At 37.1% G+C, this 142,685-nt stretch overlaps 13 protein-coding genes, 1 long non-coding RNA gene and 4 pseudogenes across 20 annotated transcripts; 12 read left to right on the top strand and 6 right to left on the bottom strand.

Moving 5' to 3' along the window:
• The first annotated feature begins 5 nt into the window (after nt 1-5).
• Nucleotides 6-1,115, top strand: LOC147514112 (protein FAR1-RELATED SEQUENCE 5 pseudogene; annotated as a pseudogene).
• An 8,672-nt stretch (nt 1,116-9,787) lies between these two features.
• Nucleotides 9,788-10,588, bottom strand: LOC147514111 (uroporphyrinogen decarboxylase 1, chloroplastic pseudogene; annotated as a pseudogene).
• Nucleotides 10,589-13,375: 2,787 nt separating this feature from the next.
• LOC147514110 (uncharacterized) lies at nt 13,376-16,026 on the top strand (annotated as a pseudogene). The gene has a single exon (XR_015215900.1). The product of XR_015215900.1 is annotated as an uncharacterized LOC147514110 (transcript).
• Nucleotides 16,027-31,682: 15,656 nt separating this feature from the next.
• On the top strand, nt 31,683-34,563 carry LOC147514109 (ACT domain-containing protein ACR8-like). Its single transcript, XM_086597524.1, has 7 exons — nt 31,683-32,081; nt 32,388-32,433; nt 32,511-32,625; nt 32,717-32,784; nt 32,890-33,441; nt 33,536-33,640; nt 33,726-34,563. Exons 1-7 carry the CDS (start codon nt 32,023-32,025, stop codon nt 34,086-34,088), a joined length of 1,308 nt encoding a protein of 435 aa, XP_086453650.1. The 5' UTR covers nt 31,683-32,022; the 3' UTR covers nt 34,089-34,563.
• Nucleotides 34,564-50,870: 16,307 nt separating this feature from the next.
• Nucleotides 50,871-54,218, top strand: LOC147514108 (F-box protein CPR1-like). The gene is made up of 2 exons (XM_086599599.1): nt 50,871-52,398; nt 53,892-54,218. The coding sequence occupies exons 1-2, from the start codon at nt 50,996-50,998 to the stop codon at nt 53,914-53,916; spliced, it is 1,428 nt and encodes a 475-aa protein (XP_086455725.1). The 5' UTR covers nt 50,871-50,995; the 3' UTR covers nt 53,917-54,218.
• Nucleotides 54,219-55,841: 1,623 nt separating this feature from the next.
• On the top strand, nt 55,842-57,580 carry LOC147514107 (F-box/kelch-repeat protein At3g06240-like). Of its 2 annotated transcripts, XR_015217451.1 has the most exons (3): nt 55,842-57,092; nt 57,255-57,306; nt 57,392-57,580. XR_015217451.1 is itself a non-coding variant. In XM_086599598.1 (2 exons), the coding sequence occupies exon 1, from the start codon at nt 55,895-55,897 to the stop codon at nt 57,083-57,085; it is 1,191 nt and encodes a 396-aa protein (XP_086455724.1). In that variant the 5' UTR covers nt 55,842-55,894; the 3' UTR covers nt 57,086-57,092; nt 57,255-57,323. The 2 variants fall into 2 exon arrangements, 1 of the variants encoding a protein (XP_086455724.1); XM_086599598.1 differs by lacking the exon at nt 57,392-57,580 and having other exon boundaries at nt 57,255-57,323.
• A 2,365-nt stretch (nt 57,581-59,945) lies between these two features.
• On the top strand, nt 59,946-60,299 carry LOC147514106 (putative F-box protein At3g16210). The gene has a single exon (XM_086598995.1). It carries the CDS (start codon nt 59,946-59,948, stop codon nt 60,297-60,299), a length of 354 nt encoding a protein of 117 aa, XP_086455121.1.
• A 1,112-nt stretch (nt 60,300-61,411) lies between these two features.
• LOC147514105 (HSP20-like chaperones superfamily protein) lies at nt 61,412-62,491 on the bottom strand. 2 transcript variants are annotated; one of them, XM_086599596.1, is made up of 2 exons: nt 62,169-62,491; nt 61,412-62,018 (listed from the first exon to the last, which is right to left on the bottom strand). In XM_086599596.1, exons 1-2 carry the CDS (start codon nt 62,476-62,478, stop codon nt 61,603-61,605), a joined length of 726 nt encoding a protein of 241 aa, XP_086455722.1. In that variant the 5' UTR covers nt 62,479-62,491; the 3' UTR covers nt 61,412-61,602. The 2 variants fall into 2 exon arrangements, with proteins under 2 accessions (XP_086455722.1, XP_086455723.1); XM_086599597.1 differs by having other exon boundaries at nt 61,412-62,000.
• Nucleotides 62,492-65,362: 2,871 nt separating this feature from the next.
• LOC147514104 (protein argonaute MEL1-like) lies at nt 65,363-71,965 on the bottom strand. The gene is given in 23 exon segments (XM_086597517.1): nt 65,363-65,736; nt 65,827-65,858; nt 65,968-66,011; nt 66,013-66,063; nt 66,139-66,212; nt 66,294-66,429; nt 66,509-66,572; nt 66,663-66,728; nt 66,835-66,977; nt 67,054-67,188; nt 67,275-67,396; nt 67,472-67,655; nt 67,736-67,855; nt 68,523-68,597; nt 68,682-68,792; nt 68,920-69,036; nt 69,121-69,259; nt 69,352-69,455; nt 69,550-69,659; nt 69,842-69,975; nt 70,084-70,233; nt 70,347-70,558; nt 71,574-71,965. Coding segments are annotated over 23 exon segments (2,763 nt in total). The 5' UTR covers nt 71,844-71,965; the 3' UTR covers nt 65,363-65,566.
• Nucleotides 71,966-76,784: 4,819 nt separating this feature from the next.
• LOC147514103 (leucine carboxyl methyltransferase 1 homolog) lies at nt 76,785-82,425 on the bottom strand. Of its 3 annotated transcripts, none has more exons than XR_015215899.1 (5): nt 79,833-80,497; nt 79,677-79,724; nt 78,712-78,809; nt 78,152-78,216; nt 76,785-77,050 (listed from the first exon to the last, which is right to left on the bottom strand). XR_015215899.1 is itself a non-coding variant. In XM_086597528.1 (5 exons), exons 2-5 carry the CDS (start codon nt 79,692-79,694, stop codon nt 76,930-76,932), a joined length of 288 nt encoding a protein of 95 aa, XP_086453654.1. In that variant the 5' UTR covers nt 79,695-79,724; nt 79,833-80,502; the 3' UTR covers nt 76,785-76,929. The 3 variants fall into 3 exon arrangements, 2 of the variants coding, with proteins under 2 accessions (XP_086453654.1, XP_086453653.1); XM_086597528.1 differs by having other exon boundaries at nt 78,712-78,795; nt 79,833-80,502; XM_086597527.1 differs by lacking the exons at nt 79,677-79,724; nt 79,833-80,497 and adding an exon at nt 82,312-82,425.
• Nucleotides 82,426-85,758: 3,333 nt separating this feature from the next.
• On the top strand, nt 85,759-91,069 carry LOC147514102 (putative arabinosyltransferase ARAD1; annotated as a pseudogene). Its single transcript, XR_015215898.1, has 9 exons — nt 85,759-86,182; nt 86,262-86,435; nt 87,072-87,229; nt 87,326-87,473; nt 88,430-88,545; nt 88,628-88,766; nt 89,496-89,606; nt 89,875-89,943; nt 90,708-91,069. The product of XR_015215898.1 is annotated as a putative arabinosyltransferase ARAD1 (transcript).
• Nucleotides 91,070-101,250: 10,181 nt separating this feature from the next.
• On the top strand, nt 101,251-102,665 carry LOC147514101 (uncharacterized). The gene is made up of 3 exons (XR_015217450.1): nt 101,251-101,407; nt 101,495-101,579; nt 102,387-102,665. It is a non-coding gene; the product is annotated as an uncharacterized LOC147514101 (long non-coding RNA).
• Nucleotides 102,666-107,231: 4,566 nt separating this feature from the next.
• On the top strand, nt 107,232-114,780 carry LOC147514100 (LRR receptor-like serine/threonine-protein kinase EFR). The gene is made up of 2 exons (XM_086598994.1): nt 107,232-108,945; nt 114,665-114,780. Exons 1-2 carry the CDS (start codon nt 107,232-107,234, stop codon nt 114,778-114,780), a joined length of 1,830 nt encoding a protein of 609 aa, XP_086455120.1.
• Nucleotides 114,723-115,789, top strand: LOC147514099 (putative LRR receptor-like serine/threonine-protein kinase At3g47570). Its single transcript, XM_086599595.1, has 2 exons — nt 114,723-115,174; nt 115,319-115,789. The coding sequence occupies exons 1-2, from the start codon at nt 114,859-114,861 to the stop codon at nt 115,687-115,689; spliced, it is 687 nt and encodes a 228-aa protein (XP_086455721.1). The 5' UTR covers nt 114,723-114,858; the 3' UTR covers nt 115,690-115,789.
• Nucleotides 115,790-115,935: 146 nt separating this feature from the next.
• LOC147514098 (F-box protein At3g07870-like) lies at nt 115,936-119,786 on the top strand. The gene is made up of 2 exons (XM_086597526.1): nt 115,936-117,278; nt 119,433-119,786. The coding sequence occupies exon 1, from the start codon at nt 116,083-116,085 to the stop codon at nt 117,265-117,267; it is 1,185 nt and encodes a 394-aa protein (XP_086453652.1). The 5' UTR covers nt 115,936-116,082; the 3' UTR covers nt 117,268-117,278; nt 119,433-119,786.
• A 102-nt stretch (nt 119,787-119,888) lies between these two features.
• LOC147514097 (leucine carboxyl methyltransferase 1 homolog) lies at nt 119,889-126,443 on the bottom strand. The gene is made up of 9 exons (XM_086598993.1): nt 126,319-126,443; nt 125,868-125,988; nt 125,712-125,759; nt 124,723-124,806; nt 124,163-124,224; nt 123,027-123,078; nt 122,244-122,282; nt 122,117-122,155; nt 119,889-121,862 (listed from the first exon to the last, which is right to left on the bottom strand). The coding sequence occupies exons 1-9, from the start codon at nt 126,441-126,443 to the stop codon at nt 121,815-121,817; spliced, it is 618 nt and encodes a 205-aa protein (XP_086455119.1). The 3' UTR covers nt 119,889-121,814.
• Nucleotides 126,444-129,807: 3,364 nt separating this feature from the next.
• LOC147514096 (protein TIC 100-like) lies at nt 129,808-130,585 on the bottom strand. The gene is made up of 2 exons (XM_086599594.1): nt 130,144-130,585; nt 129,808-129,999 (listed from the first exon to the last, which is right to left on the bottom strand). The coding sequence occupies exons 1-2, from the start codon at nt 130,512-130,514 to the stop codon at nt 129,957-129,959; spliced, it is 414 nt and encodes a 137-aa protein (XP_086455720.1). The 5' UTR covers nt 130,515-130,585; the 3' UTR covers nt 129,808-129,956.
• A 1,989-nt stretch (nt 130,586-132,574) lies between these two features.
• Nucleotides 132,575-134,027, top strand: LOC147514095 (putative F-box/kelch-repeat protein At1g12870). The gene is made up of 2 exons (XM_086598992.1): nt 132,575-132,637; nt 132,723-134,027. Exons 1-2 carry the CDS (start codon nt 132,575-132,577, stop codon nt 133,734-133,736), a joined length of 1,077 nt encoding a protein of 358 aa, XP_086455118.1. The 3' UTR covers nt 133,737-134,027.
• Nucleotides 134,028-142,685: the final 8,658 nt, after the last annotated feature.

Below are 142,685 nucleotides of genomic sequence, written 5' to 3'. Positions count from 1 at the left end.
GGAATATGCTTGCTGCTGATAAGGATTTGACTGAGAGATTTGATAGGGAGAATATGCGAGTGTCTAAGGTTCCTTGGATTTTTGGAGGTGACCAATTTGGGTATGGCGACAAAGATTCTTTGGAACCACTTTATGGACAACAAAGGGAAATCAGAAAAAGACTAGGGGAAGGTGATGCTCAATCAGTTATTAATTATTTTCAAAAGAAGTATTGAGAAAATCCTGATCAATATTTTTATGACGTGCAAGTTGATCAAAAAGGAAGAGCAACAAACTTCTTTTGGGTTGATCCAAGATCCCGTATGGTGTATGAACAATTTGGTGATGTTGTAACATTTGATACCACATACAGGACAAACAAATTCAAAATGCCATTTGCCCCTTTTACCGGTGTCAATCATCATTACCAATCTATACAATTTGGATGTGCACTTCTTCACGATGAAACAGAGGCTACTTTTTATTGGTTGTTCAAGACATGGGTTGAAGCAATGGGTGGTCGACATCCAACCTCCATCATCACTGATCAAGATGATGTCATGTGTGGTGTTGTGAAAAAGGTTTTCCCTAATACGAAACATCGCCTATGCATTTGGCATATTAAAAAGAAATTTGGTGAAAAGTTGGGACATGTTTATTTCGAAAACTCAAAGTTTAAGAATGGATTGGAGAAATGCATTCACTTTACATACAAGGTTAAAGACTTTGAAAGGATATGGAAAAGCTTGATGGAAGAATTTAAGTTGACTAAGAACCCTTGGCTTGAGGGTTTGTTTGATATAAGAGAATGTTGGGCACCTGTATATCATCGTCGTACATTTTTTGCTGGTATGAATACGACAGGTCGTAGTGAGGGGGTCAATGCCTTCTTCAATGAGTTTCTAAACTATAGAACTAGTCTGGGTGATTTCATTAATAGATATGATAAAGCTTTAAAAAGGATGGTTCGGAATGAATGTGACGAGGATTTTGTTTCAAAACATAAGGATCGAATCGTCAGTGAACACAACTTGCTATTAAAACATGCAGCAAGTGTCTATACTCGGAATATGTTTGACAAGTTTCGTATCCAATTGGAATTGGTGGATAAACTTAAAGCTAGTGAACCAATATGAGATGGAGTTTGTGACACTTACATGGTTACTTCTGTGCTTGCTGTTTCTGGTCATCAATATGTCATGAAGTGGAACAAAGAGAAAGAAACGGTATCTTGTGAATGCGGTCACTTCGAGTTTACAAGCATACTATGTAGACATGTTTTGAAAATATTTGTTCGTCATGATGTGGATAAAATTCCATCGCCGTACATTTTGAAGAGATGGACCAAAGGAGCTAACTTATTTAGAGGAATGGATGAACAAGCATTACATGGTGTCCATGGTTGTCCTAAAGCATTTAGGCTAAGTCATCTATGTCGTAGATCTACCCAAATGTGGTGTGTTGCTTCCGAAGATGAAAAATTGTATAAGATGGCATTAGTGGGAATTGAAGGACTCTTTCTCAACATTTTAAATGAGCGTGATGAAATTGCTAAGATTGCAAAAAATGTCGAGACTTCAAATGCCTAGAACCATCAAGAAGGACTTGTACGTGTTTAAGGGATCACAACAAACGCCAATATTAGATCCAGTTATCTCTGAAACGAAAGGAAGACCGAAGGGTGGCACGAGGAAGGAGAAAGCTAATAACAATGAGAGGTGGAAGCCCGTTATTGAGATAGCTTCGAATAAAAATAAAAGGAAGTGTGTCTTATGTAAAAGCACACAGCATGATAGACGAAGATGTCCATCAAAATCCAAAGCTGCAAACGAACTTATCTATGCCTTGTAAGTACTTTGTGGGCATTCCACACTATTTTTTTCATAGATTTGTACTAATTTTAACTATTTTTGTATGCAACCCCTACTGACGAGACTGCTGAAAACTTGGGACATGACCATATTGACATTCTAAACAACAATGAGAAGATGTGATTTTAAGGTAATTATTTTCTCTCGACTGTTACAGGTAAGTTTCTAACTAAATTTATTGTGTACTAAAACTATTTTACATGTTCATGTTTGCAACGGATAAAAACACTTTTGAGGTTGAAAAGGGAATGATCGAGGAGAAAAAAATACACTTTTGAGGTTGAAAAGGGAACGATCGAGGACGAAAAGACGCTGCCATTTTTTTTGGTGGATTAAATATCTAGAATTCCAATTCTTTTTTATGGACAAAATATGTAGGAATCATATTCTTTTTGGTGGATTAAATATGTAGGGGCATACATTCTTTTGTATATGAATAGTAAGTGATAGCATCTTTGTGTTTTGAAGATTTTGTTCACTGATATCGTGATCTTCGTGGATTTGGTTCAGGTCAAGAATCAAATCTGATAGTTAAGTTTTTCTAATGTTGCTGATTTGTTTCAGTGCCCTGATATATATAGTAGGTGTTGCAGCAGTTGGATCTAGAAACGCATAGCATATAAATATAACATCAAATATATACTCTGTTTCTTACATTTTATGAAGTTAGTTGTGGAACTTTCTCAATAGATGTTGCCAATGCTCAATAGTTCAAAATTGACTCTGAATGAGTGACCAATGGTGACAAATCCAATGGACTGCTAATCCAGAAAGAAAGAAAGACAAATCCAGTGGACTCTGAATGCATCTGAATGAATGACCTATGGTGTGACAAATCCAACGGTGTATACATTTGAAATCTGACTCTTTGCCATTGCTAGACAAGACTCAAGAGGATGCACTCTCAGAATGGAAATTTCTAGTTTGAAGTTGAACATGCCCCCTTCCGATATTGGATCAACTTTGAGTTCGACGGTTTCAGTGCATGTCTGATTCTTAAGCATTAGCAAGCATCTTCAAGAGTTTCAATTCGTAAAATACACACTTGGAACATGCACAACATAAACAACTGGTCAGTGTGAAACATAACTGCTTAGACAAGGTCGTTCATTTGTTAATAGTAGTTGCTCTTTTGCTTCTACACTTCCACATATTGTTTGCCACTTGATGCATCAATTTTTCGCAAGGTGTTATCCATCAATACTTCTGCACCATTCAGACAAGCTAAAGACTACCCAAACAACTGATTGATCAGTACAAATCCCAAACATATTAATTTTACTTGTTGTGGCAAATCCCAAATAACTGATTGATGTACAAATCCCAAACATATTAATTTTACTGATTGATCAGTACAAATCCCAAACATATTGATTAGTAGAGAAATTGCTTTTAAATTCAATTTCTGGAAAAAAAAACACACACACACACACAATTTGGCAGAAGTACGTTTTTCCTCGTGTTCGGTTCGTCTCAACAAAATGGAAAAGGAGAGGGAAGATCTCTTCTCCATGAAGAGTTGATGTAGCAACGAAAATTGGAAAAGGAAGAAGAGAGAAAAGATATTTTGATGGAGAGAGAGATGAGTAGGAGGCCGGTTTACGATAATTGGCGTAATTGTTTTTGGCGAAAGAAAAGTATTTAGGCTGGTGAAGAAGAGGATTAGAGCTTCTTCTCTCTCTTTCTCCCCAACTCTCGTGATTACTTTTTGAGAAAGAAAATAAAAGAATTCCAACTCGGGTTTAATTCATTGTTGAACCGGGTTTAACTCAAAAAACCGGTTTAAAAACTTGCTCTCTCAATTATTTCCTAACCGTTTGATCTGTAATGATCCAGTGGCCCAGATCTTGAGTGACTTTGTGTGTCATTTTTATATGTCCCTAGATCCCCTCCCATTCGTAAATAGAAAATGCATAACACCATGGGCCTATGCTAAAAAAGACAATGTTTCAAGGTTGTAACCCCAAAAATGCAGAACATGATAGGCCCAATACATAAAAGCCCACCTTTTCTCTTCTGAAGCTGAAAGTCTAAACCACTTTGTTCTGTTGTTCTGTGTTCTGTCATCTGTGGAGCTGGTCGTGGGGACATGAAATCTGGGTGTTATAACCGGCCCATAGTTCATGAGCTCCGTTATAACCACTCTAGAGAATCGAAAGCATGGTGCACTATTTACCAACTCGGCTATCTGTTGTGCAAAGTTTATGTTTGGAATTTTGGATGGTTATAAGTTTATAAAGGACAGCTGAATATGATGGCATTCTAATAAGTAATAACAGGAAGAATAATTTACATCAACATTTATGTTATGTTATGAACAACATAGGACCAGTTTTGGACTTAGTTTAAGTCTTTGAGTTGAACGGTTTTGGAATAAAAATTTGCAAACCCAGCTCTTTTAATGGCTGCCGCTCTCAATCTCTCTCAATAGTGAGGGAGTAGAGAAACCATCTCCTGCAGGAAAAGCAGTACATTTTCTTGTCAAATCTCCCCCTCCTCTCAACCTCCCTGTTAGCTTCTCTTTCTCCTCAACCCAAAAAAAAAAAAAAAAAATCGCTCCTTTAAGTGTTCTTGCAACACATAGAATGATCGACATCATGGGTCGTGCACTTCATTGGATCTGGTTATGGGGGCTTTGGTTTTCTTCTTTGGTGGTGAAGCCTTATTTTCCAATTTTGCATATATTTTCTTCTTTGGAGACCTTAAATAAGTTAGATATAGGTTTGTGGTTGTTGCTTCAAGCTGGTTCCTTTTGATCTAGTAGCTCACAATCGGTGGCAAAGCCATGGGTTCAGCCCTTTCTGTCTGTTTCTCTGGGTTGACTCTATATCTTACTTGACTGAGACCAAGGCTCGCTCCCTTTATCTATTCCCTCTCTGGATTGCTGGTTTGGGTAGTAACAGGTCAAGCCACCACTCTGGATTGCTAGTTTGGGCAGTAACATGGTCAGGCCACCACCCCCTTTGTAGGGCTCTAGGTGGGGCATTCCTTTATGGGATTGTTAAGCTGTGCTTATGTCGTGGAGTGTAATACTGCGCGATTTGAAGGCTCTTAAGTCTTTGCTTTGGGAGATCCAACATGACATTTGGTTGAGTAAGGTTGTAGTTGAATCGGAAAAAGTGGTGGTAGGGTTTCCAATGTGGATTTGCTGCTGGTGTTGGGTGTTAGGTTCAGGTGGAGTTCGGTTCAAGATTTTCTGGATGTTCAGTACTTGTTGCGGTTCTCTTGTATTCTTTTCATCTATTTTTTCTTGTTCCCAGATTGTTGTATGTAATCCATTATTTGATTAATACAATCAATTTGTTTATCAAAAAAAAATTAAAAAAAAAAAACAACAAAGGACAAAAAATTCACATTCTTTCAAAAGATCATAGTTAATCTTGATACTCTCAAAAACAAACAAGACCATAGTTATTGGAGATGCTCTCTTCCAACCGAAATGAACTCGTAGGAAGAAAATGAAGGCCCAACAACCCGTTTGCCTAACTAGTGTGTCCCATCTAAAATCATAAATAAAAGAAAAAACAACTAAAAATGTATCAAACGTTACACTTTTTGACAATACTAGCCATGCAGCCCGACCTGTGGTCGGGCCTACTATTTCAAAACCTATGATGACTGGCTTATTAATTTTCAGAGTTTTAATTTTGGTTGATGTGATTAATGCATAAGCCCATTTGTATAATGAACACGTGATAATATTTTCACCGGTTATTTAAGTTATTCGATAGAATAGCAAATCTTATCATCTGTGTTTGGTTAGCCATCCATATGCAAACATAATTTTCAATGAAAATAACAATAATAATATAATTCTACAATGTATGGTAACAATAATAATACTTCACCACTAATGATATGGTAAGTATAGTACTCTTGGACATATTAATTAGTAGGCTAAACATGCCATTCCGACACTAAATAAATTACAAATAATGAGTCAAAATTATTCCATTCTTCAGTTGAGATGATTTGAGTTGTGGACATGTATGAAAAGTAACTCTAGGAAACGACCAAATTATATCCTTCCAGTCACCTCCCAAATTGCAATTGACAAATGAATAACTTGAGTTCTCATTGTTGGATGCTCTATGTTCTTTATGGTACTGGGCTTGCCATAGAACTGCACATTGAACTCAACTCCACAATCACAATAATTCCGTGCAGACAAATTTGACAGATAAAAAAATTATAAATATAGTGAACAAAGCTAGAACTCTTGTACACATGATCATAAAAACCAACAATGTATAAAAACAAACAGATGAAAGTGCCAAACCAAATCACTAACTTTGAGGAAGTGCATAAATAAACCAAATACATTGAGTAGACATGATGGTTACTCTTCCACGAACAGGCAGATTCGAGAAGTATTTATTATTTTAGTTATCGCACATTCAACCACTCTAAAAATGAAAAAGAGAGTTTACATGGTTGGAGAGAAAATATAGAAATAGTGTCATTCGTGTTTCAATCTTGTATTTTCAAGCTGAAAATAAGTAGCAGTAATGAAAAAAAGAAATTAAGAAAACAACGAACATTCGATTGAATTATGACGGTAAGACTTTATACGTGCCATTAATAATGCGGCTGAAATACATCACTCGAAATAATGTGTAAAAAATGAAGAAATAGATTAACTGAAAGGAATGGAAAGAAACATACTTGACCTCTGTTGATCTTTTTCTTGTGAAGACGATGACTTCTGTGTGCCTTCTCTTGAAAATCGTACATATAGAGAATGCATGTTAGAGTAATACCGATCACTATTACATCATTGACATGACATACCTCTAGATTATACAACTATTATGCCAACCAAGACGGTGCTATGTTATTTGAAAGAATCATTGAAAACATCAAAACATCCTCCATAAATAAAGCAATACTTGAGATCTCTTTGGATGACTTGATGTCCTCTTTCATGTGCCTATGAGACTATGACAGCCCCTCCAGAACTAAATCAAGGCAAATAAATTACACTAAGAATAAGAATAATCTAACAATAAAAAAAAAACAATAATCTTCATAATACATAATCAAGGGGAGCTATTCTCATTGCAAAAGTTGTTTATGCACTCTAAGCTTGAGGTGAGTTGCTGACAACCACTTAACAACTTTGAATTCTCATTCTTAACTGAAGATCCACATTCATACATAGCTTCATTTGCTCACCAGTTCTCATGCCACTCTAGTACTTTCCATCTCAGCCTTAAGCTAAAGAAGCATTATTTTTTTTCATCAAGAGTGAGTAAACTTAACCGGATCACCATAGACAAAGAACACAAACAAAATAGCTTTATGTGAAATCCATGCATCAATTGGATAGTTCATGTTCAATGCTAAATGTGGTCAATTCTCAAGTTGATCAGATTGATAAGTTGATAACTAACCAAGAAGCATATTAACGTAACCATATATTAGTTTGACATTGATAACTAACCAAGAAGCATTAAGTTCACCATCTAAGTTTGTTTATTCCCTAAATTACTTGAGACTTTAGAGATATCCATACTTATAAAATGAACCAATAGATAAAAGGAACATACAAAAATCAAATCGTAGAAATGAGTTTTACCGACCTTCTTTAAGTACCATCCAACGTAAATTTAATTAAACATTTGACTCTATAATCGATGAATTTATCAAACCTGTGTTTTCCCCTTTTTAGATGGTTATTCCTACTAATCGTGCTAATCAAAGAAGTAACAACATTCAATAAGAATTACAAAAAAAAAAAAAAAACATATAATAATAATAATCCTAAAGGTGATGTTCTAATAACTTGACTTTGTAAAGTATCATAAGTAAAATATAGGCAGGTCGAAGAACCTTTATGTTCCTTCTCGAACTCCATTACAAACTCTGGTGTGTTCATGTGATTCAATCTCCCGACATAGTTCTGGAATTTATAAGATCAATAACTCGATAAGTAGGATTAAACATATGCAAAACACAACCTAAATGAAATATTAAGTAGCAACCCAAGTTAACCAAACAATGGTCAATTTGGTTTCTGTTAAACCTCTCCACTCAAACAGAGAGTTTTTATATTCACATCCTTTTGGTGTCGAAATAAAATCAGGAGACCAAACAAATATTTGGCCTTCATGACTAATGTGGTTACTTAGAAGTTGGAACTGACTATAACAGTGAAATGAGTTTCATATTCAAAAAGTGTGCTCTTTTCCAAAGAACTGCAAGAAAACAGAAGCAATAGTAATAAAATCAGTATGCAGACAAATAAATGTTGTTGTTACTTTGAGAGGCAACAATACAGATTCGCGAAGGAAAAAAGGCAAAGAAAATCGTAGGGCATTTATGATGAACAGAGCAATAATGCCTATTATTTTGGTTTACAAAAAATGGTTACTGATCGAAAATCTACTAAGTCTAAGCATTGGTGAAGAATAATGCTTTCATAAATTAAAATTTATTTCATTTAGGAAATTTATCATGTTTATGAATATCTTTGAAAGGAATTCAAAACTTTCCTTGCACAGTTGGTAAAAATATGAAATCAAACCCAAAATTTGGGTTATGAGTATTATACAATCGAACAAATATACCAAATCCAACAAATTTAGTTATAAAAAGATAGTCAACATACCTGTAGAATCCAATAGTCCAGTTAAAAAGTCAGGGGGAGTTTTTTGTTTTTTTTTCATTAGTCCAACTTTCAAACACCTTGGACGTAACTAAATTACTCCGGAAGGCATATACAAAGGATTGTTTAGGTGTTACCTTCTACTTGGTATTGTTGTCAATAAATGGGTAAATGATCTTCCATGCTGTAAAAAATATGTATGGGACATGGACTAAATATAATAGCCAAAGACCATGTCTTATGTCCGAGAAACTTCACTGTCCATCAAAAATTGATTATGCGTTGGACCATCACAAACATCTAATCGGAAGATGAAATAAAAATGAAGAAAGAAAGCACAAAAACAATGAGAACCAATACCTGTGGAGAAAGCTGAGGAAGCTCATTTGGTTGGGTATGCATCCACCCCAACGGCTCGAGATCATTTAAGAACTCATGCTCAGGAAGAGCAGATGGAAGATGGACTTGATGGCGAATTCCCCACTGCGGCGGCATAGCAATGCAGCGGATTTCCTTGACTTGAGGGTTGTCTGGGGGACTTATTCCATACAGGTATCCTGCAATTTGGGTCCGCAAATAAACTTCTTCAAAATGTTTTTGGGCATAATGTAGGTGGAGCCTGTTTCCTGTACACACAATTTGTACTTGCAGATTAGTAAATTTCAACAGATATTGTCACCAAGATCCGAGAAAGACAAAAAAATCTATGTTCGGCAATTCAATACAAATATATCACCACCAAGTTACCTTGATGTCTTCGGAGTTCACATAAATGTGGTTAATTCAGAGATACACTTTCGTGGTTGAGATTTCTCTCACACACCAATCTGTTTTAGAGCCAAAAACATTTTGCTCATATGGACTTGTCGTGGAGACAATGAGTTCCTCACCATGCACATTTGTTGTCCCGTCGCCTTCATTGTCACTGATTTGCTTCTTTGCTTGCATTGGGTAGAAAGGAACACAATCCGCTGTGAGTAAGAAGGACGAAATTAAGGTTCATGAAAACAACTCAACAATGTGATTTCACATTTTTACATTTGTTCTCATATTTTCAATGGATTTATGTCCTGCCTAAATCTTGATTCATAATATAATTAAACAAAACAGCTTATGCACGTCCCTTGATAAGCAATTTTGAACTTTTGTAGAAAAGAAACCCATGCTCAAAAAGGAATTTATTGATGGCGGCCAAAGATTATTCTCCGGTCTCACCTAAATGGCAACAATTTAGATGGCTTAAAGCCTTTTAACATATCGATACACTCATACTTATGACTACTCTATCTTCATATGATGTCAAATTTTGAGCTTGAAGGCTCGTATGGCCTTATTCGCCAAGAAAGAAACATTGGGTTACCTCTATAATATAAGGTTTTGACCAATCGGTCCCACATATTAGGAGGTAACTGTCCACCCCATGAATCAAATATTTGTATCGGTGAGCCCTTAATTCACTTGAAAGACTATATATTGGTTATTGCCGCGATCGGATGAGAGAGAAGAGCCTTCAATACATGCGGTCAAGATGACACATTCTCTTAATAGTTGTATATGTGCGAAGTCATACCCCCTCCACTATGTATGTTGCAATCGTCCATGGCGCCCCACAAAACCCAAAGACGGCCGCTTGTTCTCCGACCTACATATAGTAAAGTTGAATCGAGTATGCTAATAAGGAATAATCGACTATCGAGAAAAGAAAGAGCTATGACCAAGTTATACATAAACTTCCTAGGAGAACGAGAACTTCTCTTCAAAATGGAAAAAAAAAAAAAACAAAATGTATACCTCCTAGTGCAATATTCGCAGGGACTCCCCCACGAAATGGAGTCTGCATGTCTAAGTCAATGGGATGCAATGCTTTCAATCCCTCTTCAGAATGAATTGGAGACTGAATAACAGGACCCTCACTTCTTCAATGTCGAATGGCACACCGAATGCCGGAAAAGGAGTAAGTATGTCAGAGAAAATAATAACTCCATCGGGACGGAAAGCTTTCCAAGGCTGCAAAGATATTTCCACAATGACATCGGTTGTCTCGACCTTTCCCCTCGGACGGATGGGTCTTTCTCGCAAGCTTTACGTAAATAGCCATATACCTTCACGCTTGACGATCATGCATCCATGCCGGTGGTACATTATTGATGAAGAGTGGGGTTGGGGTTTTGCTTCCATCAAGAAGATAAGAAGACCTAATTGGGGCATTTAGCCCTTAAAAATTTATAGGGTTGATGTCAAAACCGTGGAAAAAAATGGACAAAAAAGTCAATATAAAAATGGTAAAATTTTGGGTAAAATCCGACTTCACGCGCCTCACACCATTGAGGTTGTAGCTTCACAAAGAAGCATGTATACATCGTGAGTCTTAAAGCTTTAAGCGCAAAAATCCCCTAAAAGGCTTAAACCTCAATGCATTTTGTAAACCTTGATAGCAAGTATTTTTACATTCTAATCCTATGTTCCTTCTTGTTCTTTCTTGATTTATTGCAAGTGCGTAAGGGCTGGCGGTGATCGGATTTATGGAGTTTTTGACAACCAGCTCACTGCTGCTTTGAAAAAGCTTCCTTTTGATCAGCATCTTTCCATAAATAATGTAAAGAAAGTGGTTTCGCAAGACAACCTTGCGGTTGGTAGAAATGGAGTCTTCTTATCTGACTGGATTTTTTCACGATCAGGAATTACTTTGTTAGGGACCGTTTGGAAGTAACACCGTCGATTGTAATTGGATCCAATTGATTGTAGATATGGACTTAGAAATGACAATCCTAGAGCCTGAGCTGTTGCACAATTAAAAATGAATTAAAGGAGCCATTTAATCTTCATCGAATTGACCTAGTCGGGGTGTTGTTTTTGTTTTAATTTTTTGACGAAGAGTGGGTTTGGGGTTTTGTTTCTGTCGAGATGATAAGAAGACGAATACGAAGGGTTGTTTTCTTTTTTTATTTTATAATTACTAAAATAGCCCATGCGCATAATTTAAATAACAGGCGTAGAATTGAAATAACGGACCGTAGTTTTATTTTATATTTTTCCAACACACATGAAAAGACAATTTTGACTTATGTTAAATTAGAGAGGACACCAAATTTAGGATTATTTTGGTAAAAAGGCAAGTAATTACTTTTTAAGTAAGGACTATTTTAAAAACTTTGCTGATGTGGCTCACTGTGAGCCTCCTGGAAGAACCGATATTAATGTAGATAGGATAGGGACCCAAATTTTTTTCCTGACAGTTTGGGACCACTGTTTAATTTTTGTAATGTAGGAATTTCTGTCAAATTTCTCACACGCCGTTTCTAATTTGTATTAATTTTCTTTTTCTTTTTTTCAAAAAATAAAAAAAACAAAAATCTTCTCGTCACTGGCTGGGAAGGAACCTGTTGTTTGTTTCAAAGTTCAAGTACAACTATAAATTAAACTATCAAGTTGAAAAATAGTGGTGATAGAGACGGCTAGAGAGTCAGAATATATGCAAACCTTGACAAGCTATACCCGATCACATTGTGATAATATATATATAATCTAAAAATATAAATACAAGACAAAAAGCATTTTTTTGGAGTTTGGATAGTTGTTGCTCACAATGCACCGACACTTTATCTGACATTCCATATTTCCATCTATATCTATTTTTAGCAAATCATTTTGATTGCGAGATGTTTTCTCTAATATCTTTCAAAACTTTTGCTCCTAGGCGATAGGAGCGAAAAGTCTCCTAAGCACCCATCCACCACACATCCACAATTTTTTAACTATTGATTAACTCTAGTTAATTAAGTCTAACAAAATATTTATTTTATTCCCTCGCTCTCCAAATAATTATATTTTTTATATAATAAATAATAATAAACCTTATATAATAAATTGAAAGCTATACTAATATTTATGAAAAAAATCTTAAATTTTATCATAATTTTTAAAGAAATATAAATGTAATTACAAATTGCTAATTTATTACAACCCAAAATATTGATGATAATAGCTAATACAAAATAAAATTGATAAATTCGAACTATAATTAAATGAAGGATAACCCATTGAAAAATCTGTGACAAAAAATTAAAAATTTATTTGCAAATTTTTAAATTGAAATTTTAGTTAATAATTTATTATTATTTTATTATGGAAACACAGATAAATAAATTGTTTGTGAAGAAAAAATAGAATAATTTAGAGAGAGAATAAAATAAATATTTTGTTATATTTTAATTAACTGTAGTTAATAAATAGTTAAAAAGTAGTGGATGGGTGCTTAGGAGACTTTTCGCTCCTAAGCATATAGGAGTGAATTTTTTCTCTCCTGGTCACATGGTCAGACCATCAATACGAATGAGCAGTTTTTTTTTGGGTAAAGAATGAGTTGATTTAATCATCACATAATTTTTTTTTTAAATTTAAAAAAATTAATAATAATAAAAAATGTAGGTGGTTATGCAATTGCATAGTGTTTGTCTACTTTAAAAAATTTCAAGTCATTTTGACTTGGCAAAATTACCTAAAAATGCATCGTATTTTGCCCTATTTTACAATTAATGCAACATACTTTGAATTTATTCTAAAAATGAACGAACTTTCAAATTTTTAACAATTGATGCAACCAGTTTGATTTCCGACAAATCAAATGTGAAATTGACGCTGCCGTTTAACTTCAAAAAGAGAATTAAGAGAAAACAGATGAGGACTTAGTTACATTGCAGGATTTGCAGCCTCCTCACATGTTTTCTTATGTAGGAAAATAGTACATTTACAATATAAAAAACCCAAAAAAATTCAGGATCACACGCAATCGAGATTCAGCTGGCTTACAAGAGCTCTAACAATGACATCACTGAGTGAGTCCTGTTTGATAAATTGCCCGTTTTAAAATCATCCTATCTTCTACATTTTAACTCAAATTCACATGAGAAATTTTTACACTCACATTCATCCTTTCTTTTGTAGTGACCCTTACTATAGTTCAAACTCTATCCAAATAGGATTTAGTAAAATTTGCAGTTTTAACCGAGAACATCCCTTTCATCTCCCATCAAAATGAACGAGGTGATCAATGGTCCTCGATGCAAAATATTAAAGCAATCACCTGCAACTGGATCTGTGGGATACTTGTTCTAGATTAAAAAAAAAAAAAAAAAAAAAGTAGTGGAATAATGGCAACGAAGTGAATAATGAGGCACCACCTCATTTTCATGTCAGATGAACACCATCCATAGTCCATAGTCCATAGATTTCAAAAATAATCAAAACCCACACCCACTAAAAATATGGACCACCAACCACCTCAAGAAGAAGAAGAAGAACTCCAACACCACCACCACCACTACCAAAACCAAGATGAAGATGACCCTTCTTATTCCCTCCCCTCAATTTCCGAAATCATAGTCTTCCACGACGAAGAAGAGGATGAAGAAGAAGACAACAACAACAACAATAACAACAACAAAGACTCTTCTAGCCCTAGTTCTTCCGATGCTGACGACACCCATCACGTCATCACAACTTCCACTATTTCAAATTCCACACATACCCAACAACAACAACAAACCCATTTCTACATAAGCCCTGAACCACATGTCTCCACTCAGTTCTACACATTTAACCAACAGTCCCATTCCCTAATGGTCCAATGTATATTAGACCAACGTTTAGCCACACCCGACGAAATTCGCACAGCAACGGCACGCCCAGTATTAAAAAGCTGGCGGTCTGTATGGAAGGATAGAAATGAGGATACGGCTTATATAACGGCGTGGAAAAGGATACAGGATAAATTAAATGCACATATTGATACACATGGGAATCAGGTATTGTATTTCAAGAGTAATTGTCAACAGTATGTTTCGCATATTGAACAGTGGCAAGATATTGTTATGAGTTTTCATGGTGATGCTGATTTAAAACATTTAGGTGTTAAGGAAACTATTGAGAGGATTAAACAGGTTTGGACTGTTGGGGCTAAGTTGTATGGGATACCTGAAAGTTTTATTAGAGCATGTGTTCGCTCTTGTCCTGTTTGTTGTGATGGGTCTAGTAGTTCGCGCCCGAAAAGGTAAGAGGCGGAGGTTTGAGTATACTGAGTCATTTGATGTACCTGCGAAAGAGGTTCGAGTAGACTACAACACTTGGCATGAAGCATAAAGTTGTGCTTTGTATTAGACAGAAGTATATTAGGTATAAGCCGTTTATGGCGGAGGTTAAAGACTATGCTTGTCATAGGGCTGGTGAGCCCGGCAAGTAAAAAAATCAAAGGTTTTGAAAAGGGAACCTTATGCGTCCAAGAGATGTGGGTGTGGGTTTAGAATTAGGGCTATTGTTCCGATTGCAAATTATAATGAGAAGGATAAGAGTTTTGTGTATCAGGAAGAGGGTGTGGCTGTGTTTAAGTTATATGCTGTACATACTGGGCATGAGCGGGTCCATTGGATGGGAATGCGAGGATAATTCATAGAGTTGTAGGGAATAAAAGTGGAGAGTTATTGATGGATCAGGATACTATTTACGGTATGAGTGAAGAAATGGAGACTGAAACATTTGGATTCATGGGTAAGGATGAGAGTTATTTGCAGCTTTCAGTCCTGCATCAGATGCACGAACTGAAGATTGAGGTGGGTCTGTTGGAAGATAAAGTTGCGAAAATGCCTCAAGAGGTGTTGGGTCCTTTGTCACGGGAACTAATGGATATGGTAAATAGACTCCGGACTATTAGGGAAGATACGTCTAGAACGGCTGGATTACCTCGGAATGAACAGCATTCAGATGATGTGTTGGTGGTGGAGAGTGAACTTGCGCACTGGGGAGACCATCACCATGATCAAATATATGTTGATAATAAGGACAAAGAGTTGATCGAGGAAGATGAGGACAGTTTCAGACGAACTCTTGGGGATGCCGTGCATTGGGACAGGATGAGGACAGAGTGTAGGAGTAGGAAGATATTGATGAGTGAGAACTTGAAGTCTGATAAGTGGTTGAAGGACCCATGCGATGAGTTTGATGAGAAGAGCATCCTCGACGGCGAGGACTCGAAGTTGATCAAACCCTTGAGACATGATGGGCCTGTAGTTACAGATGCTGCATTTATTGGTATACAGGTGGAAGGTTTCTATCCAGATAACTCTAAGTGGTATGATTCTCCATGTAGTTTGGATCCTGGTGCAGATTGTGGGGACAGTGAATTTAGACCTGGGGAGATTGTGTAAATCTTGAAGAATGGTTTACCCACTGTAACATTATTAGAATTTTATAAAATGACATTAGTCCTTTGCTCCATGTTGGAAGTGGGGCTGTACATTGGGTATACAGATGACCTGACCCTGCAGTAGGTTCTTCGTTGGGTGTCATCATGTGGGGGTTCTGTGATTACACCATTGGGTCTTCTCCTCACAGGTTTAACCTTTTTAACCATAATTCCAGCCTGTAAGAGTTTTAACTTGGATGATTGAGCTTCTTGACAATGTGTGTTTCTTCATTTCTTTGTATTTGTTATGCATCTTATTTGTGCTATCGTCTTCATCTACCCCCTTGTTGTTGTTACATGAATAATGACACACATAGACTTTTTCATTTGTATATTCATGCTGCAGTAATTGAATGTTGTGTTATTGTTGGTTGTCCCAATCATAAACATAATGCTTTAAAGATATATATCCTTTGTTTGGTGAAAATCCGGTCTCTGTTCTTGATCTGCAATTGTAACGATGTGTTTGTAGCATGGAGAGTGCCGCTCCTAATGCAAGATTGGCAGACGATTTGCAGGTAATCACTTTTCCAATGGCATATGTTAATCATCTGATCTAGTATCTATGTTTCCTATTATCCTTGGTCGTCATTCTTATATTTTGCAACATATAAATCTCTTTCTGCTTTCTGTAGTGGTGCATCATCTCATTAAAGCTTCTGTATTATAGATTTTCATGCTTTAGTTCAAGAGAAAAGACAAAAAGGAGGTCACCATAAAAGTTAAGGATTGATGACATTGGCTTGACTCAAGAATGATAAGTTGTTCGAGATTGAGACAACCTATTTCTATTCCTAGTATCCAAGTAATTAGACTTATTTTTGGTCAATGAAGGGAACTTATAATAAATGAAAAATTAGAGTAGTGAAGGAAGGAAAACATGTCTTACATTTAAAGTTTGGACGAATGAAAAATGAAAGAGAATAAATTAGCTGAATGATTTGGATCACGTTTTGGGTTTTGGCTAGATTCTAGGGTGTCTTTTGCCAAATGATTTGGATAGACTTGTTTGGACTGACTCTAGGGCCGGTAGGTTCTCTACCTTTTGAGTCCTGAAGTGCCTTATGAATATGATGTATGATGGGGAGTCCAGTAACCACACTTCTCTTGTCTCCATTTTCTTAGTGTGTTTGTGCTCTTCAATCCTTTAGTATGTTGTGGGAGTTGTCTGAGATTGCGACTTGCGAGGGATCTTCTGCTCGTTGGAACTTGGAACTCGTGGCTTTGAGATGTTTGGCTAGAAGTCTAGAACACATTCTAAAACAATTCACACTTTTCATGTATAAGACTAAGGATCAAGTACATAGGAGCTGTTAGGCAGGTGATTATTGAGATCAGACGTTTCTTGGATGAAAGTGTTTTAAAGCGCTTTGAATGACTTTATTTAGTTTGTTGCTATTATTTTTATTACTTGCTATCTGGTTTGTCTGAGTATTGGGAGGCTCTTTTGGCTGTTTGGTTTGTCTAGATTGGCCATCTTGCCTTACCTTCTGTCATATTGCTCCGCATGTACATAAAAATGAAGATGCATAGTTACCAAAGAAGTGTCAAACAGTGCTTTGGATCTCATATGATCAGTTCCTCTCGTATAAACACCTATCTCTCAAAGTGGATGTTTTGTCGAGCCAAGGAAATCAATCAGTTCTATTTCGTTGAATAGTCTGACCCAAGTCCTCTACCTTCTCCCCACACCATATCACTGCAAGGGGAACTAACCTCAACACTGTTTATTTTAAGACTTGCTGTAGTGAATAAATTGATTTGTAAAACATTGTTGTAAGCGATATCCGTGTTCTTTCTTGATACTTCTGTGAAGAACACACATAACATGAGGTAATGTCATTACCCACAAAAAGAGTGACTCTTTCTTAGGGCGTGAGGTAGATACTATTCCTACGACTTAGTTGCCTTTGGGCTTAGCAAATCCAAGGTGCTTTGCAAGTTGCAACAAGGTGATTGAGAAGAAATAGTAAAGATTAGCAGTTTGAAAAGCTAATTGCTTGTCTAAGGGAAGAAGGATAGCCAGGATTCTTAAAAGAGTTGCTAATCATATTGGAACAAGTTATTTGAAGATTATTATGGCCTGGTGAATTTTCCAATATTTAGTGTTTAGATATGACAATTTATGTCTTCCCATCAAAGAGGGTGGCCTTAGTATTTGGGTCTTGCAAATGAAGCGCTCCTTTCCAAGTGGTTGTGGAGATATGGAGAGGAAGAGGACCAGGCTTGGCACAAGGTGATCCTCACTAATATTGATGTGGACCTAGTAGGATAAAACAACTCATCGTTGGATTGAATTTGGCACATTTAATTTGGCACAAGGTGATCCTTTTCTTTTTGAAGTTTTCATTGTGTGGTTGGCTCTCCTCTTAGAGAGAAATAAACTATTTTGTGTGGGATGGTCTTAAACAAGTACGCGTTGATCGCCTGTAATAATAAGTTGGGAGGCAATGGTTTGGAATGTGGCTTTGAGAATAGGTCTTAATGATTGGCTAGTTAACATGTATCCTGATCTTGTGGCTAGCATAAACAAAATGGAAATGTTGGTTATAAGATCAAAGCAATTTGTACTTGGCCAAATATTAGCAGTTATATCCTTCTATGACTATTTGGCAAACCAACATGCTCAGGAGATAGTCCTCCAAGATGATGAATTTATTTCTAACTTTCACTGCAAAAAGATATCGAAAGTGACCTTCTTTTGTTGGGTGGCCTATCTCTAAGAGAATACAAAAGTCGACAATCTGAACAAGAGAGGGTTAGTCATCCGTAACATTTTTTCTTTCTGCAACCCCTTTGATAAAGGCGTCGATCATCTCCTTGCTCTTTTTTTTTTTTTTTTTTTTTTTTTTTTTTTTTGGGGGGTGTGGTTGGGGGTTTTGGAAGCTTTGGCCAACAAACTCATCATCCACCTGCCTTTGCCAAGGGCTTAAATGGTTAGAAGAAATCTTTTAAGGCAATCATTTGGGCACTATGGAAATAAATTAATAGGAGGGTATATGACCAAGAAGAGCTGTAAGATTAAGGAGCTCCGCTTTTTGATTGGGCTTCGGGGGACATCAACAGAAGAGTGAAATTTTATGCTGTTGTAGGGGCACTTTGCTTCCTTAAGTGCCTTGAGCGAGCAAGAGGTGGTTACACAATATCCTGTTTGTTGCAATTTGTCTCAATGGACTAAAAGAATGTAAGATTGTTGTAGGCTTCTTCATTGGTTACACTAATCTTGGTGGATTCCTTGCTGTAGTCAAATTGAAGATTTTAAACATTTTCGTTTTATGGGGCTATTATGGACACAAAATTACTCTTTTATTCCTTTGTAGTTTTAATTTGCTGAAAAGACTGAAAAAAATAAAGAAAAAGAAAAGGTTGTATCGTACTTTGCTTTCATTACAAGAGGCAGTACAATTTCTCTTAAGCATGCACTTTCATTTTCTTTGTTTGATACTTCAATTCATCATTTGTGAAGATTTATTATCTGCAATTTTTCTTAAGTTTCTGAACATCAGTAGCTATTGATTTATAATGGTCTTTCTTCTCTTCAAAGTTAGTTCTTTCATTTTGTTTTAAGCCTCCTTTTGATTTTAATACTGAGTTTGCTTTTTCTTGATCTCCTTGAATTTGTTTTGTGGGAGTTGCAACCACCAATGGAGGTTTATATTATTGGTGATGAGTTCCATCCCTTGAATTAGAGATCATAAGGGAGCATGGTTCTACGGGAGAATAGTCAGGGCACATGAACAGTTAGGGTGGTGATCATCCTAGGACTTCTGGTGGTCTTTGAGTTGGAGACTTTTAGAGCCAATTAATAAGTGAATAACAGTTTGTTCCTGTTTCACAGCTGCCTATAATTAAAATAAACTTCTCCTTGGATTCTCAGTTGAATTGTTTCACGCATGCTTTTAGTGGGTGCAGTTATGTAGTAGTAGCAGCTGATCTATACAAAAACAAATGGCTGATTTGACCATGCTATTCGACTAGGTTTTAAACTGGTCGACATAGAGTTGTTGACTGACATGGCTTCTGACTTGTCATAACTTAAGGGATGAGAAAACCTGCGTTGGGTTATGATATAATGGTCATGCCAAAACTGCAGGCTGCATGCAAAATTGGGATGTGTTTTCAGGGTCTTTTTCCATTTGGGATCTGTTATGTTGTTCTTCAAAACTGTTCTCTAAAGAATTATTCTCTGGTGTTATGAGCAATTCAAAACCGTTCTCTGTTGTTCTTTTCTACTCACATTTTGCAGCTTGCAAGTTTTCCTGTGAAACAAGCAGGACCTAAAAGGGATGGTGAGATGTACACATGTGCAAAAGGCTTACGAACTTCGTCTCCGAATTCATCAACAGGTTTGAAGTGATACCGAACATTAAAAAAGGTCACGAAAGAATTGTGGCATGATGCAAAAATTGAAGTTATTCTATGATGTGGGTGGACAAGAATCTGATAAAAGAGCGCGAAGTGCATAAGAATTATAAGTGAATATATTCTCCTGCTTAAAATCACATGCCACATCATTCCACTTGAATAAACTTTCTGGACATTTAAGTGAGGCTTTGTACCTGCTGATACTTGTTAGAATCTGGAAAGGTTATAACACTAGGTGAAGTTGATGGTGGAATGTGGGACTCAGGAAGGATATCTGGTTGTGGCATTATTCCACCAAGAAGCCTGGAAGAACTTTACTGGATTGCTTCCCTTCAGCTTGGCTGTCATGGGTATATAGTACATATATGTCAAACTGTCATCGAGTGTAGTCGGCTACTTTATAGAAGTATTCTGCATATTCCCTGGAAGCGATCTGCCACCTGATATTGGACTTGGCGTAACATGCAGTGTGCTTTGTGAGATTCTGTTTGTAGTCATTATTAAAGCCTTGAGAATATGAACAAAGGTTCCAGCAAAAATCAGAATATGAACAAACGGTCAATAGCATGTTACCATTACGCAAGATGAGACTTGCTCAGTGTGCTCAGTACCCTGCGAAGTCGGATATTACTGAAGTAGAAAATAGTGGGTCCAAATCCTACTGGTTAGCCCGCCAAAAGCCATTTCCATTTGATTCTTGAGCTGAAATCCATCAAGAAAAAGACTCGGGCTCAATCAATAAAGGACCCTCCAAGAGGATATATGCTATCACCCCAACAGTATTTGGAACATATGTACATTCTTCATGTTGGTACGGCCCAACTTCGAGTATATGTTCATTCTTCAAATTACACGTTACAGAGTTGCTTTTTCTTAAAGATGAGTACTAAAAGATGTTGCAGGAAATTTTAAGAGTAATTTTTTTGAAAAATTGCTGTTTTGAGTTTTAACTGTAAGCCTGTAACCAAATATTTCAGAGACGTGACCATTTCTGAGAGATAGATAAGAATGTTTTTATAAAAGTGAAATACCCTTCACAAATAATAAAACAGTCAATCGGAGCATCTCCAATACAGAAAATTGAATAAGCAACTGGCAGAATAGAATGTTGAACGCAGAATAGAATGTAATGTACTTTGAGGCATGAGTGCATGACGCTATAGTTTGCAATTTTGTCTTGAACATGAAATCTAAGCTTCTAGTGTCCTATGCTATCAATATTGGAATAATTTAATCGCGTATCGCTCGTAAATCGATTAGTTTTTACTGATTTTTTTATTTTTTCTCACCGAACCGATTTAATCACTGAATTGACCGATTAATCGGCCGAGATGACCGATTTCTTGCTAAATCGAGAAAAAAAAATTAAAAATATCGGTTTCTTATCTAAAAAAATACGTAAAATTAACGAATTAGATTCTTAAACCATATTAATAATAATAGAACTCAATCAATACACAAAGCTAAGAGTTTACTTATTTTTTCCTCCTTAACGAAAGTTAAATATACAAATTATTGTATTATCTCTCTTTTCAATCCTCTTATTCCTTTAAATATTTAACGTAATTTTTGTGTTTGACATATTTGTAATACTCTAAAATTGAGATAGTTAGATGTAATTATGAGAATTTGATATTTTTTGTTGTATTTCGGATCACTGTTTATAAATATTTGGTATGATTATACTAATATATATTTTGAAAACATCAAATATATACATCCGATATAATTGATTAAATCACCAATTAATCGCATATCGCTTCTCGACCGATTAGTTTCGAAAGCCTATTTTAACTGCATACCTAGTGTCTCAATTTAGAAACAAGTATGCAAATCGTGCTACACATTGGTGTTTTTTCAAGGCTTTAAACTCGTCGCTCTAATATTTCTCAGATAGTATGATTTTTGTCGCTATAATCTATGTCTCCGATAGTATGATTTTTTGAATTTTAGTTTTAATCTAAAAAATAATATAAAAATATTAGGAGGGATTGAATATAATTTCAGTAATATGAAGGAGGTTTTTTAAATTATTTTAAATAATATGAAACTAATTCTAATTTCATTAAAGTGGGAGAGTTTTTTGCAAATTGTTTAAAAAGAAAAGAACTGATTAGAAATTTAAAATAATTAAGGGAGGTGGTTCTAAAATCTTAAAATAGAGAGATTGGAAATACACTGTTCGGTTGAGAAGTGGGACTCCTAAAGATCCGGCTATCATATAGTGTAGAGATCTAGAGGTTTCAATGTCATCTTATGCTGAGACTCCCACACTACTCTCATTCAATTGATCTCGTGAGATATAGACCCACCTTGTAATTGTGCAACAGGTGATCTGGGCCTCCCTTTTCAATTGTAAGTGGTCTATAACTATATATGTTTCTTCCAATTAGGTAGGATCCCAACTTCAAGCTGGAAGCAGGTCACATTAACAGAAAAGAGAAAGCCCCCAAAAGAAAATGCTCAAAATGTACCACATGCTGTGGACCATGACAAGACTCACAGTGAATATCTTGAAAAGATTGGCCCAAGGAGCATGGACTGTCCAATGAATTAGTTAGGTTTGACTTCTACATTAGGTAAACTGAATGTGACCTAAAGTTACAATCTCACCATGTGGAACGCCGAACCTTTTGATTTAGTTCAATTTGAATGATCATTTCATGTGCAACCGCACCTATCACGGCTTTGTTCCATATATATATACTGACAAAAGATATGACAAAATAATGGACAAAATAAAGTGAGAGGGTAATGAATTTAACAAACCCATTGTAAGAACTTGACAAATTAGTATCAATTCTGATTAAAATTGGAAAATCTTGAACCAGTGATTGAACTTTAAGGGCTGAACATGAATTTCCAAAAATGTTTCCTTCTTCCGCTTTGTTTTTCCAAACTTAAGTTTGGGTTTGATGATTTTTAACAATTATAATGTCTCAAAGTTCCTGTTTCCACCAAAAATAAACAAGTCTCAATCCCATTTTTTCTTTTCCAAATTTAAAATAATTTAAAAAATAGTCCAAAACTGGATTTCGGGCCCGATCGACCAACAGTTGGTATCATGGGTGGTGTCTTCCTATTCGAGTTAGTAGTTTCTGACGATCAAATCTATCAAGTAGCCGTTGGTGGAGTTAGAATTAGATGGTGGCTAGGTTAGGGTTAGGATTTCATTGTTTCTAGGTTAGTATTTGTTTTTTGGCAATTAGTGGGACAGGACCGTCCTGCCCCTTTAGGAATCCTCTATACTATATACCGTTCGGTGTTGTTAATACTTAATAAATACTTAAATAGTACTATATTCTGCCGAATCTATTCACTCATTTTAGTACATACGGTACCGAAGTTGGTTGAAATTTTAAAGAGTTGCACTTATCCTATCTGTGGCAGAAAATAGATCTAACACGATTTTGTTGGAAAAGCACACCGATTCATTCAGAGAGACAATGTGATTTTTTTTATTTTACTAATTTGATGAAGTCGTGAAAATGATATTTTACTAATTATGTTTACTAGTTCATGACAAGAAAATCACTGTATATTAGACTAAATGCTTATTTTACATTTAAAAATGATTTGCCGTTCAACCACCACTTTCACAAAATGAAGGAATGAATGTTTTGGATGAAGGTCTAAGTTAGTGAGACTGATTTCTACTAAAAATTAATCGAAGAGAGTGACAGAGACTTACAACCCAACTTGCAAGGCAAGTTACAATCTGCGAGACTAATTCCACGTACTATACCTATCGATCGTCTTTAATTACTGGATTTAAATGATGCGTCAAACTCTGCACCATTTGTCTACTTTGCTTCATGAATAACTTTCATTGCATGGCTTCTAAATTTCCATTTAAAAGACAACACGTGAAACCTTATTAGCCTTGGTGGAGTAACTATCAAGTGTACATTCTTATATTCGTAGGAAATGATGTTTGCAAATATGGAGCTTTAAAATGAAGTAACAACTGTTTAAGTGGTTGGAGTTTAGTTGGTGTCTGGTTACATTTCCCTTTGTATCACGTGGAGATTTCTTCAGACCTACACCTTTTTCAGCTTGAATGCATATCATAATCATCAAGGTGGATAAAGTTGCTACAGTAAGAGTATCTTTATTATTGATATCAAACTAGCATCAAACACCAAATCAATCAATATTTGGTTCTAGATTTGATGTTGTATCAAATCACTTACCCAGTTTGAGAAACACTACGCAATTTTGGCAAAATTGCGTGGGCTTGGGCTGCTAAATGGGTTTCTATGGCGCGGTTTTGGCAAAACTGCATGGGCTTGGGCTTCAATGGGCGCGGTTTTGCCAAAACCGCGTACGTTTTTTCTGAAGCACGCAGCTTTAGTCCTGATTATATAATAGTAGCACGCGGCTTTGAGAACACTGCGCGGTTTTGGCAAAACCGCGTGGTCTTGGGCCTGTTGGTTGGGCTTTAGTGGCGCGGTTTTGCCAAAACCGCGATGGGCTATATGGCGCGGTTTTGCCGCGTAGTTGCTTGGTGTTTTTTTTATGTTGCTCCTAAAGTTGTTTGGTGTTTTTTTGGTTTGGTGTTTTTTTTGTTCAAAATTTTGGTGCTTTTTTGGTTGCTCTCCTAAGAGCATCTTTAATGTAATAGTTTAAAAACACCAATTTTTTTACCAAACATGACCAAACACTAAAGTTTTAAAATTTTGGTAAAAAACTATTTTTAGTATTGAGAGTTAGAGACCAAATCATTCTAACATTAAAAAAAAAATCATCAAACCAAACACCAAATTGGTTTTTGTTTGGGTTGATATTTCATTAAATTTATAAACCGCGCGACTTTTCCACACTGCGTGGGATTTCTCACCAAATGTATATATTATGGTCCCTCAAAACAAATTAAAGACCCCAGTAACTAAGAGCCACACATGCCATTGATTTTCATATTCTTTTCCTCTTCTTTTTATTTATAATCCTCAAAAAACAAATCAAATCTTGGTCACGCCAAGGTAAATGAAATTGTAGTCCTCCCCCAAGACACATCACTTGACGTTGAAAGTTGATATTTAGACTAAAGATGTTTGGTGTTTGAATAATTTTCGTATTTGGTTTGGTATTTTTTTTTCCGTATTTTTGAGCTACCACCATTAAATATGCTCAAAATGGAGTAGTTTTTGGTTGATTGTACTCTCAAATTCTAATTCATTAGAGTTCGGTTAATGATATGGAAAGAGAATAAAGGAAAAGTCGGTTTAAAACTTCAAATTGAATGCTAGGCGCAAACCATGTTAGACCCCAATATTCACCAATGGGGAGAGGCTAGCGCTTGGTCCTATAAATCTTATATGTGCAGTTTAAGCGTTAATCAGAAACAAATCACTCTGAGAGCTTATAGCGATTAATCCTATTATTTGGAATTAATTGGGGATCCCTCCCTTAGTTAACCCATAATAAATATGATAAAACACAATAAAATAAAATAAAAACACAAGAAATCAAGCATAGCCTCATTGAAATACTGTCTATTGTTTGCCTAAGTCAAACAAAACACACAAAATATATTGACTACATGACAAAGTAATAGTCTCTAAACTTTAAAATGCTACTAATCCCCAATATTCAATATCAATGTCTTTGTCTTTCTCATCCAAAATTCTAAATGCTTCCAGTTTCACTCCTTGTACTAGGAGCTGCCGCAACATCGACTTCTCTTACTGCTAGAACTTGGTCCCAAGAGAGATCATCACCTTCCTGTTGTAAACGGATAAAGAAAACAATAAAAGAGACATGAACATAATAAAAGGTAATAACCAAGGCGCGGGTTAGGCTGTCCTTAAGGAAAGATTTCGCTCCTTCTAATGGTGCAAAAAGGCAACAGTGGCGTCTTCCTCAGGGATTCAATGATTAACAATGGCGACTTTGCACTAGCTAACAAAGAATATAACTCTCCTACGGGCCGAAAAGAATAAGAATAAGATGGGGTTATGTTTTTCTGTAGGGTGGGGTGAAGGTCTGGTATACACGTACAAGTTTTGTCTCTCTCTGTACGTCTGTAATCGATACTCCTCTATGGACGCACACAGCAGTGTTTATATAAAGAAAGCAAGCAATTGGTAAGCCACTACCCAACAGTAAGCCCAAGCCCAAGCCCAAGTCCGAACCGGCTCGGTGCGAGCGCGTGTGTAGCTTAGGGTGAGTCCTCCCTCCTAACACAAAAGCTTTTGTACCCTAAGAGCACAACCTTATAGTAGAGGAATTCCTCATATACCTCACTTGCTAGTGGTGGTTCACCAATGTGGGACTAAACACAATGCATTAAAGTGGAGAGAACACACATAGTTCATCTCCTCCATTTTGCACACACACACAAGTATTTTGAAATACTCTTGGAGATTCCAGTACTTCCCTCACAAACTCTTCAAGAAAATAAATAAATAAATAAGAAAAAGTGATAATATATATATATGAAAAAGAAAAAAAATGTGTGAATTACTACCCTGGACGAAAGGATGGAGGTTGCCTTAGTGCTGTCATTGTTGTTGTTGTGTTGAAGTGCTCGATGGTGGTATTTTTTTGTTAAAGAGAAATAGAGAACATTGTGGGTTTAATATTGTAGTTTTTTTTTGGGTGTACAACTTATTTTTTGTACCTTACTCACAAAAAAATAAAAACTAAAACCCCAAAAGGCCAAAACTATTCAGTGGCGATTTTTCCAAGCTGGTTTATTGGAAATCGTTCGACTAAGCGAAACAAATCGGCCAATTTTTCAATCCCGCTCAGACGTCTAACTTTTTACCACATCAGATCGGTGTAGCTTATAATGCTTATGTGCCGATTAGGCGGAGTTTAGAGTCCTATAATATTTGTTGTGCGTCAAAAAGTTAAAAGTTAAATATGCAACTATAAAATAACACACTTAAAGACTTAAAAATCATATTCCAATTCCGTCAATATCTCGTGCTTGTTTCACACTTGGGTTTAAGAAACATAATTTGGCGAATAAATGCTTGAAAGGAATCAAATGCTGATCTGGAAACATTCTGTTTCCTAGTGTAAACAAACTTTCAGTTATTTGAACTTTGGCGCGAAAATGGCCACTTGTTCCACGGTCAAAAAGAAAACGGCGTGAGAAAGAAAGGGATCGAGAGAAAGCGAGATTATCGAGATCACATTATACAAAAAGGAAACACGCTGAAACTTGAAAGAGACTTCTCACCATTTTATCCACTACTCACGTAGTAAGCTAACTATGTTCCTCCAAACCAAACATTTCAAAAAAACCGCGTTCACATTCTAGAACACGTGTCAAATCAGGAGAATTCGAAAATCTGACCTATTCAATAACTTTGGCGTAAGAAATCGTATGCAAGACTGTCGCTGACAGCCACGTGTAGTAGAAGCTTTTGCATACTCACCTCGTACAAATCCGTTCCCTCGCGACTGCCAAAAGCCAACATTTTCTCCTTCCTTTCTCGAAGCATCCGTCCCGACCGTACTTTCCAGCTCATAAATAAAAAAGTAGACCCACCGCGCGTTTGAAAACCATCGATATAGATATTCCAAATTTCCAATGAGCTGGCGACCAAACCCCAAATGTTCTGGCGGGAAATACTTAGTACTTTCCCGCGTTTTTCATTAATACATTCCAAAATCATGCCGGTTCAACCGGCTAATTTGTCCTTTTTTAGTTTCTTTTGCTCATTTTAGTATCTGATTAAAAGTTGTTATACTTTCTAGAGCACAGACTTAGAGCATTTCTAGGTGGTGGTAGCATACTCTTCAAATTTGAAGAATACTACTACAGATCGATAAAGAAATTTCACCAACTCTGGTAATGCGAATTTCAGTAATTAAAAAATTCATTGGGGACCCACTGCGACATTAAGATTTGGCCCGATGCAGAATGTCGCTAATGCGACATTACCAAATTCAAAAAAAATTCAAAAAAATACCGGCCCCGATTAATGTCGCACCAAATTGAAAAAATTAAAAAAAACTTGCTAGCGACATTAGTAGTGGGCGCAATACCAATCGCACCTAGTTAAAGTAAAAAACTTGGGGCGACATTTGTAATGCATGACGTCTTAATGTCGCTCAAGATCCGCGATCCAAATCGCCAAATTTAACAAGAATGCTAAAAAGCGGTGATGTGACCTAACGCGAATCGACCACCTAGAGTTGGAATTCCGGAAAATTCCGACGCATTTCTTCAAATTTGAAGAATGCGACTACGGATACGTCCACCTAGAAATGCTCTTAGCCTTGTTTTCAAATGGCTGTCATCTGTGCTAAACAGCCTAAACTGATGTTGCAGCTTGCAACAAGAGCCGGGCGAAGCTCGACTTAATTACCAGGAGATTAGTAAGAACTAAAAAGAACCTTACAACCTTTTTAATGTGACTGTTTTAAGCAAGATCTGGATAAAGATAATGATGGGATCGTGTGGTGAACTAGTGGAATTAATGTTGGTGAATGTTGTCGAGGAGTGGAGTTGGTTAAATTTTTTGTTTTGTAAGAAACAAGGAAATCTTGTCGTGTGACCACGTTTTGGCGTCGGTGCCACATAACGCGGTGAAACAAATGCCACGTGATTTCTGACGGTCTGCACATGAAAGTGGAGACCTTAATTTTGGTCCCACGTAGTTTAAAACTAGGTGTGATATTAACGTGTGTCTGAACTCTGAATTTCATTAAGTCCAAATACGTGCTTCCATGACTATTTTAGAACGGTTATTTTGACTAATCAGGATTTGTCAATGTTCATGGTTGACCATTTTCAGAAGGTTTGTTTGTGTATGGTCAAACACATCTGTACCAGTACCACCGTATGGGATTTGTTAATACGTTGTTATTTCCTAATAATATCGTAGGAGCTTAAATTTGTAGCTTACAAATTTTTTAATAATTAAATAAGAGTAAATAATCTTTAAAACCAGCCCACTTACATGCAGTAATAAGGTTTGTGTACACTTAACTAATTTTGTGCATCACGTGCAAATCATAAATTAATGCTGATTTTGTAGATAGTCCACTTGAACACATTGGTATTTGGTTTTCGTTTCCGAAATTGCAAAATGCCAATGTGTTTTAGGAGCTAGAAAGGGGCGTCAAATTGCCAACATTTCTCTCTCTTTCTAAAACATTGCGGGAAATGTAGATTCATTGTCATTCTTAATATTAACTCGGCCACATAGCTAAAGAGTATGCCGCTCTCAATTACTTTCATTAAGCCTCCTGTTAACAATCACATTTAGTTTTTTGATGAAGAAAGTACGAAGTGCTATGTTTAAGATTTTAAATTTAGTTTGTCCAAAATGATTGAAATTGGCTATTACATTATCCAAAATGTCCAAATATCCAACCACAATAAGTATGGTCCTCAAAATTAGGAAATACCAACTACGTATTGAGTTGCATTTTATAATTGGGTCGGTGCAAGGTTGACCTCCAATTTTAAAATTTGTTAGTTGCACTATCAAGTGTAATCCATTAGACTTGTGCATAATATTTGTACATGTGGCAAACTACTAGAAACCCACATAGATAACATTATTCCAATCATTTATAGCGAATATCCATATTCAAAACTTTGTTTAGAAGTCTGGGACTTTTGGTTTGGATTAAATTTAAGTTATCGTGTTCCTCAATTGGCTAATGTACCCTCTTGATAACAGACAAATAGACAAGGACACAAGGGTAATGGTTGGAATATAAGTTAGTAGTAAACATATAAGTGTAACGATCAGAACACCAACAAAACTTAAAACGGCCATAAGAAGGACAGAAGAAAATCCGACACGAACGGACGTTAATAAAATTAGAGTGAGTTAGACCATAATACGGGTCGGCAGCAGATTTTTTTTGAACAACTTGAAGAACAAGTTCAGTTTTAATTTACAAACTGTGGTCCCTACCACAACTATCTTCCACGTGGCATGCTAATGGAGAATCTCATCAAACAACTTACCACACTTGAGTCGATTGCACGCAAAGTGACCAATGGGACCAATAAACGTGGCATCCTAAGTGGACTACCATGAGTTAGAATCCTTCGAAATGTTCTAATCATACTCATTGTGATATTTATACTTGCAAAATATTGTCATTTCAATGAAAAACTAAGGAAGGAAATAAGGAATATAATATGAAAATTAAATGGAAAGCAAAATATTTTGGATAATGAAGAACAAATTGGAAACAAAAAATTCTCAAAAAAAAATATATAAAATGAAGAATGATTATTTTTTTGAAAATCAAGAAAAACAGTTTCCTTTAAAGGGGGATCTACAATCCTCTCTCACTCTAAGGATCTAATAAAGAACAATATTTAGTCCATGGCAAAAAAAATTGAGATGGTTAATAATTTATTTGATTATTTTGTTGGGTGTTTATTTAGACCAAAACATTTAATGCTTAACCAAGTGAAACTTGTCCGAGTTGCTACATAGTACATACCACGAGGCATTTGTGTAATAGCAGCCAAGCTGGTATAAAATTATTAAGTGAGCTGAGCAAACATTATGGGCATATAGGGGGGTATATGGCCCAAAAAGTATTTTGATTGGTTTATGTATGTTTTCATTCTCGAGCAATTTCTCTCTCTCTCTCATTCTTTTTTTCTCAACCAAACCCAACTCTCTCTCTCTCTTCACCACAAACCCCACTGCTTGTAGTTTATCTAGTATATTAGTACTTAGGAGTGTGCTCTTAGGCTAAGTCTAATGGTTTTGCGCACCCTAACACCAAACCACAATAGCGTAGTGTATACAAGTAATGGGATAGTGTGTTATAGACTCAATGATTTTTGGCGTAATTTGAAACAGTAATCTATTCTAGTCGCCATTGGTAACGGCGGGTATAAAAACAAGTTTTTTTTTGTGCTCCCCACTTACAAAGCCGTGTGGAGTTTTAGCATTAAATGCCCTAGCTATTTTGCATTTCTCCCAATTTTCTTTCCTTATCACCAAAAATATGTTAAAAATATAAAATATTATGGATAAAAAGATAATTGGACAGACTTAATTGTTTAAAACCAAATTTGGTCAACACATTTTCTAGCCGCTTCTCATAGTGGCGTGTGTGAAATGTTTTCCCTTCTACCCGTCATTCATACTGGCGTGAAGAGCATACGCTATATTGTTAAAATTGGCGGTATAGATAGATAAAATAATAGCGATAGTGTTAGCGGCATAGTGTATTGACGCACCATTGGATCTCAATTTTTCTCATATTTAGTGCGATGGTGCACCATTAGACTTAGCCTTAAACAGTATATAGCAATAAAATTCGTATCACTGGTGTTCTTTGCAAATTTACCCCTTCAAAACGTGCACTGGCATATGGTCTTGTCATTGCCGTGTAATTTGGTCGTCCCCATTTTACTATGGTCACAGTAATCATATGACAAGGTTTAGCTTGTATGTGCTTTGTAGGAAACTTGGCTTACTTTTATCAAGAAATATTTGATTACCATAGGTGTCAAAAAACTTAGTAGTGGTTAATTGAAACAACTGGCGGGTTAGGTCAATAATAGGAGGGACCGGGTTCGGGTAGACAAAACCCGCTTTACGCAAAGGTAAAAATGGTTTAAAAAATAATTAAAAAAAACGATTTTGGTATAAATAAGCGTTTTTAGACACAAGAGAAAGTTAGAAAAAGAAACTGGCGTGGAGTTTCCTTTTTCGAGACTGAAGAAGAAAATAAAACATTTCCTCTTATAAAAATTCCACAAATATTTGCTTTGGGTTTTCAGAGAACGTATACAAGTTTATAGTTTGTAGAAGGAGTTTGAGTTGTTGTTCATGGCGATTTAGTCGAGAAGAATATTGTCATAGGTTGAGACAATAAAAGGAAGTGAAGAGTTTCTTTTGCATTTCTCTTTTGTAATTCTTGTCGTTGGTTTTGAGAAACTTGATTCCTTCTTGTGTTTATAAGCAAGAAAAGTTCAAATATCTGTTTAGTTTGTTCGAGGAACTGTGAAAAAGGAAAACATGGAGTGGGCTAGTTTAGATGAAGTTGAAAAGCTTGTTATTAGAATGAACACACCAAGGTTTGTTTCTTTTCTCTTCTTTTTGTTATCTGTGTTTCCTTTTAATGATTTTGGTTCAAAGTTGTTTGGTTTTTGGTAGAACATTTGTGCAAACACCCTCCCTGTTTTAATTTTCGATTTCTGCTTCTATGAACTGAAGATCCAAGGGATGATTTTGTGAAAATTTTGTTACTTTATTTTCTTATGAGTTTTCTAGAACGTTTTGTTTGGTCAATTTTGTAGACTTTTCAAAGACTCAATTCTATACTTTGTTCAAATTTTCTACCAAAATCTTTCACTGATTTTGTTTTGTTGACTTGTTCTCAGGGTTGTTATCGACAATGCCGTTTGTGCCACTGCAACTTTAGTCAAGGTAAGCTTCTTTTCACACCCCAAGTTCAATTTCTAGAACAAGTGTATTATAATTGATTTCTTATCCTGTAATTACAGATTGATAGTGCAAGGAAACAAGGGTTTTTTCTTGAAGCTGTTCAAGTTCTCACAGATCTAAATCTCTGTATTAAGAAAGCTTATATTTCATCAGATGGAAGGTGGTTCATGGATGGTAAGCAATCAAAATCAAATTCTCTTTTGAAAAGTCATAATATAGCAAGTGGGAATGAAATATTTATTTTCTACTACTTTTAATGTTGCAGTGTTTCATGTAACCGATGAATATGGAAACAAGCTCACTGATAAAAGCGTTATAAATTACATTGAACAGGTAAGAAATATCAAAGCCCTATCATACATTTATTGTCTGTAGTTTTCCTTATTTTTTTTTTTCCTTTCTGTAAAATTAACATGGGTGTTGTTTTCTTCATTGCAGTCTTTGGGCACTTATAATTCAGTTAGAACTAATGGATTCACAGGTCTAACCGCGTTAGAATTAACTGGCAATGATAGACCTGGACTACTTTCTGAGGTATTCGCGGTTCTAGCCGACTTGCAATGTAGTATAGTTGAAGCAAAGGTGTGGACTCACAGTGGGCGAATTGCGTCACTTATTTTTGTTAAGGATGTGGATTCTGGTTCACCGATTGAAGACTCACAGAAGATTAGTACAATTGAAGGGAGATTAAAGAATGTTCTCAAGGGTGATAATGATATCCGGGGTGCTAGGACTACAGTTGCAATGGCTGTTGTACACACAGAAAGAAGGCTTCATCAAATGATGTTTGCCGATAGGGATTATGAGCGAAAGCCAAATAATGGTACACAAGTAACTGTGCAGAATTGGTTAGAGAGAGGGTATTCTATTCTTAATGTGGAATGTAAGGATCGAAGGAAGCTGTTGTTTGATGTTGTTTGTACCTTAACAGACATGCAATATGTCGTCTTCCATGCTACGATTGATAGTTCACACAATCAGGCTTACATGGTAATTTTTTGAGCCATCAATATTTAGTGTCCAAATTTCCCTCCAAATTTATTTACAATATGGTTTTCTAAAAGTTTGTTGATATTTGTTGCAGGAATTTTACATAAGGCATTCAGATGGTTCTCCAATTAGTTCAGAAGCTGAGAGGCAAAGAGTGATTCAATGCGTTCAAGCTTCTATCGAAAGAAGAGTAACCAACGTATGTTATCATCACTTCTTCTGTATTTTTAAAGCATTAAGTGTGCGTTTTTGTTATTCTTATACGATTTATTTTGTCATCACAGGGAGTCAAACTAGAATTATGCACTAGCGATCGACAGGGATTGTTAGCAGATGTAACTCGAACATTTCGTGAGAATGGATTGAATGTTGCAAGAGCAGAAATATCAACGACAAGCAGCGATATGGCTCTAAATGTGTTTTATGTAACAGATGCAGCTGGTAATGCTTTGGATGCCAAGACAATTGAGGGAGTGAGACAGAGAATCGGACTAAACAATCTAATTGTCAAGGAGCCATTGACAGTTTGCAGTAAAGAGGAGGATGATACACAGTCAGCAGGGGTTGGTGGAGCCATGTTGTTATCTTTGGGAAGTTTAGTGAGAAGGAATCTGTACAATTTGGGATTGATTAGATCCTATTCTTAAATGTGAACGCCCATGTAAAAAAAAAAGAGAAAAAGACATAGTACATGCATGGGAGTGGATCTTTGTGCAGCATATACTTTGCTTTGTCTTTGGGTTCTTTGTGTACAGAAGAAGAAGAAGAAGATTGGAGAAAACATTGAAAGCAAAAGAGAGGGAACAAAAGAAGAATATTGGTTTTAGAGTAGTTGGTTACAGTTGAAGGTTTGGTAGGTTGAAAAATAGGTAGTGAAAATAGTTTGTTGAGAGGTCCCCATACCATTGAAAGCTGTAATCTGATGTGTACTCTGTTAGGTGCTTTGATTGATGGTGTGCTCTCATAGGTGGTGTTGGTCGGCTGGTGGGATGTTTATTTACTTAACAGTTAGAACCTAGAAGTAGAATAGTTGGTAGAAGATTTTTAGTAGAGAGATTGTTTTATACATACATCTGTACATAACTACTTCAGATTAATTAATATTTTGATTGTTGTTGCCAATGTTTGACCTGATTTTCTTTCATTTTTGTTAATGTTTTACCTGCTGAGTAAAGACTTAAATACATTACTTTTTTGTTCGACTTGATTAATTCACAATTGTTATTATGCATTTTTTTTTTTTTTTTTTTGGATAGAAAGAAGCCATAATCCACTTGCAATCAATTCCAAAGTAGTTTGTAGTCTTTCTACTTCGTAGTTGTAGAGAAGCCTTATACTCCTCGGCAGTCCAGAAGCAAACTACTAATCGAAGGGGTCTTTCTGAGCAATGCATCTGTCTATAAGTAGGGTTGGCAGAGGGGCACATGAGTTCAGCAAGTTGGGTGGAAACTGTGACTTGCCTATGACTAAATTCAAAGCTTTACCAAAATCGGGTTGATTGTCGGGATGGGTGGGAAATGTCATGTTCAAACTCCAATTTAGTGAAATATATTTCATTCACATTTCACAAGTTGTTTTGGGACAGAAACCAAGCAGTCCCGAGAATAAGGAGGTGAGACGGCTTCTTTGTCTGCTCTAAATTTTACCAGATAAAGAATGAGTGTTTATGAACCTGGTAGTTGCTCTGCTCATCGGCCTACTTTATTTGCATATCTGCTTGATACAGAGGAAAGGTACAACTGTACAATCATTGTTGAAATCTCGAATTGGCAGGAATTTTGAAGAGCTGAAAAGTGATAACTAGTAATTTGGAAAAAAAAGTTTCCAGTGCTTACTAGAATAGTAGAATCCAATGTCGATCCAAAACTCAGAAATTCTGTAGTACTTTGAAAATGCACGAATTTTATTTGTATGCGCAAAAGACATCAAGTAACTCGAATCTTAACGTTAGTACAATTGTACAAACGTATGTTATAATGAGAACACAAAAATCTACTAATAAACATTTTGTTAAGCGTCGAATAATATTATAGTGGCAGACTGTAGCATGCATTTAAGTGGGATTCGGTTGGCTTTACCGAACTGGTAGTTAGTTTCAGCTTTCAAATTTTGTTCAACATTATTAATGTCAAACAAATGTACATCTACCTTGGTGTAAAGGTAAGAAAGGGGACCATGAAGAGGAAAATAGGCCGCATGGTGTGGTCTGTCCGTCTGTGGACCTTGTTAATTTGTTGAACAATAAAGTAGCATAGAATTTAACAGCGCATGAGATCTAAATATGAAGGGCAGCATGGAGTGAACGTGCATAAGGTACACCGACAGGTGCGGCAGATGGGACGGAGTACCTAAGCTGGCAAGCTAACATAGTTAATGAGTAAAGACCAAGGCGAAGCGCTAGTGTATCACGTGTAGTGTGTTTGAGAATTGAACTTAAAACTGAAGTCTGAAACCACTGGCGCTATGGAAGGTGGGGGACCTTGGTTCTAATGGCTCAGCTTTTAATGAATTTTGGGCTATGGGGGTGGTGGTGTTTTTCTATGATATCTTACAGACTTACAGTTACAGCACATGGGAAGAGATGAATTTGGGGGTGTTTGAATGTGATGTTCTTGATGGCTCTTTCCTCTATGTATGCTTTTGACCACTCTAAACTACCTATTGAAGTGGGGTTAAAGACCTTACGATATGGTTAGATTAGGACTTTTCATGGGAAGACATGCTATCACCTTGCATAGTTCATCTATTCGTATTTTATGAACAAGAGTCTCAACCGTCCCACTTTTCATTACTCAATTTGGATATTCAAATGACAGAGAAGTAGATTACTAAGACAATGTAAGGGAAAAAATAAAAAATAAAAAAGAAAGAGAAGAAGACCTTAATTGGAAGCAAAGTAAAGATGATCCATACTTAATGCCCAAGACGGAGAAGGGATATTGATAAACTACATTTCCTGTTGACATTTACTTAACAAGTGGTTAATGTAAAGGAGCGTTTTGGTTTTCTCCTAATTACTACTAGGATGAACGGGAAGGGTTAGGATTTTTGATGTGACCGAGGTCATTTGGAGCTTAATCGCCCACGATATCTTCTCTTTTTTTTTTTTTCGGGGAGAGAAGAATCGTCCGACGTAGTTCCAAAGAGGTGGTATTTATAGAGTTTTGAGAGAGGAGATCCTTCCGACGTGTATTCTTTTTGTACAAATGTAGGGTGGAGATCGCGGATGAGTGTTGGGTTGGATCTGTTATGATTGGGGGTAGATGCGGTAGTCCCTATTTCCGGTCTTGAGATTACCACTAAGATATTGGCAATCATTACCCCGGTGGGATGTGTTTCTATCCGCCGTTCTATATCCGATGAAGTGTTGTTCATGAGAGATCTTCGTTCGCACCACCTACTCGAGCTACTCGCAGTCGGTCTTGGAGGTCGCCTTGGATTAATCTATGAGTGCCCGCTAGATTTGTTGTTCGAGTCCGTCTTGGAGGTCGATATCTTCGGTTCGCTTATGCTCCACGCGAGCGCGATGCCCTATGAGGATATCGCCCCTACCCTCGATAGAGGCGTTGGTGTAAGTGGAAACGCTACCGGAGAGAAAGAGTCGGACGAGCGTGGTGGGGGCGTAACAAAGAAGTGGATGAACCGGACCGGTAGAGCCACTTTTGAATGTTGTGGCCTCGTGAATTGGCGGGAAAAGGTAGTTTTAACTTACGCACGCGATGTAATCATGCTTGATTGAAGCGTAAACGTCGTCGCCGCGTTATCTTGAATGGCCGAAAGCGCGATGCTGCCTTGGAACACGTTAATGCGGGCTATAAGCGGGTCAGTAATGATTACTCCTTGGTAACCGAAGCGGGCGGTTTATACAAAATCAGATTTGGAATAATGAAAAAGTTACCGTGTTTTCTTCTTCCGCGAAAAACGCCTAGGGTTTCCCGGTGAGTGCTGTTCTTTTCTTTGTTATCTTTCCCATTTCCATTTGCTTTCCTCTCTGTCCGCTCGTTATTTTAAGTAAGTAGGTTATTGTAAGGCTATAGGGTTTAGAACCTGAATATTTGATAGAAAAGGGGTTGTTAGAATGTCCGATTCGATGATACCGGGTCGGAGGAGGTCCGAGATATCTTTGAGTTGTGGAGAATGCGAGGATGAAGAATCGCGAAGCGTCGGCGTGGGGGGTTGAGTTAGAAGAAGAAGATAGGATAGGAGGGGTAATGCCCGATCTCGTCGAGGAGATGGCGTGGCGATGCGTCCAGTCGAGGGGAGAGGTCGGCATCAGCGATGTGGCCCCTAGAAGTGTGAACCGCCGTCGCTTTTAACTCTTTCCCCGAGCCGGTGGCGGCGTGATGGGATTAATGTCCCCGACACGGAGATATAATGAGCCACGATCGAAAGTGAAAATGTTCAGAGTAGAGGAGTATAACCGAAGCGGTGGGGTTATAATCTGTGAGGGCTACCGAGCGCCAGATGCACATACCGTTCTCTCGGCGGTATCGACTTCTTGGCGCTTTGTTGGAAGTCGCCACAAATTCGTGGGTAACACCCGGCGATTATTTAAGGTGTTCGACCTTTAACGCGAGTGGGAATATGACATAGGTGTATCCGATATAGTGGAGCACTATGTGATACGCCGATCGGGGAACATGAACTTTAGCTTGCAAAACCATGACGACGGCGCTCGGCAGAGGTGATCGATGGAGTAAGCAATGAGGCTGGACTAAGAGACCGTTGTTGCTAGTTGGCAATTACCGCGGTGAGCGGGTGTATACCGCGAACTAGGATTTGTAACATATCCGGTGGGTAGGAATACTTTTTCGTTGTTATTTTTGTAACGTTTTTGATAGCCGCTCTACTGTGTCTTTGTTTTGCTTTGGCCGCAGAGTTTTTCTCGCGGAAGCGCGAACCGATCGTGGGGAGATAGAAAGATTCATTTCGGGTGACTCGTCTTTGAAAAACAAGCGAAGTTGCCCGAGGTCGCTCATTTCTTTGAGGAAAAGGGAGGGCTGCGATCCGGGAGAAGAGGAAGGTGCAAAAGGAGCGGGCTCTAAGTCGAACGACGCCGGGCGGTGATGGAGAAGCGTCTGAGTGATCGATAACACGAGAGGAGAGGCGTGGTGCAGGGAGCGCAAAGGCGCCCTGAGAGGGGAATCCTCGTGAGCCGGAGGATCGAGCAATCGGGCTGAATGGGGTTCGATGGAGGCCTGTAGAGTTGGAGCCGGTGGTTTTGATCGCCGTGCTAGGGGCGGTCGGAGGAGGCCCGCGACGCCTCGAAAGCAGACGCCGGACGAAGCCGCGAAAAGTAGCTCGACATGCTCGTGGAGATGGTGCTAGCACGGGGCGGGATCGATGGTGGAGCGGGCCGGGGCCACGGTATCTCGCCAGAAGTGGGCCCGACCCGAAGGTGTCATGGACTTGGCCACTTTTGGAATGGGGTCCGTCGCGCCTCGGCGGGACGCCGATCCCATCCGGTGAAGAAGGCCAAGGCTCCACGTGAAGGCGATCGAAAAGCGGTGGCGTCTTGGACGATCCGGAAGGACATTTTGTCTATCCGACGAGAACGGGGGCAGCCAAGACCTGCTTGGAAACGAAGCGGCTAGCGCCGGATCCAAGAAGATAGCGGGTTGTTTGCTAGAACAAATAGCTCTGGATGGCAACCGCAGAGAGCTAGATGAGAAGGGGTTAGCTGACAACTTGAGACGAATGGAAATTGCGCAATGCGTGGTATGTCTATAACTTCATCTGAGGTACTTGCTTGCTTATGCAAATTGTTGCCAGGCTAACCATGTGTATGTTGTTCGTATTTGGTGAGCCGGATTTCGAAGTTGAAAGAGATCGCCCATTCTTAATCGATAGGGAAATGGTGCCGTTCGGGTGAGGAGCTGAAAAATGTCCAGGACGCCTTGCAGATGGAGCGCGAGGAACTGGAAGACTTGAAGAGAGCCCATGAAGCGTTGACTCTGGCCAAGCTGTTGAAAGATACGGAAGCGGAAGAGCTGAGGCAAAAGCTAGGAGGAGTGAAGATAATGTGCGAAAGCGACTACCGTGGAGATTGGGAGGCCGAACGATTATGCCTCAGACCGCAAGAAGGTTGCTTCGGGACGCTTAATCGGGCCTATGACACACCGGACGCAGACTTCGCTGAACCGAGGTCGACTACAATGGCTTGAAGGAGGAACACGCCACGTCGGCCCAGGCCCCTCGGTGGAGGAGGTTCGGGGTGCCGGGGGATGCATCGCTTTCTTCCGTGGAGCGCCGTGGCCGGGTGGCTCGAAATAAGCCGCTGCAAACCGATGCGCTGATGATGAGTTTAGAGTTTGATGGCATAGCGATCATTGTGGACGGGAGAGAGGCTGAGGTCGATGAAGCGTTTGAGCGTGGAGGAGTAGTTAATGTGGCTGGAGATGAGGAGTTGTAAAATTTGTTCTTTGCCTTTTTATCAGCTTATATGCTGTGATACAATAGAACTGGTTTCCTGGGGTAACCTGGGCAGTTCGCCTTTTTTACGTTTGTGTCCTGTAATCCTGAACGAGTGGGTGTCTCCTGCTGATTTGGGGTAGCCGAATGTGACGAACTCGTGTGGGGCCGGGTTGGATTTCCTGAGTAATCTCAGCAACTCGGCTCAACATTGAGCTGTATGATAACGCTATTACACCAGATCTTCCTTTGTTTACATGCGATGATAGATAGTTGTGTTGTGTGTGTACGTCTGAGTCGGTTGCTCACTCATAGTTATGTAGGATGACACGGCTTAGAATGGAACGTGGTAGGCCCATTGTGATGGCGACCTCCTTACTTATGATTGGTAAAATGGGGGGAGCGTCCTGTTGTTGGAGTGCGAGATTGAGAAGTGGCGCGACGCCGCTAACGGAGCATCGGTCGGTGGAGTCCGCTCGAGATGCAGGTCGAATTGCTTCGGATTGAGTCGCTTAACCGCAGTTGTTCCGTTGCGTCGTGACACGTGTAGGGAGACGAAGCGGTTCATGGGACATAATGATGGCGGCGATGGCGTTTGGCGCCTCAAGGTGATAATGAGGCACTTAGGAAAAGACGTTTCCTAAGGAATATAAACCGCCGCAAATATCATCAAGAGGTTCATCATTGTTTCGCTTTAAGCTTTCCTTCCTCATCGTTTGCTCGCTCTTTAATCGCTTTTTTCGTCGCCGCTTGTTCATCGTATGTGGCTTCTTTCTACGCGTGTTATTCGGTTTGAGAAATACCTAGAGTAAGTATTAACTTTCTGCATTTGCAACTTTCTTCGCTAGGGTAAGATGGCTAGATGTGTCGATGCGTTTGGAGAGAAACGTCCCTCTATCAATGGAGGAAATGGAGTTTGAGCCTCATGTTCATGGCGATCGAGGGAAGAGGAAGGTTGCTGATGGAGAAACGGCGGTCATAAGCGAGCAAGGAGAGATAGTCGCCTGGCCGGCGGAATTGGAAAGTCGCCACAGCCGAAAGTGGGCGAAATAAATGAATGGTCGCCGACCGAAGAACGAACGGGCAAGGTCATGATTTGCCATGTGAGAGTTCGCCCCGCCATGTAAGGAGGATGGGGGGCGAATTCTACCACCGGGAAAGACGGGAAGAAGCGGATGGTGAAACGCCGGATCAGAAGCTTCCTCGGCTCCCATCTTACTAGCGCTCGGGCGGGAGGATTGCTAGATGGAGATAAAGCGAAGTTGAGGACGAGGACATGGGGACACCGGGGACGATGGATATGGCCGCTTGTTTGGTGAGTTCCCGAGAGCTTAAATCGTTGTACCGACCTCGAGGGAGGCCGGGTGTTCTAATGATGTTCATGCAGTTTCTTGTGGTATGATAAGCCGAAAGAGGTCCGGCGCTCGAGATCGGGTGGTAACCCGCGACGTGGAGTGGGGTTGATGCGAGCCGCGTGGGGTGGACAAGAAGAAACGGAAGTGATGTCCACCAAGTACCGTAACGAATCGCCGAGAACGCCAGATCGGTGGACGGATTTGAATTTGGGAAAAGGAATTGACGGCGGTGGATCGCTTATCGCGAAGAAATGTCGAAGGTGGCGTGGAAAAAGAAGGCGATATCTTGAAGCCTGTCAGACGCTTTATGCCTCGACGAAAAGTATGACGCTACTGAGGAGAACGAAAGTCGCGGCGGAAGAAGAAAAGCCCGAGATCGTGTGATGCCGAGGTCGGCTCGGCATATCGCTTTCGACTAGCGCAGCCCGGAAGACAAGCACGTCATTACTGAGAATTGATAAGGTGATCGTCCTGTGACTCTGTTAAGCTGAAGTTGTGATTGTAGTTTACATTTCTCTCTCTTATACGAGAGCAAACAATAGAGCTGTGTTTTCAGGCTTGCCTGAGCAGTTCGACATTTTCATTCGGCGAACTGGTTTCCACGAAAGTGGCAGTTCAAGACTTGTTGAATTTTTGTAATGATCATCGATCTGGATTTCCTGGGTAATCCCAGCAGATCGGTGGACGTAGTTGTGATGACGTATTGTCATGTAACGTTGTTTTGGATGTGTATGCATGCTGCTGTGTGTTTGTGTGTAACTAATATCTTGATCTTAGAAATATCGGCCCCGTTAAGTAGTCAACCCTAGAAATATAGGTCGTTGATGTGACAGGAACTGGATGGGTTATGGTGCCTGTGAGCTCCGGAGAGCGTTTGCTCGAGGAGAGCGTTCTCGTATGGTCGACCCTAGAAATATAGGCCCTCGACGTAACAAGAATTGTAGAGGCTATGTAGCCAGAGAGCTTCGAGAGCTGTGTGCTCGCGAGGAGCGTTCTCGTGTAGTCGATCCTAGAAATATAGGTCCTCGACGTAACAAGAATTGGAGAGGCTATGTAGCCTGTGAGCTCCTGAGAGCTGTCTGCTCGCTGAGAGCGTTCTCGTGTAGTCGATCCTAGAAATATAGGTCCTCGACGTAACAAGAATTGGAGAGGCTATGTAGCCTGTGAGCCCCCGAGTAGCCGCCCCGGCGTTGAGGCGTTCGTGTAGTAGTCGATCCTAGAAATATAGGTCCTCGACGTAACAAGAATTGGAGAGGCTATGTAGCTGTGTGAGCTCCCCGAGAATGCGCTTTCGAAAGGCGTTCTCGTGTAGTCGATCCTAGAAATATAGGTCCTCGACGTAACAAGAATTGAGAGGCTATGTAGCCCAATGTGAGCTCGAATTTGTCCGCTTTCGGGAGGCGTTCTCGTGTAGTCGATCCTAGAAATATAGGTCCTCGACGTAACAAGAATTGGAGAGGCTATGTAGCCTGTGAGCTGTACCAATACAACTAACTGGAGTAGATAGTATCAGTCAGCACAAAAACTTGTCTTTCATTAATGAAAACAAAAGATTTACAACATGAATGGCGCTACTGATAAAATTTTTTAGGTAGATAAGTATTCCAAGGTCGAGGCAACATCTTCCCCTCTTGGGTTCTTATCCAAGATGCTCCATTGCCAACCCACGCGTTCCACGATGTAGGGGCCTTCCCATGTGGGTGCTAACTTGGAGTCGCCCCGCGTCTTTTGAGCACTAGGTCACCGGGTTGAAAAGACCTGGGATGAACTCGCTTGTTGTAGGAGTTCTTGAGTTTGTCGATAAGAGGCGACTCGGACGGCAGCTAAGTCCCGCTTTTCCAAAAGAGGTCGGCGTCGCCCGTGATAACACGGAGTCGTTATGCCCTCGATTCGACAAGTTCGATCGAGTTGTAGTGACGGTCGGTTCGGTGGGAATTACGGCACGTGCCATAACATAAGGAGAATGGCGACTTCGCCCGATCTTGGAGCGGATTTGTCGCGGTGAGCCCATAGAATGTTTTCCAACTGATTTGGCCATTGGCTCTTATTCTTCTCAATCTTTTTCTTCAAATTTTCCAAGATAGCTTTGTTACTGGCTTCTGCTTGACCATTACTCTGAGCGTACTGCGGAGTAGAGAACGCATGAATGATCTTCCACTTGGCTAGGAACTCTTTGACTGTTCGGCCTTTGAATTGAGGCCCATTGTCCATTACCAGTGTATGTGGTAACCCAAATCTGGTGATAATATGAGTCCAGATGAAGTTGCGGACATGGGACTCTTTGACGTGTCTTGAGGGAATGGCCTCGACCCACTTTGGTGAAGTAGTCGGTGGCGCTAGGACAAAGCGGAAGCCGATTTCCGTGGGATGAATGGTCCCATAATGTCCATGCCCCACATGTGAAATGGCCACGGGCTCGCTATATCTTGTCGGACCGCGCGGGGTTGGATGATATTGTGGCGAACGTTTGGCATTTGAGACATTTGAGGACGATGCTTTAGCATCGACCGCATCCGGGGCGAAATATCCTCGAGAGATGGCCTTGTGAGCTAATGGCGGCGCCCGGCGTGATTTCCACATTCTCGCCGTGGATTTCGCAAAAATTAATTGACCCCGATTCGGGTAATGCATCGTAGGTGTGGGCCACCAGCGGATTTCCTGAATAACTTGTTTTGGACTAAACAATAACGCCGAGCTTGATAAGAGACTGCTTAGCCTTGGCACGCCCTCGTGGGGGGCGCCCGTCTTTGGATATAATCGATGATGGGCTGCATCCATGATTGGCTCAACTGACTGGCGGAGAGAGGAAATAGGTCGCTTATCATCAAGGTGTGGTCGACTTGGTATGCCGGTCGATCGACTACCTCAATGAGAACTTGTCGGGGAACGCAGCTCGGGGTCTGGGTAGCCAAATAAGCTAAACTATCTGCGTGGCGGTTCTCCTCACGCAAGAAATGATGTATATGTACCTGCTTAAAGGAAGGCAATAACTGATGAACGACCTGAAGATACTTGGAAAGGTTACCTTCGTGGGTAGTGTACTCTTTTGCAACCCTTGGGCGAGCGACCGATTCTATGAGTCACTAAAGACTTGGAGCTCTTCGACACCGAAAGCCATCCTTAGTCCTTAGTAATTAGTGCTTAGGTACTCGACTTCATTGTTGGAAGTGGCAAAGTCAATGCTTAACCGACTTTTCAATCATATTTCCGTCGGAAACTAAGGCGACTCGATGCCGCTTCCACCGAGGTTACTCGAACCATCCACAAAGAGAGACGGGTGGTGATTTGATTTCGGCGTTTTGCGTGTTTGGGAGCTCGGTTTCTTGCTCCCAATTGGGGTCTTCGACCGGAAATCTGCGAGGAAATCAAAGAGCGACGACCCTTCTTCGAGAAGTCGCGGGACGAACTTCGATGTGGTGTTCTCCGAGTTCTTCGCCCAAACCGCCATTCGAAAGTAGTCTTGTTTTCTTTATGAAGGACTTTCTTCAATGGAAGGTCGGTGAGAACTTTGATTGGATGTGCTTGGAAGTACGGTCTGAATTTCGTCGCGGAATACAACAACAAAGCGAAAGTCACGGCTCGTTCCGGGAAGGAGTAGTTCTTTTAAATTTGGCGTGGAGTGTCTTACTCGTGAAGTAGATCGGCTTCTCTGAATTGTTCTCCTCTTAAAGAGAACCGAGAAATGATGGCGAAATCGGATCTGACGGATAAAGCCCGATGTCTCTCCATGTACCGGGCAGCTGGGGGGGCGTGGTGAGATACTCTTTGAGAGTAGCGAATGCATGATGACATTGATCGCTCCATGAGAACGGCTCGCCTTTTGAGGAGTAGGAACGGTCCGCACCTATCGAGGCCCTTGATATGAACCGGTTGGCCGCGACCATTTCGACAACTTCAGACTCGTTTCTTTGTGCGTGGATCGGGCATATCCAAGAACGCCGGATCCGGGTCGGGGATTGGCCTCGATCCCATGCGACACCGATACCCTAAAAACTTGCTTGGGAGGGCCCCAAAGAGGCATTTTTCTGGGTTGAAACTTCATGCCCGTCTGGCGTAGTCCGAGAACGCTTTGTTCGAGGTGGGTGAGTCGCCGCCAGCTTTTTGCTTTTGACCACCATGTCGTCAATGTAGACCTCCATGGTGTCGCCTAACATGTCTTTGAACATGTCCGCGTGACTAAGCGTTGGTGCGTGGCTCCACCGTTCTTCGGACCCGAAGCGGAGGGCGTTGTAACAATATATCCCTTGTTAAAGTAATGAAGCGAAGTCTTCTTCTCTTGATCTTCTTCGGCGAGTGGGATTTGGTTGTACCCAATGCACGCGATCCATAAAGGAGAGGAGGAGTTCGTGACCACCGGGTTTGGTCGACCAGTTGGTCAATGCGAGGCAAGGGAAAGCTATCTTTAGGCGTGGCCTGATTGACATTTGTGAAATCGACACATGTTTAACCGTGCCATTCTTTTTGGGGACGGCAACAATATTGGCAATCCACTCGGGGTAGTCGACCTTTCTGATGAAACCGACTTGCTTGAGTTTTTCGACCTCGTCGTTGATGGCTTTTTGAAAACGCAGGGATAGTCGACGAGGTCGTTGTCGAACTGGTCTGGCATTGGGGTTCACATTTAATTTGTGGCATGCGAAGTTAGGATCGATTCCGGGCACATCGATATACGACCAAGCAAAAACATCTTTATTCATAGATAAGAAATTTACAAGTTGTGATCTGAGTGTGGGGTCGAGGTTAGCCCCTACATACACAAACTTGGGGTCGTCTTCGGTACCAAGATTCACTCTTTCTTTTCTTTGGAGGCTTTTACCGATGATGGCATTAGCTTCTAGCGACTTCGCTTATCGGAGGAGATCCGAGCACTGGTGGGGACGACTGACCGGGCCGAATGTGGAAGCGACCTTCTAACGCCGCTGGGGTATCCACACTGGGGAGGGGCCCAGGCCGCGCTAATATTGATGGAGCGGCCGCGCGACAATTGTGGCGGCTTGATATGGTATGGACGATCTCACGAAACTTTAACCGACAAAGGGACCGACAAAGGTACCGACGGTTCGATCTTTGAAAGGGTCCGTCGCGCGGATCGGGGTCGCGAGTGCGGTATCGGCGATGGAGAAGAACTGCACCGGAAGAGCCCCCGCCGTTACGCTTGGCGGTTCGGGTTGGACTTCTGGCGACTAAGTCCCGTGCCATTGTGTGTAGGCTGGAGGGCTCTGTATGGTGGGAAGCAATTCACGAAAGCGGTGCATCGATTGATTGGACTGGTTGCAATGGTACGCCTTCAAGTTGATTGCTTGAAGCTCCATCATGCCCGAGGTCCCGGAAACGGAGAACTTGATGTAAAGTGGGCGCATGCGACTTGCATCCGATGAATCCGGTCGTCCGAGGATGGCATTGTATGGCGACTTGTCACGAGAACGCAGAACCAAGTATTGAGGTAATTTTATCTTCGCGAGATCCCACCGATCTTTGGTAAGATAATGTCACCAATGGGGTCGGCTCTGGAGCCATTGACCCCGTAAAGGGGCGATTGGGTCTACGAACCGACTTGGGAGGTTCATCTCTTGCATAGTGTGGTAAAATAGGATGTCACAAGAACCGCCGAGTGGTCGGTCGATCGACGCTTTTGATCCGGTCGCTGATTTTGACATGAGCGACCAACGCGTCATTATGAGGAAGGCAAACTTTGCTTAAGTCGGCCTGTGAAAGTGATATCGCTGCCGCGACTGAACCGCCGCGGGAGTGAGCTGCTGTGAAGTAAAATGATAGACTTCCGAAGAGCGCCAACCCGACGTCTTTTTCTCGGGGAAGAGGTCAGGAATCGTCCGGAAAAGTAATCACATGAATAGTGCGGCGTTGTCACGATCGGACGAAAGTCTTCTCTCGCGGACGAGATCGATCGCGGAACGCGATCTCTACCGTGAGGACGAGCGTACTCTCCGGGCGGTAGCGGTGAGGTGGAGATCGACCACGCATTACGACGAGCTATCAACTTATGACGCAGTCGCCATCGGGGAATGCTAGTGTAATGTTTGATATAACCGGCTTCCACCGTGTCTTGGAGATAATGCTTGAGCCCCAAAGATGCATCGGTTTCATGGCACTTTGCTTTATGAAATGCACAAAAAGGCTTGCTGTGTCGATCCAAGGGTTGCGATGGTTGGCCGGAAAAATGAGGGCGCTTTTGATCTTATCCAAGATGTGGATCGGGGAGCGAGTGAGGACGATAAACTCTCTGTTATCCGATCGGGCACGAAGCCGGGCTGGTTTGGTCTGCAAAGCGACGCCGTGGCGCTTCTTTTGCGCCCGTGGGGGGACGATCCGAGACCGGCGACCTCGTGGCTCTCGCTAAACCACGGAGTTTTAAGGTTTCTCAGAACTTAATGTATTTTGTCGACGCGGAAGCGTAGCTCGGACAGTGTCTCTGGGCGTTCCTTCATCAGCGACCTAGCAAGGTCACTGTTTCGCACTCGGCAAGCATTAGAAAAAGCCAGTGTGGCGAAAGATTCTTTCAAGCCACTTTCCATGCACAGCAGTTCGGCCTTGAACCGTCCTAGGAATTCACGAATGGTTTCGCCCTCCTTGAAAGATAATTGAAACAGAGAATCAAGATCTGCCTTCTTCCGCCTGTTGTGGACGTACTGGCTGGCGAACAAATCAGTAAGCTGCTCGAAGGTGTTGATAGAATCAGACTCCAGTGAAAAGAACCAATCGAGAGCGCCATCCTTTCGGCCGGAAATAATCTGAGTGGAGATAATCAAACTCGTGAAATTGTAAAGTGCCGGACTTTGAATATAGCGAGCCACATCGACCAGGCGCGTCTTTGCCGTCATTACATAGGAAAGCGTATTGGATGAAGTCGTGTGGAGAGGATTTGCTGAGGACCTCTGCGGTGAACGGAGATGCGCGATACGTCTTAAGCATCTTGTGTACAATCTGTGTCGAGTCCTTCTTCGCAGAGGTCTGGCCAATCCTTTGGGACAACTCGTTAAGCTGCTGATTAACGTCATTGATGCTGTGTTCGGCTCCGTTTCCGACTTGTTGTTGCTGATAACTATCCACCTGAGCGCGTAACGTAGCATTTTCCTCCCTGAGCAAGGAAATGCTCTCATTCGTTACTCCCAACTGGTGTGAGCAAGGTTTTGAACTTGAGCTTCTATGCTAACCATGCCGTGGGGTCGGAGAATTAGAGATGATCTCAAGTGGCTCTCCGATGTCGAACCCACAGACGGCCAATGTAAAGGGCGTTTTGGTTTCTCCTAATTACTACTAGGATGAAGCGGGGAAGGGTTAGGATTTTTGATGTGACCGAGGTCGCCGTGGAGCTTGCCACATTATCTTCTCTTTTTCCTTTTTCGGGGAGAGAAGAATCGGTCCGGACGTAGTTCCGGTGGGTGGTATTTATAGAGTTTTGAGAGAGGAGATCCTTCCGACACGCGTGTATTCTTTTGTACAAATGTAGGGTGGAGATCGCGGATGAGTGTTGGGTTGGATCTGTTATGATTGGGGTAGATCGCGGTAGTCCCTATTTCCGGTCTTGAGATTACCACTAAGATATTGGCAATCATTACAGGGTGGGATGTGTTTCTATCCAGCGTTCTATATCCGATGAAGTGTTAATGCTTGAGATGTTCGTTAAGCACCACCTACTCGAGCTACTCGCAGGTCGGTCTTGGAGGTCGCCTTGGATTAATCTATGAGTGCCTCGCTAGAATTTATTTGTTCTCAGTCTGTCTTGGAGGTCGATATCTTCAGTTCGCTTATGCTCCACGCGAGTGCGATGCCCTATGAGGATATCGCTCCCCTACAGTTAACTGCAAATTAAACTCTAATCTTCGTCGAGTCACCACTACCGTCTCTACCTCATCTCTATTTTATATCCTACTGCAGTCTCTCTCCTCTTTTGGCACTCCTGTCAGTTGTCATTTTCGTTATAGACACTGGAGGAGTCTTCTTTGGAACTACTTAGTTAAAAATCAGCACATAGTTTTGGCACCAGACTAGCTGATGAAGTTATCTAAGGAGATGCATTAACATTTGATACTAAATTGTAAAATAAACAAAGTATGACAATTGTGATTTTTGGAACCATTGTCGTGAAGGCAAACCAACTGCAATATCTACGAGTGGGGAAAGAACCAATTTCCAGAAACAGCTAAACACCAAAATTTCTCGGTTAATTGTGTATTATAAAATACATAGAGTTGACAAAGAATCCAACAAGGGAAACAACTAGGCTTATTAGCTCTAAATGAATTTATGTCATTTGTGAGGAACCCTTTTCTTTTTGTATAAAGAATCTCTTTTAGATGCTTATCTATAGCACTTTGTTGTGCTCTTTATTAGTTTTAAAGGTTTTAGCCTTGTTGTTTAGCGCATTGGAAGGATTAGGAGATGTGTTATCTAATGTGTTTTAGAAGATTCCCCAAAGTTACTCCCAAAAGCTTTGGAGTGTGTCACTGTGTGAACTGTGAACAACACTTGTCGCTTAAGAAATGTTATTCATTCTTATCATGCTACTCTTGTCCCTACCAATCTTTGTCTCTCTCCAATTTTGAATCCTAAACAGCGATTGTCATTTTGGTTTATAACTCAAATATTCAGATTGTGGGCTTTATCAAGTGAGCGTAAATGGTCCAAAATGTTGTTTGGTAGATTTTCTGTAGCTCTGTTCTCAATCTCTCTTCTCTTCTTTTTTTTTGCCAAACACTTTTTCTCTCCAATATGTCTTGGAAATATGTTTGTGGACAAGCAACTGTTTGCTGTGCACAACACAGCAGCTGGTGATCGGTGGAGTGCTGCCCGAAAAAACTGTTAAACTACTAAAAATACTGTTAAAACTTCCCAAAAATACTGTTAACCAATAAGAAACTGGTGTTTGTGGCCAGACTTGTCCACAAATTCGGACTCATATTTCTTTCTCCACCTGAAACCCATTTTTCTCCTTTTTCTTCACCCACTTTCTCTCTCTCTCTCAGCAACTCTGCTCACTCCCACTGCTTTGCAGTATACTAGTATAGTGTAATATGATAATTGAGTGAGCGGAACGAACGATCTTAGGCCGACTTTTTTCGAGTGGCCCAAAATGTCATTTCAAACGGTTTTCGTCTGTTTGTCCCTACCAATCTTTGTCCCTCTCCAATTTTGAATCCTAAACAGTAATTGACATTTTGGTTTATAACTCAAATATTCAGATTGTGGGCTTTAGTCAAGTGAGCGGAGCAAACGTTTTTGGGCTGGTGAGAGTAAGTGGTCCAAAATGTTGTTTGGTAGATTTTCTGGTCTTTTCTCAATCTCTCTTCTCTTCTTCTTTTTTGCCAAACACTCTTTCTCTCCAATATTTCTTTCTCTGTCTGAAACCCATTTCTCTCCTTTTTCTTCACCTACTTTCTCTCTCTGTCTCTCTCAACAACTCCGCTCACTCCCACTGTTTTGCAGTATAGTGTAATATGATAATCGAGTGAGCGGAACGAACAATCTTGGGCCGACTTTTTTCGAGTGGCCCAAAATGTCATTTGACGTGGTTTTCGTATATTTGTCCTCAAATCTCCTCAATCTCTTGTCTCTTCCAGCTCTCCTCTCTTTCTCCTCAAAATTAACAAAAAGCAGTGCTCCAATGCAGTATACTAGTTATAGACTTATAGGAATAGGCCCACAAGAAGACAGATTTTGTGTCATGGGCTTTAATAATAGCCCATAAGTCCAGTTGTGAATTTTCCTAAAAACCCTAGACGTGTTCATTTTTCTTCATTTCAAAGAAGTAGTGAAAGCGGGAAGGCGAGATGAAGAGAAACCATGATGAACTTGAAGAAGATGACGATGAAGAAGAAGAAGAGGAAGTTGACGGAGAAGGAGAAGAGCAAGAGGACGGAGAAGGAGAAGAAGAAGGAGAAGAAATTGATGACGATAATGAGTTTAGTGAGGATGATGAGTATGATGATGATGAAACCTGCAGTCAAGAAGATGATGGAAATGGTCATACATTGAGAATTCGTTACGATGAATCTATAATGAATATGTATGAAGATTTTTATTATGAAGAGGAAGAAACAGAGTCTAAAGAAGGAGAATTAGATTTACAAGAGTTTGAAATGAGTGGAATAATGTCGAAACTACCAATTGAAATATTCTTTGATATTCTTTCCAGAGTAGATATTGGAAACTTAAGTGAATGCAGGTGGGTAAGCAAAGCATGGTACAATACAATCAAACACCCTCGATTCGTTAAAATGCAGCACGAAAAGGTGATTCGGAACAATTCTTCATTTATTCTTTATTTTGATACATGGGATAAAGAATTTTACTTGGGTAGTTTTGAAGAGGTGAAGGAATATGAATCTGGCTGTGTAGACATTTTTAAGGTGAAATTGCCCAGACCATTGCGCCAAATTCATTCATGTAATGGACTGGTTTTTTCATGTCGTCCGCCTTATTTTGTTTGCAATCCTATTACGGGTGAGCACAGGGTAGTGCCTAAATCGCCCATGGGTGACAGAGTGTCTATTTTAACCGGTTTTGGATATGATATAATTTCTCAAGTGTATAAAGTTATAAGGATATTACAAGATCCGGAATGGGCTGATTCTAGTGAAACACAGGTTGAGGTATATAATTTTCGTTTGGGAAAGTGGAGATGCATACACAATGTTCCATACTGTTTCAATTTAAAAAATGCAAATGTGTTTGTTAATTGTGCTTTGCATTGGATTGGCGTCTCTCGTGAGGACAGGGCTTCTGATGTTATTATCTCTTTCAAGTTAGACAGTGAGGAATTCCAACAACTCCCACTGCCTCCAAGCTTATGCTCAGGGACGGAAAATTTTTGTTTATATTTGTCGGCATTAGGAGGGTGTCTATCCCTTGTTCATATTGTCAGTAATGAGCATATTGAGATTTGGGTTATGAAAGAGTATGGGCTGCAGTCATCTTGGGTGAAGGAGTACACTATTGGTAATGTGATGGATAATTATGACTTCGAGATCACTGGTCCTTATAAGCCAATAGAGTTGTTGAAGGATGGAGTTATATTACATTCTTCAGGCCATGTTCTTGGTTATAATGGTCCAGATAACATTTTCACTCATTTTTACACAGTGAAGAGCGAGTATCTCAACTCGGTTCTAAGACCATTACTCCACATGGGGAGCCTCGTATCACCTAGGAGTGTTGGTAAACTAAGAAAGAGGTAACTCTTTTACTGGTGAATTATTTTTCTTATCTGTTGTCCAAATGTTCTTCCTTCTAGTTACTTATTTTGGTGTGTGTGTGTGTGTGTGTGTGTGAATAGAATTAGTAAAGACCTTTGAATGCCATATGATGATGCTTTTATACTCTCAAATTGCTGCCATCTGATGTTTTAAGAACATCCCATTGCTGTGATCTGATATATACTCCTAATGCTACACCTATTGTTTTTTTTTCAAAGCACGATTCAGATTGTCGGTCAAGTTTTAAGGCCATAGAACCCATACTCATATTGTTATGCTTCGCAATGTTAGAATCCCAGATCCCCACAATTAAAAATATTGTGAAAGTGGCATATCATGGAGTTGTAACTATGTTAATAGATTTTACTTAGTCTTTTAGGGTATAGAAGAAACCCTAGTTTGAAAATGTATGCACAACGTATCCATATGTCCGACACGGATTTCTTTTTCAAGAATAGGAAGTGTTCATGTTGTTTTAGTTCTAACCAATTTCGTTCGCTTTTTCTTATGTATAAGAAATGTCATATAATATTGTTTGCCACATGCTACTTTGGCTTTAGTACTTTACCATCTTTATTTCTTTGTAAAACATGATCCATGCAATAAGCTGAATCTTTGATCCCATTTTATTGATTAAAAGGTATGACTGTCACTTAATTGGTATTGTTAGCGTCTAAACTCTAAAGTATTAAATTTGATTCCATTTCATGAAAGTTTACACTGCACTTCCATGTAAGAGTATTTGGTAAGGGCTATAACATAGTGGTGTTTGCTGGAAGATTGTTCCATTCTGCATGAGTGGGATGCCCTTGAAATAGAGTATTTACTTTTGTTATCAAATCTGGTACACCCTATTAGTTCAGAGCTGACCTACAATGGTTTGGCCTCCATTTTGTGGACTTTACTTGCGAATGAGGGGATGATGCACAATGTAAATAGGGACATTACTGCTCGGTTGAGCAGTCTCTTCAACCATTGGCTCCATTTGATAAATCTATTCTTTCTTTTTCATAATCTGCTTCGAGGTTGTCTGTTTTTTTTCTCTTCGTGTTTTTGGATATATATTTTGTAAAGTTTGTCTCTGGAGTTCTGACTAGTGTGAGTCCGAATCATACTTTTGGTAGCTAAAAGTTTCTTTAATTAGAAGCTGTAGCTAGTGCTTGTTTCTTAGGTAATTTTTTTTCTTATTATGAATTACTAAATAGAATGTAGAACACAAGACAAGCAAAATGGCGATTTTATCTGAAAATTTGATATTGCTGGCGTCCTTTTTCACAATTCTTTCCGAAGGAATTCAGAATCCTCTGTGCCTGTGACAATAATTTTCGATTGTAGCTTATTACTTGTAGTCTTTGACATTACCTCGTTTCTGAATCTTTCTCATTTATATTTATATGTGGACTTGAAATTAGGATTGTTTAAAATGGTTTTTTATCTATGACTGACATTCTCTGTCGTTTTGATTTTTCAGCAAAAGACCTTATGGAGGACAGTAATCGTAATATCTACCAATCTTGGTTTGTGCTGTACTTTGGAGCCAACTGCTAGATTGAGTTTGTTCTTTTTATATTTATCTTTTATCGTTTACTTTGAAGTTTGAACTGTTAATAAGGGTATAATGTATGTACCTACAAGTTGAGCGTGAATGAATTCTTCTTGCAAAACTTGGAAATCTTCATAGGTTTTTTCAGAGTTTGTGGTAGCTTAGATGAATTAACCTTTGTATTGGTGGCTGTATAATTCGAAGCTCATTTGGAGTTTTGGACTAATACAAACTTTGAAGCTCATTCAGATTTTAGACCAGGTGTTTTCACTTTTCAGTTTACTCCAATTTAATATTGTGTTTCATTTTTCGCTTTTTATATCTTGTTAAAATCTCTTTATTTTTTCGGTTCTGTATGTTTTTAATGAAACGCTATGACTCCTATGAGTTTCAACTTGCAAGTCCTTGCTTGGTTTAGCATGGGCGGCGCATGGCCTTTGAAAGACAATCCCCACTCAAAAGTCAGTCAAGGCTTTTGTCCAGACTCCAGCGTCACTTACCTATGCATTTCTTATTGTATACTTTAGGAGTGATTGTTACTTTGCGAACAAGTCCTAGAAAGAATTTGAACTAGAAAAACACTAATATAAGGGCTTGGGAGGTGGTTCCATTAAAATCGCTCCTCAAGAAGAAAAGTTCAGTCAAACTTCACTGCCATTTTCGGGGGCATTTGCAAGAGCAAATTAGGCAGGGTGTTTCTCTATGACTTTCTTACACAAGACGACGAGAACATATGAACCGGCGGGTATGCCTAATGAGTTATGAGTGATGTGCTTGATGATTCTCGAGTTTCTATTGTTTTACCAAAGTTCGGACTTCTTCTACGCTTCAGCATTATGCCATTATCTGATCCCATGGGCACAAAATTGCTCGTGGAAAACAGACACAATAACTTGCTGGTAATCACTGATAGGGAGACAAAGAAAGAGCCTAACAAGATACATTTACTTAACACAAATGCCACAAATGCATAGAGTGGAATTTTTACACCCCAAATGTCAAAAAGCTCTTTCCAATGGTGATACTCGAATAAATGTCTGAGTAAAAACAAATTCCGATGTCACTTGGAGTTTCGTCCCTATCTATTTCTAAAGTTACAATTTGAAAATTTTAAACTCAGACGTCACTTCCCATTGGAAACTTGAAGTGTTTAAAATTGAACTTTTTTACACTTTTCCATTGAGAACAATAGAGAATGATATTTATGGACTCTACGATAATTTAAAATTGGAGTAGTAAAATCCTAATGACACCTAGGTGGCACATATGTGGAGGTGTAATTTTACACTCCCATATGCCCCAGTGGAGATGCCTTTAGAAAAAGAAAAAAGAATACGCATTGCAGAAATGCAACACACTACTTCTCTACACTATATGATAGACGGGTTTGTATGAACCACACTTCTCAACCGAACAATGTATTTCTAATCTCTCAATTTTAAGATTTTAGAACCACCTCCCTACGTTTATTTAAATTACATCTCTCCTATTTATTAATAATTACAATTGGCTCTCTGATCTCTATTAAAATTGAACCACCTCCTTCTTTAATAATTGTAGGATAGTCTTCTTAATTTAAAAGCGAAAATTTATGTATAGGAATTGTATATCTTTCCCATTTTTAGAAAATTGTTTCTCTTTTCATAATAAGAGATTCACAAAAAATTGTTTCTCTTTAATTTTTTTTAACAATTTTCATTTTAGTTCTTTAGAACTTGGCGAAGTGATGTGTAGCACAAGACACATGCTAGTACCATTTAAGCCAGGGAGCAGATACTTCACGAGATCTCGGGGACGGCACATTGCGACATACTTACTGACAACCGAGATTTTCGGAACTTACTAATTACGAGTATAAATAATGGCCGTTAGGTTGAGGTGAAAACCCTAGAATTTATTTCATCTCTTCAAAGTAGAGGCGGGAAAGGAAGATGAGCGATAGTGAGTCACCAAACCAGCATCTCATTTCCAAGAAAAGAAAGCATCAAGAAAATGAACAAGGAGAATTGGTTATACAAGGGTTTGAAATAACTGGAATAATGTCCAAACTCCCACTTGAAGTCTTCTTTGAGATTCTATCTAGAGTAGACATTGAAACTTTAACTCAAGTCAGGTGGGTAAGCAAAGCATGGTACAATACCATCAAACACCCTCGATTTGTCAAAATGCAACACGAAAAGGTGATTCAGGATAGTACTCCTTTTGTCATTTATTATGATTTGTGGGAAAAAGACTATTACTTGGTTAGTCTTGAAGAGATTAAGTATGATGAACCTGAAATGGTGAACATTTATAAGGCCAAACTGCCCAAACCATTGCGTCAAATTCATTCATGTAATGGATTGGTTTTTTCGTGTTCACCGCCCTATTATGTGTGTAACCCCGTTACTGGTGAGCAAGTTGTTGTCCCTGAACCTCCCATGAGTGAAATAGAGGTTCTTTTAACAGGGTTTGGGTATGATCCGGTTTCTCAAGTGTTCAAGGTCATAAGGATATTGCAGGACTCAGGGAGGAATAATTGTGATACAAGCGCCGAGGTATATAATTTTCGTTCGGGCAAGTGGAGGTACATACACGATGTTCTATACAATTTTAATAAGAAAAATGTTAATGTGTTTCTCAATGGAGCTTTGCATTGGATAGGTGCTCCTTATGAGAATGGGGCTTCTGGTGTTATCATCTCTTTCAAGTTAGATACTGAGGAATTCCATCAACTTCCACTACCTTCAAAGTTCTGTTCGGGGAGGAAAAAAAATTGTTTATATTTATCGGTGTTAGGAGGGCGTCTCCATCTTGTCCACACCATTAGTAAAAAGCACATTCAGGTTTGGGTGATGAAAGAGTATGGAATGCAATCATCTTGGGTTAAGAAATACGTGGTGGATGATCTTAAGCTGGAAAATGAATACAATGATGAATACCAAGTGGGACCTTATGAGCTATTAGAATTGATGAAGAATGGAGATATAATATTTTGTTCTAACCATGATCTTGGTTATAAAGACCCAGAATCGTGGGAATTGAAAATTTTCTACACATCTCATGAGGTGCATCTCAACTCCGCGGTAAGACCTTTAGCCCACATTGGGAGCCTCATATCCCCCAGGAGTGTTTTAAACTAAGAAAAAGGTAATTCATTTATTACCAAGGAGTGTAAGAAAATTTTCGCTAGTCTTCTTGTTCCCGAATCTCGCGTTTATACTTACATTTGGAGTTTTGGACTTGAAAATTGGTTTTCTGTAATTGGTTTTATCTAACACTGACAATCTCTATGTGGTTTTGATTTTTCAGCAAAAGACCTTATGTAGGACACTAGTGGTAGTATCTACCAATCTCACATCCTGTAGGTGCTTGGTTTGTAGCTAACTTCTAGAATAAGTTTGTTCTTTTTATATTGATCTTATATTGCTCTCTTTGATTATGAACAGCCATTGAAGGCCATATACTTACAACTTGAGCGTGAATCATCTTAGCTGAACATGGAATTTTCCGTACGGTTATGTTTACAAGATTTTGTGGTAACCTTTGTATTTGTGGCTGTATTATATAAGCTTTGAAGCTCTTTGCCTCTTTCAGATTTAAGACTTAAGGGTTTTCAGTTACCTCAATATTTATATTACGTTCATGTTTGCCTTTTATGCTGTTAAAATCTTTTTTTGTTTTGTCAATGTTTTCAGATTTATGCTGTTAAAATATTTTTTTATGCTGTCAATGTTTTCAGATGTTTTTTGTTCTGTATCTTTAATCAAAAGCTAGTAAGCTACGAGTTACGCACTTACACCTTACAAGCTTCTATTGGGCTGTTTTGCGTGCCTTTTGTTTGGTTTTGCATGGTCTTTGCAAGACAACCCCTCTCAAGACTCTTATCTAGCGTCACGTACCTATATATTTTTGTGCAATTGTTACTTCTTATTGTGTACGTGTGCGGTGATTGTTACCTTGCAAAACTTTCTAGAAAGAATTTGGATTGGAACAGTAGGGATTCAAGGGCTTGGGAGGTGGTTGCATCAAAATCCCTCAATAAGATGAAAGCTCAGTCAAAGTGTCAATCTTCCCTACCATTTCAGAAGTTTGAAGTTGAATCCTTATTTGCATTTTGGGGGATTTGCTGACTGGTGCGGCAGATGAGAGAGAGTGACAGAAGAATCAGCGGGTGTGACTGTGCCAGTGAAGTTCTTTTTAACTGTAAAGGAATAAACATTAAAAAAAAGTAAATACAAGGTTCAGTAGGCACTATGTGTTGCCTAGTTATGAAGATTCCATTACATACGGCCCTAATCTAACACCATTGTTGGCCATGCAATAGGCTGCAAAATTCACCAGGGCGCCCGCCCTGTTGAGGGGATGACTACATGCCTGAGAGAGCGCATAGTTTACAGCCATTTATTCTTCATTATTAAAGGTATTTCCTTGTTCTTAGAAGTTTGGACTGCTGAAGTAGAGTCCTATTTGATACCGATATCACCTCAACTTTGTCTTACTGCTCACTCCATTTTTTCCCGTCTCTACAAACGACTCCAAGTCCTGCTGGTCCTGGACACACCTTTTGTGACTCCATCAGTGTTTAGCTTCAATAGATTCACTGAATAGATACTCGAAACTGCATGTAGTATACAATAGACCATCAGTTGCTTGCTAATTATTTGAATCATCAATGTAATAAAATGCATTGGAGTTACTTCCAAACTGAAATATGAGAATGCTGGTTACTGTTTGCAAAATCGTTTGATAGGAGGACAATTGGACAAAAGATTAGATTTACTGGCAGAACTTTCCAATCAAGTATACGTCTAATTAGCTAAATATGCAATTATGCATCACGTTGTAAAACAATTAACCGATACTTGAACCGATATTTTAATTTCGAAACTTACTATTACCAATTCGATATTTTCACCTCTTTCTCGAATATAAATACCAGTTATAGAGGTAAAAAAAAAAACCTTGAATCAAACTAGTGGCGGGAAGGCAAGATGAGCGATAGTGATTCACCAAAGCAGAACCTCATTTCCAAGAAAAGAAAGCATCAAGAAAATGAAGAAGAAGTGGACAAAAAAGAAGAAGAAAGCGAGCACGAGGACGATAGTGATGAAGAAGAAGTGGACAAGGAAGAACAAGCAGTAGAAATAGAACAAGAAAAAGAAAGCGAGTGCGAGGACGATAGTGATGAAGAAGCGGAACAAGCAGTAGTAGTAGTAGTAGGAGAAAATGAAGACAGCGATGACGACAATGATGACGACGACGATGATGAAGAAGAGGAACAAGCAGTAGTAGTAGGAGAAAATGAAGGAGACGAAGACAGCGATGACGACGATGATGACAACAGAGTGTACTACGATAGTGATGATAAATATTATGATGATTTTCTCGGTGCTGATGACGACGACGACGACGATTATAGTGATATTAATAATGACAGTGATAATGATGATAATGCTAGTGATAGTGATGATGATGAGGACAATGGAATGAACGTAAATCATTATGATAAATACAGGCTGAATAAGTAGGAAGATTATTGTGAAGAAGAAGACGACTCGGAAACAGAGGTAAAAGAAGAAGGAGAATTGGAGTTACAAGAGTTTGAAATAACTGGAATTATGTCGAAACTCCCAATTGAAATCTTCTTTGAGATTCTATCTAGGGTAGTCGTTGAAACTCTGACTGAAGTCAGGTGGGCAAGCAAAGCATGGTACAATACAGTCAAACATCCTCGATTTGTCAAAATGCAGCACAAAAAGGCCATTCAGAGTAACACCCCTTTTGTTATTTATTTTGATATATGGAAGAAAATTTTCTACTTGGTAAGTCTTGAAGAGATTAAGGAAGATGAACGCGCTATGGTGAACATTTATGAGGCGAATCTGCCGACACCATTGCACCAAATTCATTCATGTCATGGATTGGTCTTTTTCATGTTGACCGCCCTATTTTGTGTGTAATCCTATTACTGGTAAGCACGAGGTTGTCCCTAAACCTCCCATGAGTGAAATAGAGGCTCTTGTAACGGGATTTGGGTATGATTCGGTTTCTGAAGTTTTCAAGGTTATAAGGATATTAGAGGTTTTGGAGGGGAATAAATGTTGTACAATCACTGAGGTATTTAACTTTGGTTCTGGCAAGTGGAGATGCATACGCAAAGTTCCGTTCAATTTCAATAAGAAAAATGTAAATGTGGTTCTTAATGTAGCTTTGCATTGGATTGGTTCTCCTTGTGAGAATCGGGATTCTGATGTTATCATCACTTTCAACTTAGATACCGAGGAATTCCATCCACTTCCACTACCAAGTTCTGTTCAGGGACGGAAAATTTTAGTTTGTATTTGTCGGTGTTAGGAGGGCGTCTCCATCTTGTTCATACTCTTAATAGGAAGCATATTAAGGTTTGGGTAATGAAAAAGTATGGGGTGAAGTCATCTTGGGTGAAGAAATACGTTGTGGATGATATTAAACTGGAAAATGAATACAATGATGAATACCATGTGGGACCTTATAAGCTGTTAGAATTGACAAAGGATGGGGATATAATATTTTGTTCTGGTAATGATCTTGGTTATAAAGATCCAGAATCGTGGGAATTGGTTAATTTCTACACATATCAGGAGGTACATCTCAACTCAGCGTTAAGACCTTTAGCCCACATCGGGAGCCTCATATCCCCCAGGACTGTTGGTAAACTAAGAAAAAGGTAATTCATTTACTGATGGAGGAAAGCATTGGTAAGCATTGGTAAGTCTTGATGGAGGAAAGCATTGGTAAGTTTTACCAACTTTCTTATCAACTGCTATTTTTGCATTGACCTTTTTCCTTGGTTGTTTTCTGTTATAACATTTCCTGACTGCTAATATTCATATTCATGTACCAACCAAAAAAAAAATATTCATATTCATGTTATCATTTTTCATATTCCGCGTCAGGTACTGAACTGAACAATGTGTATACACCCAATTGTTTGGAGCGTGAAAGAACATGGAATTTTGGTACGGTCTTCTTTGTCGCCGACTTGCAGTTCGTCTTGGGGTTGTGGCATGGGAGAAAATTTTAAAAGTACAACCAGAATGTTTTTCTGGGTTTTATCCTTGTAAGTAGTATCTTGCTTAGTTGTATAACCTTTTTATGTAGCTCGTATTGCTTTTGATGAATTGGTAAGACACGTAAATGTATCTTTTGGCTACTTAATTTTATGGGATTTTCTCGGCTTGTGTATTATTTCAGAGTCGACAAATAAGTCGATCGGGTAGAATTCATCCCCTTAGTTTTGTACTTGAGTCTAAGGCTTGCTAGCTATCTCAAATTCTCAACCATCTGCTGAGAGACTTGGTCCGGCAGAGGTTGAGCCCAATTTTATGCCTTGAAGCCCAACGAAATCTATGTTACCTTAAGTCTTGGACCTATTCTTCCTCCTTAAGCACAAGGGCATAAGATTTTAGCGCATAACGAGAGGGAAAAAAAAAACAAATGCAAAGTTTTATTTCCCACGATTTTACTTCTATTTTTTCCTTTGCAATACTTATAATACCGCAGACATGCATACGCTGATACACTCCCAGAACTTGTATTGAGCACCGAGAACACTTCGCCCATCTTTACAAGTTTTATTTATTCCTAGACTCCACTTTCGTCAGCAGTCTCTCTGTCTCTATTGGATTTTGATTTCTTTGACATCCTTTTTAGGCCGCTCAGTTCTTGGTATGATGATTTTGAGAACGCCATCTTTCATTTCAGCCTGAATTCCATCCTCATTTGCATCATCAGGCAACAGAACAGTATTGTAATACCCATACACTGCCCACTGCTCATCATCGGAGCTCTCTTCCTCTTTTTCCCTGCGTTCTCCTCTGATGGTTAAAACCCCATCTACAAGTGTGATCTGTATGTCTTCCTTGGTTAGACCTGGGACTGGGTATTCTAGTTTATAGCACTCATCCTGTTCTTTCCACCGGCCTAGAAGGCGTGATGGATTCAGGTTCTCTAATAACCTGCTGAAGTTTTCTGTTGCTTGTTGTAGTGCACGGCCAAGTCCAGATGGAACGAGATCTGGAAATAGGACAGAAACTAACACCGTGAATTGGTTATGAGAATCGAAAATATAAATAAACATGCCATAACATACTTTGCATGCTACTCTATACATAATCCAATAAACGAGAAGTAAAATTGAAGTAAACATCTAACTAGTGGTAGAGAGAAAGAGAGAGGTCATACGCTGAAGATCGGAGTCACTACTAGTGTTATTTCTCCAAAGACCACCACCACGACCTCCTTTACCTAGTGAGATTGGAAACCACTTTGATTTCTTGCGACCGCCTTTGTCAGTCACAGCAGTCTCACGACCCTGATCAGATTTGTCATATTTCGTTTCCTTGTTATAATCATCAGAAGTTGCACTTGTCGAAAACAAATTTACATGATAACTAGGCATATCTATCCTTGTAGTATTATGAGAAGACACAGCTAAACGAGCTGTGGCCACTCTTTCGTGTACATTTTTAAGAGCAAAACGAGCTAAAGCCATGTTTTTCAGTTCTCTCTATCTATTCTCAGCAGAGTAGTTCAGAAAAAACATGAATTTAAAGAGAGGTAGGTTGGGTCAGTAGATTTTAGAGTCTTCTAAGAAGTTCTAGCAGTTAAAAGAAACATACAAGTGTGCTGTATGAGTGGGGCAAGCACAATACCCACATCCATCTATTACTTGACTGTGCAATTGGGTCAATCAGTCTTCGGTCCAACTCTTTCCCAGACCCAATTCATCCATGCCGAAATTATCATATGATATCAGATTGAAATTTCGAATTCTCCGGCATTCCGAAATTAATGGTTCCTAGAAAAGGCGGGAAGCTAAAGGCGTTACAAAGCCTAGATGAAGTGAGGATGAAGATGAAGATGAAGTGAACTCATACGATGATATCATCGAATCCAAAAATATCGAAATGGCCGGAATCATGTCCAAGCTTCCAATCGAATTCTTCTTCGACATTCTATCAAGACTACCAATAAAATCCCTCTTCAAATCCAAAAGGGTAAGCAAATCTTTGTTCAATGCAATCAAACATCCTCATTTCATCAAAATGCACCACGCCAAGGGTGATTCAAAAAAACTCTCCTTGTCTTCTTTTTATCACTTGTTCTCCTATTCAAGTTCATTTCCACAGTATTAGTGAATTGCTGTTCTCTCCCCGAATGGCTGAGAATCATCTATACTTTTCAAATGATAATATCTCAAATTGTTCCTTGTCAAATTTCTTTCTTTTTACCGTCTTTCACAACCATGTTTAATAGGTGCCTCCTGTTTTTTCACTAAACTGCACCTAAATAGATCTATATAAAATACCTGCTTCGGTTGTGGGCTTTAATTGTGAGATATCTTCTTTGAGTAACAACAGTATGGCTATTGCATAGACAGCCAGGTCGCAACACACTTGTGTGTTGGTTGCACCACTTCCATGACTGTAATGATTGGTCGAGATTTCCTCAGCTGGTCTTTTTGGTGTGTTTTACTAGCTGATGCTACCGCTCAATTTTTGTACCTAAAATGGTCTACCTAGTGTTTGTTTTTTGTTGTGATGTGTTTCTGTTGATTAAATTATGTAGAAACGAACCAGAAAATGACATTGCTGGCTACTTGTGTCTTTGATGATTATTTTATTCCTTTTGCATTCATCTGCATACCGGAACTTCGGTTTTACCTTTCCTCATTTACAGCTTTTAGCTCTGAAGAAAGAAAGGCTTTTCGGTTTCTAATTTTGTGATTTCTAACATTTCCTTTTTCTGTGACTTTTGATTTTTCAGCAAAAGACTTTATGGACTACGTTTTTGGTATCCTAAGATCCAATTGCTAATCAGATGAGATTGTTCAACCTATTACTTTTGCTCTAATACACGATTACCATTATAGTGTTACAAACTGCTTGATTGACTTTTGTTCCCTTTATCTGTGTTTTAATCTGAACAGTTATTGAATGGTATGAGCGAAAGTTTGAGCATGAAGGAGTCGAGTAGCAGAACGTGGTAGTCTTGGTATGGTTTTTTTTTTGTCGAAGATGGTGGTAGATCTTCTCAGGTTTTGACATTTGTAGTCTTGCTCCTGATTGGTTTGTATCTGAGGTTAAAAGAGAGAGACTTTAAGCGAAGCGTGTATAAGATTTTCAGGAAATTAACTGCGTTCCTCTTCATATGGTAGAAAGTTACCCGTCTGGCTAGGAAATTCCAGTCGTACGAAAATAGTATAAGATGATAATAAGCTTCTAGTGGACTAATTGTTACTTTTCAGGATCACTCAATTTAGAAGTAGTTAAACTCAAAATTTCCATTGATCCGAGAATCCAAGGAAAAAGGTTTCCTGTACTGCTCGAAACTTTCTCCTATTTGTAATTGGAATAAGGATTTGAGAGAATGATGTCTTTCTCAAATAAGGGTTGTCAGGTGGAACATTTGCAAATTTAGCAATCTTCCAGGTTGCAGCATGGGCGTGTACTCCACGATAACAGCTGAAAAGACTACTTTATTGGCCCTCGGGACCAAGTTTGTAAATATTTGGTTAAAGATAAATTAATTCCAGGTAAACTCAAAGGGACAATTAGAGATTTGGCAATGAAGTTGGAATTGGAATAGCGTAAATAGAGACGATGGAGGAAATATTTTAACAAGAAAGACTTGATGGTCAATTACCATCGGATACGTCTGCAAGGACAACAATACCTCTGGAAGGAAATAGAGATACTAAGGGACTCCTCGACAGGTAAGCAGCAGACTCAACACCTGAATGTAAGAAGTTGCAATGCCCTAGTATGCTAATAGTGAAGTAAACCCACTGGAACCCCTAATGAGGGGAAATGGTAGAATTGATTCATAACCAAAACACAGGAGTCTTTTGGCAAAGAAAGGACACCTTTCCAGTCAAAGATCTATCAACTCATCTCAGGTATGGAGTATGGACCGATGTAAGACTATTCACTCGAACTATGAAGTCAAACATGGTAAAGGCTTGAGCATGAACCAAAAAAATAACCTAAATATTCCACAACTCACAGACAACCCATATACATGCAGAACAGCTCCCAAGCAGGTAAAGACACAGGCAACCATGGTAGAAACACAAGCAAGAAACTATTCAGTCTAGGTTTCTTATCATTCCCTAGACATTATGGCAGCCAAATAACTATAGCCAACATTCGATCACAAATTTTGTTCAGAAAAGCCACAGCCAACAAATTCGCATGTGGGTCATTCATACTATTTTTCAAAATTAAAAGAGCAGCTAAATCACAAAACGTTTCAAGAAAACACAATGCCTAACCAAAACTATTCAGACGCACTAATCCATTTATCTACAACTAATTAAGCACTTTCAAAGATTCTTCATACAATGCACACCAACCTTGTTTATTTCAAGAGAAAACGATAAACAGAGAGCCAGCCATATCATATTAACACCAAACTAATACAAAAGGTCTTGGCCTAAGGACTGCCAGAAATGAGTTGAAAATTATAACAATAAACACATCTGCTTCATCAACTGAAGTTTTCAAGTGTAAATGACCAGGACTTCATATCTGAACAATCCCCAAAACAGAAACAAAATTAAGATGATCACAACGCTCAGTTTAGCAGTAAAACATAACATCTTTGACATTATCCTTGATCTTAGGAAGAGAACGTATTTCTGCCCGTTGTCCGCTTGTGGCAGATGCCCCAGTCCGACTATCAGACACATCCCCTTCAATATAGTAGCGGGCACGGAAAGCAGCCAAATGCGCATAATACACAGGAGGAACTGCAAAACAGAAATACTTCAGTCATCAATGACAGGGAGGAGGAAATTGTGAGAAGTACAACAGGAAATTGGATGCAAATAAAAACTTACCGATAGACACAGATCGTGTGCACCTTGCATACCTAAAACAAAGGGTGAATAGAGCAGAGTGAGCACATCTTAAGGAAAGAAGAGAACAAAAAAAACACATTAGTCTTGAGCATTTAGAGATCACAGAGCAGAAGGTATTACGATAGCATAAGTTGTTTGTAAGCCGCCTGCATGGTATCCGAAGTTGAAATTATTCTCATCCCACAGAACATGATAGTGAGTAGGTCGGCTGGTACCCTGTGGACGTTATGGAACCATGGTTAAAACAGACATCCAAAAAACAAAAACTTGTATGACTTGAACAGCAATTACCTGGATACTAGCATGACTGCACAGGTAAAAATCAAACTCTGACGGATGACATATAACTGAATCAACTACAGTGCCTGATTAAGAAAAGTCATGTTTCAAACAACAATTCTCATGACATTAAATCACTTGATAATTGATTGGAAAAGAGCACGTACCAGGAAGAATATTGCCACTACTGTCTGTCATATTCTTATTACCATGATTAGCAGGAAAAAGACGTGTATGGTGTCTTTTCTGCACAACTACAAACGTTACACGAGGCCTATACCCCTCTTCCAGAGAAGCACAAGCCTGGATAAGAAACAGTGATTCATATTAGAAACTAATTTTACTAGAACAATATTTAGATAATTAACTAAAGATTCAAGACCTTGAGAATCGCGTCCAACTCATTGAGTAGGACCTGGCTGAACTGTCCTTCACTAACACCATCTCTGCAAATTTGAAAAAAATATATTATTGCACGAATATATTCATCTTCCAACGCATAATAAGAAACGTTGCTCCTAAATAAATGTCATCACCTATAAAATATAATTTGTTGTGGTTTGGACATTTTATTTGACTTGTAGAACGAAATCAGCAGCTCCCTGTACAACAAAGTTACCAGAGAATAAGAAAATACTCGAGGAACAAAACTTTGACTCCACCATGCCAGAGATAAATAAGCCAGTAGAAAAACAATTACTCACTCACCGAATCATCCCTGCATGACAGGTAACCTTCTGAGGATCTTCAACCAATGAGTAAAGATCTTGGATCCATTCTTGGCCATGGGGTTGCGCCGAGACCAGACCTCTGTATTTGGATATCTCTGGCCAGTCCATAGAAGCAACCACCTGCAATAGATACATTTTAAATATGGAAGGATGTAGGTAACACATCAGCAAGTACAGGAAGAAAAGAGCAACTTACAGCCGCAATAGAAGGGCTAGAATCTCCTTCCCCAGGACTGGGGTGAGTAACATCAGCACCAAAAATAATTGTTGCTTCCTGAGAAACAATTGGCATGGAATCCGCATCCATCAGAACTGTGTTCCTTCCACCAGCCTACATCATATTGTTAACCATGAGACCAACACACTATTACACAGAAATCTAGTGTAAAAATACCAGCTGAATTGAATAGAACAAACCTTAACATTAATCTTAAGAGCCAAACTTTCATAATACTGCATGTTACATTTCTTTGCCTTCTCAGGCCGACAACACTGGGAGATTATACCCAACTCTGTCTCACAAATTCTTTTAATTTTACCTGTACGAGAGTATGAAAACCAGGAACATTAATAATAGACATGAGATTGTATCAATATACTAAGCTCTTACTCACCATATGAACCAGTGGCATCTGGTAATATAATGATCAAAAGTTGTAGATTCCCCTTCTGTCTTGAATCTGCAATTATTGACTCTGACTGCATGTGAGCCTGAACGAGAGTCCTCTTAATTTCAATTTCACCAGACTGTTTGGAGTGCTCAGAGATAATTGGTAGTAAAGGCGTTGGGTTGATACTCTGACAAGACGATCACAAGAGTTGATACAATTCATACAAATATATAATTGTATAAGCAGATGTTGGAAAGAAGGTTATACCATTCCTTTAATTTTACACATGTTAACAATATTACAGATGAAATGCAAAGCCTGAGCCTTGCTCACCGACGAAAAATTAATACACATCCAATAACGTATAGTACGTCCATCAACCATTTTCTGCAAATAAAAAATTCAAATATCAAACAGGATACAAATGAGAACATAGACACTAAAAGAGCTAAAAGAATTGATTCAGCAAGATAAAAAACACCAACTTCAATAATGCCCTCTCGCCCTACGATGTGTGTAACCCACCAAATCTTATAAATCAAAATTATAGCCGTGTAAAGCAAGCAGTGAAAAGCAATATGTATAAAACAAAAACGATGTCAATTATGCATTGAACACAACCTCACACAAACACTTGCTTTTCCATGTGTTGACCATATTAAAAGTTAGACGGCACAATTTCTATGCATTCTCTTCTATCTCTTCCCAACCATGGGTAGTGCAGAAGATTTAAGTCATCTAATTAACCAATTAACATGGGATAATATCAGAAAACGAAAACAGATTGGCCTAGCTATTGGTCCATACTCATCCAATGAGACGAGCTATTTAATCATCTCAGGGAATATAGATAGTATCATGATATAATAATTCCTCCATAAAGTTGAGCATAATTTTAAATACCATCAATGGTTACTGATGATGAAAATGTAAAGCTCGTAGATTTGGAGCAACATGAAGAATGTGATAAATAGTAACAAATAGTTCAACTGTGACAACACCTCCTACAGCTCAGCAGAAGTCACAAAAATCACATATATAATAGACACTTAACTGCGTTAATCATATTCCACTGACCCACATGAGGCTTTCTCTGGACATTTCGACCAGTATCATCATGATACATCAACTGAAAAAACAAAAAAAAAATTACATACTATTTGACCAGCATAAATCTGAAGTGAATAACAAGAATATCCTAGAGCATAGTTACCCTTGGTGCAGGTAACACCCTCGCATTCTGAATTACTACCATCTGGGGAATCACTTCAATGCCAAATTCTTTAGCAAATTTGTCATTTTCATAATCATTACCCAAAGCCATCTGCATCCAAACACTCATCGGAATTAGAAGCGCTAATGCAAAAGGGAAACAAAGGAATACAGAATCATGTATACGACATGTAGGGAACAAAAAGATTGATTAATATCAAACTTAGTGTGGTGCATACCGTTTGGATATTGCCCTCCCTTAGGTTGGGACGCTGACAAGATGCTCTTACTATGGCAGTCACCTGCTTCTCATTCAACTTTGCAGAATATCTCTGCCCCTCAACAATCTTGCAAACCTAGAATTGAAATAAAATAATACATGAACCTTGATATAGTGCAAGCATCCAAAACATAAAGGACTCGAGTAAAAAAGAAAGAACCTCCATAGGCAAGTATGCAGGCTTTGAATCACTTCCTGATAGAAGGGCTGGCCAATGAGCATACCGCAGCTCGACATGATACTTATCATGGAAATACTGAACCACAGACATTCTTTGTCCACCCTCATCAACAGTAAACCTAAATAGGCAGCAAAATCACAGCATAATCATAGGAGAAATATCTTATACTGGATATATGGAAGTCAGAAACAAGGTAAGTTAAAAACGTACATCAACTGTTCAACGGGTTGTGTGGTTATCCCTTTAATCTTGTTGCGATTTCCTTCTTTCCTGTGGATCAACTCAACACGAAGTCCTTTCACAGCCTTCTTGACCTGACAGACAAATGCAAAATAAACACTCAAACTGACAAAATACAATCAAGTCAACAACATAGTACTGCTTCAACAAAGAAAAAGACAACCATACCTTAATACAATCAGAATCAGTTAAAGGCACTGATGTATCACTTAAGTTAAGAAGTCTCTGGACATAATCAACAACAGGAATGGCTTCATAGAATGATGTTGCAGCCACATCTACACAATAAAGATGAAGATGATGAAGTTAAACATCAAAACCTATAAATTTCTTCCCTCCTACATACTATACTACTAGCGCTAACAATAATAGTTACTACTCAAATAGGATGGACCACAAACTGTTTTTAACTTTCAATCAAACTAAAAAACGAAAATGACATCCACACTTGTATTCCTACCAATATTAAGAGACATTCCCATCTGGGTAGGGCGGAGACTCTGATAATATCTCCGCCAACACTCCAACCCATTTCCAACTGTAGTCTTTTTGCCTAATTTTATTGAAAAGAACAACTGCCCAACAGCAGTATAGCTGTGGGAAAAATAACCTAATTAGTTAGAGAGAAAAAAATATGAAAAAACATATTCAACTAAACAAGCAAAAATCAGCTCCAAACAACAAAAGGGATAAACATTTTACTTGCTCGAAGGTGATTCTCTCAAGACAATATTCAGCACATGAATGATATTTTGTGGTGTCTCCCCCTGTTGTCCAGTTAAAAACTGCTGCAAGAGGTGCAGGTCAGTTCTAGAAACAAATTTGATTGACACCTTAAACTTCCGTCCTCTCCTGCAATCCAACCAACCAGAAAAAAAGGACCCCAAGGAATCAAAATCAGTATATAGTCCGTACACAATATAATACGCTTGAAGGAAGAAGCAAATGTATTTTCAGAAACAAACCTTGCAGAAGTAGATCCTTTTACTTCCTTGTCAACCAACTCTATATCAAAGTCTTTCGACTTAAATGGCAATTCTCCAGCAGTAAATAGACCCTTCCGACCATCATATACGGGTTGCTTGCCACCCAACTGTGATTTACCAAATTCTGATACTAGCTGCTTCATCACAGCTCTGTTTACACCTTTAGATATGGCTTCAGGATTGATTGATACCTACACGATAAACAAACAATCAAACAATAGCAAAAACAAAAGTAAGAGAAACCCCAACTCAAACAACCACAGTAGTATACTTCATACATCATCTAACAAGTATAAAAAACTCAGTTGATTATTGGCAACAGGGAGAAAACATTTCACAACCAACAATTACATGAATTACACATTAAAACATCTTGAGAAAAACTCTCTAAGAGAAAGGACACTAGACAAACCACATTCCACATTCTCAATGTACTCGACAAATTTCTCAATGTACTCAACATGATGGTAATGGGTAAAAACTCAAGTTCATACAAAGCAGAGCTACGAGACAACCATCAATTTACAGTAAAGGTCACAAAATCAAACATATAACAGCCATGTTACAAGTATGAACAACACACTTCACACACATGATTTACAGATAACATTACATAAACAGAACATACATATTATTAAAACAGATCCATGGCAGTAAATCAAGTTTTCCATGCGGGTAAAACAGACATTCATTTCAGAGCTACAAGACCAACCATCTTTTACATTTTAAAACATGGAAAAGTAACAATAGTACATGAGAAACAAACAAACAAGCAAATCAACTCATCATCACAAACTAGTACTGTTTATAAACACAAGAAGACTAGTACTGGAACTCGAAGAGATGATTTCATGAGAGTTTCCATTAATAGTAAAAAGAAAACGTAAACTAGTACACAGAGAACAAGTTTCAAGAGAAAATGAAACGGTGGTTGACGGTAACGAAGAACACAAACAACATGGTTCAAAAACTTGAACGTAAACTTTCCATTTATGATAAATAAAAAAAAGTTTTCTGGTCTAACAAACAGAAGAAGAAGACCAGAAACGCAAAGAAAACTCAAAACACAACAAAGTGAACAGTATAACCAACTCATCACTATAAAAACATAAATAAAACGAGCCGATTCAAACAAAACTACCGTCAACACCCACAAAACACAAGATATATATCTACAACATCCTAACCACAAAAACTCATACTCACATCGTAAAGATGAAGATCACTCTCTTTCAACTTAACAAGGAAGTGATTCGCCTTAACAACGCACTTCATTCCAACTGTTCCTGCTTCAGGTCTAGCAGGAAACTTAAGAACTTTTTGTGAAACTGGTGGATTCACTCCAGAAACAGCTTGTAGTACTTGTAGTCCACCATCACCTCTTCCACCACGTCCAGTCACTACATCACAGTAAGAAAACCTTACTTCACTACCACCACCACTTCCTCTTCCACCACGTCCACCGCGTTGAGACATTTCAGATGAGAAAAAAAGTTGTTAAAAGAAAAAAGAGGGGAGAGCAAAAGAAAAAAAGAGAGAGGAAGTTATTAGGCATGTAAATGATGATAGGTTATAGTTTAGGCATAATACATCGATGACTCCAGTCAACAGCAGAAGAGGATGACAATCAACAGTCAAAACAGTTATAGTTTTGATAAAGGGACAGCTGTACATAGATTTTCTGTTAAAATAACTGATTCTGTTTTGTAGTATAAATACATGATTGAAAAATTGAAAGGAATGAAAAACAATATTCATTTGAGTGTACGAGCAACAAACCAATGATTGAAAGATTGAAAGGAATGAAAAACAATATTCATTTGAGTGTACCAACATTTGTTTAAAAATGAGGAAATGATGGGAAGGAACCGGGTATAAATAGAGGAAACTGATAAGTTGGTGTGGGCGGGAATGCAAGTGTAATATTTTCTATACCGAAACTGTCCTTGACCTTTTGTTTCATGTAGTGTGGGTTTTGTATTTTAGCTAGGGCTGGTCATCGAGTCGAGCTATTCGTGAGTAACTCGAGCTCGGCTCGTCGAAGGCTCGACTCAAACTCGTTCGCACAAAAGTATGAGTCGAGCTTGAGCTTAATTTAAAGCTCATTCTAGATAGCGAGTAGTTCGAGTTCGAGTTCGAGTAGCTCGCAAATTACTCGTGAGCTACTCGAGTCGAAGTTTCGAGCTTGAGTAGCTCGCGAGCTACTCGTTTTATAAGCCCATACGTAGTATATAATTTATAATTTATACGACATTTTATACTTTATACCCAACTATAATTTACAATTTATACTAGTTTTAATGTTTTATATACATTTTTTTCGAGTTTGAGCTCGAGTTCGAGTTCAAACGAGCATAACTGAACTCGAGTTCGAACCTGAGCTTGAGCTTGAAGTGTAAAACGAGTCGAACTCGAGCTATTAGTATAACTAGGCGAGTCGAGCTTGAGCTTCAATATTAAGCTCGAATGCGAGTTCGAGTCGAGTTCGAGTCGAGCTTCTACATGTGCGAGTCGAGCTCGAGTATAGAAAAACTCGACTCGGGTAGCTCGATGACCAGCCCTAATTTTAGCTGGGGGAGAGATTGGGGTAAATGGGTCGGTTTATTTTCTTTTCCAGTTGTTCTTTGTACGACACTACTTTTTCGTGAGGTGTGCGTAGTACGCTTACTCTTGTTACTCTATATATACTCTACTATCCACGTCACCACGTCCATCGGCCCATGTGATTTTTGTTCGTGTTTGTACAAAATTTCTAAATCGATGCAGTTCTCGATATTGATTTGCAAACACCTTTCTAGTGATTACCGAACCATGGTGGGGATATATACCGATATACCAACAATTTGTTGCTAGGACCATGGTGGAATTGAAGGTATTTAATTTGGATTGGAAAAACAAAATTTGTGACATTACCGGCTTACTTGTTTTGGAGAGTATATATAAATAGGGCTTCTAGATTACCCATGCCGCACTATAGATGTGGTGCGCCGTCTTCTCAGCCATACGTAAAGCGAGGGTAAAACCGGAACATTAGCGAACAAGTTGCCCCAAACAGATTAACGAAACGAAAAAATAAAAAAATAAAACCATAGAAAGAAAAAAAAATATACACAAAAATTTCCGCTTTAGCACTAGTTTCGTTTAGTGTTCTTACCCATTCTCAAATCCCTAATTCCAATCATCGAGTGTTATTGCCACATCAACCCACAGTATGCTCGCAAAAGGTACTCTCTCTCTCCCTCTATCTCTTTTTAACCCAAATTTTTCATGAATCAGTTGATTTTTTTAGTTTTGTGGCAATTAGTTAAACTTATTGTTTCAGGAGATTTCTTTTAGAAACTATGAGTTTGATTGGAGATTGTTTGGTTTAAACATTAGTTGGTTGTTGGGATTGGTGGGTTGTTTATGTTATGTGTGCATAATCTAGAATCATAGGTCTAATGTCTATAGTCCTGTTTAGCCAATTGGTTAGTTTCCTTCATTTTAGGCATTATCTCGTAAGTTAGTGATTAGTTATTAAGTAGTTAGTGCTATAAATTGTAGTGTATCTCATCTACTACAAATGGAGAGAAATATATTATTATAGTTTGCACTTGTGTGTGGATTAGGAGGTCAAAGGCTCCTCAATAAGCCTTAATGTTATGTGTTTTTTATACAATCACTTCTAGATTGTATCAGTTTCCAGTGGATATTTTGTGGTAGATGTTGGGTTGCGTGTTGATATAGAAACCCTATATATTTGATTGATTGTTGGCCTTTGGTTTTAATAATAAAGATTATAGAGTCTTATTTGGATGCACCGGTCTTATTTGGATTGAGGACTATTGATTCAAGACTTTGTGGGCAAATTACACACGCGTACCTTTGGCTGATAGGAGGGCCGAGAGATTGAGAGTATGCACAGCTTGACTTAGCGTACTCTAGATTTTGCATTTTAATAATTGTTGTTTATTTCTTTTTTGGTTAATATTACTCATCATAGTTTATTATTTTTCCAAAATCTAGAAACTCTATTGATCTATATTGTTTTCATCAAGAAAAGTAGAAAGGATTAAAAGTTACGTATAGTTTTTTATTTTTTTTCTTTCAGTTCTATCATCAGTTCATCACCAAATAATTGTTGAGTATTAGTGAATATAACTCGAATATTACTTCTTCCAGTTCCTCAAATGAGTATATTAAGTTGTGTATTTACTTTGAAGCAGTCATGATCTAGACCAATTCATAGTCTTATCTAGCTATTTCCTTGTTTTGGCCTTCAGTAGGACAGAACAACGATTTAAACAAGTAATGATAGCTTAGCATTATCTACTAGAAAAACCGGAAGAATGAGTGAACAAGTTGTCAAACAAGTTAACAAAAAAAACAAAAAAAAAAGTTTTCCACTTTAAGCTACTTTTCGTTCTCCCGCTACTTTTCGTTCTCCTTGATCAAACATAAAATCCAACCGTTCACTTCAATTTGGTGGCATTCTCGACCAATTTCACCACGTGCATAATAGAAACTCTATAAAAATATCGTCATCTCTTTCTTACTTTTCTTTACACTCTCTTGTCTCAAATTCCTAATTCCAATCATCGAGTTTTAAGAGGGGTTCAGCACGACATGTATTAGATTTTTCTTATTTCTTATTGGTTTCAAGTTAGTTAGTTTTAAATAGACATGCCTAATTTTTTATTTCATTTGTTTTCAGTATTTCAATATAGTATATAGTATTTATCTGGGTTTCTCCTGGAGATCCGTGTATTTGATGTTTATATGCAAATTAATGTCATAATCTCGGTATAAACACAAGTTATAGTATAAATGGATCTGGACACACATTGAGAAGAAAGTAGTATCAATCAAGGTACATGGGTTATTGGACTGCTTGTATGCATAGGTTAAGACACTAACTATGAGTGAATATAGAAAGAAATGTTTAGGTTTATGGGATGTCAATTGGAAATCTGTGTGTATGCTACATTTGTACTCTCCTCTTGGCCAATGGTAGACGCCTAGACGAAAGGGGATGGAGTTGTGGGATATATGACATTTCTGACTGAGAAACAATGTTCTCAGATGATTTGTAATTGAAATTAGGAATGTAATGCATGTTAGTAATTGAAATTGTCTCGGCAATGTTTGAATTAGCAAACTAACTTTGTACTAAAGGTTGAATTGTTACGCCTTGATTTTTCAATTACTTTTATTAGCATTTCTAGCATGCGCTGGCTATACCGGTACACAGGGCTAGTAGAGCCTAGATCCAGTACATTGCCATGCAACACACCCTCACATTTTGTTGGTGGAGGTTGGTGGAGGGCCCAGATGGCATGCGTCCCCATAAACCAGCGTACTCTAGATTTTGTCTACTTTTATATTATTAGCAAACTAATAATATATGCATGTTTAGTAATAATTTTTGTTTGTTATTTCTCGGTTCATACTTTTATCCATCATTCTTGTCATATTAGTTGATTTTACTTATCTTTAAATAATTTTGTTAGTTTTGTTTTAGTTCATAATTTTATTTATGATTGTTGTCATATTAATTGATTACGTGTACAATGGTTGGTTTGGTCTTGTAAATACATATGAAGGTTGTTAGTCATTGTTAATCTGTTTCTATATCAGTTGGCATAAACATCATATCCTGGATAAGGTTGGTAGCGATCTCTTTGTGCCATTTGTTTAATAAAGTATGTTTTTTTTTCCTTCAGTTTTACTACTACTACTTTCCTCTACCCACAACACCAACGTACCACTTTTGATTGTTTGTTCTTCCGCTCTCAGGTGTTAATTTTAATAATTGATTTTGATATTAGTGAGTTAGATTTATTTATTTAATTTTACTAGGGTTTGATTTTTTTGTAAGTCAAAAAGAGATGGCCGAGGAAAACATAATCCCCCCCAATTTTTAAGATGTTATTGTCGTCTTGACGCGTCATGTTTACACGTATCAAGAAGCAAAAACAATCTAGGTCGGCAGTACTACAACTGCCCCAATTGGGCGAGCCATTTTTGTTTATTGTTACTTATAATTTGAATTATTGGAGAATTATATATTTGATTCTAACTAGTGATTTTAACATATAATTTGGGTTATTTTAGAAGCTTGGAAAGTTTAAGGGTGTGTTTGTTAAATTTTAACTCATGGAAAGGAAATGAAATAAAATGGGTAGTTCACTATGGAATGGAATGGAAAAGAAATAATTTTAAATGGTATGTGTTTGGTAAACTGGAGAAAGAAAAGTAAAAACTGGGAAAATGAATAATCATGTTTGTTTACAAAAGCTATGAAAAGAAATAATTGTATTGCTGGGTCATGGGTGTATTAGCAGTAAGTCACTATCTATTTCCTTTTCTTTCCTTTCCACAAAATTTTCAGGGATTAGCTAAAGACACAAAACCTTTTCCATTTTCATGGTTTCCATATGAAAAAGCTCATTTCCTTTCCATGGATAAACAAACGCTTTAAAAACTATCGAAAAAGTCACTCTTATTTTCCTTTTCTTTCCATAGTGTTTCCATCATAACAAACACATCCTTATTGTCTGTTTATTACAAACCTTTTGACTTGCTATATTTGTAAGTCAAAAGAGCATAGCAATTCTGGTAACAGTGGTAACAAGAATTTCTGCAAACTTGCCTGCATCATGTTCCATTCCTCAAACTCATCAAACAGTTCCAGCCGTTCAATCCTAATTAAATTAAGACAGAAAAAGGATTACAGTTGGGTATCTCTCAAATGATAGTTTCAAATAGAACCAAATAGAAGAAGAAGCAAAAGAAGGGGGGCAGAAACAATTCATAAAATGGAGAAGAAGAAGAAATCTCCGGGTTTCTCTGTAAACCGGCGAGGCAGCAAAGTGAAGGGTATACCACAACCCATAGCACGAGCATTATGTTTCTCTTTGAACATCCACCATCAAGGAAGGGATGCATTAGATCCTTTATCGTTAGGACTACTTGCTTTCCTGAATGTTTATAGAATCTTTTTTTGCTTGATAAGAAAATAAGAGATTTTTTTATTATGTACTAATTCAATATCCCTGACATGGCATGCTCATTAACTATGGTTTCAGGAATCGTGCTGAGTCGACTCACTTACGCAAGTAGAATAGCTTTCACTAGCAGTTGGTCAATAGTTTAGGATCTAAGTTACATTGACACGGACACGTGGGTCCATATCCGACACGGATATGGAGTGTCTGACAAGGCGAAAAATAAAAAACTAAGGTATATCACACACAATATGTATCCGTGTGTGTCCGATACGGACACGTGGATACCTATCCGACACAGATTATTTTTGAAATATGGTGTGTCCATATAACATAGTTTAGGATGCTAGGCACTCTCTTGCTGTTCTTTTCCTTTTGTTCCATTCACATCCAAATGTCTAAGTCCCATAAGTCTGAAATCTCAAAGAATTGACCAAATGATAAACTGTTATTTAACTACTGGATTTATTTCTTTGTTTCTTTCTTTGATGGGCAAACTAGAAATCTCCTTCACCCTACATATATATCTACTTAGTATTCTTTTCTTTTTCCTTGTTTTGGAGTTCTTAAGAGGTCAGCTGATCAGCTCTATAAATAGTTGTAATGCTTTTGTATGTGCCTATCTATATTCCCCATAAGTCTATCTTCATGACTTAATCAAGATAAATCATTTTATCTGTTTTTTAAAATATGATTATTATCTTGAATGTCAAATCTTTCACGTTCTCTTGTAAACATCCATACACTCAGCTAAAAAAAGTATTTCCACCAAGTCTCAGATATGAAGAATCAATTTACCCGCGTCCTTCTTGTGGATCTAGAAAATTGCTATAAACCCTCGACATGTCCCAAGCAACCACCATCTGAGAAAAGAATAGCTTGAAAAATGAGAACAATGAATTGTAAAACTCTAAGAAGATAATATAGCAAGAAAACAGAAATATCAACTACGGTCACAAATTCAAAAGTAAAGCTTCAATTGCAGAGCAGCTCCAACAGAAAGGAATTGGAAACAAAGACGCCACAAAAAAAATTCACAAGTCCATACATTAATATTATCCGTCAGGTAAAACAAGGAAAATAAACTATCTACTTTGGCAAGTAAGAGGTCCAATGAGCAGATTTATACAAACGCACCAAACATCATTTCTGTATAATTTATTAATTCTGCAACAAAAGCATAGAGGAAATATCCTATTTCTGTCTTGACAAAATAACCACCATTTATTTTTTCCTTGCGAAGAGAGAAATTCTCTGCTTTCCCCCTCTTCATGCTACATGAGGTTGCACATCTCTTTACATAATTATACTGCGAAAAATTTGATCACCGAAAAAGACAAATCAGATATAAGAAATACCTGCCAGCCCTGATCAAGAAATAGTTTTTCTTTAGCTTGTAATGTTGGAGTAGCATATATGCCTAGAAGCCCACATCCTCGACTCTGCCAATTATATTCTTGAAATTACGAAACATAATTAGTGATAATAGAGGTAGCTAGATGGCAGGTTTTGACGGATGCTTCACAATGTAAATTAGCTTATACTGAAACAAGTAAAAATTATCAAACACAGATCCTGTACAAAAGGCTGGCCACCAGGACCCTCCACAGAAGTTGAACCATTATGTGAAACAGACCTAAATATTTCTCGTCCCTTAATGGTGACCACCCATAGCAACCCCTACAGCTGCTTGAAATTCATCTATGAAACCACATGGTGGCACTCAAAAGGTCCCTTGTTTATCATAACCCAGGTGAAGAATTCAACTGGGTACCAGGGCTCAGAGAGTTTTATGTGAAGTCCATAAGTAAGTTGGCAATCCAACTGGTAATTTCCTATTTATTCACTTATGTTTTGGTTAATCTTTTAGAGTTGGAGAGTTAATGTTTCAAGGTGCCTTAAATTTTGATCATCAAAGTGTAATGTAGTGATTCACAGGGCTGTTAGAACTTGGAATAATAGCCATGGTTATATGAAGCTTCCATCTCTTAGAAATGGCTCCCATAAAGGCTACAGTATGTCTGATGTTATTCATTTCTATCCTTCAGCGAGGAGAGCAGTTGGGACCAACTTGAAGCCACACATAATGTTGGGTTATTAATACAGTAAATAAGTGTGATACTGAATTATCCACCAAAAGAAAAAAACCCAAAATCGCATAGAAACTCAGTGATCTAAACAAAAAGTTTCCGCCAAAGAGATTCTTTCATCTAAACATTTAGTCAATTATACAATGACACGTAACAGAAACAAAATAAATCACACACCTTCAAAATAAAATGATAAATGAAAAAAGAAATGAAATTAAATCAAAACCTACTACCTCTAAGTTCATCATCATTTGCTGGCCAAAAGCATCATCTGGGTGAATCTGTTAGGCAGAATGAAAATATGAACAATAGGTTGCAAAATAGCATCACTACTAATAAAGCATTCTGTAGGAAGAAAAGAATGTTGAATAGAAAATATCAGGATGAACCTGCTCATAAATGAAAAATATTGCAGTGGAAAATGCTCTTGAAGCCCAGCTAACTATATTGCGAGTTGAATCTGGATCCAAGTATATTAGAACACATTCTGCAATTATGAATGTCGGTAAGCTGATGACAAAACAAACCCAGCTTTCTCAGTTATTCCCTTAATGTTTACTTAGACAACCCCAGGCCAAGAATATATTTATCCCAATAAACTCATATTTGTTCGACAGGAAAACGTTCTTCTCAATTTAGTCAAAAATGTTTCTACCAAACCGCACAGTACAAATCGAAAAAAGAAACTTCACTTTTGTTATCCATGTATGGTTGGACATACATGCTTTTTCGATGTATGTATTGTTTCAGTTTTTGTTGTACTCATGGTTTTGCACGGATTGCATCTCAACTGGCAAGGCTATATTGCACAGATTAATCACACTACAACTGTTCTTCAGCTGTTGATCACACTTCAATCGTTCTTCAGCTGTTGTAAGCGTAAAAATTGTGTGACATGTTCCTCTGATAGGACTCTTGCAACTTTTCTCCTAAATCTGGTTGATTTATTTGAAACTTTTGAATAGTTGAGAATGTCTCTCACAACTCTTTTGGTTTAGCCGCATGTTATGCCTTCATGTATATCTGCCCCAAACTCTTTCCACGTTCCTGATATCCTAAACCGTTTAATGAATTGTTTTAAAATATCTGTCTTTGCATGATTTAATCATAGTTAATGTTTCTTTTGTTTCACCTGATGTTTCGACTTCCTACTTGATGTGATTAAATGAAGCCAGGAATGTATATGAGGTATTGGAGTAAACCAACCTACAATGTGTTTTTGAATAACAACTTGTTGTTTTTAGATTTTGTAACCCACAATGTGTTTCTGAATAACAACTAGTTGTTTTTAGATTTTGTAACGGATAAATTTTCTAATAAATGAATGAATTTTACATCAAAATTTCAAACAACAATCTTACATCAAATTTTATGGATACTTGTAGAGATCTGAAAATCAAAATATCAAAATTGATATAATCTACGAGGGTTTTCTCTCTCCTTCAAATTCAACACCTCCAATACAAATTTCCTAGACTAATGCAGATAGTTTCCTAAATTTGTTAAGAGTGACACTCAATATTTTAGTTTTGTTGGTAGTTGAAATCATTATACGTGAATGTAACCTACTGATATCTTTGAACCTTACACGGGGTCATGACCCTGACATCATACATGTAGGCTGTAGGACTGAACCCATTTCTTCAGATGAAGAAGATGTGCAGAAACTAGATGAGTTAATGTGGAAAAAGGACATGGACGGTTTATTTGACTATAATCCATCTGTTGTTAGGGTTTATGTTTACGAAATGCGAGCGAAATTTATTTATGATTTACTTAGGTTGTTTCAAAATACGTATAAAGATACATCGAATCTAACTTTTTTTTTTCAAAATACGTATAAAAATACATCGAATCTCTTAATTCCAAAGCTTCATAAATACCTACAACATTACAAAAAAATAAAAATACAGTTACCACACACACACACACACAAACGGACATGTAAAGCAAACAAAATTTATTTAATACCAAACCGCATAGTACAAATCGAAAAAAGAAACTTCACTTGCGTAAACCTCTGCATTACTATAGATAGTGAGAAACTGACAACCATTAGTAATGAAATTGGAGAAATGTAAAATAAAAAACATAGAGTGCGTACAGTTTGCTAGCGGAAGCATTGTCACGCATCAACAATAATCTTTTGCTTTTCGAAAAGAAGCTAAAAAAACATGCTGCTTCATGCACAACCTGTTTTCCCTTCCGCATATAGAAATTGTGTTACCTTTTACATATAGAAATTGTGTTAACATCCCATTATATATAGCCAGTGTACTAAGTTATTATATACGATATGAAGCCAAGAAGAAGAATGAAGCAGGATATACGATATGAAGCCAGGAAGAAGAATGAAGCAGGAAGAGTGATGATATATTGGAGTAAACTAAATCGTTCGTCGGGACTTCACGACATATTTTTGGATAATGACTCTTTGAGTTTAGATATTGTAACCCACGACATAATTCTGTATAATAACTCTTTGAGTTTATATCTTATAACCCACGACATAATTCTGTATAATAACTCTTTGAATTTGTAACCCACGATATATTTCTGACTCTTTGGTTTAAATCTTGTAACCGATTAATTTTTTAATATAATTTTTTTTACTGTTTTTTTTTGTCCAAATTAAGCTATGCCTCACTGTATTAAACTTTAAACACTTCCCCACTGATGAATAAAGATGTGATGTTTAGTGTTTCTGCCCATGTGTGTCTATGAGGAGGAAAATTTGATACCTTTCCTAGATTTGTTAATAGTGACACTCAATATTTTAGTTTTGTTGGTAGTTGAAATCATTATACGTGAATGTAACCTACTAATATCTTTGAACCTTACACGGGGGTCATGACCCTGACATCATACCTGTAGGCTGTAGGACTGAACCCATTTCTTCAGATGAAGAAGATGTGAAGAAACTAGATGAGTTAATGTGGAAAAAGGACATGGACGGTTTATTTAACTATAATCCATCTGTTGTTAGGGTTTATGTTTACGAAATGCGAGCGAAATTTACTTATTATTTACTTAGGTTGTTTCAAAATACGTATAAAGATACACCGAATCTAACTTTTTTTTCAAAATACGTATAAAGATACATCGAATCTCTTAATTCCAAAGCTTCATAAATACCTACAACATTACAAAAAAATAAAAATACAGTTACCACACACACACACACACAAACGGACATGTAAAGCAAACAAAATTTATTTAAAACCAAACCGCATAGTACAAATCGAAAAAAGAAACTTCACTTGCGTAAACCTCTGCATTACTATAGATAGTGAGAAGCCCGACAACCATTAGTAATGAAATTGGAGAAATGTAAAATAAAAAACATAGAGTCGCATAGTTTGCTAGCGTAAGCATTGTCACGCATCAACAATAATCTTTTGCTTTTCGAAAAGAAGCTAAAAAAACATGCTTTGCTTCATGCACAACCCGTGGTTCCCTTCATATAGAAATTGTGTTACCTTTTACATATAGAAATTGTGTTAACATCCCATTATATATAGCCATTAATTGAGTTATTATATACAATATGAAGCCAAGAAGAAGAATGAAACAGGGATATAATGATATGAAGCCGGGGAAGAAGAATGAAGCAGGAAGAGTGATGATATATTGGAGTAAACTAAATCGTTCGTCGGGACTTCACGACATATTTTTGGATAATGACTCTTTGAGTTTAGATATTGTAACCCACGACATAATTCTGTATAATAACTCTTTGAGTTTATATCTTGTAACCCACGACATAATTCTGTATAATAACTCTTTGAACTTGTAACCCACGATATATTTTTGACTCTTTGGTTTAAATCTTGTAACCGATTAATTTTTTAATATAATTTTTTTTACTGGTTTTTTTTGTCCAAATTAAGCTATGCCTCACTGTATTAAACTTTAAACACTTCCGCTGATGAATAAAGCTGTGCTATTTAGTGTTTCTGCCCATGTGTGTCTCTGAGGAGGAAAATTTGATACCTTTCCTAGATTTGTTAAGAGTGACACTAAATATTTTAGTTTTGTTGGTAGTTGAAATCATTATATGTGAATGTAACCTACTGATATCTTTGAACCTTATACGGGGTCATGACCACGACATCATACCTGTAAGGTAGGGATTTGAACCCATTTCTTAAGATGAAGAAGATGTGAAGAAACTAGATGAGTTAATGTGGAAAAAGGACATGGACGGTTTATTTAACTATAATCCATTTGTTGTTAGGGTTTATGTTTACGAAATGCGAGCGAAATTTACTTATGATTTACTTAGGTTGTTTCAAAATACGTATAAAGATACATCGAATCTAACTTGTTTTTTCAAAATACGTATAAAGATACATCGAATCTCTTAATTCCAAAGCTTCATAAATACCTACAACATTACAAAAAAATAAAAATACAGTTACCACACACACACACAAACGGACATGTAAAACAAACAAAATTTATTTAATACCAAACCGCATAGTACAAATCGAAAAAAGAAACTTCACTTGCGTAAACCTCTGCATTACTATAGATAGTGAGAAACTGACAACCATTAGTAATGAAATTGGAGAAATGTAAAATAAAAAACATAGAGTGCGTACAGTTTGCTAGCAGAAGCATTGTCACGCATCAACAATAATCTTTTGCTTTTAAAAAGAAGCTAAAAAAAACATTTGCTTCATGCACCTTTTGTGTTCCCTTCCAAGATATAGAAATTGTGTTACCTTTTACATATAGAAATTGTGTTAACATCCCATTATATATAGCCAGTGTACTGAGTTATTATATACAATATGAAGCCAAGAAGAAGAATGAAGCAGGATATACGATATGAAGCGAGGAAGAAGAATGAAGCAGGAAGAGTGATGATATATTGGAGTAAACTAAATCGTTCGTCGGGACTTCACGACATATTTTTGGATAATGACTCTTTGAGTTTAGATATTGTAACCCGCGACATAATTCTGTATAATAACTCTTTGAGTTTATATCTTGTAACCCACGACATAATTCTGTATAATAACTCTTTGAACTTGTAACCCACGATATATTTCTGACTCTTTGGTTTAAATCTTGTAACCGATTAATTTTTTAATATAATTTTTTTTACTGTTTTTTTTTGTCCAAATTAAGCTATGCCTCACTGTATTAAACTTTAAACACTTCCCCGCTGATGAATAAAGCTGTGCTATTTAGTGTTTCTGCCCATGTGTGTCTCTGAGGAGGAAAATTTGATACCTTTCCTAGATTTGTTAAGAGTGACACTAAATATTTTAGTTTTGTTGGTAGTTGAAATCATTATATGTGAATGTAACCTATTGATATCTTTGAACCTTACACGGGGTCATGACCCTGACATCATACCTGTAGGCTGTAGGACTGAACCCATTTCTTAAGATGAAGAAGATGTGAAGAAACTAGATGAGTTAATGTGGAAAAAGGACATGGACGGTTTATTTAACTATAATCCATCTGTTGTTAGGGTTTATGTTTACGAAATGCGAGCGAAATTTACTTATGATTTACTTAGGTTGTTTCAAAATACGTATAAAGATACATCGAATCTAACTTTTTTTTTCAAAATACGTATAAAGATACATCGAATCTCTTAATTCCAAAGCTTCATAAATACCTACAACATTACAAAAAAATAAAAATACAGTTACCACACACACACAAACGGACATGTAAAACAAACAAAATTTATTTAATACCAAACCGCATAGTACAAATCGAAAAAAGAAACTTCACTTGCGTAAACCTCTGCATTACTATAGATAGTGAGAAACTGACAACCATTAGTAATGAAATTGGAGAAATGTAAAATAAAAAACATAGAGTGCGTACAGTTTGCTAGCGGAAGCATTGTCACGCATCAACAATAATCTTTTGCTTTTCGAAAAGAAGCTAAAAAACAAGCTGCTTCATGCACAACCTGTTTTCCCTTCCGCATATAGAAATTGTGTTACCTTTTACATATAGAAATTGTGTTAACATCCCATTATATATAGCCAGTGTAATAAGTTATTATATACGATATGAAGCCAAGAAGAACAATGAAGCAGGATATACGATATGAAGCCAGGAAGAAGAATGAAGCAGGAAGAATGATGATATATTGGAGTAAACTAAATCGTTTGGATAATGACTCTTTGAGTTTATATCTTGTAACCCACGACATAATAATGAGTAACAACTCTTTGGTTTAAATCTTGTAACCGATTAATTTTTTAATATAATTTTTTTTACTGTTTTTTTTTTTGTCCAAATTAAGCTATGCCTCACTGTATTAAACTTTAAACACTTCCCCGTTGATGAATTAAGCTGTGCTGTTTAGTGTTTATGCCCATGTGTGTCTCTGAGGAGGAAAATTTGATACCTTGACTAATGCAGATACTTTACTAGATTTGTTAAGAGTGACACTAAATATTTTAGTTTTGTTGGTAGTTGAAATCATTATACGTGAATTTGAACCTTACACGGGGTCATGACCCTGACATCATACCTGTAGGCTGTAGGACTGGACCCATTTCTTCAGATGAAGAAGATGTGAAGAAACTAGATGAGTTAATGTGGAAAAAGGACATGGACGGTTTATTTGACTATAATCCATCTGTTGTTAGGGTTTATGTTTACGAAATGCCAGCGAAATTTACTTATGATTTACTTAGGTTGTTTCAAAATACGTATAAAGATACATCGAATCTAACTTCAAGTGCATAGACTAATCGAACAGGTAGATATCCTTAAGTTTAATTTTGTTTACTAATTTATTTTGTTATTTGAATTTGAGTGTGTGTATATTGTTGATGCAGCATTCGATTGACTATTGGTTATGGGCGGATTTGATTGCGCCAGAGAGTGAGAGGATGTTGAAAAATGTGAGAAGAGTGGATCAACAGGAGGAGGCGGATTTGTTTTATATTCCGTTCTTCACTACAATAAGCTTCTTTTTGTTGGAGAAACAGCAGTGTAAAGCTCTTTACAGGGTGTGGGCGCATTTCCAAGGTTTTTGGTTTAGCTGTTGATATATGATATGTTAGATAGAAATGTGATGGTTCAAAAATTAGATAAGTATTAGTCGATATCTATGTTTAATTTAGTGTAGTCTTTTTACTAATAAAGACTTAATAAATATGATCAGAAGGACTTGATATTATGAGAAACTGACATGTTAAAACTTGTATTCTTGCTATTGTGATTTAAACTTGCCCATGCGAGTTATTAATTGAATGTGATGCATAGTATCATGATACAACTCTAGGATCATACATAATGTGTCGTCTTTCGTTTCTTCATTATTCTTTTCAGCTTAAAACTTTCTCATGTGCTATCCTCTTTGCATTTACTGAAGCATACATAACCCATCTCCAGTTTCCAAATTTTAGTGTTGGCCATTAATCGATTTATGATAGCAATTGAGAGTTGAGTACTCAATACGTGCTGCACCTGAAGGTTTGCATCTAGTTTTTTGTAATTAAAATGGAGAACCTGGTCTTACAAGTGAATGTCATTTACAATATGGGGATTGTATATTATAATAAATTCTTTCTGCCTGTTGCAATTTTTTTAAAACGGTTTGTGTGCATCTTTGGAAATCTTATATCCATTCTTTTAAAATGTAGGAGGCTCTAAAGTGGGTAACAGACCAACCTGCTTGGAAGAGGTCTGAAGGCAGAGACCACATACTTCCAGTTCATCATCCTTGGTCTTTCAAGTCCGTACGCAGATTTATGAAGAAGGCAATTTGGCTTTTACCAGATATGGACTCCACAGGGAATTGGTGAGAAGTTTCCGCATGTTTGTTTGATCCAACTAAACTTTAAATGCTTACTTACATATCTTTTCCTTACAGAAGTTAATATTTGAGAATATGCAGGTACAAGCCTGGTGAAGTTTGGCTTGAAAAGGATCTCATTCTTCCTTATGTCGCCAATGTTGAAGTCTGTGATGCCATATGTTTGTCAACAACTGAATCTAAGAGAGACACACTGCTCTTCTTTCGTGGGAGGCTGAAAAGAAATGCTGTGAGAATTTCCCCGGAATAATTTTGAGATTTTGTTATTCTTGTTTTTGTAAATGCAAGGTTTTGACTTTTGTGAGTAATAAAAATTTATTTGGTAACATATTCTCCTTTCAACTCAAATGGAATTAGGATGATAGTAAAGTCAGTTGTCCTAAACGCTGTGAGAATGTCCCCTTAATAATTTTGAGATTTGGTTATTCTTGTTATTGTATAGGTAAGGTTTTGACTTTTGTAAGCAATAATCATTTCATGGTATCATATTCTCCTTTAAACTCAAATGGAATGAGGGTGATAGTAAAAACAATTGTCCTAACTGCTAAAGTCTCGTCTTAATGAATATGGATCTCTTGATAAAAACAAATGTTTTTGCTGTTCTGGACAACTAATATACTTGTAGTTCTTCTACCTTGTACTTTTGAGCACTCTGATGAATTGATAGTAAAAAGATTAGTCAGAAGCATTGTCTATCTGGAATGGAGATTGGAAGCGCTGTCTTCCTGCTAGTGGTTCACACACACGGAGCTTTAAGTAGTTGCTATCCATCCTTCTATGAGTCCCATGTAGTTTATCTTTGCGAGGGTGAATCTTACCTGATACGATTGCAAGTCTAAAATAAATAAATGATTTGGAGAAGAATACCATAAATTTCAAAGTATTGCGATGATTTTTTTTCTTCACTTTTTCTTTTTTGGTTTTCTAATCAATTATGTGATCCTTATTTTTCCCCTCAAAATTTCTTTTGATTGTTGGTCAACAATGTCATTTTAGAGGATTTCGTGTTATACAACACTTTGATACGATATTCAAAATGGTCTGCACACACTTTTTTTTTTTTTTTTTTTTTGGAATCTTAGGTTATATTATCTTATGAGCCAATGGTTGCGTTTGTATCGCTAAATTTCAGGTAGTCTATATATTTTGATATGATTCTGAGTTACTAACACTTTGTAATGCTAGGGAGGAAAGATTCGCTCCAAACTTGTGGCAGAACTAAATGGTGCCAAGGGTGTTGTTATAGAGGAGGGAACAAGTGGAGAGGGTGGAAAGGAAGCAGCTCAAAAAGGCATGCGCAGGTAATTATGAGTCATTACTATCATTTTTTACTCATGTGGAAGTTTTGTTTTTTGAAGATCGGTGGATTTTTCTGGATTTCAGATCTATTTTTTGCCTAAACCCAGCTGGAGATACTCCATCGTCTGCTAGACTGTTTGATGCTATTGTCAGTGGGTGTATTCCAGTTATTGTTAGTGATGGACTTGAGCTTCCTTTTGAAGGAATACTTGATTATCCAAAGGTACAAAATTTCCTTATTCAATGCATTTTCGTGAAAAATAAGTAAAAGCTGCCAGAAATTGATAGTATGAGAAGGCATTTCTCTATTTGCTCAAAGCTGTAGAGGGTGTGGTTTTGTGCAACATGGATTGTGTGCGGAATGACCATTAGTGTGTAAACCCAATTTCTGCCTATATAGGTCGCCAAAAAACAAGTCATGTCTAACTTGCTGTCTAGGTTGCATGTAAGACAATAATTTATTGTAGGAACGAATATTTGGGGTCAGCTGAGCTGTTATGTATTGTTTTCTGCTCGAAATCAAGAACTTTTGATAACTCATGGGTCCTCAGTTGCATCAACATCCCATATAATTTGGGTGGTCCGGTTGACATCATTCCTTTAAATTTATCAGGTCGTCTTCAAGATTAGAAATTCTGATTTTTTTTTGGAGCATATAAGCTGCCTTAAATGAAAGGGACATGGATTTAGACTTTCTGTTAAGGTCCTTTTGGTGCATAAGAAATTCATTGGGGGTAATCTATGATTTTGAATCAAGGTTAAAACCTTATGAGCCTTGTTGTGTGAAATTGAGGTTATGGCCTTGTATGTTGAGATCTAGGCCTCGGGTACATTGCTGAGTATAAAACCGTGAGACTGTCCATATCCTGGCCTTGATGCTTTCTTTTTTTATCTTTTTATGCACTTGCTGTTTGATTTGTCCAATAGTGAGACATTTTTTCCCTGTATGCAGATAGCTCTATTTGTTTCTTCCAGCGATGCCATACAGCCAGGTTGGCTTCTGACATGTCTCAAGAGTGTAAGTCGTGGGAACATCAAAAAGATGAGAGCCAACCTTGCCAAGGTATGTGTTTTGTGGGAGTGTTTGATACTGCAGTGTCTAACTTTCTATTTTCATGTTAATTGGTTGGATTTCTGCTTTCCCATTGTACAGAACAATTCCACTTTGTACGTGGAAAAGCTGAACCAACAAAGTCGTGGAATTCACATTTTTATTATTAATTTGGAAGTGTATTTTGTGCTCTTTCTGTATAAGCCAGTTCCAGTAGGATGGCTTTAATAGTTTAATTTAGACCAAACTTTACTGATTAGATATGTTCTCAAATTTTCAGTACTCCAGGCATTTTTTATATTCCAGTCCAGCTCAGCCTCTGGGTCCTGAAGATTTAGCTTGGAGAATGGTTCGTGATTCTATCTTTTTTTACCAATATTTTTGTTAGTTTTTTGCTAGGTTGTGTATTTGTGCCTGTTGAGTGCTTGCTTGTTTGGGACGTCTGGTGTAGGATATGGAAATGCTGGACAAGAGGAAGTTTTCCACTTCACTAACCACCCGTAGCTTGTGGGATTCAACCTGTAGGTCTTCCTTTTATAATAGAAAGGAAATTATGACCTATGCCCCCTTCTACTGGAGCTGCAAGCGATACGGCATCAGGTGTTTTATACCTGCTGTCCTTTCACTCACCCTATCTCTTCACATGGTTCACGAATCCAAAGGAATTGAATGCCGTTATGTCAAATATTCATGCCATGTCGGATGAGCAAGATACCAGTTCTAAACTGACAAAAATAGTAGGGTTGGGTGGATACTGATAAGTAATATTATAGGAGTGTAAGGTGATATCTGAACATCATCATATCCATCATAAGTTGAGTATTTGGTCAATGGTTGTTTCCTCTTGGTTAGAAACTTCTAATGCAGAACATGTTCCATTAAGTAGTTTTGAAACGTGGTTTGTTGAGTCATGTTCAAGCTAATGTCTGTTTCTCCCAGTTGTTATTAAGATCCATAAAGTCATGTAAACATGTTTTTATCATTATGGCAAAGTGATAAGACGAGGAGACATCCCATAGAATAAACATTTTCGTAAAGTCATTGCTTCTTTACTTTCTGTTTGTTTTTGTGCAGAGTTTTATACATAAATAGTACTTTTTCACTTTGTAACAGATTGCTGGGAAGTTGTCAAGCATCAAGATGCATGTCCGTCGATCTCAGCGTGTGGTAAGAGAGTCAAGAAGTCTCTGCACATGTGAATGTAAGCAAGCGAATATTACAAGTCTATCGTGATTGCTGGACCATTGGTGTGCAGTGTGCTGCATATGCTTACATTGGTCATGTACATGTTTCCATATATCACGTCGATGTTCGGGATGTGCCATTATTTAGTTTGCTGCGCCCTTGTATTTCTAAAGATTGGTACATATTATGTATTACAATGGATTTACAAGATCTACCTTTTGATATTAATTCAAAGTTGCTAAATTGATAGGATAGAATGCTTAATTAAAGATCCGTTTTGTTCCAAGTGATTAGTAATTCCTACAACAAATGTTGTTCCATTTATAAAGTGATTCTGATATCCTTAAACTCAGAAGCACAATTAACTGCCTGTTGCCTTAGGTCGAACACATAGCAAAGCTTGATAGATAAGAATTGTCACTACGAGTTCCAGGCGCATCCATCATGGTACTTGCTATTTTTCTGTTCGCTGTAGTTCCAATACTTTTGGATGAGTACTGTACAAGTATGATAGCGCTTTCGTGTACCCCCATCAGAATTGCTTGTGTTTATATTGGTGAGTTTAATGTCTATTGCTAATTTGCTACTGTGTGTTTTAATTGCTGGCTCGAAGCTGTTTGGTTTGGACGTTTATGCATTTGCTGAATATATAAGTCTTGAGTGGGATATGAGTGGGTACTGTGTTTTAAGATGTTGAAGAGCGGCATGACCCATGGTGCCTTGAGGGCTCGCTTCTCCTCTCGCAAGAAGTTACAAACCATCTACCACCTCTTGATGTAAAAATATGCTCACTAATCACAAATGGAGAATGGAAACATTACCAGAGGGAGAAGTCAAAAGTCAAATTCTTGCTATTGAAATAAATGTCCATTTGCCAGAAGATAGAGTGATATGGCTGTCATCTCCATTAGGTGTGTTCACTTCCAAAGCAGCTTATAATGACCTTAGAAAGAAAAGAAGTCCCAACTGGTGCAAGATGGTGTGGGGAAAACTGGTGTTGCCGAAGCATTCTTTCAATGGATGGCAATTATATTGTTCTTGGGAAGCTTATCTACTCAAGATCGATTAAAGCATAAGAAAGTTTTGAATTCTTCTCAGTGCTGTTTCTGCTATTGGGAGAGAGAAAACTCGGAACATTTGTTTTTTTACTGTCATTTCTCTTCAAATGTCTGGGCAAGAGTGAAGTAAGCTTTGGGATTGGGTAACAATGTGAAGAGTTCAAATGAAGAATGGTGCTGTATTATCAATCACTGCAGAAAACAATCTCCCAAAGCTGAAGTCTACAGAGCATATGTGAACGCAACTATAGGCTATCTTTGGTTAGAAAGGAATAGTAGAAGATTTCAAAATCACTCAGTAACATGGCAAAATCTTGCTAACACCATTCTGCACGACATGAAACTCTATCTCAGCATCAAGATAGACTCAGTACTTGATACCGTGGAGATCAAAGCTTTACTAACACGACTCGATATACAAGTTAAGTACAATAACAAGACTCCTCTTCTCTGTAAGTGGAAATTGCCACCCTTGGGGTTCATTAAACTCAATATAGACGGATCTGTAGCTGACCAGCGAGTTGGCTATGGTGGCTTAACGATTGATTAAGAAGGAAATGTGATATTCACATACTCAGGGGGAGGATATCGAAGGTCAGTTTTTTTTCAAGAGCTGAAAGCAATAGAGGTTGGTCTCACCATGTGTCAGGAAAATGACCTAAATAAAATACAAGTTTGCTTAGATTCCCTACATGCAATTCAGATCATGAATGGTAAAGAGAGAGCCCCATGGTATTGCGTGATGTTGTGTTATTTTGAATAAAACAAGAGGTGAATTTGGGCTTGGGCTTGGGCTCTCTTTGATCTCTTATCTTCTTTTTGGTAAACCATTTTCCTTAAATTGTTTCCGGATAAGTTTGGAAACAGAATTGGATATGGATTGGGAAATAGATATGATAGACTTGTAGAATCCAATTCTTATCAGGAAACTGGATCAGTACCCTATCCGGATCTACTAAGTGCTCCATGTTTTTCCTCTATAAATACTCCTAGAGCAGCAGCTAATAAGAGATGTGAAAAACTATTTTCTATACTAAGTTGAGGGCTATCATAAGATATCGTGGTTCTTCTTTTCTTCTTTGGTTTATCTGCAGTAAACAAAGGAGAGTCTATCTGGCTATTGTTTCCTAGAAGTTGAGGCGCTTTGTCTGCATAAAGAGGAACAGACGCGAAACAACCTTAAAGAAAGTGTTTAATCTGTGCCTCAGCCAGCCTTCTTATTCACATTTTGTTCTTATTGCAGCATTTGACGATGAATACGAAGAAAGGTTAAGGTTTGTTTATCGGTTTTCGTTTATAGGGTAAGCGATTACGAGGTATGAGATTTCGTTATGATTACGGGATTATTGAGCATACTACATGCATACTATATGTTATCCTTTAATATCCTTTTACTACTAAATGTTGCGGACGGTGATAAGTATTGTGATCGAAGTTTATAAACTATAGATGTCTTTATTTGGTGATGATCTTTGTTCGTTAGCGAAAAAGTTTCGATGCACATGCTGAGATGCTTCCTGACCAACTTGTGAACACCATAATAATTTGCTTATTTTTGTGTGTGAAGTTGCTGCAACTACATGATTTTTAAACGTGTAGGTTCTTTCTTATTAGTAAAGAAAAAATTGTGTAGGTTCTTTCTTATTAGCAAAGAAGGATTCAATGAAAGTAAACAAGGTGCTGATTTTTATGTGATATGATATATGGACTGAACGTGTTATTAGCTTAAAATCATATGGTCAATATATGTTCTGTTGAATGATTACTCTAATGGATCTCTCCTTTTGTAATTCATGAGTCCGACTTCGAAGGGGAAGTTATCTCGGAAGAATATTCTCTCGAGTATGGAACAGACATAATGGAGATGCATGTAGGAGCTGTGGAGCCAGGAGAACGTGCTCTTCTTAGTGATGATCTCATTGCGACTGGGGGTACCTTGTGTTCCGCAATCAGGCTACTTGAACGAGTTGGAGTGGTGGTGGTTGAGTGCGCCTGTCTTATTGAGTTGCTAGAGCTGAAGGGCCGGGATCGCTTGGGAGACAAACCACTTTGTTCTTTCTGACTTCGAAATTCGGACTACTATGACACTCTTAGCGAAAACCTCCATAACTTTCTGCTCAAACGTCGGACTTGCGAACCGCTTTTTGCGTTAGAAAGCTAACTCAGAGATGTTTCTAACGGTGTATGGGTTGAAGTCTAATTCGTCCAGAGATGATTCAGGTTTACAGATCTTTATGGGCTAATTTTCGTTAAATAGCGAAGCGTGGTAATCCAAATTTTCAATAGGATATGTATCATATTCCTTACCAAATCTATGCAATTCTTTGTTTTATATTGTGAGATGAATTAAAACATAGAATTACATGCTAGGGTTTTTAATTTAAGGGAATTTAAAACCTAAGTCTATGTATTCTAGTTATTTATCTAGTCAATATGTTGTCGCACTGGGTGTTGGTTAACATGCATTAAAAGTTTTTTCATTGACTAGATATAATTGTTTGAGATTAATTTCTCATTTGTACATATATGATCACCAAGGTTGGTGTCTTTGCTGGTAAGGGATATGCATGTAAGGAGATATTGAAGTTTGTTGATCCCACATCTAGTAGTCATGGAGCTACACTTATATTGATATGGAACCCCACACCTTAGATGAGGTCTAACTGAGGTTTGGGCCAAGTGATGGCTAAGGTTGGGGACAGTATCAGTCTTGGGTGAGACATCTGTGAGGGTACCATGGATAGTCCCTAGGCTTGGCCCTGGTCATGCCTGACTGGTGAGACAAAGCCGATGGTTCGGTTAGACCAGTTTCGGTCCAAGGTGGAGATTGTTAGGTGTATGGACCGAATTGGATGTTGTTGATCTTAATAATCTTATACATCTACTTACATGATTTCTTGTTCTGTTAATGTTGGCATTGTAGATTATGTCATATTAATAGGAAATATGTTAAGAACATGAGCATACTTGATTTAATTCCTTACTTGAATGATGATGATTTTGTATACGGTGAATCTTGCACTAAGGCCAAAATCACAAAGAAGCGTCACAAATCATTTGAAAGAAATACAAATCTGCTAGACTTGGTATACACTGATATTTGTGAGTTTGAAGGTGTTCTGACTAGATGTGGTAAAAGATATTTTATTATATTCATTGATGGTTGCTCGAAATTTACATATGTTTAATTGCTGAAGATAAAAAGTGGTGTTTTTTATGCTTTTAAAGCTTATGTACTTGAGGTTCAAAATCAGAATAATAGGAACATTAAAGTAATTCAAAGTGATTGAGGTACTGGATATGGTTATGCTGATTTTAATCTTTTTCTTGCAATCACATGATATTATTCATGAGATGATAACTCCTTATTTACCTAAAATGAATGGAGTAGATGAACGTAAGAACAGAACACTTAAAGGGATTAATTGTTGCTTAGTTCTGGAGCACTCTCAAATTTGTGGAGGAAGTTGTTTTGATTATTAACTATATATATGTTGGATAGAATTGCTAATTATAATACAAAGGTTACACTTTATGAGCTATTGAAGAACAGGAAGCCTAATTTGAGTTACTTCAGAATATGATGATGTCTGGCTTTTGTAAGGAAGCATGATCCCAAGATCTCAAAGCTTGAGAGCAAAGCTTATGAATGTGTCATTTTAGGCAATGCTATGGAGAGCAATGCCTATGTTTTTCTAGATATGAAGAGTAATGTTTTTGTTGATCATTTTATATTAAGTTTCTTGAAGATAGATTTCCATATTTATCTAGAAATAGTGGGGGTGCTAGTGGGGGTAGTATCCTCCAAGGCCCCTAATAATGATGTTTCTGACACTGACATATCTAGATTGCATGATAGGATCATGGACACAGAAAATGAACCTAAAAGATATAAAAGAGCTTAGGGTCACTAAGGTTTTGGGACCCGACTTTGTCACTGTACTTTAGAAGGAGATCCCTCCTCCATTGAAGAAGCTCTCACATCTTTTGATTTTGAGTTTTGGAGAGAAGTCATGTAAGAGAGATTGATTCTCTCATGGAAAACAAAACTTGGAAACTTGTTGATTTGCCTATTGGTTATAAAACTATAGGAATCAAATGGGTTTTAAGGAGAAAGTTTAAAATCGATGGTTCAGTGGATAAGTTTAAAGCAAGACTTGTTATCAAGGGCTTTAGACAGAGAGAGAACTTGGTTTCTTTGACACATATTCACCTGTTATGAGGATAACATCCATTAGACTATTATTTTCTGTTGATGCTGTTCATAATCTTGTTATTCATCAGATGTATGTTAAGACAACCTTTCTAAACGGGGATTTAGAAGAGTAGATTTACATGGATCAACCAATAGGTTACTTGGAACCAGGTAATGGTAAAAAGGTATGCAGATTACTTAAGTCACTTTATAGGTTGAAACAGGCACCTAAACAGTGGCATGAGAAGTTTGATAACTTTATAATTATCAGTGGGTTCAAGATAAATGAAAGTGACAAGTGCATTTATTATAAGTACTCTGATGGGATATGTGTTATTATATGTTTATATGTTGATGATCTACTAATCTTTGGTTCCAATTTACATGTAGTAAAAGAAACCAAGAACCTGTTGTCTTCTAACTTTGATATGAAAGACTTAGGTGAGGCTGATGTAATGTTGGGAATCAAAATTACAAGATCGTCTGATGGCATATGGCTGGATCAGTCACACTACATTGAGAAAATGTTGAAGAAGTATAACTACTTTGATTGCGTGACTGTGAGTATTCCTTTTGATCCTTGTATTAAATTATTTGCGAATAATGGTGAACCTGTGAATCAGAAGGAATATGCAAGTATCATTGGCAGTTTGAGATATGCTACAGATTGTTTAAGACCTGACATTGCCTATGTAGTAGGTGTTATTTGCAGGTATACTAGGAGGCAATAGATTCGGATTGGAACATCCTTTCAGAAAACTCCGAGGTCACCAGTGGCTATGTGTTTAGCATTGGTGGAGGTGTTGTATCTTGGAAGTCAAGAAAACAGACCATAATAGCATAGTATGCTATGGAGTCCGAGATTATTGCTTTGGCTAGTACGAGTGAAGAAGCTAGTTGAGTACTAGGCTTTCTTACTCATATACTAGTCTAAGATAGACGATATTAGTTACAATGATACTTTGTTGATAGCATTACAGCTATTACTAGGAGAGTCCATATTGTTTTGATTTTGTGAGATCTGAACATAACCTTGCAGATTCACAAACCAAAGCTCTGGCCAGAGATACAATGTGGATTGCTCTACTAGCATGGGACTGAAGCCAATTGAAAGATGAACATCTATGATGGTAACCCAACCTAGGGACAGGAGATCCCAAGAATTAGGTTCAATGGGAAGAACAAGTCATAGAATGTTGGTTGTGAGACATACATTGTTACTTATCTGTCCCGTAGTTGGATAGTAAAATGTATGAAATCCTGCAGCGATAATAAAGGTTGAGGTTTTCTGGGAAAAACTCTTAATAAAGTTCTATAGTCCTTATGGGCGGAGTGTATAGCTATAGGAGCACTCTTGATAGGCTCACCTAGTGAATGTGAAAGTAGATGCCGCTTTCTATGAGAATGAGGGATGATTCTCTAGATCATTCACGAATCCAGGAGAGCACAGGGCCTTTAATGTGCAGAACATGAAAGGAGAACACTGGATATGTTATGTGTGATTATAACTTATTGTTTACTCAAGACCTAAGTTTAAGACTTAGTCACTTATGACTCTTATACTTTGAGTAATTTTCACTACGTAAAGGTTTAAGTCGTGGACACCTTCATCTATGCATAACATGTTGATACTGATATTGATTGCCCTTAAGTATATTTTCTATTTTGTTTTTATCAAAAATAAGTGGGGGATTGTTGTGTTATTTTGAATAAAACAAGAGGTGAACTTGGGCTTGGGCTTGGGCTCTCTTTGATCCCTTATCTTCTTTTTGGTAAACCATTTTCTTTAAATTGTTTCCTGATAAGTTTGGAAACAGAATTGGATATGGATTGGGAAACAGATGTGATAGACTTGTAGAATCCAATTCTTATCGGGAAACTGGATCAGTACCCTTTCCGGATCTACTAAGTTTTTCCTCTACGTTTTTCCTCTATAAATACTCCTAGAGCAGCAGCTAATAAGATATGCGAAAAACTATTTTCTATACTAAGTTGAGGGCTATCATAAGACCAGTATCGTGGTTCTTTTTTTCTTCTTTGGTTTATCTGCAGTAAACGAAAAACTATCTGTTGTATCTTGGAGGTTGACCCGCTTTATCTGCATAAATAGGAACATACGCGAAACAACCTTAAAGAAAGCGTTTGATCCGTGCCTAAGCCAGCCTTCTTATTCACAGTTTGTTCTTATTGCAGCAATTGTTACTAACACATGAACATTGTAGGTTCTATACGTACTTAAGCTTGTAACTCATTTTCTTGAGGTCAAATTTTGTCATGTCTACATGGAAATGAACAGTAGTGCTGACTACTTAGCTAGCCTATCTTCTTCCGCTAAAGAGCAATGTACATGTAATATCCTCCTCTAGATTCTACACTAGCAGAGATTGTAGCCACTAATGTAAGAGGGAAGGTTTATCTCAGATTATAATGCAGGTCTAAGGGACATCCAAACCCGATTAATACTTCAAAAAAAAAAGATGTTGAAGAGTGGGGCTCGGCCATCCTGACTATATGTTTACTTCCGCAAATCAAACACTAATGATTTAATTTTCCGCGTTCTCGATCTTATAGTTCAAACTTCAAAGGCAACAAATTGCGGCCAATGATTCATAAGAGAATTGAAAACAGTAGTAAGAATCCACTGAAAAGCATGGTTCCTGCAGCTAATTATGTCCTTAATGCCCGAGCTATTCTCCTAACAGGTTGTACATTAATTTGTATGTCACGTTAATCACATTATATATGTAAGATTTTGAATCAACGTTCTGAAACGTATCATTCATATATACTTATACTTGGCTCTCTAAACAAAGAAGGCCTACCATTGTAAAACGAGATTTTGTTTTAACTTATTATGCAAGTCACTTCCGTATTTTGATTAAGTTGGTAGAACGAAAAATGCTTAATGCTAGTATGATACTACTGAAGCGAGCATACTTTATTTTGATTTCAGTGAATCGTACTGTAGATTAGTGTTGATTGTATTGTATCGAAAGTGCTGAAGTCATTGATATTATAATATGCAAAGTCCGAGTTGAGTTAGGATCAGTGTCACGCAATCAGGGACAAACTCTCTTGGCATGATGTTCAGCACCAGCATTGCTACTCATATGGCACAGTTATTATCATCACTGCATGTCATTGCATATTTTGTTCTGAAGTGTATATTGGAGAAAACGGACATCTATTCAGAGTTGCCATGGCTGCAGGCACCGTGCCAGGAATCAGGTTCATGAATGGATAGATGCGAGTTTGAATGATATTCTTGTTCCTGTTGAAGCCTTCACCTCCACAGCATGTTCCAAGACCTCATCAAACATGACCAAGATTTGATATTGATCGTGTTCCTGCAACTCAGCAAGCCGGAGCCAATGTTTTCAACGAAAATCTGCACTCCTGCAACTGGGCATGCATCACACACTACCTGAGAAGGGCAGACCATTTTCAGAGTGTAAGAGTTCTTAACTGACCAGAATGCTATCTCAGTTCTATCCATAAAACTGAATCATACATGACTACCGGATACAGATTAGATTTGTGGACTTAAAAGTGCCATCGCAGTTCAAACCTCTTGTCAACTCGATGATGTTCCCGTCCTTGTCCTTCTCAATTTCTAAGATTATTTTATTTTATTTTATTAGCAAGCCTGTTTTAAATGAGATCGGTAACTCTTTGATGTTGGTGGGTTCGAGCCCCAGACCTCTGGTATCATCACTCAAAGGTTTTACCGACTTAGCTAGTCGGCACCTGCAATTTCAAAGATCATTGCATTGCCCCAATCAATTAACGTCATTTTGTCGCCTACTGATAAAGAAGATGCACCATTATAGTCCTACGAAATTCTCCCTGCATAAGTCGTAGATTTTGATCCAGCACCTTTGAAAATTCCGTGTCTTGGAATCTGGCATACAACTGGTTCACTGGGACCATTCATCAGGTTCAACAACACACGTTTTTCTTCAAGGATAGTAGTATGCCTGGGGCATTCAGGATGGATCATCTCCTTATTAATGGTCCACAATCCCTCCCACAGTTTCTCCCACTCCACAAGATTGAGTTTCTTTGATGCCCCCTACAAAACCAAGAAAAATATACATTATTACAAGTTTGAACTAATTTTCAGGAAGATGATCCAACATTAACAATATTCACTAAATGTAAACTATATGCAACAAAGGTTTAGATCAATACAGTTTAGAAAGTTAAGCGTAGTTGTATATAGCACAGACTTTCTCTTAAACGGACATGTTATATAGTGTCTTGAGCAACTTATATAGTGTCTTGCACAACTTATGTAGTGTCGTTTGTTAAACAAGTTAATAAACGTAAATTAAAAAGTTGTTCAAGACACTATATAAGCTGCCCATGAACATGTCCGTTTAAGAGAAAGCCTGGTATATAGCAAATAGAATAGGCCAAACTTGAGGACGAAAAAAGTAAAATAAATTAAAGAATAAGAAAAATAAAGTAAAGAATAAGAAGAACAATAATAATGTAAGGAAGATCGCAGGCGCAGAAAGCTACAAGCCTACAATTAATATTTGTAATGATATTAATCCTTAAGAAGTTCTTCATAGGTCAGATAGTAGTCAGCAATGATCTAAAAGTAACTTTTATTACCTAGGAGATCTTTCAGATGAAAAGGAGACGTGTCAAACAATGATTCTTGTGTTCTGTGTTCTCAGCACAGTGTGTATGACACTGACACTTAGCTAATGCTGCACAAATCAGACTCGAGAGTATAGTAGAATAATGTCTCACCTTTTCATAAAGAAAACTAGAAAAGCTTTCAAAGCCACAAAATTCACACCTCTACGTACAATGCCTTGCACAGTTGGGAGACGAGGATCATCCCATCCATCAACTAAGAACTGTATACGGCATATTCAAGCTTCTAAATTCAGAAATTCATATTTTGCGCAAACCCATATCCTCGAGATTCTGTAATATTGTGCATTCCAGTCATAGAAATCTCTTGACCGGAGGGCATGAATACTACCTTCAGTAGCATCAACAAATGGACATGCAAAGTCATATGTTGGATACAATTTATATTTCGCCTCAGTGCGATGGTGGGGAACCAGATTTGCAACAGTAATACACTGGATCTCAAAGTTTCATATGTCCAGTGTACCACGAAGGCAGAGTTACGACCACTCTCAGAGCCTGCAACCATTTCTTTCCATACTTCCATATATTAAGAATAAGTTTCCTACACTATGTAAGTTGAGATTTTGTGGTTCTGAGATCAGGTATATGCGGAGGCAACATTTGGTAGACATAACTGAGATCTTTAACCAGCTCAACTGGGAAAAGAAGCAACGACTTGTTAAGCTTGTGTATCTTGTTATTCTTCTCTTCCTCTGCATATTCTGGTATGCAACAGAAGACAATCTTCTTATGAGAGTATGAATGTAATTAAGAAACTCTATTTGTTTTAATATTATGATTATTTACTATAGGATGATTTATAGTGTATTGGACGACCACGAATATTATGATTGATCCAGAGTGTTGCTTCATCCTTCCGACGCACAACTGGCCTCTGTAAGTGTCAAGTGTGTTGAAATTTTAGTTCTTTCTATATCACTACCATTATCTTGTGCATGGAACAAAAGTTTTGAGTTCGCCCGCATCCTATAAGTGGGATATGATTGCAGGTCATGTGTCCTTGTCTACATCACTTTTACTTTCTTGTTAACAAACAGCAACTTGAGTATATAAATATGCAATTTTGTCATGTTGTATTACTGCCTAGTTTCTCGTACATTGATCTGAAGGTCACCATTTTGTTCTACTCATTCTTTTGGAATTTTTATTTTACCAATGCTAACTTACTAAGATTTAATTTTGCTTTTGTTTATTATGTCAAACTTTAGCTTGGAAATACATCTTTCTGTTAGTTTGGACGTATATAGATTTTCTCATGCTGTAATTAAATTGACCCATATGGCCATGTGGTGTGATCTCATTAGTTGGTTTGACTGATTGAGTATACGTTGTTGTTTTTATGAATGGCATCGTTATAAGACTGGTGTTACTCTCTTTTTCCCAAGCAGAGTGTAGGGTTTTATGTACTTTAGGAGTCTGGGGGTCTTTGTTGAGTCGTGGGTAAGGGTCCGATTGCGAAAGACAGCAACTCGAAGGCAGCCGGTTATCAATTTTGTAGACATTTGAAGTGGTCTATCTGCAGAATTTTTTTTGGATTGTTGTTTCTATATATTTTGTTGTATCCATTCATTCAAAATACCACCCATTAGTAAATTTAATTTGGTTTTTAGAGGTTGCCTGTATGATATATTTAGTGATGCTCCTGTATTAAAGAATACTGACTGCTGTTGGGTTTTGATGCAGATCCCTCTAAGAAGAGAAAGTCTTAACATGGTTCCAGGGAGAGTTACAACTCTACATGCAGATTGGTTTGATGGTGTGTCGCATTACTTGCGTTGTAAATTATTATAGGCTTCTTGTTCCTAGATACCTCTAACAATCTTTAGTTTCGAAAAGTGTTGTTAAAACATATTGGGATCAATGAGAATGTCACAGAAAAATGGGGACACAGGGTTTACATGTGTGCCTTTTAGCTAAACAAAAGCTCTGAACGTGAGTGCTGAAATTTGATTTTTGATCTCACTCACTCGCTCTCTCTATTTACTTGTAAATAATCATCCCAATAAGGTTTTTTTTGGCAATTATGAATTCAGCATGAAAAAAGATTGGAATGTATCATGCCGCCCTGAGGCAAAGCCACCCAAGCAACCCAAGAACTTGTTTTGGGCCAAAAAAAAAAAAAATAGGGGCCACACTATTATCATCACAAAATAATAAACTTTCTAATAAAAAGTTCACTTAGTTGCTACTTATTTAAGACAAAAAATAAACCAACCATATTTAATAAAAAAATAAACACACTTGAGAACCCAACTCCTTATATTAAGCTCTTTGGCAATATTTACCCACTCATTACAAACAATTAAAAAAAAACAAAAAACACTTAACCAACTCACAATTTAAAAAACCCAAATTTTTATCTATATCTAAAACAACAAATAAAACTCTTCTGTCAAATAACAAAATCACTCACAATCCTCGAGAACCCAACTCATTATTAAACTCTTTGACAATACTTACCCCACTCGTTATAAACAATAAAAAAAAAAAACAACACTAAACCAACTCACAATTAAAAAACCCAAATTGTCATCTATATCTAAAAAAACAAATAAAACTCGTCTGCCAAATAACAAAATCACTCACAATCCCCGAGAACCCTACTCCTTATTAAACGCTTTGGCAATACTTACCCCACTCCCACTTGTTACAAACAATTAAAAAAAAAACACTAAACCAACTCACAATTAAAAAATCCAAACTTTTTTCTATATCTAAAAAAACAAATAAAACTCCTCTACCAAATAATAAAATCACTCACAATTCCTGAGAACCCAACTCCTTATTAAACTCTTTTGCAATACTTACCCCACTCGTTACAAACAATTAAAAAAAAAAAAAAAAAAAAAAACACTAAACCAACTCATAATTAAAAAACTCAAACTTTTATCTATATATAAAAAAAACAAATAAAACTCATCTGTCAAATAACAAAATCACTCACAATCCCCGAGAACCCAACTCCTTATTAAACTTTTTGGCAATACTTACCTCACTCCCACTCGTTATAAACAATTAAAAAAAACAAAAAACAAAAAACCAACTTACAATTAAAAAATCTAATGCAAACTTTTATCTATATCTACAAAAACAAATAAAACTCCTTTGCCAAATAACAAATCACTCACAATCCCCAAGAACCCAACTCTTTATTAAACTCTTTGAAAATACTTACCCCACTCGTTACAAACAATTAAAAAAAACAAAAAACACTAAACCAACTCACAATTAAAAAACCTAAACTTTTATCTACATCTAAAAAAATAAATAAAACTCTTCTGTCAAATAACAAAATCACTGACAATCCCCGAGAACCCAACTCCTTATTAAACTCTTTGACAATATTTACCTCACTCGTTACAAACAATTAAAAAAACAAAAAATATTAAACCAACTCACAATTAAAAAACCTAAACTTTTATCTATATCTAAAAAAAAACAAATAAAACTTCTCTACCAAATAACAAAATCACTCACAATCCCCGAGAACCCAACTCCTTATTAAACTCTTTGGCAATACTTACCCCACTCGTTACAAACAATTAAATATATATATATATATATATATATTAAACCAACTCATAATTAAAAAACCTAAACTTTTATCTATATCTAAAAAAACAAATAAAACTCTTCTGTCAAATAACAAAATCACTTCACTCGCTCTCTTTTGGATTATATTGAATAACACAAGTTAAAAAAAAAATGATAACATTAACGTATATAGGGCCACATTCTATTGTCTTGCTTTAGGCCACCAAAATGTCAGGGCCGGCACTGGAATGTATAGTCGTATACTTGCATTGTGGCTGCCTGCATTTTATTGCAGGCATAGCGAAGTGTGAAATAGTAAAAACAAGTAATCCCAACTAATCAGGATTAGTAAAGATTTCCCAAGTCAAAGATTGGCGTGGGGTAGCCATGTGAGACTGGAAGAGGCATCTTCTTTGAATTTGTCGGGGTTACTTCTCTAAGCTGTTTGATGTTTGGAGATAAGAGATTTTAATTAGAATAACAACTATTTCTTTTGTCACAGTTGTTTGTGGGAAAATTTGGTCAGCTTTAGGAATATTGTTTTGTTACTGAATCTCTGATTGTGATTCGTCCAAAGCTGATTAATAATGCAAGGGCCTCTAGGATGGAGTTCATAAAATAAATGCAGGTTTGTACTTTAAAAGAAAACTTAAGACAATACTGTTTTACTGTTGTGTACATCACCATTTGTATTTTTTGCATCGTGTTTGTTGTCTCCCTAAGTGAAGATTAGTTCTTCTTTCCTTTGTTATTTTGCATTGATTTCTTTGCTCTGTTTCTTACCAATCGATTTCTCCAAGAAACCTTCGGTATTGCTAAGGTCGTATTCCGAGTACAGTGAAGGTGAATGGTTAGAGTGAGACGTTGAAGGGGTTGATGGTGAAGAATCGAAGTCTTCAAGATCTCCGGATCTTGCTTTTTTCTTTGGTGTTGGAACAAGCGTTTCGTTACGAAACTGAGTTCTTTGCCACTTTGGCATATCTTTGACTAGATTATAACAATCTTGCCATATCCATAGTTTCCCAGTAGTAGCCGCATAAGTTATTGCCGCATCTGTAAGCTATGTTTATAAAAAAGAAAATCAAAATAAAAAACAAGTAGTTTATAATAAAAGCATAAAGAAAATGAAGTATAAATTAAACAACTTTGACGAATCTTATAATATCTTTGTGTCCCCACTCGCGTGGAGGTTGTTCTTCAAGCTTTTTTAGTATGACATGATATTTGTTTAAGAACGGTAAAATAAGCGACCAACGTTGTGAGACTCCTTTCTACTTACGATTTTGGTTAAAACTTTTAATTTGATTCATTCTAGCTATAATTCGTTCCTAATAAATTTGTCCCGATTGATCATTTCCTATTATAAGATCTTCTCCAATCTCAATTCACGCTCTAGTAAGAGCAATGTTTTATTCATTTGTCCAAGTTGGATCCCTACTTTGTTTTGGCTGTGACATTGAGAGTATTATGTGTGAAATGATTGAGTTGTTTGATTAGAATGTTTGGGTTGAGTGTATATAAAATGAAGAAGGAAATGAGTGTAGATATATGGATATAGAATTCCAACTGTTTTTTGCCCATTTTTTTTCCTGTTAGAGCACGCGACAATGATAGTATCGCGCTATAGTACAAATATTGTGCGACATTAGTAATGGCGCGGTGTGTTCTGGTCAAAATAAAAAAAAAAATGTTCGGATGACAGAGTGGCGTGTGACAGTGGTAATGTCGTGCCGCATCCGCATCTACATCCGAAACTGTAAATTTGCATCTACGGATACGGCTAGACAGGTGATACCTCCACATTTGCTTCCACCTAGAGATGGTTTTTTGCGAAATTCCGAATGGTGAAGGCAAATATACGGGTTATCCCTCCACCGATGCTCTTAAATTGAGTTGCATACTTGCATTATTGTTTCAGTCAAGCGACGTCTTTCCATGTGGGGGTCTGCTACTTTGCTGTTTACTATCAACTATGGGAGATCTCCAACCATGGGACTTGGCCAGTCAACCACGACAAATGCAACTTTTGGCTGCCGAAGTCCCAAGTAGTAGACTAGTAGTACGAAAGCAGAAGTGGTTGGGACTTGGGGTACATCTGAATTCAAGTGAGAAGACGATTCAGAATTCAGACTAATAACATCTGAATGACTGAATGACATGACATCCAGTCCAGCAAAATCCCATCTTACATTCACTAAATAAAATCAGAAGCAAGACACATTTTCTTCTTTAGTTTAAGCATTCTGATTATATACACTGCTTCAGTCTTCAGTGCACTAGCAAATCAGTACATCTCTCGTACAATTTTGTGTTTGAGTGATGACAGCATTCAGGTATTTTCTGTCGCTTTCCATGCTTCTCTGTTGTATTTCTTTACCACTGAGATTCCCCACAGCCCAAATTTTAGGGAATGAAACAGATAGATTAGAGCATCTTTAATGGTGATACCTCTTGAATACCAAACACTAAATTCTTGAAAATTTGGTAAAACCTATCTTTAATGGTGAGGTGAGACCTCTTGATAGGATCTTTATTTGGCGTGGTTTTGGAAATACCGCGACGTACATTTAGTGCTCACTCTTTGATGTTTCCACTGAAGTTGTTTGGTGTTTATTTAGTTTGGTAAAAAAAATTGGTGTTTTTCAAGTCTCACCATTAAAGATGGTCTTAGCTTTACCCGCCTTCAAATCTCAAATAACTCTAGACCCTTATGACGTTGCGAGTTCATGTAATGATTCTCATCATTTTGGTGAATGGGTAGGAGTTAAATGCAGTCATACACATCAAAGAGTGAGAGTCTTGGATCTTAGCTCCAATGGTCTGCTAGGGTCCTTGTCGCCTCACCTCGGAAACCTCTCTTTCTTGACGTCGCTAGTCCTTTATAACAACAGTATCCAAGGTGAAATTCCAGAAGAACTTGGTCATTTGTCTAGACTCAACATCTTATTGTGAGTAATAACTCTTTGGTTGGAAAAATTCCAAACAATATCTCCCATGTTCCAACCTCAAAATCCTCTTTCTGAGTTGCAAGTTGCAACAATCTGGTTGGAAAGATACCCACGGAACTGGGGACTCTTTCAAAGCTTGTTACTTTGGCGCTTCACCAGAACAAACGGACTAACAGGAGGAATTCCACATTCCCTGGGGAACCTTACATCACTTGAGTCTCTTTCAATATCTGAAAATAATTTAGGAGGAACTATTCCTATTACACTTGACGAATTAAAAAGCCTAAAAGAATTTGGAATTGGTTTATGTAATTTGTATGGTTTATTTCCTGCATCTCTTTATAATCTTTCAAGTTTAGAGATTATTTCCAATGCAGATAATCAACTGAGTGGGAGTCTTCCCAGTACTATTGGTTTTATGCTTCCAAATCTTACAAACTTTCTCATCGGGATAAATCGATTTTCTGGACCCATTCCAACTTCCTTGTCCAATGCTTCAAAACTCCAAAAAATTGATTTCGGTGGTAACCAATTTAGTGGAGAAGTTCCTATTAATCTTGGAAATCTGATCGACCTCCAATTCCTAAATTTCGAAGAAAATCGTCTTGGACGTGGGACCTCTAGGGATTTGGATTTCTTTACTTCCCTGTCCAATTGTACCAGTCTAGAATTTCTCAGTGTACGCGCCAACCAATTTGGAGGCATGCTACCTGCATCGGTAACTAATTTCTCAAGCATACTTAGTGAATTGTATATAGGTGAAAATCAACTATCCGGAAACATTCCTCTTGAAATTGAGAATCTCCAAAACTTGATTGCATTTGATTTGACTAATAACTTCTTCACTGGAAGTGTTCCGGCTGGTATTGGGAATCTTAAAAACCTAGGAATGTTGTATCTATATGGGAATCAGTTATCAGAGCAAATCCCTTCCTCCATAAGGAACATGCCTCAGTTATTCTTTCTTGATATGTCATACAACTTCTTGGAAGGAAGCATTGCTTCAAGTCTAGGCAACCAAATTCTGCAAACACTGGATCTTTCTTATAACAACTTAACAGGTCCCATACCAAACGAAGAGATTGGTCTATCCACTCGATTAGTTACCCTCACTTTATTACATAATTCACTCAATGGATCCATACCAGTGGAACTGGGTAACCTTCAAAATCTTCAAGGCTTAGATGTATCTGAGAATGAAATGTCTGGCCAAATACCCAGCCAACTTGGTAACTGTTTGAGCTTGGAGTACCTTTATATTCAAGGTAATTTTTTCCAAGGATCCCTTCCCACTTCTCTTAGTTCTTTGAAAGGCCTTCAAGTAATGGATGTCTCGCGCAACAACTTATCTGGAATAATTCCTAAAGAATTAGAGAACCTCTCAGGCTTAAAAAGTCTGAACCTATCTTTCAATAACTTTGAGGGTGAGTTACCAGTAAAAGGAATCTTTTCATATGCAAGTGCAGTTTCAGTTTATGGAAATTACAAGCTCTGTGGGGGAATTCCTGAACTTAAGCTACCAAAATGCAACATTCAAAAGTCTAATGTGCTCAAGAAAAAAGGAAGTCCTCTTTATTTGAAGGTGGTTGTAGGCGTACTTGTACCTTTGGTAATAGTGGTGGCCTTATTCTTTATATTCTACTTGAAGAAAAAACGTAAGGAAAACCCACCAACAGAACAGCTTATGGGAGATATCAAGAGGGTTTCTTACTATGATCTTCATAAAGCAACAAATGGATTTTCATTGGAAAATTTGATTGGTATGGGAAGCTACGGATCTGTCTGTTGGAATCTCTTGTGTATTTCTAAATACTAGTGTGTGTGTGCAAAGTGGAGGAGATAAATAAATGGTGTTCTCTCCACTTTAGTGCATAGTAGATAGTCCCACATTGGTTATCCACCACATCGGGTAGGGTTCGGGCTTGGGCTTGGACTTACTGTTGTGGGTAGTGGTTTGACCAATACCCTAAACTTGTTTTGCCTTTTTCTTGAGCAGCAAGTTTCAGTGTTCTATTAGGAGTTGGTCTCTCTTCCTCTTAACCTCTATAAATAGGACTGTGAGTCCATAGAGAGAATAGACTTGATCGAAACTCAACTCGAGAGAAAAAGTAAAACTCAAACCCGGTCCTTTTCTTCTTCTCTTCTTCAACCAACAGGAGGAGAGAGTTATATTGTGTTCTAGAGGGTAGTCGTTCTAGTGCAAAGTCGCCACTTGTTAACCATTGAATCTGTGAGGAAGGCGTCATTTGTTGCATTTACGCACCATTGGAAGGGGCTGAAATCTTTCCTTAAGGGACTGACCTAATCCAGCCTTGGTTATTCCCAATTACTCTTGTCCTTGTTTCTTCATTGCTCTTTGTTCCTTTCGATTTCTACTTTAGTTCTTTGTGTTCATACAACTATTCTAACAATCTTAAGGAAAGATTTTTGTAGTAGAACAAAGGAGAGTGCTTTAATACGACAATCAAAAGATAAGTCTTTTACTTTGAGTTATTGTTTGTGTTATTGGGTTATGACTTTATAAATTTTCTAATAATTTCGTTTTTTTTGTTAGGGAAACCAATTAAAGATTGACTATTTATTGATCTTTTGTGGTTTATCAAACCCTATATGGTTGTAGACCTTTCTCCTACGTTTGTGGGAGTCAAATATGAGATTTCTATCAAGAAAAACGTCAAAGTTCGTCTTTTTGACTGCTGCGTCACTCGTTACGGAAACTGCTATAACTTTCAGCTCAGAACTCGGTTTTGCAATCCGCTTTTTGGGTTGAAAAGCTAATTCAAAGAGCTTTCCAGTGGTATAAGGCTTGATACCCAATTCTTTATGAGCTGGTTCAGAATTACAGTTCTTTTGAACTGTTTTTTTCTAGGAGGAAAATATGGTAATCCGATTTTTCAATCGGTTAGGTATCGTATTCTTTCACTCTTTGCAATTCTTTTGGTTTGATTATATGGTGATATTCTTGCCTTGAGTTGTATGCTAGTTTTTCTTAGGAGGGAAATCCCTAAGCTTAAACTTCTTTAATAATCTAGTCAACAAATTATACGTGTTTATCACTGAGGAATTAATTGGTTTGACTAGAAGTAGTTTGATATTAATTTTCTTTGTACATATGTAGATGTATGTAGATGGTCTAAGAGAGACCTTAAGATAGTTAATATCAACCACACTCAAATCTTGGATAGTAATTATAATGTATTCAATGCATAATTGCTTATCTTTATTGAGTGAGCGTGTTGTTAGGCGATGGTTATAATTATCTTGTTGTAAAATACATGTTAGATGAAGTAACTTGTAGCTTATATCCAATATAGCATATGTTAAAGTTGTGTAGCATGCTAGTTTTGGATATTAATCATCGTGGATTTACTTTAAACTTGATAATAGTTTATTGGTAAATTTTTCTAGTTGAAGACATTAATGGATTGAGCCATTAGATGTTGTGGTAGTACTTGAGGTCTTGTTGATAGGGTATTCTATCTTACTTGAGCTCATATAAAAAAGAGGAGGTGGAGTCCTCGGTTGTTTTGCATATTAGGTGGCTAGATTTGCTTAAATATTGTATACTTTTTGTTGTGAGAGGGGTACAGTTAAAGTTTACTTTTCCCCGAACCTATGATATGATATTTACCATGTTTGGCATGAATGCATTATTTAACATTGACATGAAGTTTAACCATGTCATATATTATTAAGTAATGAGCATCGTTGTCTCACGAGAGAGGAAACAATATGGGAAACAATCAATATCCTCTTAAACCTAATTTAGTCAAGGAGATGTAAGGTAATGGTTTGTCTTCTTAGACAATATCCTCCAAATGACTATTTTAGACAAGGAGATGTAACGCTTGTAGATTGTCTTATTAGGCATTATCCTCCTATGACTATGGATAAATAGCCAAGGTGATGTACAAGTCGTGGATTGTCTCCTATGGCCGGTTGGAATGTTGAATGATGAAAAGAAGGATGATAATGATATTATCTCGGGTAAAACCTTTTTCATCTAATTCTTCTATTCTTTAAAATTCATTTGAATCACTTGTGGATTTCCTTTCATATAGATAGCATGAACATAATATGACTATGTTTAATATGATCTAGAATCATAGACTTGAGTAAAGTGTATTCTTGTCATAAGAGTGCATTTTATTGTTGTTGTTTCTTTTAGTGTTTGTAGCGGTATAATGTGTTTTGCATGTAAGTTTGATTAGGTTGAGTAACCATTGAACTGTGGGGGTAGTGACCCATATGCATGACACTTGTTTACCATAGTTCATCTCACAAGATAATTGGAAAGATAATCGAACTACAAAGTATGGAAAGGTCTTTGGCCTATCCAAAAATGTTTCAAAATGTGGGGGTGTCTTGCCAAGGCTATTGTGAATGAATCTAAAAAAAAATATATATATATATATATTTTTGAGACCTAGAATTATCAAGTAGATGTTCATTGGTGAAACTCATAATAGTGATGTTTGTTTTAGGTTGTCATGAGTGATAACAATTTTGTAGATACCACACTATTATTGAATGTCTTATATGCTAATTTTATTGAGGTTGTGCTTTCGGAAATTGGCATAGAGTGGTTGAATGTTCATAATGAACTATATAAGATAATCCCATTATTTCTCTGACAAGAAATTTGGAAGACTATCAATGAGTATTTCCACCATTAACGGTGATGATGTTTATATGTTTCTTAAGGAAGATTCATTAACCTATAAGAAAGTTGTCCGTCATGAGAAGTGTCTTTTTGAAGGATACAACTCCTATAAATTTGGACTCTTGATTTATTGGGGGATCTATAGGTTGAATTGGATTTTCAAGAGAAAACTAAAAGCGTGATAGTTGTATTGCAAAATACAATGTTAATAATAATAGCCAAGGGGTTTCAATCGGAGACAAAATTTATACTATTTTGAAACCTTGCTCATATAACTAGAATTTCTTCTACGAGAATTCTAAAGACTCTAGTTGAGTAGTTGTCTTGGAACTACAATACCAAGTAGTACCGTGTGATGAGCTGAAGGTATACAATTTAGTTAAATCTTTGTATGAGTTGATTCAAGCGCCTATAAATGGCATGAGCAATTCAACAACATATTAGTGTCATATGGATGTCAAAGTACCGTTGTTGATAAAAAAAATGTGTACTTTCTTTAGAGCAAAGCAAGACATATGTGTTAATCTCTCTTTGTTTAGATGATTTAATATCATGAGTGCTAGCATTGAGAATGTGTATGAGACAGAGAAATTCCTATTTGAAACACATCATAAACCGTCATTGAAAATGATAGTTTATTATGTTGTTAAACTCATTTCAGAATCGTTATATTAGGTTGTCAAGATGTTGACGCGTTTGAATATGGTTGAAGGCCACAGTACCTTAAACCCGACCGCCGGATGGTATAGGGGAATTTCGGGCACTCTGAGAATTGAATGGTGGTGAATATAGGAATTAAAACTCATGTTGGTCTCATTATATTGTTATAGCACTTAGTAGAAATATTTTTCATTGAAAAGTATGGGTATTATGATAGTAAGCATGTGTTAACACATTTTGTGGCAAATATCCATCTTATGAAAAATAATCTCCTTGTGTTTTCTCATACTAAATATGTCAATATCATTGGTAGCCAATTGTACTTGATGGATAATGTATGTGAGACATGGCATTGCCTACATTAATGACATCTTGGTGATAACCCATTGTGTCCTTATAAGGAACTTTGATGTATATTGTCGATTATCCAAGTACTATAGCAGAGCCATTGATTATGGGTCGATATTTAGTAGATTTCCATCATTGTTAGAAGGGTAATATGTTATAAACCTGGATCAGTAATGTTTATGTGTTTACCTTTGGTGGAAATTGAGTGTCTTGGATATCATCCAAGCTAATCGCTTTAGAAAAGGCATGTGATGATCTTTGAGTGGGTTAGCAACCTCTTGGCAAATCTTCCCATTGGCTCAAAACTTGACCTCGATGTATATATGCTTTGTTGTCTCATTATTGAATAGCTAAAACATGTTATCTTATGTGCAATGGGAAAAAAAAGAATACATGTAAGTTGAGATATAACTTAATCAAGCGATTGCTAGAGATTATGTTAGGTTGGACTTAGTTTGGCCACATGTCTAACCACACCACCTTCTTTGGAGGCAAGTGGTTATCGTCGAGGGATGGGACTTTGCCTTAGATAGAGGGCTTACAATCGACGTAGACCCCCACCTATGTGATTGGAAATCCCATGAATTAGGTTCAAAGGGAAAACAAGTCACCTCGCCGCTCGGTATGCTATTGTCTTTCTTTGAGGCGCCCCCTTTATGACTAGATAGCATTATTGTATACTTTGTATAACTTGAATAGCAATGAGAAAAAGGATGAGTTATTTTACTCTTAATGGAATCCATAGTCCATTATTTTTATGAGATAGTGTATTTTAAATCGCTATGTACACTTGATGGATATCCACCTACGTGAATGTAGAACGGGTGGGTTCTTATGAGTATTGTGCAAGTACTCTAGAGCATTCACATAACACGAAGCCTTGAAGGGCCAAAAAGCGTAAACACCGAAACGGGCATATAATGAAAGAGCAATGTGGGTGCATGTCCTCTATTTTACTACAAGGAATGTTGGTTCAAAGATTTTTAATCCACCACTTTCACGTATTATAAGATATGTTACCCTATGATTTGGTTCAAGCCCGTAAAGCACCAATTATCTTATGCATTGTTTTTTTTCGATTCTCTCCGGCATTTCGTTAACCCATTTCTTTTTGTAATATCCTATTCCAAAATAGTGGGGGACTATTAGTATTTTGAAATAGTGGGGGATTGTTGGAATCTCTTGTGTATTTCTAAATACTAGTGTGTGTGTGCAAAGTGGAGGAGATGAATAAATGGTGTTCTCTCCACTTTAGTGCATAGTAGATAGTCCCACATTGGTTATCCACCACATCGGGTAGGGTTCGGGCTTGGGCTTGGACTTACTGTTGTGGGTAGTGGTTTGACCAATACCCTAAACTTGTTTTGCCTTTTTTCTTGAGCGGCAAGTTTGGTGTTCTATTAGGAGTTGGTCTCTCTTCCTCCTAACCTCTATAAATAGGATTTGTGAGTCCATAGAGAGAATAGACTTGATCGAAACTTCAAACTTCGAGAAACGAAAACTCAAACCCGGTCCTTTTCTTCTTCTCTTCTTCCTGTCGGCCCAGAGAGAGTTATATTGTTGTTCTAGAGGGTAGTACGTTCTAGTGCAAAGTCAGGCTGCTGTTAACCATTGAATCTGTGAGGAAGAGCGCCCTTTGTTGCATTTCTCGCACCATTGGAAGGGCGAAATCTTTCCTTAAGGGCTGACCTAATCAGCGCCTTGGTTATTCCCATTCATTTGTCCTTGTTTCTTCATTGCTCTTGTTCCTTCTCGTTTCTACTTTTATTCTTTGTGTTCATACAACTATTCTAACACTGTCTACAAAGGAATTCTCCAGCAAGATGAAAGTCTTATTGCCGTGAAGGTACTCAACCTCACGGATTCTAGAGCATCTAAGAGTTTCATGGCGGAATGTGAAGCTTTGAGAGAAATTCGTCATTGAAATCTACTCAAAATCCTAACAGTTTGTTCAAGTGAGGATTCTAATGGTAACGATTTTAAAGCTCTTGTTTTGAAGTTCATGCCTAATGGAAGTCTGGAAAGCTGGTTGCATACAATTTCCGATAGAAAAAATGTACCAAGAAGTTTGAACCTCGACCAAAGATTAAATATAGCAATCGATGTAGCTTCTGCTTTGGATTATCTTCATAACGAATGTGAAAGACCTATTGTTCATTATGATCTAAAGTCGAGCAATGTTCTTCTCGATGAAGACATGACTTCTCACGCTGGGGACTTTGGGTTAGCGAAGTTTCTGTCCAAGAGCACTAGCACTTCCAACATAAATGAAAGTAATTCACTTGCTATTAGAGGCACCATAGGGTACATTCCTCCAGGTACATTTTTTTTTTTATTACTATCAATAATTGTCGCTGGTTCTATTTTACATACTACGGAGAGATCGGAATTGTAATTAAATGATCAAACTAGAATTTTGACCAAACCAATTTTTGACTAACAAGTCTATCAATGAACTGCAGAGTATGGCATGGGTGCGCAAGTGTCTGCAGAGGGCGATGTGTATAGTTATGGGATACTTTTGCTAGAGATTTTCACAGGAAAGAAACCAACAGATCACATGTTTAAGGAAGGGCTCACTCAGCATGACTTCTCTAAAACGGCTTTACCTCAACAGGTGATGGACATAATCGACACACGTTTGCTAGAGGAAGATACTCCGAAAGAAGTTTCCAGTAATCCAGTAAATGGAAGAATTGAGTGCTTAAGTCGCATATTGAGGATTGGAGTAGCATGTTCAGATGAACTAATGATTGAGAGAATGAACACCAAAGATGTCCTCAAGGAATTGCATTCAATCAAAGAAACACTTTTTATTGGAACTGATCAATAGGAGTGAACTTTCTCTCAATATTATATAGCACATACAATTTGTTGGGGTTTTATAGTTTTAGAACTGCGTAGTATACGTTTTATCATTCTGTTGTATGGCACAGTATATAGTAATCTGTTTTATTGTTATCATTTCAGTATCTTCATAAGCGAAAGAAGTCTCCATGGCATATTGGCATGTCATTGGATCTTCTCTTTGTGTGGGCTTGTACTTGTATTTTTGTGTTTTGGGTTGGGCTTGGATTAGACAGTTGGTAACGTAATTCGAAAGACAAATGTGTGGGCAATAAAATTACATGCCGTATCCAGAGAGTCAGAAAGGGGAGTGAAGAGTGATCAGTTGGAAGTGAAAGAAGTGGTGCCCTCAATTTCAGTTTCTGTTTCTTCAGACCAGATGGAAAATCCCAAAGAAAAAGTAAAAAAATCATTCGAAATAAGCGGAATACTGTCCAAGCTCCCAAACCCAATCTTCATCGAGATCCTATTACGACTACCGATCAAGTCCCTATGTCGTTGCTTGTTTTTAAGTAAAGCATGGTACCATACAATCAAACATCCAAGCTTTATCGAAAAGTACCACGACAACAAAGTAATCAACAACAACAACACACCCCCTTGTTTTCTAATTCAAGATGGTAGAGATTTTCGTTTGATTGATAATGAAAGCTTGGATACTTTTGAAGCCCCTATATTTTCTTATCCAGCAAAATCACCTAAGCGATTGTTTGATATCTATTCTTGCAATGGCTTGGTCTTTTCAACGCGCCGCGGTTTCATTTATGATAAAGAACCTTACATCATATGTAATCCGATTACTGGTGACCACATTGTTGTGCCTAAACCTCCATTGCATTGGATTAATCGTATTGTTTTTGGGTTTGGATTTGATCCAGTTTCTAAAGTCTTCAAGGTTATAAGGATACTAATTAATTTGGTTGATAATCTGAGGAATGACTCTAGAGAAGAAACAGCAGCTGAGGTATATACTTTGGGCACAGACGAGTGGAGATCCCTAGGTAAAGTTCCTTTCTATTTTCCGCGTTACAGTAATAATAATTACGTGTCGCCGATACGTGACAACAATGGCTCAGATATTTTGGTGAATGGGGCTTTACACTGGATAGGAAGCTTCTCAAACAGCATGACGGCTGAAGAAGTTATTTTGTTCAAGTTGGATATTGAGGAATTCCAAAAACTTCCACTGCCTCCCGGCTTAGGTAGTGCTGCAAACTCTAATCGTTTTTTGGTGGAGTTAGGAGAATGTCTTTGTGTTGTTCATGTGATTAATGCAGAGTATATTCGGATATGGGTGATGAAAAATTATGGAGTTGAATCATCTTGGACTAAGGAATATGTTATCAGAATTACACAGATGGATAGGGATTATCGCATTGACCCTATTCAACCAGTTCAATTGATGAAAAACGGAGAAATGTTGCTTCTATGTTCTGACAGGCGGAACAGTTATCTAGCTTATTACAATACCAAAACAAAAACGTTTAGGTATACTGATACTGGTTCTCTTTGGAGAATATTGCCTCATCTGGGGAGCCTCATATCGCCAAGGAAGACGGGTTAACAAAGATAGAGGTAACTGATATTATAGTCTGACTTAAATATTATGCTTGTATTTTGCTTATATGCTTTCACATTTTCAATCTTTGTCCAATGATCATATAATTCCGTGAAAATTGTTGCTGTGTTTTTCATGAACGTTGTTGACTAAGAGTTCCTTGCGGATACTTGACATATTGTTTTTTGGTATTATCAGATGTAGTTTGCTTAGGATGTATTATCATCTCAAGTGAACCTCATGTTTGAACCCTAAATTTTGTAAAAAAAAATAGTTTTGACAAAGTAACAAGTGGTGGGTAATGATCTTAATGGTTTATTGTGCAAACAAATTGTCATTGTTTTCATTTTACATAGCAAAGGGGCGCAGTTACGCCCACATTCCCATGTTTATTTACAAAGGGAAAATACAAGAATATAATGGGATATGATGATAAGTGTATTCTGCTACAGTGTTACTGTGATTAGTAGCACTATATTAAGAAGACTTTAGAGGAGGAAGGGTGAAAATGACTTGTAAGATGAAATAGTGGAGAATATAGAGATGTGATCTAAAAATGGAAGTAGCGGAGTTCACGGTGTTGGAGGAGCGGAGAAGAAAGAGAACATTCATATTGTTATTGGCAACTTTAGAGACGGGAAAGACGGACAAAATGTTAGAAACTCTTTGTGGAGGCATCAGTCGACTTATTTTCTTGTTTCTCTCATTTACTAAGATTGAAGAGTTCCGCCTAGTCCGAAATTGTCGGGTTACATCTCTAAAGCTGTTTGATGTTTGGAGATAAGAGATTTTAATTAGAATAACAACTGTTTCTTTTGTCACAGTTGTTTGTGGGAAAAATTTGGTGACTTTAGGAATATTGTTTTGTTCTTGAATCTCGATTGTGATTCATCCAAAGCTGATTAATAATGCAAGGGCCTCTAGGATGGAGTTCATAAAAATAATTGCAGGTTTGTACTTTACAAGAAAACTTAAGACGATCTTGTCTTTGTATTTTTGCATCGCGTCTGTTGTCTCCTTGGTGAAGACCGGTTCTTTTTTCCCTTTGGAAAATTTTCTATAATAGGTCCTTTTTACCTTTGGATCTTTGTGAAGGTTTTATTTGTCGATATTTCGATGAATGTGAATTGTTTTGGACTATTTGCATCTTCCACGACATCTGAAAGGATGGAGTGAAGGTGTCCAGTGGCCTACTTATCAAGCCGTGGGAGGTTGGGTAAAAACTCTTGGGGTTAGAATATGACCTTCGCCTGGGATGTAGGGGCTAATGAAGCAGAGTTTAAATCTCTTCTATCATTGTTGCACCTTTTCCATTACTCAGGTTGGGCTGTTTGTTCTTGCTTCGTTGCAGTTTGGTAGCTTATGAATTAAAATTCCTCAAGAAGTTGTCACACTTTTTTTGTTACTTCCAAAAGTGTGTGTTGTGTGGTTTTTTTTAATGTGAATTATTACCCAACAACCTAAAGAAGGGAAAATAGTGTCTAGACTCCTAGTGATAAAATATTTGATGGTTCTTACCTCTACTTTGCATTAAGATGTCCTTGGTCATTTGAATGCATCCTTTCCCTTATAGTTTTCTCACTCATTTTATCTTATATTAATATTTCTTCTTCATGTTTTTCTCACCGGGTATTCCTTTTAAATATATTCATTTGAACTGCATTGGGCAACTATGACATCTGTTCTCTATCCTCATTTTATTTTATTTATTTATTGGTTGGCAAGCCTGTTTTAAATGAGATCAGTAACTCATTGTTGCTGGCAGGGTCTCTGGTATCATCACCCAAAGGCTTTACTAAATTTACTAGTTGACACTGCTCTATCCTGATTTTATTTTTGAGTAATAGGCATAATAGAAGAAGACGTGTAAACAACCTCACGAACCACCCCATTTTATTTTTTAAATGAGCAAGTTTTGGTATCAGAAATGAAGGAAAGAGTTACATTAGGATGTACAGAACAAAGGAAACTAAAAAAGTGACACCTAGAAAACGAAGCACCGTTGCTGGGGAAGCATTTCTTTTGATATACCAATAACACAGACCCACCCCAATGGCTAACTTTTTAAGAATTTCTTTTTAATTTTGTTAGTTCACATAATTGGTTAGTACTGTAATTTCTGTCGTTGCTGCTTCATTGTATTATTTTCTCCTTTATTTAATTTTTTGAAGGTATCGAATTGGTAATTATGATCGCAGTAAGGTGAGTATAGTGAGTGAAGTAGCTGAATGTGAATATCCTGCAATGGTTCTGTTTGATGCAACTTAGAGTTAGCGTCTCGATACTACAATATTCCTTTCGTTGGAATTATAGATAAGCAAACCGGGTTGCGGACTGGTCATGCATCAGATGCACAATGGTGTTTAAATCCTCTTCCAACTAGACCCGAAGAGCAACATTTTGTAACAACTTTTGTTCCCTCAACCTGTTCACTTTGGTGGCTTAGTTCTTTCTGAATCTTTAATCTCTGGTTTCAGAGGTGTAACCTTTGAAAGATTCTGTTAATATATATATATATATATATATAAGGCCAACTCTCTTTTTTTTTGTTACATATATATATATATATATATATATATATATATATATATATATATATATATATATATATATATATATATGTGTGTGTGTAACAAAAAGAGAGTTGGCCTCCCAACGTTTTCGAATCAGGACATTAGTCCTGCTTGGTCTCTGTTACTCTGTAGGTTGGGCAGATGAGAAAATACTGAGTCCTAAACAAAATATATGTCATTTCTGTAAAATATTCTCTTTTGAAATCAGAATCTCTTGAGATGATTGTAATGATTTTTACTCGCTGGAGCTCGTTGGTTTACGGTTTACACCAGAATTCTTGTCATCCTGTAGTCCGTTGAAAGGATGCTTATCATCACGCATACTTCGATGTGAATACAGACACGAAATATTAATGAGACGTCAATCCTGAACAAGTCGATGTGTTCCAGTGGATGTTTTCAAATCTGTTTGTAGCTTTTGATGGTGAAGTAGGGACTTTAATGGAGACGCTCTTGACTTAGCCTTATTTTGTTGCTCTAACAAGGCGATTGTCAGATGTTAATTGTACTCCAGATTTACTATGATAAATTGACTATATTACAGAATTTTATCTGCATCAGCTCGATTTCTTTTTACTTATTCCAGACGGTTAACTGTGCCATCCTTCTGGAATTTAATTGTTTTGACTTTTGAAAGAAACTGTTAATATTATTCCCCGCTCCTTGGGCATGGCCTTGTAAATTATTAACTAATTTATTTTGTCTTAAATGTTTTCTTTTTTCTTTTCTCCGGTAATGGGACATGGCTTATTGTAAGCAATATTCATTGAATAATCTTGAACATAGCAAATGAGATTAGTATGGTTAGGAATGCTTCCTGGACAGTCACTAGTAGAGAATTAGAGATGGTGTTCCTTCTATGGGAATTGCTAATAGTGTTGCGCACTATACACTAACTCAAGGCTAAACATCAACGGTGAACAATTTGTTTATTGGCGTGTATGTAACAGGGTATATCAAAAAAAAAAAATTGGTATTGTTGCACCGTGAATGCAAGAGAGACTAGGGCCTCCATATCTTAGGTTGCATCCAAATTATAAATAACTAATAACTTAATTAATTAGTTAAAACTCAATATAATAACAAATAAATAACAAAAAACTTACTTATATTTCATCAAACAAAAAAAGAAGTAAAAAACCAACGCCCAAAAAAGCCCAAAAAAAACCGACAACTAAAAAATTCACCTTCTTCATTATCAATCCTCTCTCTCTTTTTCTTGTTCCAAAATTCAAGATGTGTTTCCCCAGCAAAGTGACGCTGGGAAACTAACCCATCATCAATGCCACTTTTCGTATAGAGCCAAGTTTGGTGCGAGATATTATTAGTGTAGGTGAGCAAGTGGACATGCATATATGCAAACAAAATTCCATCACGAAATTAAACAAAGACGGTAAATTTTAATTAAAATTGTAGTGAAGTTCATTTAGTACTTTGCAAGTTAAAAATAGCCAGATAAATAGACAACGCACCACATTATACTTCCGAAATGTTGAAAATCATTATACTCTTACGAACCAACTAGCCAAACCCTAAAAAGTTAGAGTAGGAAAAAAATGGACAGAACGATTCCAACAATTTTTCATAGCAAATAATGAGACAACAGGAATCAGTTCAAAGTTCAATTCTGTAGACGCAAACGTGACAACCACCAGACTGATCGTAACCACCCTAGTCAAGGCATCAACATTCAGTCATGCAAGCTTCTTTACAAAATTATGGACGCTTACGATTATTTCATCTCTTTTGGTGTATTCTTGACAGGATCAAAAAATATTTCAAGTTTTCGACATGCATGAAGTGACGGAAAATATTTAATATATCAGACATCTTCGCCAACAATGGCATCATATCATACAACTACATAAATCGAAGTAAATGCTAAAGAAGTATAAGAAACGAGAAATGGGGAAGGGAAAACAGATTCTCCTTTCTGGTTTTTAAATCCCACAAAGTAACCCAAAAAAGACGTTCACTTGCCTAACAAAGAGCCCGTAAGCCAATCTGACGTGCAGACAAAATAATAACCTGAGGGTAACATAAGGATTTGTGTGAGATGTCATTCAACAAGTCCTGTCTCAGCAAGCATTCAAGGAACATAAAGTGTATTAAGGCTTTGGAAACAGCTGAGTCCTAATTACTGTACTACATATACACGCATACCTTTTTAGGTACAGTCATTCATCACAAGAATTCTAACTTGCTCATTCATCACTAGAATAAGGATTACCTAGACAATTCTTATGAAGTTACAATCCTTTTATCTTTCAGGGTGAACTTACTGCAACCGTATTCCGGAATCCAAAGTTTTGAAATAAGCCCTGAAGCAAAATGAAAGGTGGTCATTGAGCAGTGCATATAAAGAAAGAGAACTGAAGGGTTTATATGACAAAGGAGTACTTCTCGTACCATGTTGTCGTTGATAGCAAAGGCCACGCAGTAGTGATCCTGAAAAGCACTTTTTGGCAGAAAGGCTTCTGTTAGAATCAACTCTAGTCTGCTTAATATAAGGCTTTGGAATAATTATTATCTCAAAAAAGAATTATCAAACTATCTACTCACAGAGTACACATAATGCACCAAAACCAAGCCAATTGTCATAAACAAGTAGGATTTAAAGTTCATTTATCTATAACTTACTTATCTCTGCAGTTAATGGCGTACGGACAAACTTTAAACCAACCTCATATTACAGTTGCAAGATGCACAGAGGTTCGACCAATCTTTCTGTGTTTGGGATAGTACTGGTTGGTCTGAGACTCTGAGTTGATATATTTTGACCAACAAAAGATTGGCTAGGCTTGGACACAGGCGTTGGTCCATCTGGCCAAATGGAACTAATAACCATGTCAATTCGTCCAAATATAGACGAGCTGTTCCACTCTCCTTTTGTTATCAAAAGATCATATAAACGTGCATATAATCGTTTGCACAATATCATTCACAAATGACGCCCAACTTTCTCCTTGTGGAGTCGCAATTAGGGGGATAATGATCAAGTAATTTAATCAGTAGCTTCGTGTGAGAACGCTCTACGTGGATTAGATGACCTACTCCAATAGTAATAACAGTAATACTCAAAACTTTAACTTATTGTCTGTTTACTACAAACCTTTTGACTAGTTATATTTGTAAGTTAAAAGAGCCTAGCAATTCTGGTAACAATGCTAACAAGAATTTCTGCAAACTTGCCTGCATCATGTTCCATTCCTCAAACTCGTTAAACAGTTCCAGCCGTTCCATCCTAATTAAGTTAAGACAGAAAAAGGATTACAGTTGGGTATCTCTCAAATGATAGTTTCAAATAGAACCAAATAGAAGAAGAAGCAAAAGAAGGGGGGAAGAAACAATTCATAAAATGGAGAAGAAGAAGAAATCTCCGGGTTTCTCTGTAAACCGGCGAGGCAGCAAAGTGAAGGGTACACCACAACCCATAGCACGAGCATTATGTTTCTCTTTGAACATCCACCATCAAGGAAGGGATGCATTAGATCCTTTATCGTTAGGACTACTTGCTTTCCTGAATATTTATAGAATCTTCTTTTGCTTGATAAGAAAATAAGAGATTTTTTTATTATGTACTAATTCAATATCCCTGACATGGCATGCTCATTAACTATGGTTTCAGGATTTGTGCTGAGTTGACTCACTTACACAAGTAGAATAGATTTCACTAGCAGTTGGTCAATAGTTTAGGATCTAAGTTACATTGACACGGACACGTGTGTCCATATCCGACACGGATATGGAGTGTCTGACACGGCGAAATATAAAAAAACTAAGGTATATCACACACAATATGTGTCCGTGTGTGATACGGACACGTGGATACGTATCCGACACAAATTATTTTTGAAGTAACATAGTTTAGGATGCTAGGCACGCTCTTGCTGTTCTTTTCCTTTTGTTCCATTCACATCCAAATGTCTAAGTCCCATAGTCTGAAATCTCAAAGAATTGACCAAATGATAAACTGTTATTTAACTACTGGATTTCTTTCTTTGTTTCTTTCTTTGATGGGCAAACTGGAAATCTCCTTCACCCTACTTATATATCTACTTAGTATTCTTTTCTTTTTCCTTGTTTTGGAGTTCTTAAGAGGTCAGCTGATCAGCTCTATAAATAGTTGTAATGCTTTTGTATGTGCCTATCTATATTCCCCATAAGTCTATCTTCATTACTTAATCAAGATAAAAATCATTTTATCTGTTTTTTAAAATATGATTATTATCTTGAATGTCAAATCTTTCACGTTCTCTTGTAAACATCCATACACTCAGCTAAAAAAAGTATTTCCACTAAGTCTCAGATATGAAGAATCAATTTACCCGCGTCTTTCTTGTGGATCTAGAAAATTGCTATAAACCCTCGACATGTCCCAAGCAACCACCTTATGAGAAAAGAATAGCTTGAAAAATGAGAACAATGAATTGTAAAACTCTAAGAAGATAATATAGCAAGAAAACAGAAATATCAACTACGTTCACAAATTCAAAAGTAAAGCTTCAATTGCAGAGCAGCTCCAACAGAAAGGAAGTGGAAACAAAGACGCCACAAAAAATAGTCACAAGTCCATACAATAATATTATCCGTCAGGTAAGACAAGGAAAATAAACTATCTACTTTGGCAAGTAGGAGGTCCAATGAGCAGATTTATACAAACGCACCAAACATCATTTCTGTATAATTTATTAATTCTGCAACAAAAGCATAAAGGAAATATCCTATTTCTGTCTTGACAAAATAACCACCATTTTTTTTTCCCTTGCGAAGAGAGAAATTCTCTGCTTTCCCCCTCTTCACACTACATGAGGTTGCACATCTCTTTACATAATTATACTGCGAAAAATTTGATCACCGAAAAAGACAAATCAGATATAAGAAATACCTGCCAGCCCTGATCAAGAAATAATTTTTCTTTAGCTTGTAATGTTGGAGTAGCATATATGCCTACAAGCCCACATCCTCGACTCTGCCAATTATATTCTTGAAATTACAAAACATAATTAGTGATAATAGAGGTAGCTAGATGGCAGGTTTTGATGGATGCTTCACAATGTAAATTAGCTTATACTGAAACAAGTAAAAATTATCAAACACAGATCCTGTACAAAGGCTGGCCACCAGGACCCTCCACAGAAGTTGAACCATTATGTGAAACAGACCTAAATATTTCTCCTCCCTTAATGGTGACCACCCATAGCAACCCCTACAGCTGCTTGAAACTCATCTATGAAACCACATGGTGGCACTCAAAAGGTCCCCGTTTAGCATAACCCAGGTGAAGAATTCAACTGGGTCTTGTCAAATCTCAATGAAACTGGGTACCAGGGCTCAGAGAGTTTTATGTGAAGTCCATAAGTAAGCTCACAATCCAACTGGTAATTTCCTATTTATTCACTTATGTTTTGGTTAATCTTTTAGAGTTGGAGAGTTAATGTTTCAAGGTGCCTTAAATTTTGATCATCAAAGTGTAATGTAGTGATTTACAGGGCTGTTAGAACTTGGAATAATAGCCATGGTTATATGAAGCTTCCATCTCTTAGAAATGGCTCCCATAAAGGCTACAGTATGTCTGATGTTATTCATTTCTATCCTTCAGCTAGGAGAGCAGTTGGGACCAACTTGAAGCCACACATAATGTTGGGATATTAATACAGTAAATAAGTGTGATACTGAATTATCCACCAAAAGAAAAAAACCCAAAATCGCATAGAAACTCAGTGATCTAAACAAAAAGTTTCCGCCAAAGAGATTCTTTCATCTAAACATTTAGTCAATTATACAATGACACGTAACAGAAACAAAATAAATCACACACCTTCAAAATAAAATGATAAATGAAAAAAGAAATGAAATTAAATCAAAACCTACTACCTCTAAGTTCATCATCATTTGCTGGCCAAAAGCATCATCTGGGTGAATCTGTTAGGCAGAATGAAAATATGAACAATAGGTTGCAAAATAGCATCACTACTAATAAAGCATTCTGTAGGAAGAAAAGAATGTTGAATAGAAAATATCAGGATGAACCTGCTCATAAATGAAAAATATTGCAGTGGAAAATGCTCTTGAAGCCCAGCTAACTATATTGCGAGTTGAATCTGGATCCAAGTATATTAGAACACATTCTGCAATTATGAATGTCGGTAAGCTGATGACAAAACAAACCCAGCTTTCTCAGTTATTCCCTTAATGTTTACTTAGACAAGCCCAGGCCAAGAATATATTTATCCCAATAAACTCATATTCGTTCGACAGGAAAACGTTCTTCTCAATTTAGTCAAAAATGTTTCTACCAAACCGCATAGTACAAATCGAAAAAAGAAACTTCACTTGCGTAAACCTCTGCATTACTATAGATAGTGAGAAACTGACAACCAAGAGGATAGATTCTTAGTTACCTTGGTTTGGTGATCATCTACATATTAAATCAAGGAGACTTGGAGTTGAATATGTGAAACAAAAATAATTCCATACACACCTTCGATCCAACTGAGCTAGATTTATGACATCATCTAACTTTGGTATTTCACGCAAATCAACCGGAAGAAGCTTGTAATGATCACTGAGTACCTCACCTTTCTCTGCACAATTACACCACAACATTCAGTGCATGAAGAATAGTATAACTCAATAGGATTAATTATCAAGTTACCATAAGACTACTAAGAAATGAATACCTTGATTATATTTTCAATTAGAACTATGATGTGATATAGGTTCTCTAGTTATAGCATGATATGAGAAGCAGATGCAGCCCTATTAGTATCAAGGTAAAGTTCAGAAACATATGCAAATGCACATGAATAGGGCAAAGGGGGAGTCTGAAAACAAAGTCACATTGCGAGCACACGAATGTTGTTTTCCTACATTTAATCTCAACGAGTATGCGAACCGTGCTACGCATCTGTTTTTTTTAAATATTTAAACCTGTCGCTCTAACATGTCTTTGATAGTATGATTTTTCGAATTCTAGTTATAATCTAAAAAATAATATAAAAATATTAGGAGAGGTTGAATATAATTTGAGTAACGTGAATGAGGTTTTCTAAATTATTTTAAATAATATGAAGCTAATTCTAATTTAAATAAAATGAGAGAGCTTTTGGTAAATTGTTTAAAAAAGAAGGAGCTGATTAGAATTATTAAGGGAGGTGATTCTAAAATCATAAAATAGAGAGATTACAAATACACAGTTTGGTTGAGAATTTTTCCTCCTAAAATACGGCTATTCATATAGTGTAGAGATTAGATTAAATTTACAGTTATAATATCAGACAGCAAAAAAATAGTTCCCTTTTCTGACTGTACTACACGAGATCTAAAACACTCCTGCTAGTCACCTACCAAACAAAAATGACAAGCCTAAACGGCTAAACACATACACTGCTATGTGACCTATCTCTCGATAACATAAAACTACCAAATTGCCCTCTGACATGCAGCAAAAATGAGCTAGTAGTCCTAGGCTCCTAGCACACTGATTACTAAACGAACAAGATACTACTGAATAGTCCAAATACCACACCTCTTTAAATCCAGTTCCACATATAAATGAGGCGCAAATCCATCATCCTGTAACAAAAAAACATAACTACACATAAAATGCACTGAAAATAAGATGTGGTCTCGCCCAAATCGACATATATTCTCATCAGGGGAGTTGACAAACTGCAGAAGCGAAAGAAGGTAGTATCGAAACCGGCTCAATATCACATTTTCTTTGGCTTTCACATTTGAGAAATTGAAGCAGCATCTTCGGCAAAGCAGCCCAACGAGCGTAATACCCTTCAAAAAGCCATTTGCACAACCACGTCAATTTAGAAAAATATGGAATGTACAAATTTTAAATATATGGTTTGACATATACCTCGGTTAATTATCGGGGATCTTCTCACTGGCATTCTTACAAATAAATGGATGTAGTCATCTTTCATGTATTTCTTTTTCACACATGACCTGAAAATTGGTTACAAAAGGTTTGATTAGTAATAAAAAAAGATTTTATTATTATTATTATTATTATTATTATAATAAAAAAAGATTTTCATTCGGAATTCATTTCAGAAAGTAAATTCATGAGTCCGGTAAATTCATGAGTCCAATAACACATAATGCATGAAAATTGTGATATATAGTCCGGAGAACACATAACTTTCTGCCATAAGCCACAAACAAGAATAGAGTCTCAGTTCCTGATTTTATATATATAATAGATACAAAAAGTTTAGATGGATAAGATATTTGAGGAAATTGAATTCCTGGTCCTGCACGCGAATTTACAAATGTTGTCGTCGAAACCTTACGGATGTAAGGCACACGCGAACTTGCAGATATTGTCGTCGAAACCTTACCGATGTAAGGCAGTGGTGGCCCTGAGGCAAAGCGACCCAAGCGGTTGTTTTGGGCCACCAAACCAAAACTAAAAATAGGGGCCACACTATCATCGGGACAAAACAATAAACTTTATAATAAAGAGTTCAGTTAGTTGTCACTTATTTGGGACAAAAAATAAACCAAACATATTTAAGAAAAAAAATAAACACACGATTTCAATTAATCTCTCAATACCTGAGAACCCAACTCTTTATATTAAATTTTTTGGCAATATTTACCCTACTCGTTACAAACAATTAAAAAAAACAATGAACTAACTCACAATTAAAAAACCCAAACTTTTATCTATATCTAAAAAAAACAAATAAAACTCTTCTGTCAAATAACAAAATCACTCACAATTTCCGATAACCCAACACCTTATTAAACTCTTTGGCAATACTTACCCCACTTTTACTCGTTACAAAAAATTAAAAAAACAAAAAACAAAAAACACTAAACCAATTCACAATTAAAAAATCAAAACTTTTATTTATATCTAAAAAAACAAATAAAACTCATTTACTAAATAACAAAATCACTCACAATCCCCCAGAACCCAACTCCTTATTAAACTCTTTGGCAATACTTATCCCACTCCTACTTGTTACAAAAAATAAAAAAAAAAACACTAAACCAACTCACAATTAAAAATCCAAACTTTTATCTATATAAAAAACAAATAAAACTTACCTCACCAAATAACAAAATCACTCACACATGATCCGAGGAACTCAACTCCTCAACTCCTTATTAAACTCTTTTGCTTAATCACCGATCCCACTTTCGTTCAAAACAATTAAAAAAACAAAAACACTAAACCAACTCACAATTAAAAATCCAAACTACTTTTTATCTATATCTAAAAAAAACAAGGGTTATATTGACATACCCCCACCAGTTGCAATTAGGATACCCCCCATAATAATTGAAATTAGAATTTCCCCAACTTGACAGTCAATAGGAGTCAACCAACGGTTTTCCGGTTTGATTTGGTCAAAGATCATGAATTGTCCTAAATATCCTTTTTCTGTGGAAATTACGAAATTAGCCATTGACACTGTTTAAAGCCCACGACTCAAAGCCCAAAATCGATATTAGACACTGTTCAGATCTGGTTTCTCTGATTAGCGCCTAAACAAACCAATTACTTACTAATCGAAAAATTAATAAATAAATAAAATAAAAGTTTAATCACAAACTAGAGCTGTACCCCTGCCTGTCTCTATAATATCACGACTGAAGAAACATGGAAACCTCTAGTATGACCACCTTCAAGACCCCCGATCCTCCACACATACCCGCCCCTCAAACAACACTTGCTTGAGACACTCTAAAGCATGAAGAAAAAGTAAAACCCACACACTCTAAAAACATCTTATTTGTTTCTTCTTCTACTTCCAAACTTAGTTGAGAGAGAGAGAGAGAGAGAGAAATGAGCTTTGAGCTAGTTTAGAGTGAACTGTTCACTTGCAAATGCTATCATGGCATTTGGTTTCAGAACTGATGGTTTACTTATTAGAGTGTTTCTTGTTGCTGTTATGCTTCTTCTCACTTCTTTGAGCTTCATTGCAGCTGATACTGATGACGATGACGGTGAGATTGATTTCTTTTACTTCTTCTTCTTCTTATGTTGTCCCAGTGTGTTTTTCATCAAAACAAGAGTGCAACTTTTCTTCTTCTGAAACTTTCTTTTTTCAGCTCAATTTGACCCAATCTTATGTCATTTTCACTGTTGAATCGTCAAGTCCCATGAGCCAAGTCATCCCAAACAGTTCCTTCATACCTTCAGCAGATGTCATCAAGAAAAGGTGTCAGTATAAGCACTTCTTCAGTAAACAATTGGGGAACACATATCCGTAGTAACTCAAATCAAGAGTTCACAATCAGAAACAAACCAACAAGGAAAATGAGGGTAACGAATACTTACGAACTCCCATCAGGGAAAATGTAGCTGACCCATCTAAGGAACTCCTCAATCCTATCAAGCTCTTCAATGACAGACTCGGGGGTGGAAATGTCAAAATGATTATCCGGTATCGCGGGGTAATGTTTCTGATACGGTAAATAAAAAGGAGCAATAGGAGGATCTCTCCCTTCTTCAAGTTCATCAAGAACAACATCCCAATCATCAGCATCAGCCCAAACAGGATCCCAACCAGGTTTCTTCATATCTAAAGGTGCATCAGCCCAAAGTTCTTGTAAATCTTGTTCAGTCCATTTCTCTGGGTCTTTTGGGAAATCAAATAAGTCTTCATGGAACTGAAACTCTTTCTCTTCTTTTTCTCTTTTCTTTTGCATTTCTTTGCTGTTGAGTACTTCATCGAAGAGTTTAATGTGGTATTGTGGCGTGTTTGTATCTATTGTTCTAACCTCAGAGAAACCAGATTTGAACAGTGTCTAATATCGATTTTGGGCTTTGAGTCGTGCGCTTTAAACAGTGTTAATGGCTAATTTCGTAATTTCTACAGGAAAAGGGTATTTAGGACAATTCGTGATCCTTGACCAGTCAACTGACAGAAACTGTTGGTTGACTCCTATTGACTGTCAAGTTGGGGGGAAATCCTAATTTCAATTATTATGGGGGTAATCCTAATTGCAACTACTGGTGGGGGGTATGTCAATATAACCCAAAAAACAAATAAAACTTCTCTACCAAATAACAAAATCACTCACAATCCCCGAGAACCCAAATCCTTATTAAACTTTTTGGCAAAACTTACCCCACTCGTTACAAACAATTAAAAAAACACAAAAAATATTAAACCAACTCACAATTAAAAAACCCATAATTTTATCTATATCTAAAAAACAAATAAAACTCTTCTGTCAAATAACAAAATCACCATACAAGTTTAAAAAAAAAAAAAAAAATTGATAATATTAACGCATATAGGGCCACATTCTATTGTCTTACTTTAGGCCACAAAATGTCAGGAATATTAGCGATGTAAGGCACACGCTGTGAACTTACAGATGTTGTTAAATGCATTACACTTACATATGTTAGTCACACGCGAACTTACAAATATTGTCCTCCAAAAGTTACAAATGTAAAATGGGGAATGTTTCTACTTGTTAAACGTGGCTGATATTTAATCTAATGATGTTGCCATTATTCTATTGTATTTTATTTTGGTTGTATTTTATTAAATTTACTAGATATAACCCGTGCCTACGGCACAGTTTGTTATGAGGTGTTTATTATGTTATTTGTGGGCATTAATCTTGGTACACCCTAGTATTTCAAAACTGTGGTCTATATGGAAATTTGTAGACACTTTATTTTGAAGTGGTATTACACATTAGGTAACATACTTCCTTGTCGTGGTTTATTTGGTGGATGCCAGTATGGGTTAATGAACTCAATTTTTGAAATAGTGTAGATCTTTACTTATAAGCATATTTATAAAACCCAATTTGAAGTCATGAATTGGAGGCAATTTTAGGAGCAACATCAAATTTTCACCAAGCAACTACGCGATTTTGGATAAACCGGCTATTTATATAGCCGTCGCGGTTTCCCAAAACCGTGTCATCGAAGCCGTTGATGCCGAAGCCCACGCAGTTTTGGGAAAACCGCGCGATGTATCGCACATTAACTTTCTTATTTATTTTCTTCCCAAATCTCTCACGCGGTTTTCCCAAAACCGCGCCATAGAAGCCCATTTAGCCCAAGCCCACGCGGTGTTGGGAAAACCGCGTAGTTTTGGCAAAACCGCGTAAGTGATTTGATACATTATCAAACCTGGAACCAAATATTGGCCGATTTGGTGTTTTTTTGGTGTTTTCATCAACATGTAACTCTCCTGAAATTGAAAAAACACCAAATTTGGTGTTTGGTGCTAGGTTGATATCACTCTTAAGAGATTTGGTATTTTTTCAACTTCAGGAGAACTACATGTTGATGAAAACACCAAACCAAACACCAAATCGGCCAATATTTGGTTTTAGGTTTGATGATGTATTAAATCACTTATGCGGTTTTAGAAAAACCGTGCGGTTTTGGCAAAACCGCATGGGCTTCAAATTTACATTAAAAATGGGATTCTATGGCGCGGTTTTGGCAAAACCGCGTGGGCTTGGGCTTTTAATTAGGCTTATATGGCGCGGTTTTGTGAAACCCGCGATAGAGATTAGAAAATAAAAAAAATAAAATAAAAAAGTTTATGTGCGATACATACATGGCGGTTTCAAAAACGCGTAGACTTGGGCCATCAATTGGGGCTTTAGTGGCACGCGGTTTTGGCAAAACCGCGTAGTTATCACAGTGTTTTTTATGTTCTTTCTTAAAATTGCTTGGTGTTTTTTTGGTTTGGTGTTTTTTTTTGTTCAAAATTTTGGTGTTTTTTTTTGTTACTATGCTAATGATGCTTTTAGGACTTGCACTTTTTCCCCACCTAACTGGGATGAGGGCTGATGAGGCCAGTACCAACTTGCTTCACAGCCCATTGGCCCAAACTCAAAGGGGTAGGTTTAGACCCCACGCGCGTATAAGTAGGAGACTAGGAGAGCTATATAACTATAAACTTGTTTCCCACGCCTCTTCCTCCTCCTCTGTCTCTGGTTTTGAAGAAATTTGAGTTTCCAATCCTTGGGGTTAGTTTCCATCCCAAAGTTAAAAACAATGTTCAGCAATATTTGCCTGGAGATTTGGTAATTCAAATTATTATCTGTCTACCGGTCAAGTCTCTTTTGCGATTCAAGTCAGTCTGCAAGTCCTGGCGCTCCCTCATTGAAACCTCTCGTTTCGTCACCCAACACTGCCACCACCATCAGAAGATGGACAGTGAGAAGATCATCGTTAAGCATCCCTACGTAAGGATAGGTGAGCTCGGTTGTTGCAATCTTGATTTTTCCATAATATCTGCTGACAATTTTGAGGCGTCCGCTCATATTGACGCTCATATTGACGTGTCTTGCGTTTTAAGGAATATGTCTTCCGAGTGGATTGCGAAGGCTCCTCATTTTAATGAAGTGCTTTCCTGTTGTAACGCTGTAATTTGTCAACAAATTTGTTCCGGGTATGAACACCATGTTTGGTTATGGAACCCGGCGACGAAACAAATTAGAATTCTCCCAGAATCGCCGATCTCTCTTCTACGTAGACGAGAAGTTACCGTCTATGTTGGATTAGTTTTTGATGTTAAAACCGATGATTACAAAGTGGTGAAGTTTAATTTCGAAAATATTTCCTATGTGACAAAAAAGTGTCGAGTGGAGATTTACAGCTTAAGCACTGATTCTTGGAGACCTATAGATGTTGATTTGCCTATTTCTTACATCGCTTCTGATCCTAAAATACCGTACCGTGATGAAATTTATTGTTGGCTGGGAGGACTTGATGATCCCTGTTTGATTGTTTCATTTGATATTCACAATGAGGTGTTTCAAACTATGTCAGTGCCGGATCTAGGGCAAACTAATCCTAGCGCTACTCTTGAGTTGGCCATATTAAAGGGGCAAAATTGCTTGCATTTGTTGGTCACATTATTCATGGGAAACAAAAAAATTGGCACTTAAAAATATGGGTTTTGAATGAGTACATGGTAAAAGACTCGTGGGCTCAATTATACACAATACAGTTAGCCTCACACTATGGGTATTGAGCAAGATCGATAGGGTTCTCAAAGAACGGAATTTTTATATTACATTACAAACAATGCTTATGTGACGCTACTGAATGTTATTGTGTTGTTGAAGAAGGTAAATTGTGCTTGTGCGATCCTGCTACTGCCGAAATAAAGTATCTTCCTTTCGAAGTACCTCAAATCGATTTGGAAGTTGTCCTGTACAAGGAGAGCCTAGTCTATATATATATATAAAAGCTCGCGCACATTCTCTCTCCTCACCATATCGCTCTATTTTGTACTCCAAGCAATATTAGTGGCTCCTAAAAAAAAGGAGGTACTAATAATTAAAAACACCTCCCTACATTTGCTTAATTCTCCTTACTCTATTCTTAAATTACTATGACCTCCTCAAAATGAAATTTCGAAATAAAAACAAAAATATAATCAATCCAAATATTTCCCATCGAAATATGTTCTTCGCAATTCAATAGACCATCAAACTGTTCTTCTCTGACGAATAGCCTTCACAAAATTTCCCCAAAAAAATCAATTAACTCTCTTTCCTCTCCAACAGGCACAATATTTCTCTCTCTCCCTCCTATTCTTTGATCAATAACTAACAATAACAAGACAACTATCAAAGTATCAAGAGACAGAGAGACAGATGGTGTTGAAAGGAGTTCACGTGGCCTCCAACCATCATACATTCGATAAATCAAAATTTAACTTCTAAGTTTATAATATAAAGTTATGCTCTCAAATTAAGCAACTATCAGGTACGATTTTTGTTTTCTATCTTCTTCTTCTTCTTCTTCTTCACTTACAGAGCTTCATGGCAAGAGTTAATTACTTCTATTCACTTATTGTACGCTTCATTATTAATTATTGTTATTATTAATATGATTCTTGTTGCCGCGAGCTTGCTCGATCTTGATATTCAAAGCCATTGTGAGCAGTTCAATTGGAGTTAAGTTTGAGGAGGAGAATGTGTGTCATGCTGTTTGTCGAGAATTCCTCAAATTTTAAGATTGTGGTGAGAAATCAAGAAAAGAGAGGTAAGTTATTGAGAACAAGTTGTATTGGATTATCACTTTGGTTGCCAATTGGTTATGTTGTTTTGCATAAGTGAGCATACATTGATACACGTAAGACATACTAGAAATTTCCCAATGAATATACAATTCATACACTAATAGGCTTCAGTATAACAAAGTTTGTTTCGCAAAATTCTAGATAAAATAATGTCATAGGGACTTCACTATCTCGGTAGGTGGAATCAAGTAAGAAATATGAAGATTATACAAAATTAAATCGAATTGTGTTGCCACTATCAAATGCTACAACTTAAATTCTGATCGATTTTTTTAATGCCCAATGAGTTTTATGAGTTATGCCAGTATATGAGATGTATTCCATGATTATAGAAGAGGGAAGAATGGAGAAAATCACATAGAAGATGCTCATCAGCTCAAGCTACTCTACAATGGTTATCTGCAATGGTGCTTTACTAATGCCCAAGCATATGTTGCATTAACAAATCACAATAACATCAGAGGTTTGTTTATTTTTTTGTATGGTGATAATTGAGTCTATTGCCTGAAACATTTCAATTTTCATTTCTGGTAATTGGTATCCTTTGTCGATCTTCCATGCATAAATTGAAAAGTTTGAATTGGGTTAGTAGGCTGTCTTTCACCTAAGATAACTTCATCAGTGAGAATACATCTAACTCTACCAAGTCATCCTGATGGTATGTTTCCACTCTATTATCTTATTGTGTAAACCTCTGGTCCGTATACTTGAGTAAAGTTAGTAATTGTATATATTGTTGAAAATTTTTTATACTAGCCACACAGTTTCAGTTCAACAATCACCAAATGGTACTATTAATGCTTTGAGGCACAACGTCTATCGTGGCATACAAGAAATTTTTCTCGGGTATAAATAGGAATTAAACCCCCCCTCCTATGGTGAAATTAGACAGCTGGGAAACCCTTAGGCCAAGCTCTGCGATCCCATGTGCTATCAGTATCACTTTGTTACTTTTGTTTTTTGCTCTCCGTCCCTAGATATGGTTGAGGTTTCATCTACACCGTGATTTAAATGTAGAATAGTTACAAAGATGTTCTCTGATTGAAAATTGTTAATAATTTCACAAATTGTAGTTTGTCAGCAAGAACTTTCGACTGACTTGCAAGGTTTTCCACTTGCAGAATTATTAACAGGAGCGAGCAAAGTAATTCGAATTAACTTCAAATAAAAATTTATCTACTAATATGTGGAAGAAGTAAAGAAAATAATGATGGTGGAAGACATTGTTCATACATCCTAAAACACCGGTCCATTGGAGCACTAAGACTAGCTCAATCAAGGTATTCAAGCAGCTATTATTGTGGTTGGTGGCTAGCGAGATCTCTTAAAGGTATTCATCAGCCATGTTTGAATGTTTAAAAGTAATTAAAGGTTCCATTAGTCTTATTTTAATTGACTTTTAGTTCTATTGTTTTTGTTATAATTTTGGCTTAATTTTGAATGAAATGGGTGTGCATCACTTGAAGAAGGTTCGTTCTAAATTAATACGGTGGTTGTAGAAAGTAGGTAAAATAGCATGAATTAGAGCTTCAAGCAGTTAATTGGTGCTCGAGGTGGTCGTAATTGGTGCTTAGACTCAGATAAGTTCTTAATGGTAAAATCAAACACCACCTATGAAGTGTTTGTGCAAAACACCAATCAATAAGTTGTGCTCTCTATTTCTCACATATGAGAGGTAACATTTGGGTGAAAGATACCGTAGCAGATTGTTAATTCCATTTAATAATGATTGTATCCTTGCATTCTTGAAATTTAAGTCCAATTTCATATGTTTGAAACAAATAAAAGTGCATATATAATAAATTACTAATGGTTGTGTTGGTTTATTCACCATTATCTATGCATTCTATTCAACGATTTCATATCCACTGCCATTGATTTATTCTTTCATATCCTTTCCAGAGTCCAGGCCTACTATGATTGAATATAGACCATTCACCTATGAAATCCTCTCTTATTGGAAGATTGGATCCAATTCAGTGAGAACATTGAGAGTTACGGATTAAGGATATCTATTTCAATTATGTTGTCATTGGATAGTACTTGAAAAGTTCTTAGGAGTACTTATATTTGTTAGCTTGAAATTAGAATTACTGCTTTAATTTGGTTTATTAAGATGTAAAACCGATTAGAGAATATATTGTTGTGACAGAAATCATGTTGCTTTGATAAGATTAAGTGTGTATATAAATCGTGGAGGAGTGAATCATGCCATGTTCTTATTCAAGTTTTGCTTAACCAGGTTGAAATGATACAAATTGGTCGTGCTTTCATGGTATTTTCCCTCATAAATTCTGTTTTATGTTTTTTAAACATTGAAATAATAAATTGAGGTTCTATTTATTTGCATTTAACCTATATTAGCATTACTTATAAGTCGTGGGATGATGAACCATTGTACAAACACCATCGAACTATTGTAAATATGTAATTAAGTCGTTAAGCCTGGGGTCATTATTGTGTTTAGTATGATTGCATAGCGTTTTCTATAGTTTCAGGCTTTCAGCACATACCTATTACAGTATTGCCTTTTGTCCCTTTTCAAATAAAATGTTTGCATTAATTGATTTCTACAAGCTATTTGCAGTAGTTTTTTTTTTTTTTTTTTTTTTGGGAATAGTGGGGTTTGATTTTTTATCTTCGGTTCTTTGCCGTGGCTTGGAATGGATAAGTCCAGTGACAATTGTCTTTGATACTTATGATTGATTGCATGAAAGAATGAAGATCAGTTGATTGGAAGAATCAACATCATAATTTACTTTTGCACATGTTTATATATGTATTTACTATTTAATTAACTTGCAGAGTATTTGTTTGATTCATTGTCACAGGATAAGAAACAAAATAGTCTCAAGGAATTTTTGAATGTTAGCTAGGAGCATGCCATATCTAACACTTGGAACTTGGAAGGACCTCTCAGGGCCCAAATCAACATTTGAAATACATAAATATCATTAGCAGTTGACAAGGCTCATTCACATTTGCATTCTACATACGTCTTCGAAAAGTTTTAAATCCTCTCCTCTGGTAAGATACCGAGCTTTTATTACTCATGTAATACTATTGAATATATTCCTATTGATTTCAGTTTTGTTGTTGTGGACTATATTCAAGTGACTAACAGTAAGAAGATTTGGTTGAAGCATCTTCACCTAATAAAAGGAATCCATCTACAATTCTACACCTAAAAAGCATTTGACACAAGCTTTGTAGCCCTTGGAGGATGTGGGAAAACTAGATTATTAGACTTTGAATATTATTGATAGCGAGCAAAATGCTTCAGTTTATCATCAAAAGAACTGTTGAAGTTTCTCCACCATATATGCTCATACCAGAACAAATACAGGAAATTGCGGGTAAGCTTAAATTATGTGTCCAATTATTTTATGGATACCAAATGAAATAGGATATATATATATATATGAAATTAATAATTGCCATTTCTATTGATCACATGTACTCTTTATATTTGGAGAAGTAAGTAATTAGTGTATTATAATCGTTTAACCTTGAGGTATATGGATGAGGAAGACAATGACGATAGATAGGTTTTGGATTTGTTTGTCAATCGAGGGGAATAGAAACAGAGCATTGGGGTTGACTAACCTATATTCTTCCTATTTCACAAATTTCAAGCTAGATCCTACCTCTAAACATGAACTTTGAAAGTAGTGAAAACTAAGACGCAGTTGTGGGACACTTTTTTTATTTTATTTTATTTTTTATGATTAATGTCTTACTATTGCAAAAAGTGAACTACCTCAAATTCTAATACCCTTACACATTATGAGTTATGACAACCGTCATTTTTTATATAATGATATACATCTCATGAGGTGTTAATCTAAAAAATATAGAATATATAAGTGTGTTATCTACTCCTTCACCTTATAGTTGATGGATCAACTACAACCCTTATATACTAACCCGATATGTAATTGTCCTTCGTATATTTACATTATCAATACAACTTGCTTACTTACCAAAACAAAGATGGATCAACTATAGACTCGCTTAGTAATTATATATAATTTGGTCTTCATTTTAAAAAAAAAAATCATTTGCTCGAACTAATATAAATTAATCTACCACAGGGATTAATCTTTCAACTTATAAAGGTTATGTAGTTGTTCAAGGTTCGTTAGTCTTCAGTTGAGCATTGTATCTGAATGGTAGTTTATTCATAGGTACACGCTTCATTCATAGGTACACACTTCATTCATGTAATATTGCAATAATATTTCCTTAATGAAGCAGTTCAAGAAAGAAACCCCGCTAGCTATTTGTGATTAGGTGTATTAATTATTGATGCCTTATCAACTTCTAACAATTGATTTGGGTTTTGATTATTTTCTGTCATAAGGTGAATATTGTAGTTTTTGATGTTGTAATTTTTCTTAGTGAATGTTAATAATATATTAATATTTGTGCAAGCGTTTACTTTTTCTATTATCATGATTTTGTTTTCACAGGTAGAACAAAGTAATAACGATTGACCAATAGCTGCAACATGTTTTTGAAGAGTTGAAATGATTAACAATGTTGTTGTTTAATAAAGAAAACAAAGAGAAACTTCGGAGGTGAGACACCACTTATTAGATAAGTCTTCTTAGTGAGATGTAATTAGGTGCCTGGATGATCGTTAGTAGCAAAACATATATGCATGTATGTTGGGTGTCTGAAGCTTCATGCATGAGTCTGTCTTTTATTGACCTTAACGAATTATTAGATAAGTCTTCTTAGTGAGATATAATTAGGTGCCTGGATGATCGTTAGTAGCAAAACATATATGCAGGCATGTTGGGTGTCTAATCTTCATGCATGAGTCCGTCTTTTATTGACCTTAACAAAGAATGTACAATGTACACAATCAACAAGATTCTTTTTAGTGTTATCACTTTGCTATATATCTTTGGAACTTCCTTCTCGACAACATCGACATGATTTTTGGTCCCTGTGAGCTCAGCTATCTAGAAGTCTTGAGCTTTGATATTTGAATGACAGAGGGGATAAATGAAGTATTCTTACCTAAATCGGGCTTGGGTCAAGTAATGATGCAAGTCGTTACTCATCCTTCTAGATTTAACCCAAAATTTTGAGAAATATGGGAATGTATGGAGAATTCTTGACATAAGAAATATATGATGTAGCGAGCCTTTCCAAAGGTATTTTTTTATTCATTGATTAATTCAGCAATTTCATTCTCTTGGCATCTTACCTATTGTTAAGTTTGGTATTATTTCCACGTTTCTTATTCACTTTAGTGAGAACATTGAAAATTATGCAACAATGATAGTTTGCAGCCTAATTTTAAGAGCAATGAATCAGCAGTATAGGCTACCATTATTGATGCATTGTCATCAAATGTTTCTAAGAAAAATTGTGCTACTATTGGTGTTTTCGTAAACTTTAAGGGGTAACACAATTGGTCCGGCCTTGGGTTCCTCTTAGGGCCATTGGCGAGGCAGTACCCAGTCGAATTTCCAACCAAGGCTTTGGGATTAGTCGAGGTGTGTGTAAGTTGGCCCAGACACCCAGTTAGCAAAAATAAAAATAAAAAATGGTGTTTTCGTTTAATGTGTGCTTAAATATGGAGGGGTACAATAAGTTTTTGATTTAGCGTAATAGAGAGCTACACTAAATTATGGACACTGACTATTCTTTAGATTTTTTTTTTCTTTTTTTGGTTTATATAGATTTTAGTTAGTATGTCCCAGGTCATGACGTTCAAATCTTTAGAATTCGTTGCACACTATGGGGTTGTGCTTTCTTAATCAGGTCCATACATATTATAAGGTTTAATTTTCTCTATTTTTTTTTTTTTTTTACCACTTTGATGTTCTATGTATTTAAATGTGAATCAATTTTCCTGTATCTTTTGTTTAGGTGAGTAATTGATGTTTCTATATGTAAAGAATTAATGGCACGGATGACACAAAAGTAGGGGGATTGCACCATACCGATGCCCATATTAGGAACAAGTAAGGTGTATTAACTTGTCCAACTTATAAGGCTAAGTCCAATGGCCCTTTATCCTCCCAAAAATGGAGGCCAAAGTGGAGGTTTTCACTCTCTATCTGTAATTTACTCTCTATATATAGGGAGTATTATTGAGATCTGCAAGAGTACATTCAGCGTCTTGAGTTCAAGTGGATTTGGTATGACTTACAATTTATTTTTTTTTCTTTATTTGCATTTTGAGCCGGATGAAGTGGAGTGGTTTGTTGAGGTTTTCATTTTTTTACCTGTAAAACCATTAGACCCATTTTCCTTATCTATATCTGTAAAAACACGGATTAAATTGAAGAATAATTGATAAAGAGTCCAAAACCATTGGATTCCACCCTAAAAGAGGAGGTACCCCTTCCATTTGAGACATGCTCTTCTAATTATTTTGTGTCCAACTCCTCACACATTGAGTGAGATAAATTTTTATAGTCTCTAGATTGATCTATATAGATTTAAGCTAGAAGTATTGTACATGCACATCCTTATTATGGTTTCCTATTTTACTACATGATCACCTTTGGTGAATTTTAACAATATGTGGGTCAATATGTTATTTTCTTTCTCAAAGTTTGGTGTCTAAAACTATACCATGCCATGAAGATTACAAGATTTGCTTATGAGAGAAAAAAAATAGTCCTAAAAATGGAGGCCAAAGTGGAGGTTTTCACTCTCTATCTGTAATTTACTCTCTATATATAGGGAGTATTATTGAGACCAAGAGTACATTCATAAAAAGGTTCAAATGAAGAGTGGTATGACTTACTTTATTTTTTTTTTCTTTATTTGCATTTTGAGCGGATGAAGTGGAGTGGTTTGTTGAGGTTTTCATTCTTTTACCCTCAAAACCATTAGACCCATTTTCCTTATCTATATGTTTAAAACAACATTAAATTGAAGAATAAGGATAAAGAGTCCAAAATTACATTGGACTTGACCCTAAAAAAGGAGGTACCCTTCCATTTGAGACATGCTCTTCTAATTATTTTGTGTCCAACTCCTCACACACATTGAGTGAGATAAATTTTTATAGTCTCTAGATTGATCTATATAGATTTAAGCTAGAAGTATTTGTATATCAAATCTGTTATTTCAGTCCTATTTTACTACATGATCACCTTTGGTGAATTTTAACAATATGTGGGTCAATATGTTATTTTCTCTCAGTTTTGGTGTCTAAAACTATACCATGCCATGAAGATTACAAGATTTGCTTATGAGAGTATTAAAAAAAATAGTCCTAAAAAATGGAGGCCAAAGTGGAGGTTTTCACTCTCTATCTGTAATTTACTCTCTATATATAGGGAGTATTATTGAGATACTGAAAGTACATTCAGCGTCGAGTTCAAAGTGGAGTGGTATGACTTACTTTATTTTTTTTTTTCTTTATTTGCATTTTGAGCGGATGAAGTGGAGTGGTTTGTTGAGGTTTTCATTCTTTACAATAAAACCATTAGACCCATTTTCCTTATCTATATCTGTAAAACAACATTAAATTGAAGAATAAGGATAAAGAGTCCAAAACCATTGGACTCAGCCTAAAAGAGGAGGTACCCTTCCATTTGAGACATGCTCTTCTAATTATTTTGTGTCCAACTCCTCACACACATTGAGTGAGATAAATTTTTATAGTCTCTAGATTGATCTATATAGATTTAAGCTAGAAGTATTGTACATGCAGTCTGTTATTCAGTCCTATTTTACTACATGATCACCTTTGGTGAATTTTAACAATATGTGGGTCAATATGTTATTTTCTTTCTCAGTTTGGTGTCTAAAACTATACCATGCCATGAAGATT

This window comes from Coptis chinensis, chromosome 3 (genome assembly GCF_015680905.1).
Source record: "Coptis chinensis isolate HL-2020 chromosome 3, ASM1568090v1, whole genome shotgun sequence".
NCBI classification, from domain to species: Eukaryota; Viridiplantae; Streptophyta; class Magnoliopsida; order Ranunculales; family Ranunculaceae; genus Coptis; species Coptis chinensis.
This window is presented reverse-complemented; position numbering and strand designations above follow the sequence as displayed.

Bases quoted from the DNA above. Each gene is read 5' to 3' on its own strand.
- LOC147514097 (XM_086598993.1), bottom strand. From the start codon at position 126,443: ATGTTGTGGTGTAATTGTGCAGAGAAAGGTGAGGTACTCAGTGATCAT. The intron at 124,807-125,711 runs GTAGTAGGTTTT...TATAATTGGCAG, and splicing joins AAATGATGATGAACTTAGAG to AGTCGAGGATGTGGGCTTGT. The intron at 122,283-123,026 runs GCAAGTTTGCAG...AGTGCTTTTCAG, and splicing joins AGGAATGGAACATGATGCAG to GATCACTACTGCGTGGCCTT.
- LOC147514103 (XM_086597527.1), bottom strand. From the start codon at position 82,393: ATGTCCTTTTTCCACATTAACTCATCTAGTTTCTTCACATCTTCTTCA. The intron at 78,217-78,711 runs GTATTTCTTATA...TTCTTTTCTCAG, and splicing joins TTCTTGATCAGGGCTGGCAG to ATGGTGGTTGCTTGGGACAT. The intron at 77,051-78,151 runs GTAAATTGATTC...TAATTTAATTAG, and splicing joins GATCCACAAGAAGGACGCGG to GATTGAACGGCTGGAACTGT.
- LOC147514096 (XM_086599594.1), bottom strand. From the start codon at position 130,514: ATGCAAAAGAAAAGAGAAAAAGAAGAGAAAGAGTTTCAGTTCCATGAA. The intron at 130,000-130,143 runs GTAAGTATTCGT...CATCTGCTGAAG, and splicing joins ATTTTCCCTGATGGGAGTTC to GTATGAAGGAACTGTTTGGG.
- LOC147514095 (XM_086598992.1), top strand. From the start codon at position 132,575: ATGCTAATGATGCTTTTAGGACTTGCACTTTTTCCCCACCTAACTGGG. The intron at 132,638-132,722 runs GCCAGTACCAAC...GTAGGAGACTAG, and splicing joins CTGGGATGAGGGCTGATGAG to GAGAGCTATATAACTATAAA.
- LOC147514106 (XM_086598995.1), top strand. From the start codon at position 59,946: ATGAGTGAAATAGAGGCTCTTGTAACGGGATTTGGGTATGATTCGGTT.
- LOC147514109 (XM_086597524.1), top strand. From the start codon at position 32,023: ATGGAGTGGGCTAGTTTAGATGAAGTTGAAAAGCTTGTTATTAGAATG. The intron at 32,082-32,387 runs GTTTGTTTCTTT...ACTTGTTCTCAG, and splicing joins ATTAGAATGAACACACCAAG to GGTTGTTATCGACAATGCCG. The intron at 33,442-33,535 runs GTAATTTTTTGA...TATTTGTTGCAG, and splicing joins CACACAATCAGGCTTACATG to GAATTTTACATAAGGCATTC.
- LOC147514108 (XM_086599599.1), top strand. From the start codon at position 50,996: ATGAAGAGAAACCATGATGAACTTGAAGAAGATGACGATGAAGAAGAA. The intron at 52,399-53,891 runs GTAACTCTTTTA...TTGATTTTTCAG, and splicing joins GTTGGTAAACTAAGAAAGAG to CAAAAGACCTTATGGAGGAC.
- LOC147514105 (XM_086599596.1), bottom strand. From the start codon at position 62,478: ATGGCTTTAGCTCGTTTTGCTCTTAAAAATGTACACGAAAGAGTGGCC. The intron at 62,019-62,168 runs GTATGACCTCTC...TCACGGTGTTAG, and splicing joins TAGTGACTCCGATCTTCAGC to TTTCTGTCCTATTTCCAGAT.
- LOC147514107 (XM_086599598.1), top strand. From the start codon at position 55,895: ATGAGCGATAGTGAGTCACCAAACCAGCATCTCATTTCCAAGAAAAGA.
- LOC147514100 (XM_086598994.1), top strand. From the start codon at position 107,232: ATGTTCCAACCTCAAAATCCTCTTTCTGAGTTGCAAGTTGCAACAATC. The intron at 108,946-114,664 runs GTATGGGAAGCT...CTGTCTACAAAG, and splicing joins TTCATTGGAAAATTTGATTG to GAATTCTCCAGCAAGATGAA.
- LOC147514099 (XM_086599595.1), top strand. From the start codon at position 114,859: ATGCCTAATGGAAGTCTGGAAAGCTGGTTGCATACAATTTCCGATAGA. The intron at 115,175-115,318 runs GTACATTTTTTT...AATGAACTGCAG, and splicing joins CATAGGGTACATTCCTCCAG to AGTATGGCATGGGTGCGCAA.
- LOC147514098 (XM_086597526.1), top strand. From the start codon at position 116,083: ATGGAAAATCCCAAAGAAAAAGTAAAAAAATCATTCGAAATAAGCGGA.